Source organism: Ranitomeya variabilis, chromosome 4 (assembly GCF_051348905.1).
Source record: "Ranitomeya variabilis isolate aRanVar5 chromosome 4, aRanVar5.hap1, whole genome shotgun sequence".
In the NCBI taxonomy this organism is placed as follows: domain Eukaryota; kingdom Metazoa; phylum Chordata; class Amphibia; order Anura; family Dendrobatidae; genus Ranitomeya; species Ranitomeya variabilis.
This window is the reverse complement of record NC_135235.1, coordinates 668,115,421-668,259,599: the sequence shown is the minus strand read 5'-3', so window position 1 is coordinate 668,259,599 and position 144,179 is coordinate 668,115,421. Positions and strand designations below refer to the sequence as shown.

The window sequence follows — 144,179 nt, the reverse complement described above, 5'->3', positions numbered from 1 at the left end:
GCCCTTTTATTTTTATTTACTCCACATGGGAAGGTTGAGAGTTCTTGTACATAAACAAAATAATATATCACTATATTGTGCCTTGGTGGTCCCTATATATAATTTATTAGTATTGTGACTATTTGGCCTTCATATGGCTATATATCTTTAGCACTATTTTTGCACTTTACTAATATAGGTGGTTTCCAACATATGAAAAATTATTTTGCACATATTGGATATTTATACTCATGTTAATCTGTTCAGGCATGTGGTTAAAGTTATATAGCAGATGAATTATACAATTGTCATTGCTCTGTACCTGCCTTGTTTTTAATTGAGATTTATCTGGTCTTGTATAGGTGCTATGGTTTTTTTAAATATTTTTCTCAATAAAATATTACATTTTATTCATTCGGTATGCTTTCATTTTCCCCTGGGAATTCATGGGAACTGTGTATTTCTATGTTACATAGTTACATAGTTACATAGTTATTAAGGTTGAAGGAAGACTGTAAGTCCATCTAGTTCAACCCATAGCCTAACCTAACATGCCCTAACATGTTGATCCAGGGGAAGGCAAAAAAAACCCATGTGGCAAAGAGTAACTCCACCATGGGGAAAAAAATTCCTTCCCGACTCCACATACGGCAATCAGACTAGTTCCCTGGATCAACGCCTTATCAAGGAATCTAGTGTATATACCCTGTAACATTATACTTTTCCAGAAAGGTATCCAGTCCCCTCTTAAATTTAATTAATGAATCACTCATTACAACATCATACGGCAGAGAGTTCCATAGTCTCACTGCTCTTACAGTAAAGAATCCGCGTCTGTTATTATGCTTAAACCTTCTTTCCTCCAGACGTAGAGGATGCCCCCTTGTCCCTGTCTCAGGTCTATGATTAAAAAGATCATCAGAAAGGTCTTTGTACTGTCCCCTCATATATTTATACATTAACATAAGATCACCCCTTAGTCTTCGTTTTTCCAAACTAAATAGCCCCAAGTGTAATAACCTATCTTGGTATTGCAGACCCCTCAGTCCTCTAATAACCTTGGTCGCTCTTCTCTGCACCCGCTCCAGTTCAGCTATGTCTTTCTTATACACCGGAGACCAGAACTGTGCACAGTATTCTAAGTGTGGTCGAACTAGTGACTTGTATAGAGGTAAAATTATGTTATGTTTTTTTGAAGCATTAAATTTTGAAAAAGGATATGTGTTATATACTTCTATGGATTAGCAGAGAGACCCCTCTTGAGTAGCTGGTATGAAATGCATGAAGGGACCACTGCATCCACGGCTTTTGTATACACTTAGCGGTGTCCCTGGTCAGATGTGTCTCGACAAGTGCTACAACATGGGGGTGATATCGCTTAATTTGTGAAAATACCTTGATTTTTTTACGGGGAGTCTTAATTCCCCGCACATTCCAAGTCATATACACAATCTCAGATCCCATAGCTACACTTGAGAAAAAGAATATTATACACCATAGCCTGTGTAGAGATCAGGAACACCACGCAGAGCACAGAATTATCAATGGCGACTATTAAACACATCAAAAAGTCAAAACTGGTATAAAAACCCAAATAAAATAAAACTTGAACAGTAGAGGAGTTTAATCCTTCACTCCTACAGTCAATCAGAAAAGGGGATACCCTCACTGGAATCAGCGTTCGGTATTGTTGGTAAACTCAACACCCTGTACGGAGAGCTCCATTTGTATTGCCATTGGATAAAAGAGATTGCTCAGGAGTCCGGCACATTAGACACCTTGTATGTACGTAACCATTCGGTTACCTCCGCCGGATCTGTAAAAAACAGGGAAGAGCCTTCATGGACAACACGGAGCCGAGCCGGGTAGAGCATGGAATAGAGGATGCTTTTATCCCTGAGCCGCTTCTTAACTTCCACAAATCGAACTCGCTGCTTTTGGAGCTCCATAGAGAAATCCGGGAAAATTGATATAGTGGCGTTATTGAATTTAATAGGGCCCTTCTGCCTCGCCAGGCGGAGTATCGCATCTCTGTCCCTGCAGTTGAGAAGACGCGCCAAGAAAGGCCGGGGTGGGGCTCCAGCGGGGAGAGGCCTCGTTGGTACTCTATGGGCCCTCTCCACAGAAAACATTGAGGAGAATCCATCTCCCAGGGAGGTTTTCAGCCAATCTTCTAGAAATTGTTCAGGCTGCTGACCCTCCGTGCGCTCCGGCAAGCCAATTATTCGAATATTATTACGGCGCAGTCTGTTTTCCAAGTCATCTGCCTTTTGTTTCCAGGCGTTCACGGACCCGGTGGCCTTTGATAACTTAGCTTCCATAGGGGTAATGGTGTCCTCTATCTGAGACACTCTTGTTTCAACCTCCGAGATGCGCCCTCTCATAGCCTGCATGTCATGTCGCAAGCGACCAACTTCAGTATGTACGTCCTCTATTTTCTCAGTAAGAGAGGATCTAGTGAGGGAAATGGCCTGCATCAGTTGCTCAGACGCTTGTTTGAGAGTTAGTTCGTCCTGTTCTCCCTCCTCATTACTGTCAGGTGGACAATTTTTGCGTTGGTGCTGCGTGGGATTATTTCTGAGAGTGCGCACATTATCAGGGGTGCTTTCTCTGGAATATTTCTTTAATTTCTCAGCAGCCCCCGCTCCTTTAGAATGTTGCATGGCGCTTAGCAGAAGGACCCCACAGAAGGATCACACATATAGTTATAGCTGATCTATTCTTCAATAGCTGATCTGCCAATATTAAATACTGAGATGACTCCCAGGAAGATCATCGGCTAGGCAAGGGACCTTTCAGATGTTCACAAAAACACAGCAGCACAGGGTTTAATAGGCACAACGTCCCAGAGCAGCCCACAGCCTCCCCAGGCAGCACAGCAGGTAGGGAGGGGTTAATCCCTCCAAAGTTTATGGCACAAACAGGGGCTTGTCAGACAAGGGGGGTGCAGAGCCCAATTTTCCAGGGCACATACCGCACTACCCCTTTATTATTGCTGTGTTGCGCTCTCCTCCCAGATTGTACCGCTGTCTTATCATGGAGCGTCACTCTCCTTGCTGCTGGAGAGCACGCTGCAGTAATGGCCGCCGCCTCCCGGGTGCCGCCCGCCGCTCCGGACCCAGCACCTGTACTTCAGTGTTCCACAGCGCTCCCGTCCCAGCGCAGGTGCCCGCTCTCTCCAAGGGTGATATGTCCGGCTTCAGCAACCGCCGGCGCCGCGTCCCTGTGCAGAGGAACACGCGCCCAAGATGGCCGCCGCAGCCCGGGGATCACACTGCCCGTCCAGGCCACTTCACTTCCCGGTGTCCCTGGGCTCCAAAACCGCTGTTTTCAGGAGTCACCGGTCTCCTGGGATCTTAAGGGCTCCTCTCCAGCCGGTGTAGCCGGTAAAACAGGGGAATTTATGGCAGGATTTGTTCAGGATGACCGGAGCTCTCTAAAGGTGCGTCCTTTCTCCTGGACTACATAGCCACGCCCCGGTATCGTTGCTTTTGCTGTCAAACACAACGATACACGGCGATCGGACGACCAAATAAAGTTCTGAACTTTATTCAGCGACCAGCGACATCACAGCAGGATCCTGATCGCTGCTGCGTGTCAAACTAAACGATATCGCTATCCAGGACGCTGCAACGTCACGGATCGCTAGCGATATCGTTACAAAGTCGTTTCGTGTGAAGGTACCTTAAGTCTGTAGTGGTGACTGTACATTGAGTGTGTTGAGCTTTGTTTGTTGATGTGTGATTATATGCTAATATACTTAATCCCATCACCATTGTTTACCTTTTCTTGATGTTGGACTGAAAGACTCTGGGTGGTTCTAAAGGTACCTTCACACGAAACGACGCTGCAGCGATAGCGACAACGATGCCGATCGCTGCAGCGTCGCTGTTTGATCGCTGGAGAGCTGTCACACAGACCGCTCTCCAGCGACCAACAATGCCGAGGTCCCCGGGTAACCAGGGTAAACATCGGGTTGCTAAGCGCAGGGCCGCGCTTAGTAACCCGATGTTTACCCTGGTTACCAGCGTAAAATGTAAAAAAAACAAACAGTACATACTTACATTCGCGTCCCCCGGCGTCCGCTTCCTGCACTGACTGACTGACTGAGCACCGGCAGTAGCAGGGCACAGCGGTGACGTCACCGCTGTGCTGTGCTTTCACTTTCACTTTGCGGCGCTCAGTCAGTGTGGGAAGCAGACGCCGGGGGACGCGAATGTAAGTATGTACTGTTTGTTTTTTTTACATTTTACACTGGTAACCAGGGTAAACATCAGGTTACTAAGCACGGCCCTGCGCTTAGTAACCCGATGTTTACCCTGGTTACCAGTGTAAAATATCGCTGGTATCGTTGCTTTTGCTGTCAAACACAACGATACACGGCGATCGGACGACCAAATAAAGTTCTGAACTTTATTCAGCGACCAGCGACATCACAGCAGGATCCTGATCGCTGCTGCGTGTCAAACTAAACGATATCGCTAGCCAGGACACTGCAACGTCACGGATCGCTAGCGATATCGTTACAAAGTCGTTTCATGTGAAGGTACCTTTAGGGTAGCTTACATGCCTTGGGTATAAAGAGACTGAAGTAACACAGAGCTAGGAGCCAGACATTCTGCAAACCACCCAACAGACAAGAGAAAGGACTGCAGCCAATTCATCATGGCACCATCATGAGGGACACTGATCTAGAATTCTATAGGATACAACCTAGGAGTTTTCAGCTCTGGTTGGAAGGACACAGATCTGATCCAGTGACCATCTCTGAACCATGGATCTGTTTGGAGAAAGCCAGGGTTGGGACCCGCTGGTCGCCTGGTTCCATGGAGATGGTCAGATAAGCCAGGTGGTGACTCTCGTGTCAACTGGCTTTGGACTTTGTATGGACTCTATGGACAGTTCTTGGTCATCTCTCTATGCTTGTCGTTACCCCTTCTCTGTGCGTTCATCCACAGATGGAGTAGCGACCCTGGGAGCTCTGACATCATGTCATACTGGAAATACGTGGAGAAGCAGGGATCTTTTATATGCGCCCATGTACCCATACAATTCAAGGCATGTTGGGATTGTTCTGTTTGCTATTGTGTGCTGTGGTTCAATAAAGTATTGCCACCCTGTTTTACCTTAACCCTGTGTTGTCTGTGTAGTGTATTGCCCACTGGGAGATAGAGCGGGCGATCAGTGGCATGAGCCGTGGTCCATGCAGTCTTGCTAAAGACAGCTGGGCCAGCGGACGAGAGCACCCACTGACCCCGTTTCTCCGTAACATTGGTGGCAGCAGTGGGATACTACTCAGCCCGGCGGAACCTGGGGAGCTGCAGGGGACTGGTGTTCTCACACACCATCCAGGGCTCCACAACAAGGGAGGTATACAGACAGACCCAGCAGACCATTGATGAGGCATGCACAGCAGGTTTTGGATGCCACTATATCCAACCCCACCAAATCGGCCTTGGGAAGAGGACCAGAGTGGCTATATGACCTGAACAAGAAATGGAAACTACAGGAGATGTTTCAGCTTCAACAGATTGAATAGAATTAAGGCAGGAACTACGGAATGTGGATGAAGCCATGCATGGTCCCAATGGATACCAGTTGTTACTTTTCAATTACGTATGGAGTCTATTTTCATAAGGAGCATATGGAATATGCTCTAAGGAAACTGGATGATCGGAAGCCTATCATGTCTGGTTAATTAAGATGGGGGGGAGGAATGTGAAGAAACCAGATTGTATCTTAATTACCCAGACAGCTACGTTTTTGCAAACCAATAAGAACTGAATTTTCATCTGTATATTGGCTTGTGCATTTAAGTGTTTATGTCTGGTGGTTCAAGAGGACAGACTTGAAGACTGATACCATTTAACATACAGTGTAAGTCTGTAGTGGTGACTGTACATTGAGTGTGTTGAGCTTTGTTTGTTGATGTGTGCTTATATGCTAATATACTTAATCCCATCACCATTGTTTACCTTTTCTTGATGTTGGACTGAAAGACCCTGGGTGGTTCTAAGGCCATGTGCACACGTTCAGGATTTTTAGCGTTTTTTTCGCGTTTTTTCGCTATAAAAACGTGATAAAAACGCGAAAAAAACGCTAACATATGCCTCCTATTATTTACAAGGTATTCCGCATTTTTTGTGCAAATGTTGCGATTTTTTCCGCGAAAAAATCGCATAGCGGAAAAAAAAGCAACATGTTCATTAAAAATGCGGAATTGCAGGGATTCCGCACACCTAGGAGTCCATTGATCTGCTTACTTCCCGCACGGGGCTGTGCACACCATGCGGGAAGTAAGCAGATTATGTGCGGTTGGTACCCAGGGTGGAGGAGAGGAGACTCTCCTCCACGCACTGGGCACCATATACGTGGACAAAAAATAAGAAATAAAATAAAAAATAGTCCTATACTCACCCTCGATGTCCCGCGCAGTGTTCCCGCCTCACCGCTGCACGCTGCCGTTCGGTTCCTGTAGCTGATGTGCGGCGAAGGACCTTGCCGATGACGTCACTGTCCTGTGATTGGTCGTGAGCGGTCATGTGACCGCTCACGTGACCGTGACGTCACGGAAGGCCCTGTGCGCACAGACCAGCTATAGGAAGACGAACGGACGCCGCTGATGAGATGTCTGGGTGAGTATAAGCATTTTTTTATTTTTTTTATTATTTTTAAACATTCTATCTTTTACTATAGATGCTGCATAAGCTGCATCTATAGTAAAAAGTTGGTCACACTTGTCAAACAGTATGTTTGACAAGTGTGACCAACTTGTCAGTCAGTTTTCCAAGCGATGCTACAGATCGCTTGGAAAACTTAGCATTCTGCAAGCTAATTACGCTTGCAGAATGCTAAAAAAACGCGAAAAAAACGGAAAAAAAACGCAAAAAAAAAAATGCGGATTTCTTGCAGAAAATTTCCGGTTTTCTTCAGGAAATTTCTGCAAGAAATCCGCAACGTGTGCACATGGCCTAAGGGTAGCTTACATGCCTTGGGTATAAAGAGACTGAAGTAACACAGAGCTAGGAGCCAGACATTCTGCAAACCACCCAACAGACAAGAGAAAGGACTGCAGCCAATTCATCATGGCACCATCACGAGGGACACTGATCTAGGATTCTATAGGATACAACCTAGGGGTTTTCGGCTCCGTTTGGAAGGACACAGATCTGATCCAGTGACCATCTCTGAACCATGGATCTGTTTGGAGAAAGCCAGGGTTGGGACCCGATGGTCGCCTGGTTCCATGGAGACGGTCAGATAAGCTAGGTGGTGACTCTCGTGTCAACTGGCTTTGGACCTTGTATGGACTCTATGGACAGTTCTTGGTCATCTCCCTATGCTTGTCGTTACCCCTTCTCTGTGCGTTCATCCACAGATGGGGTAGCGACCCTGGGAGCTCTTACATCATGTCATACTGGAAATACGTGGAGACGCAGTGATATTTTATATGCGCCCATGTACCCATACAATTCCAGGCATGTTGGGAATGTTCTGTTTGCTATTGTGTGCTGTGGTTCAATAAAGTATTGCCACCCTGTTTTACCTTAACCCTGTGTTGTCTGTGTAGTGTATTGCTCACTGGGAGATAGAGCGGGCGTTCAGTGGTATGAGCCGTGGTCCATGCAGTCTTGCTAAAGACAGCTGGGCCAGCGGACGAGAGCACCCAGTGACCCCGTTTCTTCGTTACAGCAGCATGGACCGGTTACCGGAGCGGCGCGAGCGGGAAAGGCCTGTTGTCGGTCCGGGGGCCAACGGAGAGTGACTATGTAACTATTTTTTATTTTTTTTATTATTTTTAACATTAGATCGTTTTACTATTCATGCTGCATAGGCAGCATGAATAGTAAAAAGTTGGTCACACAGGGTTAATAGCAGCTTTAACCGAGTGCGTTACACTGCGGTCAACACTGCCATTAACCCTGTGTGAGCGCTGACTGGAGGGGAGTACGGAGTGGGCACTGACTGCAGGGAGGAAGAAGCGGCCATTTTTCCGCCGGACTGTGCCCGTCGCTGATTGGTCGTGGCTGTTTTGCCACGACCAATCAGCGACTTGGATTACATGACAGACAGAGGCTGCGACCAATGAATATCCGTGACAGACAGACAGACAGACAGAAGGACAGAAAGACGGAAGTGACCCTTAGACATATATAGTAGGTGCTTTGCAACTAAAGTATGCATTAGATTCAACACAAAACTCACAAAAATTAGTATCATGTACTTGTGGCCATGTAAGATCTCTCCCAAATTTTACGTCCACACCACTGGGACACTCTAGGAAACTCCCCAATATATATAAAACCAAAGAACGGAGTATATAAATCCCAAAACACATTTTATTAAAAATGTATATAATTTTATTAATTCAATAATATATCTTAAATGAGTTAACGACAATAATATAATACATGTATCACAGGATAAGTGGAGGAGGAAACAAATGATAGTGGCGGAGCAGGCAGGAAACTTATCATATCACAAGGGCCGCCACTATAAGGTCCATATTGTAAGATCCATAATATAATATAAGGACACTTATGGCAGTGACTCAAATCACCTGGCAAAATCAGCTATTAAAGTGCACAAAATGGATTTTCGTACCCGGGACCAAACATGGTTATCCCGGTTACAGGAGGTGTTCAAGGAGGATTCCAATGTTGTTTTAACTTCTGACAGAAGGGACTCTGGGGAGAGGATTGTTAAATTGAAGTCACTTTTGTATAGGAGGACGAAACTGTGGTGGAATAGGGCCTCTTTAGGTCAATATCTGGCCCGCAGCCTCATTCCCAGGGGTTTGCGGGTCCAGATATTCCCTTCATTCACAGTGGACGATGAGGTCTTCAAAGGAAAATGGGAGGATTTGGCCACACAATGTTCCAGGGGATTAATTGAATTATTGATGGGACTGGCTGAGACGAAATTGGGAGAGATTGAAAGGGACATTGATTCCCTTCAGTCTCAAATTAAAGATGACCTAACATCAGAGGCCTTAGAAAAATTGAATGGAGATCTAGATAAGGACTTCTTGAGGTGGGAACAAGAGATTGGTGCAGTTAAAACTAAAAAGTTACAAAGGGATAATTCTGATTACCAAGATAACAAAGTATACCGGTGGAGAAATAATAACAAAAGGGGACGTCCACTACCTCAGTCCCGATCTGGTTCCTTCTCATCTCTAACTTCCATTGATGAATCGAGTGTGGCATCCGATCAATCAAGGAATAAGCAGACAGCCAGAAAGATACAACCTGGCAGAGCCGCAAAGAAAGGAAATGCCAATAAGAAGAAATTTGTATCATCAGTGACATATGATTGTAAAGCTAAATCCTCAGACTTAGGGTACTGTCACACAGTGGCACTTTTGTCGCTACGACGGTACGATACGTGATGTTCCAGCGATATCCATACGATATCGCTGTGTCTGACACGCAGCAGCGATCAGGGACCCTGCTGAGAATCGTACGACGTAGCAGATCGTTTGGAACTTTCTTTCGTCGCTGGATCTCCCGCTGTCATCGTTGGATCGGTGTGTGTGACACCGATCCAACGATGCGTTCGCTTGTAACCAGGGTAAACATCGGGTTACTAAGCGCAGGGCCGCGCTTAGTAACCCGATGTTTACCCTGGTTACCATCGTAAAAGTAAAAAAAAACAAACAGTACATACTCACATTCCGGTGTCCGTCAGGTCCCTTGCAGTCTGCTTACCGCACTGACTGTGACTGCCAGCCGGAAAGTAAGAGCAGAGCACAGCGGTGATGTCACCACTGTGATCTGCTTTCACTTTACGGCGGCACTCAGTCAGAGCGGGAGGCAGACTGCGAAGGACCTGACGGACACCGGAATGTGAGTATGTACTGTTTTTTTTTTTTTTACTTTTACGATGGTAACCAGGGTAAACATCGGGTTACTAAGCGCGGCCCTACGCTTAGTAACCCGATGTTTACCCTGGTTACCTGGGGCCTTCGGCATCGTTGGTCGCTGGAGAGCGGTCAGTGTGACAGCTCTCCAGCGACCACACAACGACTTTCCAACGATCACGGCCAGGTCGTATCGCTGGTCGTGATTGTTGGAAAGTTGCAGAGTGTGACAGTACCCTAAGAGGTAATTAATTTATCGTCTCACCATCTTTCACAAACACAGGTAGAGTTGTTGAAATTAGGTCTGAATTTCGTACCTTGTAATAATTTTGACTTTTTTACAGTCCTAAAAGATACACATCTCTTTTGCCGCAAGTTGATTCTTAAGAAGCTGTATAGTCAAAGGGATTCTAACCAAGATTTATCTGCAGATGTGGAACGTGAAGCTTTAGAAGCGTTGGAGGAGTTATTGAGGGAACAAGAATCTGAATCTCCAGGTAATTTTCCCTCGTCAGTTGTGCCTAGATCTCTATCATTCCCTCCCTTGTCTCTCTGTCTGCAGGTTGAGATCTTTTGTAGACTGGTTACGGAGGATCTCAAGAAAATATCAAAATTTAGATGTAATGACAATCTTACAAGCACACAGAGAAAAGCCCTGAGGGAACTACAGTTATTAGACTCAGTGGTTTTTGAACCAGCAGACAAGGGAGGGAATGTGGTCATCTGGCCAACCGACAAATATGAGAAAGAGGCATTCAGACTACTTAGAAACAAAACCACCTATCGTGCCTTGTCTCATAACCCTTTACAATCTTTCACTAATGAGTTGGAGGTGATTTTGTCTTATGCTGGCGAGTCAGGGATTGTCCCTAAGAAGGTCCTTGATGGTCTTCTTCCCAAATTTCCAAAAATAGCCACCTTCTATTTACTGCCGAAGGTGCACAAAGACGCTGTTAATCCCCCTGGCAGACCAATTGTCTCTGGCATAGGAGGGTTATGCAATAATGTGTGTAAATTTATTGATTATTATCTAAAACCACTTGTGGAAACGCTCCCTGTTATGATCCTTAGTGGTTGAGGATCACAAATTACTCCAGCTAAGTAACAAACATAGGACAAGCTCTAGGGAGGTGGCAAACTGGACTGACCGCAAATCTGAACCTATCCAAACACACTAGAAGTAGCCGGTGAACATGCCTAAAAATCCTAGATGTCTCGAGCCAGCCTGAGGAACTAACTACCCCTAGAGAGAAAGAAAAGACCTCTCTTGCCTCCAGAGAAATAATCCCCAAAGATATAGAAGCCCCCAACAGATAATAACAGTGAGGTAAGAGGAAGGCACATACACAGGGGTGAAAGCAGATTCAGCCAATGAGGCCCACTAATACTAGATAGCAGAAAATAGAAAAGGGAATCTATGCGGTCAGTAAAAAACCCTTACACAATATCCACTCTGAGATTTCAAGAACCCCAACACCAACTAACGGTGTGGGGGGAGAAACTCAGTCCCCTAGAGCAACCAGCAAGCGAGGAAATCACATTTTAGCGAGCTGGACTAAAAACATAATGAACACTGATAATCAAAAAATGATCAAACAAAAACTTAGCTTGTCTTGGAGAGACTGGGAGCAAGGTAGACACAAGGAATCTGAAGAGCACTGAATACATTGATAGCAGGCAAGGAACTGAGTCTCCAGGTGAGCTAAATAGGAAACCAACCAAGGATAACGAACCAGCTGATGCAGCCAACCTGCAGAAAGACAACACTACACAGTACCGCTTGTGACCACTAGAGGGAGCCCAAAAATAGAATTCACAACAGTACCCCCCCCTTGAGGAGGGGTCACCGAACCCTCATCAGGACCCCCAGGGCGATCAGGATAAGCAGCGTGGAAGGCACGAACCAAATCGGCCGCATGAATATCAGAGGCAACAACCCAGGAATTATCCTCCTGACCATAGCCCTTCCACTTAACCAAATACTGAAGCCTCCGTCTAGAGATACGAGAATCCAAAATCTTCTCCACCACGTACTCCAATTCGACCAGCACCGGAGCAGGAGGCTCAACAGAAGGAACCACAGGTACCACATACCTCCGCAACAAAGACCTATGGAACACATTATGAATGGCAAACGATGCTGGGAGATCCAAACGAAAAGACACCGGGTTAAGGATTTCCAAGATCTTATAAGGACCGATGAAGCGAGGCTTAAATTTAGGAGAGGAGACCTTCATAGGAACATACCGAGAAGACAGCCACACCAAATCCCCAACACGAAGTCGGGGACCCACACCGCGGCGGCGGTTGGCAAAGCGCTGAGCCTTCTCCTGTGACAACCTCAAATTGTCCACCACATGGTTCCAAATCTGCTGCAACCTATCCACCACAGAATCCACCCCAGGACAGTCAGAAGGCTCAACCTGACCCGAGGAAAAACGAGGATGGAAACCAGAATTGCAGAAAAAAGGCGAAACCAAAGTAGCAGAACTAGCCCGATTATTAAGGGCAAACTCGGCCAATGGCAAAAAAAGTCACCCAATCATCCTGATCAGCAGAAACAAAACATCTCAAATAAGTTTCAAACGTCTGATTAGTTCGCTCGGTTTGGCCATTAGTCTGAGGATGGAAGGCCGACGAAAAAGACAAATCAATGCCCATCTTAGCACAAAAAGTCCGCCAAAACCTGGACATAAACTGGGATCCTCTATCAGACACAATATTTTCAGGAATGCCGTGCAGGCGAACCACATTCTGAAAAAATAGAGGAACCAAATCGGAGGAAGAAGGCAACTTAGGCAAGGGCACCAAATGGACCATCTTGGAAAAACGATCACACACCACCCAGATGACAGACATTTTCTGAGATACTGGAAGATCCAAAATAAAATCCATGGAAATGTGCGTCCAAGGCCTTTTCGGAACAGGCAAAGGCAAAAGCAAACCGCTGGCACGAGAACAGCAAGGCTTAGCCCGAGCACAAATCCCACAAGACTGCACAAAGGAACGCACATCCCGCGACAAGGAAGGCCACCAGAAGGATCTATCCACCAAATCTCTGGTACCAAAAATCCCAGGATGACCCGCCAACACTGAAGAATGAACCTCGGAAATAACTCTGCTGGTCCATCTATCCGGGACAAACAGTCTCTCTGGTGGACAACGGTCAGGTCTATCCGCCTGAAATTTCTGCAGCACTCGTCGCAAATCTGGGGAAATGGCAGACAAAATAACTCCCTCTCTGAGAATACCAGCCGGCTCAGAAACTCCCGGAGAGTCAGGCACAAAACTCCTAGAAAGTGCATCAGCTTTCACGTTCTTCGAACCAGGCAGGTATGAAACCACGAAGTTGAAACGGGAGAAAAACAACGACCAACGAGCCTGTCTAGGATTCAGGCGCTTGGCAGATTCAAGGTAAATCAGATTTTTGTGATCAGTCAAGACCACCACACGATGTTTAGCTCCTTCGAGCCAATGTCGCCACTCCTCAAATGCCCACTTCATAGCCAACAACTCCCGATTACCAACATCATAATTCCGCTCGGCAGGTGAAAACTTTCTTGAAAAGAAAGCACATGGCTTCATCACAGAGCCATCAGAGCTTCTCTGCGACAAAACAGCCCCTGCTCCAATCTCAGAAGCATCAACCTCGACCTGGAATGGGAGAGAGACATCTGGCTGACATAAGACTATGAATAACAAAATCCTGAATACTTTGCACCCGTGCAGTAAGATGAAGGCACATACACAGGGGTGAAAGCAGATTCAGCCAATGAGGCCCACTAATACTAGATAGCAGAAAATAAAAAAGGGAATCTATGCGGTCAGTAAAAAACCCTTACACAATATCCACTCTGAGATTTCAAGAACCCCCACACCAACTAACGGTGTGGGGGGAGAAACTCAGTCCCCTAGAGCAACCAGCAAGCGAGGAAATCACATTTTAGCGAGCTGGACTAAAAACATAATGAACACTGATAATCAAAAAATGATTAAACAAAAACTTAGCTTGTCTTGGAGAGACTGGGAGCAAGGTAGACACAAGGAATCTGAAGAGCACTGAATACATTAATAGCAGGCAAGGAACTGAGTCTCCAGGTGAGCTAAATAGGAAACCAACCAAGGATAACGAACCAGCTGATGCAGCCAACCTGCAGAAAGACAACACTACACAGTACCATTTGTGACCACTAGAGGGAGCCCAAAAATAGAATTCATAACAGCTCCCCTCCTATGTCAGAGACACTACTGATGTTCTGATGAGGGTCGATGGCCTGTCCCTCGAGGCGGGCATGCTCCTAGTTACCATCGATATAGAGTCACTCTATACTTCAATTCGACATAGTGATGGGTTGAAAGCGGCACGCTTCTTCCTTGAGACAGCCAACTGGGATGGACATTTTTCAGAATTTATTTTAGAACTGTTGGAATTTATTTTGAAACACAATTTTTTAGTTTTTAAGGATACATTTTTTTACAGTTACAAGGGACTGCAATGGGCGCGGCATGTGCCCCGTCTTACGCTAATCTATTTTTGGGGTACTGGGAAAGAACCATCTTCCAGGGTGACGGGGTACATGCCGCGGACCAGTTAGCGGGCTGGTTTCGTTACATCGATGATGTACTTATGATCTGGAATGGTGACAAAGCCTGCCTGACCCAATTCATGCAGGACCTTAACCAAAATTGTTTTAATTTAAAGTTCACATACTGTTGGGACAAAACTCGGATTAATTTTTTGGACATTACTCTTTGTGTTGCCGGGGATGGCTATATTGAGACGGATCTCCATCGAAAGGAGACGGCCGTCAATTCTTTACTCCACGCCTCCTCGGCACACAATTATTCAGTTATTAAGGCCATCCCAGTTGGCCAGTTCTTAAGGAACAGGCGTGTTTGCTCCACGGAGGCCCGCTTTGAGGGACAGTCAGCGGGACTTTCGGACAGGTTTAGGGCCAGGGGGTACAGTCGTCGGTGCATCAAGGCAGGCTACAAACGGGCAAAACAGACCCGAAGACAGGATCTGTTGGTTCCTTCTAGGAGGACCAAGAAACTGAGAGACTCTGAGGTACGGTTTATCTCTACCGCTAATTGCTGATGGGATCGGATCCGTGATATTCTGACAAACATTGGTCGGTCTTATTGACGGATAATGTCTTGGCTAAACACTTGTCTCCAGCCCCGTGTATGGCACAACGCAGGGGAAGAAACCTTAAAGATAGTCTGGTGAAAAGCCATTATGTGGCAAAACAAAATACCTTTCTGGCTAAAATAAATCCCAGGCTTGGTTGCTTCCCCTGTAGGTCATGTGTCGCGTGTCCTAACATCCTTAGATGTGGGACCTTTAAATCATCTGATGGGAGCAGGGAATATACAATTCGTGAATACATTTCATGTAATACTACCTACGTAGTGTATTACGCTACGTGTCCCTGCTCCCTTATTTATATTGGTCTCACGTCTAGGGAACTTAAGGTTAGGACACGCGAACACGTCCGTGATATTCTGGCTGCGAAGGAGACAAAAGATATATCTACATTAAAAACCTTGCCGAGACATTTCCGTATGTATCATGGGTCCGATCCCGTTGGCTTAAAAGTAAGGGGAATTGACAGGATCCACGGGGGTATCAGGGGTGGCAATCTAAAACAACTACTTGCACAAAGCGGATGCAGGTGGATTGTCACCCTTGATACCATGTCCCCTAAAGGACTTAATGAACAATTAAGCTTTGTTCCATTTCTATGACGGGATATATTTCCCGTCATGTGGGACTTTTGTCCTTTTGTTCCACCACTGCTTCGTCCTCTCTTTGAGCACCTTGGTGTTATGTGCTCTTTAAATTGAATATGACGTGATGAATATCGTGACATATCCTCTCCCAGTATGATTCCCTTCTATGTTTTTAATTCTTTATTCTAATCTGTTTGTTCTCTTGCCCTTAGTTATTTTAATTCATGGGACACTATCGCAATGAAATCCGCTATGTTACCTCCCACTGGATCCGTCCGATGCTCCTTGTCGTATATGAACAAAATTGGATCTTCATCTTTTCCTATTTGTCATATTATTTGTATATATGCATTAATATGTGCCTGTATGTGGTTTTGCACAGTATGCACGTGTCTTTTCACCTAGTTTTTGTATGTATTAACTGTGGCTTTTTATGACATATATCTGTGGTTTTCTATATAATGTATTAATGTTTTTTGCTCCTATGAGCTATTATAGTTCAAAGACTCTCACCTTTTATGGTGGGAAAAGCACATACACTAACGCACTTTGTTTGGTGTGCAGCGGAGTTCCGCTGGAATTTAGCACTATTATTGCGTCTCCCATGGTTATCTATGGGAGGGCCTTAGTTTTATCTGTGGTTATTTCCTTTTATATTTAGTAGTAGCCCGTATTATACTGTATGGAGATTTATGTGGCCCCCGGTGTACGAGTATGGGGGTTCCCAACGGTGCACTTATTATAATGCATAGTAGTTTTAGTATTTCCAATGAATATCATGTGATAAATGGTGTTTTTTTGATGATCTACGGCGGGGGTTTTTTTCTATTGATGGAATTAGTTACTTTGAATCTATATCTTTTATGATATCACTCACAAAATGGCGGCCTCCATGGTCGCCGGTGGGAGGGCTTTGGGATGTGCGCGCACGCACCCTCGGTCCTGTGCTCCTGACTTCCTGGGCGGTTATCATTAGACGCTGCACACACATAATATGACGTCACTGAGCGGATCTCCGCCCCATGTGTGTGCAGCTCTGACGACCGCCGGGTATAATGAAGCTGGATCGTGGGGGGGTGTGCGCCGGTGTGCCTGATTATATTTCCGGTATGTGCCCTATTTTAACTGATGAGAGAGTGAGCAGTAAACAAACCCCTTTTGAAGAAGCAGACCGCGAAACGTGCGTCAGGGGGTGGCGTGTGGGGCTAGGAGGGACATCCAGACTAAGATGGGTAAGCCTCTATATATGGCAATATCTGAATAGCTTAGTTACCACTATGGCATTTCATCTGCTGACTTAGTTTGCATTGTTGCACTTTAATAGCTGATTTTGCCAGGTGATTTGAGTCACTGCCATAAGTGTCCTTATATTATATTATGGATCTTACATTATGGACCTTATAGTGGCGGTGCAGCGCCCCAGAGTCCTGGTCGTTGCAGTACTGTGGCTCCGCCACTATGGGGAGCTATGGTGCGTCCGATGGCACTGAAGGAGTTCATCTGATCAGGTATCACAGACACCAATACATTTCACAGCCGGGCCTCCGGGGGGAGCTAAGGGTGCTATTCATTAGGCCACTCCCCACCATAGTGGGTAAACTGGGGGTCAGGCAGGAAGTTAGATCAGAAAGCTGACTGGGTTGGAACCAGGCAACACCTTGTGGCAGAGGGTGTTGTAGGGGAAGATACAGTAGGGTCTCTGTCGGGGGTGGGATCCTGACAGAGGCTTGGCAACGAGAACGAACGTAACGGGACCGTGCCTGCTCCGGGTAGCGGCGGTGCCCAAGAAAGGATTAGAAGAGAGATAGATTGTGCTGAGTGAGAAACGGGATCACGCAAAGGAGAAATACCAGTAGGAGTCGTGCTGTAAGACCGAAGCAACATCCTACTGAGGCGCAATACCGGTGGCCGGAACGCCGAGGGAGTAGAACAACATTCAGCTTCAAGCAATACTCCAAACAGCGGCAGGACAGTCAGTCTCAGGCGGGCTGTCTAACTCAAATCACCTATGAAGTCTTGGGAGGCAATTGTGGGAGAGGGGCGTCTCTAGGGTCCCGGAAGAACTCCAGGCCTACCTGTCAAACGGGTGCTGTTCCTACCCGAACCTCAGGGAGGGACGGAGGATTAGCAGAACATCATCTAGTCGAGTTGTGAGGGAACATCAGAAACAGACACAACAGTTGTGGGGTACTTTCCGTAAGCACAGCAGGGAAGGACTACAACACATAGCGCTAGGGGGAAGGCACAGATTTCCTCCTGTGAAGAGAACTCTGGAAGTGTCATTGGACCGGCCGGACTTGCGCAGCCTGGTGAGCCGTATTCTGGATTGAGGACCCAGAGATCTTCAGTAAAGAGGTAAAGAGACTGCAACCTGGTGTCCTCATTATTTATCGCGACCTGCACCCCACAACTGCACCGTTACAACACCACTTATTGCACCGGACGTCCCCCACTGACAGACAGGGCCACGGACCGGGTCTAGCCACCGTGACAACCCCAGGACTGAGATCCCAGAGGCCCGGCTCCGGGTACCCCTCGGCCCTGCGGCGGTGTGGGGGCGCTCCAAACTGGCGTCACGAACAGGATCTACTTAAGCCTGAAGAATCAGGTCATGTGTGCCTTGGAACTGTGATTTACTGTGCTTGGACTGTACTTTATTGCAAAGACTGTGTGCTGCGCCACTTGCCGCCAAAACCGCCGCCATTGCAGCGCTGAGGAGAGGCGCAGGAGAAGAAGAGGGGCGTGGAGTGGGCGTAGACAAGCTAGAGAGTGCGAAGGGCAATGGCCGCCCAGTCTAAACATTTCCTGGTCCTGAAAACATGTCCGTCAACGGCCGAGGTCTGCCTCCTGATCCTGTTTGGAGGGTGGAGACCATGGAGACGGGGCCGCCCACGAAAGAGACCGCGGGAAGAGGACACCGAAGGAGGAGAAAAGATGGCGACACCGAGAGCACCGCGTGGGACTGCCCCGATCCAGCCTGAGGCTGCACCACCCGACACAGCCCCAGATGCGCCAGCGTTGCGGGAGCTGACCCTTACGGAGCTACCGATGGGCCGATCCCCCTTGCCGCCGTCGGCGGAGTGTGTAGCTGCAGCCGAGGCCCGCCAGCTAGCGCGCCGCGTGGAGGCCGAGGCCCGCGTGCTCGCTCGGCTGGGCCAACCCATGGAGGTCCGTCTAACTCCGGTGTCCCCTGCTCCTTCTGACCCGGCCGCGGCTGAAGGTGCGCTGCAAACACAAGGCCTGAAGATTATGCCAGAGGCCGAGCACCTGCGGCGCTTGATGGCTGCATGGCGGAACCGACCGCAACCGGCGGCCCAGATCGATTTAACCACCGTCGCGGAGGTCCCCTCGTCCCACTGGGGTGTAGTGGTCTCCTTCAACCCCCGATATGGAAGAGGGGTTATCCAGGAGATCAGGGAGCCGCTACAAGTCCACGTGGACCGGAAGGAGGTCGAGCACTGCGGAGGAAGGTTTGCTCGCGACCTGGAGCCCGGTGATGCCGTGACTTAACCCGGTGGAGGAGAGCAACAGGCGAAGCTGGCTGGATGGCACGGGGCGTCCAGCAATGCGTTGCGCTCCAGGCCGCCGCTGAAACAGCTGATGATGAACCCCCTGCCGAAAAGGCCAAAGAACCCGACCCGGCAGAGCAGCAGAGAACCCGGACCCACCATGTGCCGTGGGGGCGAGCAGGATCCTCGGTGAGAAGAGCATCACGGCGGGGGATCTTGTCGTTGCTGGGACCAGAGCCACTTCCTGGTGAGGCAGCGCGGCCCGTTGGCCTGGTGAGGCCCGGAAGGAAACCACCTGCTGCGCCGAATGAGTAAGCATGAATGCTTTAAGAAAGTGTAAATAGTTCTTTTAACTGTTTGTTTACTGTTGCTGCTAAACCCGTTCAGGGTTAATTCCTTATGGATCCCTATTGTTTTTGGTTATTTTCTATTTTTCTACGTTACTTCAAAAACTGTGAAATCATGAACAGTGCATGATACGAACTTTTTGTATATAGTTTGCACCTTATTAAAGGCGCTCCCTACTGGTTTTACTTAAAGAAGGACTCTTTGCGAAGATACCGCACTGGAACCTTTGCTGAGTATGGACTGGTAGCTTGAGAAAATACGCTACCTCACAGAGACTTGGTCCTCTCTTAAAGGGGATGTTCATTTGCCGCATTTCGATAGAAATATTGCTTAAGACAAGTAGCAATAATGTTGATGAGAGAAAAGTGATGATAATGTTGTACGAGAAAGTTATATGTGTTTAATTAGTTAAATGTGAAGAAATACTGATGATGTGCTCTGAGAAGTAAAAAGGTGAAAGGTAGAAGAAGGATGCAGTGGACCCGTAGGGATAGACGTGGAGTCCAGCATGCATGATAGAAAGAAAGATAATGAGAAGGCTTAATGTTCAGAAGAAAATGCTTGATAATGTTGATAGATAGTTAGGATAGAAGGTAAACCCTGAGTCCTCATAGGAGTCATGTAGAGATGGCTCAGTGCTCTTAAACTGAAAGTAATGTTATGTTCTATACTGTGTATAGTAGTTGAAAAGGCAGTAGGCCCTGGCTGAACGGGGCGGTCCTGTAACAGAAAGGAGAGGCAGTAGGTCTGGTGCCGATAGGACAGGCGGTCCTGCAGATTTAAAGAAGGAGAATGAAAAAGTTAAAATACCTTATAATGTGATTATAGGAAGGTCTTTAGTGGACTAAGAGTGTATGTCCTTAAAGGCAAGGTTAAATTATTGTTCAACAATTTTTGCACTTAGTAGAATACCCGGTTGGGTAAGGAAAGTTAATTATAGCATGTTGCTATGATATTTAACCATGTTTTGTAACGTTCAAGTGTCCTCACCTCCCATAAAGGGATGCTTGTTCAAGTATACTTATTGTTATTGCACTCAACCAAACTGTATGTCTTTTTGCTAAACTTGTATTGTTGTTTTCTTCCCAGTCCCGGAGTACTGTGTTTAACCAGGGGGGAGTGCAGCGCCCCAGAGTCCTGGTCGTTGCAGTACTGTGGCTCCGCCACTATGGGGAGCTATGGTGCATCCGATGGCACTGAAGGAGTTCATCTGATCAGGTATCACAGACACCAATACATTTCACAGCCGGGCCTCCGGGGGGAGCTAAGGGTGCTATTCATTAGGCCACTCCCCACCATAGTGGGTAAACTGGGGGTCAGGCAGGAAGTTAGATCAGAAAGCTGACTGGGTTGGAACCAGGCAACACCTTGTGGCAGAGGGTGTTGTAGGGGAAGATACAGTAGGGTCTCTGTCGGGGGTGGGATCCTGACAGAGGCTTGGCAACGAGAACGAACGTAACGGGACCGTGCCTGCTCCGGGTAGCGGCGGTGCCCAAGAAAGGATTAGAAGAGAGATAGATTGTGCTGAGTGAGAAACGGGATCACGCAAAGGAGAAATACCAGTAGGAGTCGTGCTGTAAGACCGAAGCAACATCCTACTGAGGCGCAATACCGGTGGCCGGAACGCCGAGGGAGTAGAACAACATTCAGCTTCAAGCAATACTCCAAACAGCGGCAGGACAGTCAGTCTCAGGCGGGCTGTCTAACTCAAATCACCTATGAAGTCTTGGGAGGCAATTGTGGGAGAGGGGCGTCTCTAGGGTCCCGGAAGAACTCCAGGCCTACCCGTCAAACGGGTGCCGTTCCTACCCGAACCTCAGGGAGGGACGGAGGATTAGCAGAACATCATCTAGTCGAGTTGTGAGGGAACATCAGAAACAGACACAACAGTTGTGGGGTACTTTCCGTAAGCACAGCAGGGAAGGACTACAACACATAGCGCTAGGGGGAAGGCACAGATTTCCTCCTGCGAAGAGAACTCTGGAAGTGTCATTGGACCGGCCGGACTTGCGCAGCCTGGTGAGCCGTATTCTGGATTGAGGACCCAGAGATCTTCAGTAAAGAGGTAAAGAGACTGCAACCTGGTGTCCTCATTATTTATCGCGACCTGCACCCCACAACTGCACCGTTACAACACCACTTATTGCACCGGACGTCCCCCACTGACAGACAGGGCCACGGACCGGGTCTAGCCACCGTGACAACCCCAGGACTGAGATCCCAGAGGCCCGGCTCCGGGTACCCCTCGGCCCTGCGGCGGTGTGGGGGCGCTCCAGCGGCCCTTGTGATGTGATAAGTTCCCTGCCTGCTCCGCCACTATCATTTGTTTCCTCCTCCACTTATCCTGTGATACATGTATTATATTATTGTTGTTAACTCATTTAAGATATATTATTGAATTAATAAAATTATATACATTTTTAATAAAATGTGTTTTGGGATTTATATACTCCGTTCTTTGGTTTTATAAAGTATGCATTAGCAGAAACCATTATAGGGAAATAGAGGCATGCAATATTAAATTACATTAATACCATATATAAAAGTTATTTGCAATGCATTTATCATTCAAGGTCACCTACTGAGCAATACTTACTAAAATGTAAAAGGATAGGTAAAATATTGAGACAAGCAGTATTGAATATTCATGTGGAGAGAAAAAAAAATTGTAAAGATGTAAAGCTGAAGAAATTCAGACAAAGAAGAATTAGTCTGCAATTGTGCGATTCGATGTCCGTACATAGAAAAACCATGACTAGTTCAAAGTTTGGAAGATGCTGAGGGAGTACCTTACTGACTGTACCAACGTCCTCTGGGATTCTTCTGTGCCTTATAATTATTGGGTATCCCAGCTGGACACGTGGCATGAACTGGCTCTATTCCTTGGAGGTCCTTGCCTACCCTGCTGCTAGCGTTTTGTCAGAGCGGGTGTTTAGTGCCGCTGGTGGAATTACAACAGATAAGCGCATCCACCTGTCAACTGACAATGCTGACAGGCTGACTCTTATAAAAATGAACAAGGGCTGGATCAGGCAAGACTTCTGTACACCACCGAATGATAGCAGCGTAATATAAACTTTAATTGGAAGGTCTATTCCCATGCACCTCTTCACACCCACACATGGGTATACGCTTCCTGATTTGGCCTATTTGCTGTTGTCGTCCTCCTCCTTCTCATCATCTACTACCAGTAGACCACCATGGTGACCGTGGTCCATGATGCAACACCCACTTTATTGTTTTTAAGGGTATTTATGATGCCCGTAGACCAAATTTTTTGACAGTATGTTGCTGTATATCCCCCCCAGGGGGAAATGTTTGTCAGCCCATACACTTACTGGATGAGCATTACAAGTATAGGAGACCCACTTCTTTGTAATAGGAAGAGATTTTTAATAGGCCATCCTCAACATCTCTTCATCCATCACCACTAGATCACCAGGGTGACCGTGGTTCGTGATTCAACATCCACGTTATTGTTTGTAAGGGTGTATATGATGACCGTAAACCAAATTTTTTGACAGTCGTCCGCCTGGGCAGTGCGGTACTCAGTATCGGGTCTGGTCGCACTTAAAGGGGATGTAAAGGTGGCTGCGACCCGGTCCGTGGCCCTTGGCGCTCAATTAAAGGGGAAAAAGTCTTTAAAGGGAATTTGGTAATAGAGTCTATTTGTGACGCCACCTGTGGTTCTTGGTCAGAGGGGACAGACGCTGCTTAAAGGGGTCCTTTGGGGTGATGATGTTGCAGCAAGATGGTGACGTTTCCCATAGGTGAAGCGGGATCCCCAGGGCTCCCAATATGTGTTGGCAAGGGTGGTGAATGCCGATAAGAAATGGAAGGACACAGCAGGTTGCAGATTTCACAGCTTTACTTACAGTTCGGGCCCCCAGCTGGGGTGCTGTGTCCTCCAGGTGAGAAGTCCAGAAAACTCTCCGGCAAGTTGGGAACCAGTTCAGACCTCCTTATAAGTATGCCTCTCCTGGCGTCTTTCTGTGCCGGCTATTGCCTCTCCTGCTTCGGCGCTTGCCACCCAGTGTCCCAAGCCAGTGAACACGGGTATTGTCGGGCGACGTACTCTTTGTCCCCTGGACCCTATGTGTTCACCTTTTCGGCAAGTAGGTGCAAATGTCGCTGCTGCACCTGTAATCATAGCAGCCTCCGGATTCTTAGCTGGAGTCTGGAGTGTTCCCACTAATTCAGGGGCCGTATCCCCTACTGCGGCCTGGTTCCTCCATTGTCGCTGGTCAGGCTGGATACGGATCCCACGGGTGGCCACCGCACTTCCCATGTTCCTGGAACCCCTTCTACTGGGAGCTTCTTCTCCTTCCTTTCAATTCTTGCTCTTTCTCTCAGTCTGTCTGGAGCTGCAGACTCCCACGTCTGCTCTGGTACCAACTCCGCCTAAGGCCTCTTTCACACGTCAGTGTCTCCGGTGTTGTGATTTTGCTTTTTGCTCCCTCTAGTGGTCATTAGTGATTTGACTCTGGAGCGTCTGTCTTTTCCTATATCCTCACCTGGGCCGTTAGTTCAGGGGCGTTGCTATATAAGCTCCCTGGACCTTCAGTTCAATGCCTGGCATCGTTGAAATCAGAGCTAATCTGTTGTGCTCTTGTCCTCTGATCCTGGTTCCTGTTTTTCAAGCTAAGTCTGCTTCTTTGCTTTTTGCTTTTGTTTTGTTTGGTATTTTTGCCCAGCTTGTTCCTATCTGTATCCTGACCTTTGCTGGAAGCTCTAGGGGGCTGGTGTTCTCCCCCCGGACCGTTAGACGGTTCGGGGGTTCTTGAATCTCCAGCGTGGATTTTTATAGGGTTTTTGTTGACCAGATAAGTTATCTTGCTATATTCTGCTATTAGTAAGCTGGCCTCTCTTTGCTGAACCTGGTTCATTTCTGTGTTTGTCATTTCCTCTTACCTCACCGTTATTATTTGTGGGGGGCTTGTATCTTGCTTTGGGGTCCCTTTCTCTGGAGGCAAGAGAGGTGTTTGTTTTCTTCTCCTAGGGGTAGTTAGATTCTCCGGCTGGCGCGAGTCATCTAGCGATCACCGTAGGCATGATCCCCGGCTACTTCTAGTGTTGGCGTTAGGAGTAGCTATTTGGTCAACCCAGTTACCACAGCCCTATGAGCTGGATTTTTGTATCTTGCAGACTTACACGTTCCTCTGAGACCCTGTCCACTGGGGTCATAACAGTATGCCAGGCCAGTATTAAATGTTTAATGCATTGCAGAAGTGGGATTATAAGAAAGAAAATTTTGAGGTTTTATCCCCAGGGCTCCCGTGGTGTAGATGGAAGATGGTGAATGGCACAGTAAAGAATGAGGACTGTTTAATCTGTCGATACCTGAACATACCGCTATGCGTTCATATATCAAGGAGTCTCTGGAGAAAGGACACATCCGTCCGTCTTCTTCCCCTCTTGGTGCGGGATTCTTTTTTGTGGCTAAAAAGGACGGATCTTTGAGGCCTTGTATTGACTATCGGCTTTTAAATAAGATCACTGTCAAATTTCAGTATCCTTTGCCGCTGTTGTCTGACTTGTTTGCCTGGATTAAAGGTGCCAAGTGGTTTACCAAGATAGACCTTCGTGGTGCGTACAACCTTGTGCGCATTAAGCAAGGGGATGAATGGAAAACCGCATTCAATACGCCCGAAGGTCATTTTGAGTACTTGGTGATGCCTTTTGGGCTCTCTAATGCATCTTCAGTTTTTCAGTCCTTTATGCATGACATTTTCTGGAACTATCTGGATAAATTTCTGATCGTTTATCTGGATGATATTCTGGTTTTTTCTGATAATTGGGACTCGCATGTGGAGCAGGTCAGGATGGTCTTTAAAATTTTGCGTGAAAATTCTTTGTTTGTCAAGGGCTCAAAGTGTCTTTTTGGTGTACAGAAGGTTCCCTTTTTGGGGTTCATTTTTTCCCCTTCTGCTGTGGAGATGGACCCAGTCAAGGTCCGAGCTATTCTTGATTGGACTCAGCCCTCGTCAGTTAAGAGTCTTCAGAAGTTCTTGGGTTTCGCTAACTTCTACCGTCGTTTTATTGCTAACTTTTCTAGCATTGTGAAACCTTTGACGGATATGACCAAGAAGGGCTCCGATGTGGTTAATTGGGCTCCTGCTGCCGTGGAGGCTTTCCAAGAGTTGAAACGTCGGTTTACTTCGGCGCCTGTTTTGTGCCAGCCTGATGTCTCGCTTCCCTTTCAAGTTGAGGTGGATGCTTCAGAGATTGGAGCAGGGGCCGTTTTGTCGCAGAGAGGCCCTGGTTGCTCTGTTATGAGACCTTGTGCCTTTTTCTCTAGGAAGTTTTCGCCTGCGGAGCGAAATTATGATGTGGGCAATCGGGAGTTGTTGGCCATGAAATGGGCATTTGAGGAGTGGCGTCATTGGCTCGAGGGTGCTAAGCATCGTGTGGTGGTCTTGACTGATCACAAAAATCTTATGTATCTCGAGTCTGCTAAACGCCTGAATCCTAGACAGGCCCGCTGGTCATTGTTTTTCTCCCGTTTTGACTTTGTTGTCTCGTATTTACCAGGTTCAAAGAATGTGAAGGCTGTTGAGTCCTTCTCGTCCCTGGCTTCCTGAATGTAGGTAACCAAGTAAATGACACGCAGCACAGAGTTTGTGTGATCATATACAGAGGTAGCCCAGGAGCACGTCTGTCTCACTGGGCTCTCCCCCTCCTTTATATAGTAAAGAGTTAGACATTTTACAGACATGCGCACAAGCGCTCATATTTCACATTCTTTTACAAAGCAGATCTATACTGTGATAAGTTTCAACCTCTGGTATGTAGGTGAAAGGCTACAATATCAAGAAGGAATGCGTGCGTAATTATTTCCATAAAAGGAAATGTCAACTTTTGCTCAAGTTTCCTGTTGTAAGCCACATTTAACAGGAGAAAGACACGATAGATTCTTTTGGTTCAGTCTGATCTCCACAATTCCCCCCTTTGACATATTCTTTTATTTTTATTACCACAGGGCCAAAGACAAAGCCTTTATTTGGTATTACACATGTACACGCTTGTATTCAATAAGAGAATCAAATCTAGTATTAATTCTTCCGTTTAACTCTCGCAACCTTTTCTTTGTTTTGCAATAAGTACAGATGTTACAAAGAGATAGCAAAATAAGCGCAATAATCAGTATTAGCAAAGGATAACATAATGCTTGTAGAATGCGTTGTGCAGTAGGAGACCATCCTAAGAAAATATCATACCAATGGTGTCCGGTTAACTCCTTGATAGAAGAGGAAAGTGTTAGTAACTTGTCCGCATCTATGTAAGCATTAACGAGAACCTTTTGGAGGGTATGATCGAAGTTATTTATAAACTTCTGGGTTTGTTCTGATTCTTGTATTATTCTCCTTAATTTATCTAATTGCACGCTGGGGGGTATTCCTAGGTCTAACTTTGATATATATATTTTGGTTTCCCTGCTTACATCAACACTTGGTAGAAACAAATAAGTTATACCTTCCCAGCGAATAGAGGTCAGATTATTAATACATCCTGAGAAAGGATTAGAGATATTCAGATACATTGTTACTGACAGATTACCGGTAACTATGCATATATGTTGTGCATCAATTTCCATAAAAGTATTAACAGACTGGACGGGGACTCTAAGAAATGGGCAGATATTTGTGTTGTGTTGTAAAAGACAAGGTTCATACACAGGAGTTCCTGCTCCGCACACATATCCCTTGTTTGTAAGCTCACATAGGGATAAATCATGTGTTTTGTTTGTCTGGTCCAAATATTCACCCTGTATTTTAGGGTACCAGAATTCATTCTTTACTATTAATGGTATTACCGCAATTTTACACATAGTTTGTGTAGAACTCTGTACTACTTTATAATAGTCGAAATTTACCTTGCAAAACTCATCTGTACATACTGCCTTTTTGCCTTGCGTTTCGAACCATATATCTGGTGCTGATAAGTTGAACATTCGCTCCCATACCTTAAAATTCCCTGACATTAGGGAGATCTGTGCTTTATCTTTCTGCCGTAGATAATCCATAATTTCAAACCCGCATCTGGTGAAATTTATCAAACTGCTCAAATTGGTACCTCTATCTATACTGTCCCATAAAGGTTGGTTATACATTTGATTTAGAAACTGTGAAATAGTTAACTGGTGTGAAGCTATCCTATAAGTGGTAGGCAACCATTGAGCAGTGAGTGTTGTGGCTTGTGACATTTTCCTCCCTGCCATACTCCATTTGTTTGCTAAAACCTCCATTTGTACTGAGTTCATGACTCCCATACCAGTACTTGTTACTCCTAGGATAGTATTATACCATTCTCGTTTTTGTCTAACCTTACATTCTGGTAGGGGCGGAAAGGATAATTTGAAATGTACTCTAAATTTCTGCATTTGTACTGAGACATTTGTACAGGTTTTATGTATTGGAACGAGATTATCAGCAGTTACCAGCACTTCGGGAGTGGTATATATTAGGAATGTTACTCCAAAACTATCTCTTCCGTTTATAGGGGTAGCATTCATACACATATAGAGTCCATTATCGGAGAACAGTGTAAAATTAAGAGTTGTACTTAACCTTCCCTTCTCAAAATTTATGGTCTGCTGTCTTAAGTCATCCACCATTTCTTGATTACCTCGATATATTTGTGTAATTGACGGCGTGTTGTTGTATCTTATACATGTATTTGTAGTATTAAGGGAAGTAATATTCACTGTAATACTTCCATTTGTATAGGCTTCTATTATATACAATGTATGATAGTCACTACTTCTAAAGATTCTGCCTGTCCCGCCAATCTGCACATTCATTACTGGGCATCCAGTATTTGCTTGACAAGTAAAATGTCCTTGTGTGCGATTCTGTGTACTATTGGTCCAAGACCATGATGTATTGAACTTATTGTTTTGTAGCTCGGTATTCTGCAACATCTCTTTACCTGGAGTCCAACTGTTACATAATTTGAATGTTAGTGTCCATAAGAAGATTATGGTCGAGACTTCTTGCAATGACTTGCGTGTATCCATGATGCCTTTCCTTCAAGCTTGACTGATGTAGGTGTTGTCAACAGGACTTGGAAGGGTCCGTCAAATCTTGGTTCAAGAGCCTTTCTGGTGTGTCTTTTTACATAGACTTGATCACCTGGTTCCAACTTGTGACTCCCTTCAGTGTTGTCAGGATCTGGAAGGGAAGCAAAAACTTGTGCATGCACCTTAGTTAATTGTTTCTGAAGATTTTGCACATAAGAAGTCAATGACTCAATATTTAATACAAGTTGCTGTGGAAAATAGCATCCTAAATTGGCAATCCTGCCAAACAAAATTTCATATGGAGACAGTTTACTCTTACCCCTTGGGGTATTGCGTATTGAGTAAAGGGCCAGTGGAAGGCATTCTGTCCAAGGCTTTCCTGTTTCAGCCATGGCTTTCTGTATTTTTAATTTTAAAGTTCCATTCATGCGTTCCACCTTTCCAGAACTTTGAGGATGGTACGGAGTGTGTAACTGACTTTCAACACCTAACATTTTCAGTACATTTTGAAATATTTCTCCAGTGAAATGAGTACCCCTATCTGACTCGATCACTTCAGGGAGACCGTAACGGGGTATCAGTTCGGCAACTAGCTTTACAGCAGTGTTTTTAGCTGAAGCCTTCCGAACTGGATAGGCCTCTGGCCACCCCGAGAACATGTCCACACACACCAACACATACTCATACCCATTACTTTTTGGCAGCTGGATAAAGTCTATTTGTAATCGCTGAAACGGGTAGAGAGGTCGGACGTGGTGCTTCATAGGGGTCTTTGTTGTCTGTCCGGGATTATGTGCCAGGCATATAACGCATGCAGCACAATAGTCTCTTGCATAGTTGCCAAAACCTGGAGCCAACCAGACTTGCTTTGCCAGTAGTGTCATTGTATTTGCAGACACATGAGTAGGGTGGTGCAGTCCACCAACTACAATCGGGTACCAGGCTCTAGGTAGACATATTAGTCCATCTTTCTTCCAAATTCCTGCTTGTTCTTCTGCCCCTTCCTTTTTCCACCTGTCCCTCTCCTCTTCTCCTGCATCTTCCTGTGCTTGTCTCAGTCTATCTTCAGTATTTTCTGTGGGGTTTACAGTATGAACCTGTTGTAAGGGTTTGACTGCTGCTGCTTTGGCTGCTTTATCAGCCCTATCATTTCCCCTAGATTCCCTAGTGTCGAGTCTCACATGTGCAGCTACCTTAATTACTGCTACTTCTTTTGTTTCTTGCACAGCCTCTAAGATCTGTTTGATCAGAGAAGCATGTTTTACAGGTTGTCCTGACGCTGTCATGTAACCTCTAGCTCTCCAGATTACTCCAAAATCAAACACAATACCATATGCATACCTAGAATCAGTGTATATATTAGCTGTCTGATTCTCAGCTATTTTTAGCGCTTCAATCAATGCTGTTAGTTCTGCTTCTTGTGCAGACTGTTTCGGTGGAAGTGGTTCTGCTTTGAGAGTTTCAGATTCTGACACAACTGCATACCCTGTATGGAAGTTACCTGTGTCATCTGCAAACCTACTACCATCTATAAACAGCTCTAAATCTGGATTTTGAAGTGGTGTTTCGGATACATTGGGTAAGCCTACCGTTTCTTGTAAAATGAGCTCTGTACAATCATGTGTGTCTGTAGGGAAAAAATTTGCGTGTGGATCAGTGTCCTTATTCCCCCCTTCAGACTCGAGAGGTAGCAGTGTAGCTATATTGAGAGTCTGAAGCCTAGCAAATGTGATAGTAGAGGGGAGCAGCAAAGAACACTGCAGCCGCAAATGTCTGGCCATGGAAATGTGTTTTGGTTGGACCTGGTTTAATATCCCATAAACATCATGTGTAGTTTGAACTGTGAGTGGATACTCTAGGACAATTTCTGATGCTTTGTCCAACAATAGTGAGACAGCAACAACTACACGTACACAGGTTGGCGCTGCTCTAGCTACGGGATCTAACCTTGCTGAAAGATATGCAATTGGTCTTTGTTTCCCTGCATGCTTCTGGGTAAGAACTCCTGTAGTATGGGAATCAACTTCTGCAGCCATAAGCTGAAATGGTTTAGTGTAGTCTGGTAGCCCTAACGCTGGAGCTGAAACAAGGGCATCTTTTAATTGTTGGAACGAAATTTGACCTTCTTTTGTCAACAAATAAGGTTCACTTTTTACACAGTCATACAGTGGTTGCATTAGTTGACTGGCATGTATAATCCATTGTCTACAATGAGACACTATTCCTAAAAATGCTCGTAGCTGTTTATGATTTCTAGGCTCATTCATCTGTCTTATTGCTTCAGTTCTTTGAGGTGTAAGATGCTTTTTACCTTGAGAAATGCAATGACCTAGAAAGACCACTTTGGTCTGACAAGTTTGTAGCTTTTGTCTATTCACTTTACACCCTTCTTTTTCTAGAAAACATAGTAAACTCACAGTGGACCTTTCTGCGGTTTCTAGATCTGGGCAGCAAAGTAGTATGTCATCCACATACTGCAAAATTACTACCTGTGGTTCGGGTTCAAACCTCTGAAGGACTGTTTGTAGGGCATTTGAATAAAGAGTAGGGGAGTGTATCATTCCCTGTGGAAGGCGTGTCCACGCCAACTGTTTGCCCTTAAATGTAAATGCAAACAAATGCCAACTATCTTGGTGTAAAGGAACCGAGAAAAATGCATTTGAAAGATCTATTACAGTAAATACTTGAGAACTGGCTGGTATCTGTGATAGTAACGTATGAGGATTGGGTACAACTGGGGTGATTGGATCTAGAACTTTGTTTATTTCTCTTAGATCATGTACCATACGATATTTGGGCATAGAACTCTTATCAAGAGTTCTCTTTTTGACTGGATACAGAGGAGTGTTAGCAGGTGATTGTATCTCTACCAAAACTCCTTTCTCTCTATATTTCTCTATCTGTTTTGTAATCGCTAGTTCCTGCTGGGCACTCACAGGGTATTGTCTGAGCTGTGGGAGAACAGTTCCTGGTTGCACAGATAGTTTTACAGGAGAGATATGCAATAATCCCACATCAGTATCACCCTGTGCCCACAGTGTTTCTGGGATCATTGAGAGGTCTAGATCTGTGGTGTACTCTTTTTCTTCAGTATAATCCTCAAAAGCCTGAATTCTAACATATTGTTCTAATGTTTCTGCATCATCAGGGATAGTCAGCATAACTGTGCCATCTTCCCTAAAATTGATGTTAGCTTCTAATTTCTTTAGGACATCAGTTCCTAACAAACATGTTGGGGCACCTCTGGCATACAAAAATCTGGATGCAAAACATTTAGGTCCTAATGAGACCTCTAGGGGCACAGTATATGGCAGTGTTCGAATTACCCCATCATAACCCTCAGCAAAAGTTGTTTGTTGTGAAATATCTTCCGGGTTTGGAAGAAAATCTTGATTCAAAATTGAGGAAGTTGCACCTGTATCTATCAAAAATGGAATCTCTCTCCCCCCCACATTCACCTGTATCATAGGTCTTCTAGCTGGTAGGGAAGTTTGTAACACATCGAGTCAATCTGAATCTGGTATGGGACCATCTACGATGGTAGATTTCTGTTGGTTGTCCATTTGGGGAGGGTTATTTCTGGGAACAAATTTGCCTGACTTTATATCTGCCAACTTTTTCCTGCATTCTCTCTGAAAATGTCCTGGCTTCTTGCAGTAATGGCAAGGAAAATTGTGTCTTGCTCTCCCTCCTGTTGTGTTTGCTTGCGCTATTCTGACAGGCTTATGATTTTCTCTTAAATCCAACTCTATCCCTACGGCTTTTTGACTAGCCAAGTGTGGGTCTTCCAAGGTTCTCCAATCAGGAGTTGCGGCCTTAAGTTTCTCCTTCACTTTTGGAGTCAATCCATCTATGAAGGTTTTTGTAATTAACCTCATCATTCCTGGAGTGGTCAGATCTATTCCTTCATCTCTAAAGCTATTTTCTACCCCTAGATAATACTCATCTACTGATTGACCAGGTTTCTGAGCCACCACTCCCGTTGTTCCTCTCTGCCTCTGTTTCTGCCTCATGAAAATTATTAAGTGGTCTACGAACTGATTGCCTGATTCTATCGTTTGTAGGGCACCTTCTCCTGCTTGTCCTACTTGTCCTGCCTGTCCCACTTGTCCTGCCTGTGGCCTATGTCCCTGTAGATATGCCAGTAATTCCTGGAAGAGACCAGGAGTCATTTTCATTCTACATAGTTCCTCTCCATCCGCCCAGACTCCTGCGTGAGTCTGCATAATTTGCTGTATATATTGTGCAAATCTGACTGGAAACTGGGTGGGGTCTGGCGCGTTATGCAAGAGAGACATACCTTCAGCAGGGGACCAAGGGAAATATTGCCGAGTTTGATGATACCTAGTTCCCATTACCCCGTCAGCACCAGGTTCCCTAAAGGGTCTTGGTACTACCCTAACAGGGGCAAGTACAGCGCCATGTCTAGGCGCACCACAGGCTAGGCAATCATTCCTCCAATCTGGATTTTGTTGTCCACAGTGTGAACATTCCCATCCTCCTACCCCACCAAGATTGGGATACAAAGCTGGAAATTGTTTTCCTCCTTCTGCTCCTCCAGATGGTACAAATGATTGGGCTTTTGGATCTAGGTAAGGTGGCGGGATTATGTCACAACATTTTCCCTTCCCCATGATCCATTTGGAAGTGTCTGGATCATACTTCCAATTTTCTTCCTTTGCTGTTTTTGAGACTCTTATCATGCAGTGCACAATATCTTCCCACCCATTATCTTTAACTATTCCTCCTCTTTCTTTATTTACTCTTTCCCATTCTGTACTGAACATAAGTGCTTCTGAAATTCCCAATTTTTCTCTTACCCTCCTAATCTGCCTTCTAACTGTCTTTCCACATCTTTCCTGTATGATATCTGCTGCTTCCACTTGTCCTAAGACGGTTTTTGTCTGTTTATTTCCCATTTTTCTCTTCAATATTAGCTATTTCTACCCCAGGTGACGTTTGGACAATCACTTACTCTATGGTGATGTCTCGTTGCCTTCTCTCCTAGGGAGCTAAAATATTGAAAGGCTTGTCTGCTCCGTTCTTCCTAACGTGCAGAACATACTTAAGTGCTATTATGCACGCAAACAGACCCAGCAACACCATACAGATCACAAAACTTTCTGTCTCAGTTAGCATACTTGTCCCAGGCTCATGAAACCGCGTCCTGGGCTCATTCTATCAAACCTTATCCAGAAATGAAGGAGGTTAAGCACTTAATGAGAGTCAAGCATGGGCGGAGGTCTCCCCGAAAGGACGCAACCACATGACCCAGTTAGGCTGACTTCCGTGTATAAGGCTTATACCCCAACTATTTCGGCTTATTTTTCTACGCACTTTTGCTCTTCTTTCACAACATGCCACAACCTCCACACTGCTCACACACTGCCAGGGACAGGACTCATAAATCTATACAATATGGTAACCCGAGTTTTATAGGTATCTACTCACTACTAGACTAACCCAGCGTGACACGGCTCATAGAGATCTTTCGGATAATACAAGGCAGATAAAAGAGAACTAATAATGTCTCTTACCTGGCCAGGTTTTTTTAGTTCATTTGCCGTCCATTATCCCAGATCTCCGTTGTCCGTATCCGCAGGTGAATCTCGAGCAAATACTCTCGCCTCGGGTCCCTGTTCGGTGCGCCAAAGAAATGTTGAGTCCTTCTCGTCCCTGGCTTCCTGAATGTAGGTAACCAAGTAAATGACACGCAGCACAGAGTTTGTGTGATCATATACAGAGGTAGCCCAGGAGCACGTCTGTCTCACTGGGCTCTCCCCCTCCTTTATATAGTAAAGAGTTAGACATTTTACAGACATGCGCACAAGCGCTCATATTTCACATTCTTTTACAAAGCAGATCTATACTGTGATAAGTTTCAACCTCTGGTATGTAGGTGAAAGGCTACAATATCAAGAAGGAATGCGTGCGTAATTATTTCCATAAAAGGAAATGTCAACTTTTGCTCAAGTTTCCTGTTGTAAGCCAGATTTAACAGGAGAAAGACACGATAGATTCTTTTGGTTCAGTCTGATCTCCACAAGGCCGATGCTCTTTCCAGGAGCTTTGTGCCTGATGCTCCTGGAGTCGCTGAACCTGTTGGTATTCTTAAGGATGGTATTATCTTGTCAGCTATTTCTCCTGATCTGCGACGTGTGTTGCAGAGATTTCAGGCTGATAGGCCTGATTCTTGTCCACCTGACAGACTGTTTGTGCCTGATAAGTGGACCAGCAGAGTCATTTCCGAGGTTCATTCCTCGGTGTTGGCAGGTCACCCAGGAATTTTTGGCACCAGAGATCTGGTGGCCAGATCCTTTTGGTGGCCTTCCTTGTCTAGGGATGTGCGGTCATTTGTACAGTCCTGTGGGACTTGTGCTCGAGCTAAGCCTTGCTGTTCTCGTGCCAGCGGGTTGCTCTTGCCCTTGCCTGTCCCTAAGAGACCTTGGACACATATCTCCATGGATTTCATTTCTGATCTTCCGGTGTCTCAGGGCATGTCTGTTATCTGGGTGATATGTGATCGCTTCTCCAAGATGGTCCATTTGGTTCCTTTGCCTAAACTGCCTTCCTCTTCCGATCTGGTTCCTGTGTTTTTCCAGAACGTGGTTCGTTTGCACGGCATCCCTGAGAATATTGTGTCAGACAGAGGATCCCAGTTCGTTTCCAGATTCTGGCGATCCTTTTGTAGTAGGATGGGCATTGACTTGTCGTTTTCGTCTGCTTTCCATCCTCAGACTAATGGACAGACGGAGCGAACTAATCAGACTTTGGAGGCTTATTTGAGGTGTTTTGTCTCTGCTGATCAGGACGATTGGGTGACCTTCTTGCCGTTAGCTGAGTTTGCCCTTAATAATCGGGCTAGTTCCGCCACCTTGGTTTCGCCGTTTTTCTGCAACTCTGGTTTCCACCCTCGTTTTTCTTCGGGTCATGTGGAACCTTCTGACTGCCCTGGGGTGGATTCTGTGGTGGATAGGTTGCAGCGGATCTGGAATCTTGTGGTGGACAACTTGAAGTTGTCACAGGAGAGGGCTCAGCGCTTTGCCAACCGCCGCCGCGGTGTGGGTCCCCGACTACGTGTTGGGGATTTGGTGTGGCTTTCTTCCCGCTTTGTTCCTATGAAGGTTTCCTCTCCCAAATTTAAACCTCGTTTTATTGGTCCTTACAAGATATTGGAAATTCTTAATCCTGTATCCTTTCGCCTGGATCTACCTGTGTCGTTTGCTATCCACAATGTGTTTCATAGGTCCTTGTTGCGGCGGTACGTTGTGCCTGTAGTTCCTTCTGCTGAGCCTCCTGCTCCGGTGTTGGTTGAGGGCGAGTTGGAGTACGTGGTGGAGAAGATCTTGGATTCTCATCTCTCCAGGCGGAGGCTTCAGTACCTGGTCAAGTGGAAGGGCTATGGTCAGGAAGATAATTCCTGGGTGGTCGCCTCTGATGTTCATGCGGCCGATTTAGTTCGTGCCTTTCATGCCGCTCATCCTGATTGCCCTGGTGGTCGTGGTGAGGGTTCGGTGACCCCTCACTAAGGGGGGGGTACTGTTGTGATTTTGCTTTTTGCTCCCTCTAGTGGTCATTAGTGATTTGACTCTGGAGCGTCTGTCTTTTCCTATATCCTCACCTGGGCCGTTAGTTCAGGGGCGTTGCTATATAAGCTCCCTGGACCTTCAGTTCAATGCCTGGCATCGTTGAAATCAGAGCTAATCTGTTGTGCTCTTGTCCTCTGATCCTGGTTCCTGTTTTTCAAGCTAAGTCTGCTTCTTTGCTTTTTGCTTTTGTTTTGTTTGGTATTTTTGCCCAGCTTGTTCCTATCTGTATCCTGACCTTTGCTGGAAGCTCTAGGGGGCTGGTGTTCTCCCCCCGGACCGTTAGACGGTTCGGGGGTTCTTGAATCTCCAGCGTGGATTTTTATAGGGTTTTTGTTGACCAGATAAGTTATCTTGCTATATTCTGCTATTAGTAAGCTGGCCTCTCTTTGCTGAACCTGGTTCATTTCTGTGTTTGTCATTTCCTCTTACCTCACCGTTATTATTTGTGGGGGGCTTGTATCTTGCTTTGGGGTCCCTTTCTCTGGAGGCAAGAGAGGTCTTTGTTTTCTTCTCCTAGGGGTAGTTAGATTCTCCGGCTGGCGCGAGTCATCTAGCGATCACCGTAGGCATGATCCCCGGCTACTTCTAGTGTTGGCGTTAGGAGTAGCTATTTGGTCAACCCAGTTACCACAGCCCTATGAGCTGGATTTTTGTATCTTGCAGACTTACACGTTCCTCTGAGACCCTGTCCACTGGGGTCATAACACTCCGGTACGTGTAGTGACAGTTTTCTCACGTACCGGAGACACTGACACACGTAGACCCATTTAAATGAATGGGTCTATGCACATGTGCGTGTTTTCACACGGACCGTATGTCCGTGCTGAAAACACGTCGACATGTCCGTTTTCTACCGGCAGCACGGACCACAATACGGTCAGCACACGTGCACACGGAGAACAGTGTGCACTCTCCTCCGTGTGCACGTACCGCCCGCAGGAGAGAGCGCTACACTAAGCGCTGTCCCCCCTGTGTGGTGCTGAAGCCGGCATTCATCTCTTCTCCCCCGCCGGAGAGAAGAGATGAAAGATCAAGTTTTTTTTTTTTTTTATGAACAATAAAGTTTGCATGTGCCCCCGTCCCCCCCCCCCAGTGCGCCGCCTGCCCCCTTGCCGCAGAAATACTCACCTAGCTCCCGCGATGTCTCCTCTGTCCTCTCCGCGCTGGCATCCTCTACTGTGTGAGCGGTCACGTGGGACCGCTCATTACAGTCAGGGAATATTCACTGACTGTAATGAGCGCTCCCACGTGACCGCTCACACAGGAGAAGCTGCCAGCGCGGAGAGGACAGAGGAGACATCGCAGGAGCTGGCCGGGTGAGTATTTCTGCGGCAAGGGGCCAGGCGGCGCACTGGGGGGGGGACACGGATGCACATGCAAACTTTATTGTTCACCCCCCCCCCAAAAAAAAAAAAAAAGATCTTTCATCTCTTCTCTCCAACGAACGCGGGGGGAGAAGAGATGAATTCTGCCTTCAGCACCACATGTGGGGGGGACAGCGCTTAGTGTAGCGCTGTCTCTCCTGCACGGTCCGTGTGGTCCTCAGGCGGCACACGGGCGGCAAACGGATGCCGCACGTATGTGCCATTTGAGCACATGGACATACTGACACGGATATCTCCGGTACCAGTTTTTCCGGTACCGGAAATATCAGGACGTGTGAAAGAGCCCTAAGCTGATGTTTCCTTACAAGCTCCCCTTCTCCCCCCCCCCCCCCCCCCACCTCAGACTTCTTTCACTTTGGTCTCTCGGGACCAACTGCTCTCACACACTCTTCCCTGCCTGATTAGCTCCTCCCCTTTTTCCTACCTTCTCCACTCACTCCCCAACACCCTTTCCTATCTAAACTGATGTCTGTTGGGTGCAAGTGTTAGAGCTCTGTACAAAGTTCCCTTTTTACCAGAGAGTTGGGAAATCACATCTCTGGCTAAATTGAAGTACCTCTGTGGCGTCTGGAGCTGGAGCACAGCAAAAACTAGGTGAATACATACAAAATGTTTGTGAAATGCATTTAAACTGTAGCAGGTTACACCAACTTTTCTTCCCTTTATGGGAGGCTCTCCATCCTTAAACGTTGCTAACCAAAATTTACATAAGTGCACACAGGGGAAAAAGTGCAAACATTTTACAAATCAAGCGTTAACGAGTAATCATAACACTTTCAAGGCAGGCAAATGTCTCTTTACTTATTTTTCCAGGGAAGGTCTTGGTATGCACAGCTTCCTGACTGGGGAAGTTCTTTGGTATATGTCACAACTGGTGACTCTGCTGAAAACAGTCCATAAACAGGGGTTTGTGCAACCTGGTTTTGCACTCCACTCTCACAGGCTACACAGGCATTGGTACATTGTCCTGGGCACCTTTTAAGGTGTAGGGCATAATATCTCCTTTCACCATGGTGTCGAGTAAAAGTTACTTTGCTCCTGGGTACAGGTCGCGGTCAGGGTGTCCCATTAAGGCTGCCGTCACACTAGCAGCATTTGTTCAGTATTTTACATCAGTATTAGTAAGCCAAAACCAGGAGTGGAACAATTAGAGGAAAGTATAATAGAAACATATGCCCCACTTCTGCATTTGTCACCCACTCCTGGTTTTGGCTTACAAATACTGATGTAAAATACTGACCAAATACTGCTAGTGTGATGGCAGCCTAAGAGATGTGACTCAATGTCTCTGCGATTCACAAATAGTTCCTTATGTCCTCCATGTTCTTTTATAAAGCCCCATCCTCTATCCAGATTAAAGGTAACAACAGTTCCTGATCTTATAGGTCCTCTATCCTCTGGGTCACAGTTGCAGGATCTGGCTTTAGCTAGCATATTGCGTTCCTCCATAGCCTCCCATCTAGCTCTGCGCTGTTTCTCTTCCGATGCCAGTTTGGATACTTGTGGTCTACAATATTCCTCTGTTCCTATTATTTTTACGCTATTGGCTGCTGCTTTGGCCTCTATTGGGAATCCCATTAGGTCAGTTTCATGGTGTCTCCAATGCATAGTCTCTTTTGGCCTGCACGCCTTCAGGGATGATGGTTCTGGTACCATTGGGTCAGTTAATGTGTCCCCCAGATCTATCATGCAGTCCCAGGTTACGGTAATGGTTACTAACAGGCCAGGCGTTAAGGTTGGTGAGGGTTCTAGAGGTCCCACCAGGGTTTCCTCAGCTACTGGGGCAGTTTGCGTACCTGTCTCGCTGGTTACATAGTTATTATTAAGGTTGAAGGAAGACTTTAAGTCCATCTAGTTCAACCCATAGCCTAACATGCCCTAACATGTTGATCCAGGGGAAGGCAAAAAAAACCCATGTGGCAAACAGTTAGCTCCACCATGGGGAAAAAAATTCCTTCCCGACCCCACATACGGCAATCAGACTAGTTCCCTGGATCAATGCCTTATCAAGGAATCTAATATATATATAACCTGTAACATTATACTTTTCCAGAAACGTAACCAGTCCCCTCTTAAATTTAAGTAATGAATCACTCATTACAACATCATACGGCAGAGAGTTCCATAGTCTCACTGCTCTTACAGTAAAGAATCTGCATCTATTATTATGCTTAAACCTTCCTTCCTCCAGACGTAGAGGATGCCCCCTGGTCCCTGTCACCGGTCTATGATTAAAAAGATCATCAGAAAGGTCTTTGTACTGTCCCCTCATATATTTATACATTAACATAAGATCACCCCTTAGCCTTCGTTTTTCCAAACTAAATAGCCCCAAGTGTATTAACCTATCTTGGTATTGCAGACCCCCCAGTCCTCTAATAACCTTGGTCGCTCTTCCCTGCACCCGCTCTAGTTCAGCTATGTCTTTCTTATACACCGGAGACCAGAACTGTGCACAGTATTCTAAGTGTGGTCGGACTAGTGACTTGTATAGAGGTAAAATTATATTCTCCTCATGAGCATCTATGCCTCTTTTAATGCATCCCATTATTTTATTTGCCTTAGAAGCAGCTGCCTGACACTGGCCACTGAATATGAGTTTGTCATCCACCCATACACCCAGGTCTTTTTCATTGACGGTTTTGCCCAGAATTTTAGAATTAAGCACATAGTTATACATCATATTACTTCTACCCAAGTGCATGACCTTACATTTATCCCCATTAAAGCTCATTTGCCATTTATCAGCCCAAGCTTCTAGTTTACACAAATCATCCTGTAATATAAAATTGGCCTCCTCTGTATTGATTACCCTGCAGAGTTTAGTGTCATCTGCAAATATTGAAATTCTACTCTGAATGCCCCCTACAAGGTCATTAATAAATATGTTAAAAAGAAGAGGGCCCAATACTGACCCCTGTGGTACCCCACTACTAACCGCGACCCAGTCCGAGTGTACGCCATTAATAACCACCCTTTGTTTCCTATCCCTGAGCCAGCTCTCAACCCACTTGCACATATTTTCCCCTATCCCCATTATTCTCATTTTATGTATCAACCTTTTGTGTGGCACCATATCAAAAGCTTTTGAAAAGTCCATATACACTACATCTACTGGGTTCCCTTGGTCCAGTCCAGAACTTACCTCTTCATAGAAGCTGATCAAATTAGTCTGACATGATCGGTCCCTAGTAAACCCGTGCTGATACTGGGTCATGAGGTTATTCCTCTTCAGATACTCCAGTATAGCATCCCTTAGAATGCCCTCCAGGATTTTACCCACAGTAGAGGTTAAGCTTACTGGCCTATAATTTCCGAGTTCAGTTTTTGTCCCCTTTTTGAATATTGGCACCACATTTGCTATACGCCTGTCCTATGGTACAGACCCTGTTATTATGGACTCTTTAAAGATTAAAAATAATGGTCTATCAATGACTGTACTTAATTCCTGCAGTACTCGGGGGTGTATCCCATCCGGGCCCGGAGATTTGTCAATTTTTGTGATTTTTAGACACCGCCGTACTTCCTGCTGGGTTAAGCAGGTAACATTTAATTGGGAATTTTTATCACTAGTCATATTGGCTGCCATGGGATTTTCTTTTGTAAATACAGATGAAAAAAAGTCATTTAGCATATTGGCTTTTTCCTCATCCTCATCCACCATTTCACCCAGACTATTTTTAAGGGGGCCAACACTATCATTTTTTAGTTTCTTACTATTTATGTAGTTAAAGAATATTTTGGGGTGCCGATGTCCTTCTCCTCCGGGGTCAGGATCGATGGTTGCAAGGCCTGGTGCTGCGGCGTTGTCATCTCCGTTGGCAGTGTCTCACTTTCCGGCTCCACTGAGGTCACAGGTGTCCGTGTTCTCCGTCAGCGTTGCCATCTTTTTCAGCAGTGCCTTACTTTCTGGGGTCAAAGGCGCAGGCTCTGGGTCTCCCGTTGGCACCATCTCCTGCAGCAGCGTCGCTCCTTCCGGCTCCGCTGGGGCTGTGAGCGCTGGTGGTAGGTTCCGGTAGGTTTCAGTCTGCATTATGCGGATGAGGGACTCCTTATAGGCGGCCACGGCTGTCATCTGGGTCCGCAGGAGTTGTCGAGCCAGCTCCTCCATCTCCGCGCCGAGGAACTCCGGATCTAAGGTAACCTTCTGGCCCGGGGTTTTTTGTTGCTGTGGACATCTCCTCTGGTGTCGTCAGGTCCTGGCGTCTCTCCACTGCTGTCCGGCAATGTATTTACCGGGTAGCGTGCAGCGATGCTGCGGCTACGCTTTCCCGTGTCCTGCTCTATCACTCCCTCTTTCCTCTTTTGTGGGCGGTTTCTGCTCCAAATTCCCACCAGCCATCTCCCGGGGCAGATCTGTCCTGGTGATGGACATGTTTTGTTAGCATCAAAGTCACTGTAGGGGGTGGATCCAGCTTTCGCACTGGTTCTTGAACTCCTCCCATGGCAACACATCTACTTCCTCCTTTATCCACCTCGTGGTGCATTAATGGCGGCCACTTACAATTTTACACAGTCCATTACAGTCCATGGCACACAGGACCCATTTCAATGGGTCGGTCCTTCCTGTTCATGACACCAAGTTGAGTCGCCCACCTGGGCAGTACCGGGTCTGGTCGCACTTAAAGGGGATGTCACGGTGGCTGCGTCCCGGTCCGTGGCCCTGGGGACTCAATTAAAGGGGGAAAAGTATTTAAAGGGAGCTTGGTAAAAGAGTCTATTCGTGATGCCACCTGTGTTTCTCGGTCAGAGAGGACCGACATTGCTTAATGGGGTCCTCTGGGGTGATGTTGTTGCAGCAAGATGGTGATGCTTCCCACAGGTGAAGCGGGGTCCCCAGGGCTCCTAATATGTGTTGGCAAGGGTGCTGAATGCCGATAAGAAATGGAAGGACACAGCAGGTGGCAGTTTTCACAGCTTTACTTACAGTTCGGGCCAGGGCTGCCACTAGGAATTTCGGGGCCCCATACTGGCAAAATTTTCGGGGCCCCCTTGAGACTCTGCCCAGGCTCCACCCCAACCCGCCTCCACCCCTTGAACTGTCCACAGTCATAAGATTTTTATAAAAAGAAAAAAAAAAGAAAAAAAAAGAGCATGAACTGCACCTCCAAAAATCATACGTTGATCTAAAGCCGCTAGGCAAAAATTTATATTACTGAACATGAGGTTTTCAGTTTAACATTCTGATCAGACTGTATGAAGCCCACTGCCACTTCACGGCAAACCTCGTAGTGGGTCCTACCGCCCTAACGGAGCCATGCACCAACCACCGCCACAGCGGCAATGCACCAGCAGGGCGGATGGCCTGTTGCCCCACAGCGCCCATGCTGCAAGACTGAGCCCCCATGACTCCAGACCGCGCCGCCCCACCAGCACAAAGCCACAGCAACAATGACCGCCACACAGCACCAGCACCAAAATGAAAGGAGCACTCAAACTCACCTTCCTCCAGCTCTTCAGTGAGAGCCAAAATTGGCTAGACCCCTTACATGATTTTTGGAGGTACGGTTCATGCTCTTTTTTTTTTCTTGTTGTACAAAGCATGTTCTTGTCTCTTTCATGGACCAGCACTCCTCCCATTTGGCACAGGTGATTTTAATTAGCAGGAGACTGCAAAGTAAGGGGTCTCGCCCATTTTGGCTCTCACTGAAGAGCTGGAGGAAGGTGAGTTTAAGTGCTCCTTTCATTTTGGTGCTGGTGCTGTGTGGCGTCCATTGTTGCCGTGGCTTTGTGCTGGTGGGGCGGCGCGGTCTGGAGTCATGGGGGCTCAGTCTTGCAGCATGGGTGCTGTGGGGCAACAGGCCGTCTGCCCTGCTGGTGCATTTCCGCTGTGGCGGTGGTTGGCGCATGGCTCCGCCCCTTTAGGGCGGTAGGACCCACTACGAGGTTTGCCGTGAAGTGGCAGTGGGCTTCATACAGTCTGATCAGAATGTTAAACTGAAAACCTCATGTTCAGTAATATAAATTTTTGCCTAGCGGCTTTAGATCAACGTATGATTTTTGGAGGTGCGGTTCATGCTCTTTTTGTTTTTTCTTGTTGTATAAGATTTTTATAGCCACCACCACGACAAGGTCGGGCCCTACCCTACTCTAACCTATTAAACATTTGTTAAAATATCCAATACAATTTAGGTATATTTTTATTTATTTTTCAATTTTTAAAATGACCACTACCACATACAGGGGACAAATACCACCGCACCATGACCAGACCACATATTACCACCATATGATCACCAATAATAACACATACAGGGGACAAATACCACTGCTCCATGACCAGACCACATATTACCACCACATAGTGACCAAATAATAGCACATATAAGGAACAAATACCGCCACACCATGGCCGGACAACATATTACCGCCACAGTGACTGAATACTACAATTCTGATCAGTAATAAAAAAAAACAACACAATACTAATATCACCATAAGTGCCAGTATTCACAGGAGATCTGTACTTAGTATGCAGTGTCTGTGTACAGGTAATAGGGATCACCGGTGACATTATACACTGGTGCTCTGTATATAGTGTATAATGTAAAGGTAATTTAGTGATCACTGGTGACATTGTACACAGGAGCTCTGTATATAGTATACAGTGTATAGCATCAGTGTACAGGTAACACATTGACTCACCAGTGATGTCTCTAGGTGAAGTCCTTCATCTTTGCTTTTAATCTTCATCCAACACAGACTGCCGTCACTTCATCCAGCCAGGGAAATAACAGTTATCTAGAGCACCGCTTGCAGAGCACATTATTTATTTTTTTCCCAAGTTCTAAACTACAACAGATGAAGAAAAAAAGTGACAGTGTTGGTCTGCACAGTAACATGACCGCCCCCTTTTTAAAACAGTATCCTCAAAAAATAAAATACATTACTGCAGTAATAATATCCCTTAATTAGCCCCTATGGTAATAATATCCCCCATCCTGTCCCCCGTGTGTCTCATTCCTGGCTCCAGCCATATGTTCTCCTATCCTGCCCCATGTGATGTCCCATCCTGCCCCATGATCCTGCCCCATCTGTCCCATGATCCTGCCCCATCTGTCCCATGATTCTCCCCCATATTCCTGCCCGATCTGTCTTCATTCTGCCCCTTGTCTCCATTCTGCCCCTGTCTCCATTCTTGCCCCTTGTCTCCATTCTGCCCCTGTGTCTCCATTCTGCCCCCGTGTCTCCATTCTGCCCCCATGTCTCCATTCTGCCCCGTGTCTGCATTCTTCCCCAGTGTCTCCATTCTGCCCCCTTGTCTCCATTCTGCCCCAGTGTCTGCATTCTGCCCCAGTGTCTGCATTCCGCCCCAGTGTCTGCATTCTGCCCCGGTTCTCCATTCTGCCCCAGTGTCTGCATTCTGCCCCAGTGTCTGCATTCTGCCCCAGTGTCTGCATTCTGCCCCCGTGTCTCAGTTCTGCCGTGTCTCCATTCTGCCCCCTTGTCTCCATTCTGCCCCCTTGTCTCCATTCTTCCCCCGTGTCTCCATTCTTCCCCCGTGTCTCCCATCCTGCCCCCGTGTCTCCATTCTTCCCCCGTGTCTCCCATCCTGCCCCCGTGTCTCCCATTCTGCCCCTGTTTCTCCATTCTGCCCTTGTGTCTCCCATCCTGCCCCGTGTCTCCATTCTGCCCCCGTGTCTCAATTCTGCCCCAGTGTCTGCATTCTGCCCCTCGTGTCTCCATTCTGCCCCCGTGTCTGTATTCTGCCCCCTTGTCTCCAATCCAGCCCCGGGCCATGTGTCTCCATCCTGAAACATTGCGGCTTGCCGGTTTCAATAAAAATAATAAAAAAAAATAAAACCTTTCTTCTTACCTGGCTGCACTCCTGCAGCGAAAATCAGTCTCCTGGCGTTTCAGCATGCAACATCATATGCCGGCGATGCACGCTGACGTCAGCTGCCAGCCTCCGATTGGCTGGCGGCTTTAACTTTTGCATTGCGGGCCTGGACGGGCCCGCAAGGCAATAGAGGACACTGAACCTGCGTCTCAGACACAGGTTCAGTGTGCCATCAGAATCCTGCCGCTGGAGCCAGGGCTCGATGGGCAAATGAGACAGGGCCTGATGTGGGCCCCCTCTGCCCACCGGGCCCCATACGCCTGTCAGGGCAGTAATGCCCTGATGGCGGCCCTGGTTCGGGCCCCCAGCCGGAGTGCTGTGTCCTCCAGGTAAGAAGTCCAGAAAACTCTCCAGCAAGTCGAGCATCTGTCCAGAACTACACTTATATGTATGCCTCTCCTGGCCGTCTTTCTGCGCTGGCTATCACCTCTCCTGCATTGGCGCTTGCCACCCAGTGTCCCAAGCCAGTAAACGCGGGTATTGTCGGGCGACATACTCTTTGTCCCCTGGACCCTATGTGTTCACCTTTTTGGCGAGTAGGTGCAAATGTGGCTGCTGCATCTGCAATCACAGCAGCCTCCGGATTCTTAGCTGGTGCCTGGAGTGTTCCCACTAATTCAGGAGCCAGATCCCCTACTGTGGCCTGGTTCCTACACTGTCGGGAGTTCAGCCTCAACACTGCAATTCTCCACTGCAGTTTCTTCTGCCTCAACACTGCAATTCTCCACTGCTGGTTCTTCATGCTCAACACTTAAATGCTCCACTGCCGGGTGTTCAGCCTCAACACTGCAATTCTCTACTGCTGGTTCTTCATGCTCAACACTTAAATGCTCCACTGCCGGGTGTTCAGCCTCAACACTGCATTTCTCCACTGTTGGTTCTTCAGGCTCAACATTTAAATGCTCAATCGCCAAGTGTTAAGCCTCAACAGTGCAATTCTCCACTGCAGGTTCTTCAGGCTCACCACTGCATTTCACCAATGCAGGTTCTTTAACCTCAACACTGCAATTCTCCACTGCAGTTTCTTCTGACTCAACACTGAAATTCTCCACTGCAGGTTTTCCAGCCTCAACACTGACATTCTCCACTGTCAGGTCTTCATCCTCAAAACTGCAATTCTCCAATGCATGTTCTTCATGCTCAACACTGAAATGCAACACTGCTGGGTGTTCAGCCTCAACACTGCAATGCTCGAATGCCAGTTCTTCATTCTCAACACTGACATTCTCCAATGCAGGTTGTTCTTGTGGCTCAAGAATTCACTGCATATCCAAACAGTATGGGAGTACCAACTTTCTAATAATGGGAACAATGCTTTCAGGTGGCTATCCAGGATGTCTCTTCAAAGATATATTGGGGTTCATCTAAATTTGATGCAAGGCAGGCCTTGCATGCAATACATAAGCAAGCAGTATCGGAGCACCAACTTCCTAATAATGGGAAAATTGCTTTCAGGTGGCCATCCTGTACGGCTCTTCAAAGAGGTATTGAGGTGGCTGTTCTAAGGGGTAATGGGGTGCATCTAAACTTGGGGCAGACCTTGCATTCACTGCATAGGCAAACAGTATGGGAGTATCAACTTCATAATAATGGGAACATTGCTTTCAGGTGGCCGTCCTATAAGTCTCTTCAAAGGGGTATTGGGGTGCGTCCAAATTTTGTGCAGCCCTGCCACTCACTGCATACGCAATAACATGATAGGAGACCCACTATTTAATAATAGGAACAACAAAGCATAGCCAGATGTTGGCTCTCTAAGAATAGTGAGGGCCGACTGCTGGCCCTTTAAGAATAGTAAAGGCTGCCTGATGACCCTATAAAAATAGGCTTTGTGACTTTGAGTCCCTCCTACATAAATGAGACAGGATGTGTCACACACCACATGGCCAGCTAAGGTTGTAAAATGTTAAAATTACATTTCCCAGTGAATGCATTTGTTCTGGTTGAAAGCAATGCTAAAGTAGAAAAAAGTAGAAAAACACATCAAAACGCTACGTGCGAACATAGCCCAAGGTGTGGAGGAGCATTTTTGTTTTTGGTAATTTATTTTGCCTTTTATGCAAGTCATTACCCTGGAAAGGATGTTCCTTAACATATTTCCCAGGGAAACCCCTTTTGCTTTCGTTTTTGAATGTTTTTTGGTGAGTGGCATAAAAGTGGCATAAGACTCTGACAACATTGTTCACAGCAGTGACCTGGCAGAAATGCTTCCAGGGGTCTTCCCCATGATGTTCCCATGTCATTTGAGCAATGTTCCCAACGATTTCCGCTGTTTTTAGACCCTCTAAAGACCTTCGGGGGGGGGGGGGGGGTAATGGCAAAAATGCTCGAGTTTCGAAGACTTAGATTGGGCTCATTGCTAGGGTCGAGCACCCAAGCATTCCAAATTGCTCGACCAGAGCAACGAGCACCTGAGCATTTTTGTGCTCGCTCATCACTACCGCCTACCAGATAGATATGTAGTGTAGTGCAGCGGTGTCCTCACTGTGCAGTGAAGAGGCAGTGACCCAGGAGAGTTCAAAGTAAACACAAATTTAATGTTCAAAACTTGCAAACAAAACAAAAGGTATCCTCCAATTTGCAGCAGGGAAACAAGACAGTCCGTAAATGTGGCCTGTTGCCCAGGGTGAATGCACCACTATATAATGCTGCGGGATGCCAGGAGTTCGCTCTGCTTGGTGCTGTGTTCCCTCACACAGGTTGAGCTTTTGCAGAGCTGTCTGCCCTGCACCTTGGAAGCTCCACACTGACACACCCAACCCTCCGCTGCAGGGGCTTTTACAGAGATCCTGTGGCCGTAGGCCACATGGAAAACCTGGGCCGGGGGAGGAAACAGACCATCCCATTACCTTCCTGTAGTCCAGTTAAAAAATAAAAGCCCATGGCAGGTCTGTAATCTCCTTGGACAAATAGCTTGTCCAAGACTAAAGGTACCTTCACACGAAACGACTTTGTAACGATATCGCTAGCGATCCGTGACGTTGCAGCGTCCTCGCTAGCGATATCGTTTAGTTTGACACGCAGCAGCGATCAGGATCCTGCAGTGATGTCGCTGGTCGCTGAATAAAGTCCAGAACTTTATTTGGTCGTCCGATCGCCGTGTATCGTTGTGTTTGAAAGCAAAAGCAACGATACCAGCGATGTTTTACACTGGTAACCAGGGTAAACATTGGGTTACTAAGCGCAGGGCCGCGCTTAGTAACGCGATGTTTACCCTGGTTACCAGCGTAAAAGTAAAAAAAACAAACAGTACATACTCACATGCGTCCCCCAGCGTCTGCTTCCTGACACTTACAGAGCGCCGGCCCTAAAGTGAAAGTGAAAGCACAGCGGTGACGTCACCGCTGTGCTGTTAGGGCCGGAGCTCAGTCAGTGTCAGGAAGCAGATGCTGGGGGACGCGCAGGTGAGTATGTACTGTTTGGGTTTTTTTACTTTTACGCTGGTAACCAGGGTAAACATCGGGTTACTAAGCGCGGCCCTGCGCTTAGCAACCCGATATTTACCCTGGTTACCCGGGGACCTCGGCATCGTTGGTCGCTGGAGAGCGGTCTGTGTGACAGCTCTCCAGCGATCAAACAGCGACGCTGCAGAGATCGGCATCGTTGTCGCTATCGCTGCAGCGTCGCTTCGTGTGAAGGTACCTTTACACTAACTTTTATTCTGCATTGCAATCACAGCTACGCCTGTGACTGCAATGCACTTCCGGGGCCTCAATATGCTTCTTTGCGCATCCTATGGGGCACATAGCGACACCAGTCACTTCCTCACAATAGATAGATAAATATATAGAGATAAAAAGACAGACAGGGCAATAGAGTAATAAATAAGAATTCTCTGATTTTTTTTTCACTAGCATAAGGAAGCTTAGCCATCCCCCTCTAAGTCATAGAAAGTTGTCCAGAGACGGCCCTAACTTATTAAGACGCATATAGAGGAGTTTATTCCAGTGGCTTTTTATAAATACCGTATAAATCCCACATAGTGCAGAGTGTCTATCATAGATTATGCCACCCCACAACATAATCACAGCAATAGGCCCTACGTGCCATTCACTCGTGTTAGCCCCTTTAATGCATTGCCCACATGTTCTCCAAATAGAGACCAGAGGCTGGAATAGAGCAATGGGGTCTGGAATGGGGTTTAAGTTCTTCAACAGTGAGTCCAGTTTTTATCTTGGACGTTTGCTCTTTCGTCTTGTTTCCCATCAAGCACATCTGGGACATCAATGACAGCAATTGCAAAGGGAGCTGCCAGCAGAGGGTCTTGATGATTTCCTCGAGTGCTGCCTGCTTATGATTGCTCAGCATCATACAGGGATAAGAAGTGCAAGTTATTGATAATATCCAATTGGACTTAACAAAGATTTACTCATTAGGTGACAAATACTTGGATTGCTAATATCTCCACAACGGAAAGGCACATTATAAAATATATACATATTTTATTCCGCTATGCAGCCGCTATTACATTGTGTGTCCAGCCTTAGGTGAAAAATGTTGGTAGAAAGTCTACTTTAAATACAACAATAAAAATATTTGTATTACACTTTTCTCATAATGAGGTCAAAGTGCAGATGATTGTATAAGAGTCAGGAAAAAGCATTAATAATTATATGTATAAAATATGTATAAACTATTATATCCGGATGTTTCAATAACAACTAAATAAATGATCTAAAAAACAATTATTCCGTAGTTTATAATAAATTGCACTTACCAGAAGTGTCTGATGGATTGGGGCGGAGAAGTGTGTGTATATATACAGTATATACAGCAGCAATGCTGGTTATGGGCAGAAGATCCGCTGCACTCACTGACCAAAGAGAAGGGATCCTGGTGGAGAAGAAAGGAAGGTAATGATATTGATCTATCTATCTATCTATCTATCTATCTATCTATCTATCTATCTATCTATCTATCTATTATTTATCTATTATCTATTATCTATCTATCATCTATCTATCTATTATCTGTCTATCATTTATCTATCTATCTATTATCTGTCTATTATCTATCTTTTATTATAATTTTCTTACAGACCAGCAGTTTATTATAGATAAACATAAACCATATAGGGCAACATTAGTATAAAGGTGCCACAGAGACCAATACCCATGTAAATGTCTCAAAGGTGCACCTACGGGACACTCCTAGGCATAATATAAAACATGAGAAAAATGGAGTACAGTCCAAGAGTAATCAAAAAATGTAAATTTATTAAAGTAGTTAACACAACATATAAATAGACTAGGATCAGGTAATCAAAATACAGACAGTTACCGGTATGTCCTGACTACAGATGTTATGATTATTCATGGGTAAAAGGTGCTATGCCATTAAACAAGACACCACACCTTGAGAAAGAGGCGAAACGCACGTCGATGGCAGCGTGGACACGTGTCCTGAGTTAGCGCCATCATGGGTAAGCACGGATTAAAGCGTATAACCCTGTCTTGTTTAATGGCATAGCGCGCAGTTTATTACAGCCATTAGGATACTTGTATCACTACTATATATTTTTTGTTTGGATTTAAGGGTTATTTTTCGCTGCACTTGAGCACCTTTTACCCATGAATAATAATAACATCTGTAGTCAGGACATAACTGTCTGTATTTTGATTACCTGATCCTAGTCTATTTATATGTATTGTTTACTACTTTAATAAATTTACATTCTTTGATTACTCTTGGACTGTACTCCAGCAGTTTATTATAATAGTAATTTGCTCCTTATGGAATTTTATTTTTTATAGGGAATCTGTCAGCACAATTCTCCCAACCCCCAATCTGTGTATATGGTCGTGTTCTGTCTTTTCAGTATGGTCACAGAGGAACACGACCATATAACCGGTTGGGGAGAGGATTGTGCTGACAGATTCCCATGAGGCATCTCCAGAAGATATTGCCCTGGTTTGGGTGTTATGTCTCGTGTGATGAGTGATAATAATAAATCTATAAGACGTCATTCCACAGCAGATAATGGTGTCTTTATCAGCGGTGGGATCCAACTTTTTTAATAACTGGTTCCTATCTAAGCTGTCCCCAGCACCAATATTTTTGGATCCTGGTCCCATGAACTATAACTATACAGCGTGCAGCTCATCTTACTCCAGCCGGCTTTATATAAATCCCCCATAGTGTAAGCTGGAGACCCGTGTGATTACAGGAGCCTCCGATGTGGTTATTGTCCCCCTGTTAGCGATCAGTAATGTGTGTAGAGAGTGTATTCCATTACTTACCAGCCGCCGTCATCTGCCGTTTCCAGCGCTGCTCCAGTCTACTGCGGCTCCACTCCACTTCTCTGTGGCCGGAGGTCACCTTTCAGTATTAATATATGAGACGCAGAACGAGGCAAAGAAAGCTGGAAACGGCAAAAGATGGTGACTGGTCAGTAATGTAATACACTCGCTACACACATTACTGATTACTAACAGGGGACAGTGAGGAAACAATGGCTGGAGAGCTCCTTTACCACAGGAATCCTACTGATACGGTGATTACATGGTCTGTTGTATTATTATCACTGTAGGTGAATCCTCAGAATGGACGATGCTGCTGATGATGAACATTATTATTATTATAATTATGATAATCTGACCACATCTAATACAACTCAGGACTACAACAACCGGTAAGTTTATGTTCCTAATTCTGTATTTCTCATGAGACATCAGTGCAGACTCCATTCTCATCTATATCCGAGCCTCCGCCCCGATTACATCACATATTCATGGGGATAAATCAGCTCTACCTGCAGCGATAATTCCTACCATAATGATGGAAACTCTGGAGAACCCATCAAGCCCCTCTGCCCTCAGTGTCGCCCATCAGGGGTCAGTGCTGTCTGTGGGGCAGAGGATTCGTTTCTGCGCTGTGCCTCCTGTATAATAACAGATGTGACCAGAGCCGGACATAGAGAACCGAACTGCAATCATTTATTAGTGACAGCAATAAACCCCCAAAACCGCAGAGCCGGATGTAAGTGTTGTATATACATGATAGGAGGCTGAGTGCTGTATATACATGAGAGGAGGCTGAGTGCAGTATATACATGATAGGAGGCTGAGTGCTGTATATACATGATAGGAGGCTGAGTGCTGTATATACATGAGAGGAGGCCGAGTGCTGTATATACATGATAGGAGGCTGAGTGCTGTATATACATGATAGGAGGCTGAGTGCTGTATATACATGAGAGGAGGCTGAGTGCAGTATATACATGATAGGAGGCTGAGTGCTGTATAAACATGATAGGAGGCTGAGTGCGGTATAAACATGATAGGAGGCTGAGTGCTGTATAAACATGATAGGAGGCTGAGTCCTGTATATGTGTCGCACGCCTGGGCAGTGGGGTACACGGTATCAGGTCCGGTCGCACTTAAAAGGGATGTCTCGGTTTCTTTGACCCGATCCTTGGCCCTGGGCACTCAATTAAAAGGGAAAAGTCTTAAAAGGGATTTTGAATAAAGTTTATGTCGTGACGCCACCTGTGGTTCTTGGTCAGAAGGGGACCAACGCTGCTTAAAGGGGTTCCTCTGGGGCATGTTGCTGCAGCAGAGATGGTGACGCTTCCCAAAGATGAAGCGGGGTCCACAGGGCTCCCAAGGTGTCTGGCAAAGATGGTGGGTTGCCGGTAAATAACAGAGGACAGAGGGTTGCAGTCTTTACCTGGTTTACTGAAGTGGTAGCAGACCACAGTCGAGGGTACCAGCAACAGGTGTAGATGGAGTCCAGGCAGCCTGAAGACAGGTGGAAACCCCCTTGGCAAGTCAGGTTGGGAGCCTTCCACTTTGCGCTGACTATTAGTCCTTTGCTGTCTGAAGTGTCCTAACAAGGTCCTCATTCTTTCCTGTCCTGGGACAGTACCTGTATGGTAGGCAACTTGAGCCGTTCCTTCTGGTATCTCTGCACGGTGACTCCAGGCTCTAGAATGCTGCTGTACCACAGATATAGTACGGGCAATTTACGCATAGTCATATGCCCTCCGGATCTGTCGTGCGACTTATAGTCTCCCATGGCCTCAGGCTCCCGGTGCCTGGTTTCTGTGCTCTGGCTCTGAGTGTGCCCGGTCGCAGTTCCCCTCTGAGCCCCTTTCTCTTCCACTGTGCTCCTTTCCTGTCTCTGTGCACTCTCAACTAGTCTCACTCTTCCTCCAGACCAGGATGTATGTAGGGAAGCTGCCCTAAAATCAGGTTTTGAGCTCCCCCTCCTGGCCTGGAGTCAGAATGTGTTGAATGCAAGATTACCTGCCATAGGGGATCCCTCCTGCCTCTAGGCATGGCACTACACTCCCTGAGAGGAGGGCAGCATCACTGTGGTACCAGAACTCCTGGGGTGCCACATCCCCCCCCCCGTTAAATCCAGTACTCCCGGACTGCGAAAAGGAAACATAACATTCAGGTTAGGAATGTTCAAAACATTTTGAAATACATTTAAACAGGTACATACATTTTTTTTTGTTCCCGTAAGGGAGGCACTTTTGGCTTAAACGTTGCAAACATATTTTATAAATATAGTACAACTGGTCTTATACCAGGGTGTCCTTGTTCATAAATAACAGTACTGATGCGAGGGACCCATCATAAACCCCTAACGTAGGGATTGGGCGGGCTACAAGGCTTATATTCAGACCCGGTGTTTGGCCCCCCCAGACTGTTTTATCTTCAGGTCTGTGAAGAAACAAGGCCCTACCCACGCCGGCAAAGTGGGTAGAACCAGGGTGCACCTTGGTGGTGCCAACTATGTACAGTGACAGTTTTTGGGCAATTCACTGTCCATTACCCTATTGTCCATTTTAAACCTCAATAAGCATAAGCAAACATTTTTACACAGGTAACACCGATTATTGTCAGTTCACTAGTCTCTGTAACAGGCTGCGATCTGACCTCTGGTGCTATGAGTACACCTACGCAGTTGCCTGGTCTAACATGTCTGCTGCTGCTGTTGTGAACCCACTAGTGTCTGTGCTAATTGTAGGCCTGCATTGTATTGGCACACTAGGCAAACGTCTGCTACTTCTTAGATTCACCATGGGTATGACAGATTCACCGATAGCAGAGGGTGGATTCTCTTGTTCCACTGCTGGTGTGACGTCTGCTGCTTGAGCCCTCTGGTTTAGGATCTCTTCTGCTTCAGGATGGTTCTGAGTCACGTCTTCTAGTGGAAGAGAAGAAAGGAAATTTCCAGCACATTCATCCAGTGTAAGTAAAATATCCAAAATTTATTAGAACATTTTTAAAAAAAGTTTTAAAAGAAGAGAGAGAGAGGCCCTCTCTGCCTGATGCGTTTCTGGTGCACCACGGCGCCCTTAGTCATAGGAGCTCCTATGACTAAGGGCGCCGTGGTGCGCCAGAAACGCGTCAGGCAGAGAGGGCCTCTTTCTCTTCTGTTAAAACTTTTTTTAAAACTGTTCTAATACATTTTGGATATTTTACTTACACTGGATGGATGTGCTGGAAATTCCCTTTCTTCTCTTCCACTTCAGCTGAAATCACCAGCAGGTACAGCACCCACCAGCTACATTTAATTGCAACGGCTCACAGATGTATGTCTCGGCATGTCAAGCTCCAACCTTTCCTTCTCCCCCCTGCTTTCTTCACTTCTTCTAGTATTTCAAACTGGGGAAAAGTCAAGACAGGTATCACTATAGCTTGATGTACTTGAGTACAAGACTGGGGAAAATCTCCAAGAAAGGTATGGATTTTGTTTTCCTCTTCTATCGTGGGTTGAGTAGTACTTGGATCTCTTTCTTTGTCTCTCAGTTTGTCAGGGCATACTTTCAGATGATCCCTTGATACCGCAGTCGACATTTCTCCTCCATCTTTACTTATGAGGCACACTTTAGCGTTGTCAAAGTTGGATGGTAAGATGGTATAAGGGTCTGCTTCCCACTGGTCATCAAGTTTATGCATTCTCCTTTTTCGTTTTAGCACTTGTTCACCTGGTGACAAGGAAATTGCAGGGGCATGATGGTTATAGTTTCTCTCTTGCTTTTGTCTTGCCTGGGACAAGCTTCTTTCCACACACTCTTGTACTTGGCAGTATTTTTGTTGTCGTTCAGTATCCCAATCTGCATCTGGTGAGGTTGTTTCTGGGGTTAGGACTCCCATATCAAGATCAACAGGTAATTTGCTAGATCTTCCTCTCATCAGGTAGGCTGGAATGCAGTTCATGGAATTCACTGGGATGTGATTGTACAGATCTACCAAGTCTGGCAATTTCTCTGGCCACAGGTTTCTTTCCTCCAAACACAAGGTTTTCAGTAAATCGATTACCACCTGATTCATCTTCTCACACATGCCATTTGTTTGTGGGTGGTACAGTGTTGTTCTTATTTTCTTGCAGAACTCTTGGAACACTTCTGCTTTAAAGGCTGGTCCTTGGTCGGTGAGTAACTTCTCAGGGTAACCGTGTGGTCGACAGAAGTGCTGTTGGAAGGCTTTGGCTGCCGTCTTTGCTGTCTGGTCCGTAACAGGCACGACTACCAGGAATCTGGAGTAATGGTTCACAATGGTCAAAGCATAGACATAGCCTGACCGGCTTGGAGTTAGCTTCACGTGGTCTAAGGCCACCAGTTCAAGTGGCTGTTTGGTGACTATGGGCTGTAGGGGAGCCCTCTGACTGTCACGGTCCTTCAGCGCAGGTTGCATGGGCCACACTCTCGGCACCATTTTTTGATGGCTTTTCTCATGCCAATCCAGTAGAACCTTCCGCAAAGTAGGATCTCTAACTTCTTCCATTCTAAGTGTCCTGCTCCATCATGATACACTTCCAAGACCATTGGCACATCTTGTCTCGGGACCACCACCTGCCAGACCAGCTCGTGAGTGTGTGGGTCGATAGTCCTCCTACACAGCTTACTGTCGTAAACAAACAATTTGCCCTTCTCCTTCCACAGCTGTTCAGTCTCTTGTGGAGCATCTGGATCAGGGTGTGAATCAGGTTGCGTCAGCAGCTCTTTTACCAGACAGACTGTGGGGTCACTATCCTGCATCTCTGCCCATCCATGGTGGGGCAATGGGTTCAGCGTGGCTTCTCGCTTGTCAATACACTTGTTCCTCACATAATGGGAGTACTGATTCTCCCTGGGCGATGGAAGGCTGGTAGCTCAATGTAATACTTATAGGGGATAATTCAGGAGACTTTTTGTGTGGAACAAGACAACAGGACACAGTTTTATAAGTGGTAAAGTTTATATTATAACACGGTAATTCAAGCAGGTGCAGAGAGAAACTCAAGTCCACAACACTTGGTGCAAATAATAAAAGCAGCTTAGCAGTCAATAGGAAACTTCAGAGGTAGATGCAAACAAACAGAAAGTCTATGAAGCACAGTTATACTTGAGGAAACTTGACACGAATAGATCCTTGACTTAGTCCAGACACAGATAGATATGCTATTAGGCAGTTCAAATCATATCTTAGCTCAACCAGGGAGGCCTGGTTAATAGTCTCAGGTTTTGCAGAGCAGAAACAGCTTACATGTCCAGCAAATGCAGATGGAAGTAACACGAGCAGCAGATGGAGGATTACTGAACACTGGTGTATGCAGCAGGAACTCAGAGCAGAGTGGCAGGATCTCCAACACAGGTTCACAGGAGCAGGTGCAGGTGCAAGGCCAGGGAGTAATCAGGAGCTGGATGCAAAGCAGAATAATCTAGCACAGACTGAAGGCTGGGGTGGAGTTTTATAGCAGGAAGACAAGTGCACATGAGACCAAAGACGCCATGTTGCAAAAGGGCAGTAATGCACAAAAAGTAAAAAAATGTTCAGAGTCCTGACACTCAACCTCTTCAAGCACTTTCGGAACTTCTCCCACATCTGGTAAATTGGGCATCCTGGACAAAGCATCGGCATTTGCGTTCTTGTGCCCTGCACGGTACTTGATGGTGAATTCATAGTTGGACAACGGGCCATCCACGGCTGCTCCAAGGCACCTTGTTTTGCCATCTCCAGGTGAGTCATCGGGTTGTTGTCCGTGAAAACTGTGAATCTCGCTGAGACCAGGTAGTGCTTGAACCGCTCTGTTACCACCCTGATGTCAGGACTCTGAACATTTTTTATTACCTTTTGTGCATTACTGCCCTTTTCCAAGATGGCGTCTTTGGTCTCATATGCACTGTGTCTTCCTGCTATAAAACTCCACCCCAGCCTTCAGTCTGTGCTAGAGTATTCTGCCTTGCAACCAGCTCCTGACCTCTGGTGACTCTCTGGCTATATACCTGCTCCTGTGAACCTGTGTGGTGATCCTGCTACTCTGCTCTGAGTTCCTGCTGCATACACCAGTTCCAGTAATCCTCCTTCTTCTGCTGCTCATGTTTACTTCCATCTGCATTTGCTGGACATGTAAGCTGTTGCTGCTCTGCAAGAACCTGAGACTATTATCCAGGCCTCCCTGGTTGAGCTAAGATATTATTTGAACTGCCTTATAAGCATATCTATCTGTGTTTTGGTCTAAGCAAGGACTTATTCGTGTCAAGTATCCTCAAGAATAATTGTGCTTCATAGACTTTCTGCGTGATTGCATTTTCCTCTGAAGTTTCTTATAGACTGCTAAGCTGCATTTAATATTTACACCAAGTGTTGTGGACTTGAGTTTCTCTCTGCACCTGTTTGATTCACCGTGAGATAATATAGACTTCACCGCTTATAAAACTGTGTCCTGTAGTAGTCTTGTTCCACGCAAAAAGTCTCCTGAGTTATCCCCTATAATTATTACAGGATACTCTAGCCTAAAAAAAAAAGGAGACTGCTGGAACAATGACTGCAGAAAGCAGACTAGAGCGGGTGTTTTCCATAATTAGATCACTGCAGAAAGATGTGGAAGGTCTGCAAAAGAAGTTTGGAAGCTTTGAACACAATCAACATGTGTTTGGACAGACTTTGCAGGACTTAAGCACCCGCATGGCAGCCCAGGAAAACAAACTTGCTGGCATAGAGTCCCAGTATGGACGGGCTTTTCAGGACATAAGCACGCAAATAGCTGCACAAGCAACTTTTCCCTCTGGGCAACCGCCACCAACTAGCCCACCTAAGTTGCCCCATTCAGATTTAATGGTGATCGCGACAAATTTAGGTGGCTTTGTGAATCAATGTATGCTATATTTTGATGTGCATGCTGACCATTTTCCTAATGATAGATCCAAAGTATTGTGTGTAATAATGCATAATGCTGCTGACTGCACGAGCGCTCGCCTGGGCGAATCCGATGATTGAGTCTCGTGACCCACGGTTAAATAACTTGGATGATTTCTTGGCCGCTATGGCATTAATGTTTGATGATCCTAATCGCCGTGCAACCGCTGAATCTGCTTTATTGTCTTTACGCCAGGCAAAACATTCTGTTATTGAGTATGCTACTGAATTCAGGAGATTAGCAGTAGATACCAATTGGGACAGTTATGCACAATTGCCTATTTTTAAAAGGGGTCTGTCTAGTATTGTAAAAGATGAACTAGCTCGCTCTGAGTCACCACAAGTGCTAGAAACATTTATACAGCATTGTGTGCGCATTGACATTTGCCTTACTGAGCGTAGGCAGAAGTTTGCTGCATATAACCGTATTTCTAACTTTTCCCTTCCTTCCAAAGAGCCTGCAGGTAAAACATCTCGGGAGGTGGAGGAGGTGCCCATGCAAATTGATTCCGTTCAGAGGCGCGAGATCAATGAGCGCCGGTAGCATCGCCTTCTTGAAAGTCTATGTTTCTACTGCGGCCAGTCTGACCACTTCTTGATCAATTGTCCTAAGTGTCCTAGACGGCCTAACAAGGTGCTAGCAGCAGTAGGGGAGTATGACAACTGTGATGATGAATCTGACATCTCTGAATGTAGCCTGCCTTTAAACGCTGTATTCCATTCACTTTCTATGACTTCATCCCCCAAGGAGCTTAAGGAAAAGAACTCTCACTGTTCTCTCCCTATTAAGATCCTGTGTTCAGGACAGTGGATTTCCAGTGCAGCTATGATTGACTCTGGTGCAGGTGGCAATTTCATGGATATCGCATTTGCCAAGGAACATGGTATTGAAATTCAGCAAAGAGCCTCTCCAATTACCATGGAAACAGTGGATGTGTCACTCACCTTTAATCTCTGGGCCTGTGGATCAGGAGACTGTACCCCTTGAAAATTTGTTGGAGCCTAATCATCAGGAGCAACTTTCTTTCTTGCTAATTTCTTCTCCTCATTTTCCTGTGATTTTAGGCATTCCTTGGTTGCGTTCTCAGAACCCAATTATCAACTGGGAGACCAAGGAGATTATCTTTCCAACAAGGAGCAACTCAGTGTTAACAGAAGCTGTCCCTGAGTCCACGGCTACGGAAGCACATGTACAGGTATTTTCTTTACCTCCAGCATATAAAGAGTTCTCTGACATCTGTGACAAGAAGAATGCAGATCAGCTTCCTCCACACAGGCATTATGACTGTCCCATTGAGCTGCTTCCTGGGACAGCTATTCCTTTTGGTAACGTATACCCTTTGGCGGCACCTGAGCTTCAAGCCTTAAAGGAGTATATTGATGAAAATCTGGCCAAAGGCTTCATACGTCCTTCTTCCTCACCAGCAGGGGCACCTATCTTTTTTGTAAAGAAGAAGGATGGGACTCTGAGACCCTGTGTTGACTATCGGGAGCACAATAAGGTAACCGTATGAAACCGTTACCCTTTGCCTCTGATTCCCGAATTACTGGAAAGAGTCCGCCATGCTAAGGTGTTCTCCAAACTGGATCTTCATGGGGCTTATAATTTGGTGCGTATTCATCCAGGGGATGAGTGGAAGACAGCATTCAGATGCCGGTATGGACACTTTGAATCTCTTGTGATGCACTTCGGGCTTTGTAACGCCTCTGCTACGTTTCAGCACCTAGCTAATGACTTTTTCAGAGATTTGTTGGACCAGTTTGTAGTGATCTATTTGGACGATATACTAATCTTTTCTGACTCTCTACAGGAATATGAAGAACATGTCAAAACTGTTTTAAGACGTCTGAAAGAGAACCATCTGTATATTAAGCCGGAGAAATGCGAGTTCCATCGTGCTGAGTGTTATGAGCTGGTGGTTTAGGAGAAACATGGGAAGTGCTCTGGAGGAGGTGGTACCTGTACTGACCGCAGTTCCTGAGCTTATCACAACACTAGAAGTAGCCGTGGGAAGTTCCTGTCACTCCCTAGACACCTCGTCACAGCCTGAGAACTAACTACCCCTAAAGATAGAAACAGGAAAGCTATCTTGCCTCAGAGAAAATCCCCAAAGAATAGGACAGCCCCCCACAAATATTGACTGTGAGTGAAGAGGGAAATGACATACGCAGAATGAAACCAGGATGTAGCAAAGGAGGCCAGTCTAGCTAGATAAAAAGAAAAGGACAGAATACTGTGCGGTCAGTATTAAAAACTAGAAAAATCCACCACAGAGTTTACAAAAATCTCCACACCTGACTAAAAGGTGTGGAGGGTAAATCTGCTTCCCAGATCTTCCAGCTTAACTGAATAAATCCATACTGACAAGCTGGACTAGAAAAAACATAGAAAGTGCAGAAAGATTAAGTCCACAACAAGTGGACTGCAAAAGAACAAAGCAAGGACTTATCTTTGCTGAACTGGTCAGAATATCAGGAAATCCAAGCAGAGATGTGAATCCAACCAGGAACCATTGACAACTGGCACAGGCTGAAGGATGGAACCAGGCTAAATAGCCGAGCCAGAAAGACAATCAGTGGAAGCAGCTGCTGACTACTAAATCCAAGGAGCAGCAGTACCACTTAAAACCACCGGAGGGAGCCCAAGAGCAGAACTCACAAAAGTGCCACTTACAACCACCGGAGGGAGCCCAAGAGCGGAATTCACAACAGCTGAGATACAGTTCTTAGGTTATATCATCTTTCCCCAGGGGCTGAATATGGAATCTGGTAAGATTCAGGCTATCCTTGACTGGCCGGTACCCAAGAACGTTAAGGAGGTCCAACGTTTTATTGGTTTTGCAAATTTCTACAGATGCTTCATTCGAAATTTTTCTGATATTGTCCGTCCCATTACTTCCTTGACAAAGAAGGAAAAGCCCTTTAAGTGGTCATCACAGGCTCAAGAAGCTTTTGATCGGCTTAAGATCTGTTTCACATCAGCACCGCTGTTGATACACCCAGATCCAACATTTTCTTTCATTGTGGAGGTGGACGCTTCTGATAATGCTTTGGGGGCTATTCTCTCCCAAAGAACTGGAGAGAAGGGTCTGCTACATCCTTGTGCTTTCTTTTCTTGTAGACTAACCTCAGCAGAGAAGAATTACGACGTGGGAGACAAGGAATTGCTGGCTATTATTGCGGCTTTCAAAGAATGTAGGCATCATCTGCAAGGAGCTGCACAACAGATCATAGTGCTAGATGTTTTTCTCCTCGTCAGGCTCGTTGGAACTTATTTGTAAATCAATTTAACTTTGTTATCTCATACCGTCCAGGTTCTCGTAATGGGAAGGCTGATGCTTTATCCCGAATCCATGCTGCAGATTCCGTACCTGGAGCCCTGTCCAAGACTATTCTATCTGATGCCAATTTCATCGGAGTTATCCACGATCAGGACTTGTGGAAGGAGTGCAGGAAGGCCTATGACGGTGATGTATTTCTGGCCAACCCACCTGTGGATATTAATCTTGTCTTTAAGGGTGGCATGTGGTTCAGAGATCGACGTATCTACGTCCCTGAGGTCGTCCATCTGCAGATCCTCAAGTTGGTACATGACTCCAAGTTGGCTTGTCACAGGGGGGTACAGAAGACACAAGAGTTCCTGAGCCGATTCTTCTGGTGGCCAACTTGCCTGAAGGATACCAAGGACTATGTTGTCTCTTGCGAGGTATGTGCTCATTACAAGACTCCTCATGTTGCACCTACGGGTCTTCTACAAGCATTACCTGTTCCATCCCGCCCTTGGGGGTCTATATCAATGGACTTTATTGTGGAGCTGCCTACATCGGGGGGCATGAATACAATCATGGTGGTAGTTGATCGCCTGACTAGAGCTGCTCATTTTGTTCCGTGCACCGGCCTCCCCTCAGCTAAAGATACAGTGAACTTGGTTATACAGAATGTCTTTCGGTTGCATGGGGTTCCGGATGAGATCATCTCTGACCGTGGAGTGCAGTTCACTTCAAGATTCTGGAAGTGGTTTTGCTCTGCACTCAATATTAATGTCTGTCTCTCTTCCGCTTACCATCCCCAGACAAATGGTCAGACTGAGCGTACCAACCAGAGGCTGGAACAATATCTAAGATGCTATGTCAGCCATCTCCAGGATGATTGGTTGGAGTTGCTGCCGTTAGCCGAATTTTCATATAACGCTTCTCAGAGCGCCTCCACTAAATTTACACCTTTCTTTGCCAATCTGGGTTATCATCCATGTATCTTACCTAGGTCTCCAATTAATTTTCTGGTTCCGGCAGTGGAGGAAAGGCTGACTGCAATGAGGCAAAATCTGGAGGTTCTGAAGGAATCCCTGACCACAGCTCAAGAACGTTATAAGAGATTGGCTGATAGATTCCATAAACCTGCACCCATGTTCAAGGTAGGAGATTCCGTGTGGTTAGCAACTAAGAATCTGAAGTTAAACGTTCCTTCACAAAAACTTGGACAGAAATTCATTGGCCCTTTCAAGATCAACGGTATTGTGAGCTCTGTGGCCTGCCGGCTGAAGCTGCCTAGGACTATGAAGGTACACCCAGTTTTTCATGTATCTTTACCAAAGCCCGTATCTCCTAATACCTTCCAGGGACATGTTGTGCCACCTCCGCAGCCTGTGGTGATTGATGGGCAAGAACAATTTGTAGTGGAGGAAATTATTGATTCCAGGATTCGCAGGAATCGGCTCCAATATCTGATAAGATGGCAAGGATATCCCCCTGAGGAAGACTCTTGGGAACCTGTGGAAAACATCAATGCCCAACAGAAGATTTCTCGTTTTCATCAGAGATTCCCTGAGAAACCAGGCCCAGGATCATCCTGAGGCCGCTTCTAAGGAGGGAGTAATGTCAGGACTCTGAACATTTTTTATTACCTTTTGTGCATTACTGCCCTTTTCCAAGATGGCTGCTTTGGTCTCATGTGCACTGTGTCTTCCTGCTATAAAACTCCACCCCAGCCTTCAGTCTGTGCTAGAGTATTCTGCCTTGCATCCAGCTCCTGACCTCTGGTGTCTCCCTGGCTACATACCTGCTCCTGTGAACCTGTGTGGTGATCCTGCTACTCTGCTCTGAGTTCCTACTGCATACACCAGATTCCAGTAATCCTCCTTCATCTGCTGCTCGTGTTTACTTCCATCTGCATTTGCTGGACATGTAAGCTGTTGCTGCTCTGCAAGAACCTGAGACTATTACCCAGGCCTCCCTGGTTGAGCTAAGATATTATTTGAACTGCTTTATAAGCATATCTATCTGTGTTTTGGACTAAGCAAAGACTTATTTGTGTCAAGTATCCTCAAGAATAATTGTGCTTCATAGACTTTCTATTTGCATTTTCCTCTGAAGTTTCCTATAGACTGCTAAGCTGCATTTAATATTTACACCAAGTGTTGTGGACTTGAGTTTCTCTCTGCACCTGTTTGATTCACCGTTAGTGTTGAGCGATACCGTCCGATACTTGAAAGTATCGGTATCGGAAAGTATCGGCCGATACCGGCAAAGTATCGGATCCAATCCGATACCGATACCCGATACCAATACAAGTCAATGGGACTCAAGTATCGGACGGTATTCCTGATGGTTCCCAGGGTCTGAAGGAGAGGAAACTCTCCTTCAGGCCCTGGGATCCATATAAATGTGTAAAAGAAAGAATTAAAATAAAAAATATCGCTATACTCACCTCTCCGACGCAGCCTGGACCTCAGCGAGGGAACCGGCAGCGTTGTTTGTTTAAAATTCGCGCTTTTACTTGGTTACGTGAAGTCCCGGCTTGTGATTGGTCAGGGCGGCCATGTTGCCGGGACGCGGACCAATCACAGCAAGCCGTGACGAAATTACGTCACGGCTTGCTGTGATTGGTCCGCGTCCCGGCAACATGGCCGCCATTAACCAATCACAAGCCGGGACGTCACGGGAGGCTGGACACACGCCCATTTTAAAAAGCGCGCGTGTCCAGCCTCCAGTGACGTCCCGGCTTATGATTGGTCACGGCGCCATGTTGCCGGGACGCGGACCAATCACAGCAAGCCGTGACGAAATTACGTCACGGCTTGCTGTGATTGGTCCGCGTCCCGGCAACATGGCCGCCATTAACCAATCACAAGCCGTGACGTCACGGGAGGCTGGACACGCGCGCTTTTTAAAATGGGCGCGTGTCCAGCCTCCCGTGACGTCCCGGCTTGTGATTGGTTGCGCCGCGGTCAACCAATCACAAGCCGGGAGGCTGGACACGCGCGCATTTTAAAATTTTAAAATGGGCGCGTGTCCAGCCTCCCGGCTTGTGATTGGTTGACCGCGGCGCAACCAATCACAAGCCGGGACGTCACGGGAGGCTGGACACGCGCCCATTTTAAAATGCGCGCGTGTCCAGCCTCCCGTGACGTCACGGCTTGTGATTGGTTGCGTCTCCCATGTGACTGCGACGCAACCAATCACAAAGCCGGGACGTAATTTTAAAATCCTTAAGGACCTGAAATTACGTCACGGCTTGCTGTGATTGGTTGCGTCGCCCATGTGACTGCGACGCAACCAATCACAACGCCGGAACGTAATTTTAAAATCCTGAAGGACCTGAAATTACGTCACGGCTTGCTGTGATTGGTTGCGTCCCGGTCACATGGGCGGCACGCAACCAATCACAAGCCGGGACTCACGTAAAGGAAAGAAAAGCGCGAATTTTAAACAAAGAACGCTGCCGCTTCCCTCGGTAAGGTGCAGGCTGCGTCGGAGAGGTGAGTATAGCAATATTTTTTATTTTAATTCTCTCTTTTACACATTTTTACATTAATGTTGTTTCGATACCGATACCCGATATCAAAAAAATATCGGATCTCGGTATCGGAATTCCGATACAGCAAGTATCGGCCGATACCCGATACTTGCAGTATCGGAATGCTCAACACTATTCACCGTGTGATAATATAGACTTTACCGCTTATAAAACTGTGTCCTGTAGTCTTGTTCCACGCAAAAAGTCCCTGAGTTATCCCCTATAATTATTACACCAGACTATGGCAAGGAACTCCAGCTTGAAGGAACTGTAGTTCTCAGTGTTCCTTTCCATGGGACGAAGCTTCCTGCACCCAATCCCACGCTGCTGGCATCTGTATACAGCACAAACGGTTGGTCATATTCGGGGTAGGCCAGTACCTCATTTCCCGTGAGAGCCAACTTCAACCGGGTGAAGGATCCTTCCAGCTCGTCGTTCCACTTAAATGGAGTATTCTTACTCTTGGTCTTCTTGGATTGGCCCACTAACAGGTCTTGCAGTGGTGCGGCTGTTTTAGTGAAGTCTTTAATAAATCTTCGGTAGTAGCCTACGAACCCGAGGAACTGCCGGACTTCGTGGATGTTGCTGGGTTTCGGCCAGTCACTGATCACGGTGACCTTGTCAGGGTCTGGTGCCACTCCTTCAGTGCTTACCACATTGCCCAGGTACTGCACTTTGGGCTTTAACAGGTGACACTTAGGCTGCATTCACATTTGCGTTGCGTTGGGCGCAGCCACGGCGACGCATGCGTCATGCACCCCTATATTTAACATGGGGGCACATGAACATGCGTTGTCTCGCGTTTTGTGACGCATGCGTCATTTTTGGAGCAACTGTCAGGGCGCAGAGAACGCTGCCTGTAGCAATTTTTTTGCGTTAAAAAAATGAACGCATGCATCACAAAACGCTGCGTTATGCATGCGTTATGCATGCGTTGCGCATGCGTTGTGCGTTGCATCGCCGACGCAGCACACAACAACGCAAATGTGAACGTAGCCTTAGATGGCTTTACCTTCAGGCCAAAGTTGGACAGAGCTTCAAACACCTTGGCCAGGTGCTTCATAAGTCTTGGAGAAGATGATGACATCGTCTAGGTACAACAGGACGGTTTCAAAGTTCTTGTGCCAGAGACAGCACTCCATCATCCTCTTGAATGTTCCTGGTGCGTTGCACAGTCCGAATGGCATGTAGTTGAATTTAGAGAGGCCCATCGGTGTCGTAAAGGCAGTCTTTTCTTTATCCGCCTCTGGCACGGGAACCCGCCAGTACGCACTAGTGAGATCCAATGTGGAGAAGTAGTTAGCAGATTTGAAAGCAGCTAATGACTCTTCGATTCTGGGCAACCGGTATGCATCCTTGTGTGTAATGCGGTTTATCTGCCTGTAATCAACACACATTGTACCATCCTTTATCCTGACGATGACTAATGGAGCGGCCCAGGGGCTACAACTATCTCTGATTATCCCAGCCTCCTTCATCTCTCATAACATACTCTTGGCACATTGGTAGTGAGCTGGAGGTACAGGCCGGTACCTCTCTTTAATGGGCAGAAGACCTCCCGTGGGGATATGTTGTTGAACACCTTTTACCTGCCCAAATTCTTATGGGTGTTTGCTGAATACCCGCTCATACTCATGGACCACCCGGTAAGCCCATGTTTTTGGTGTGATGGGGTAGAGTCAGTGCCCATGTGTAATTTCTGACACCAATCCTCCAACTGTTCTGCAGAGCCATTGTCCTCTGCCTGGTCGGATGGGACCAAGGGTTCTGTTGCCTGTATTGCATTATTATTAACAGTAAACAGTTTAGCAAGTGTGGCATATCTGGGTAAGTGGACCTCTTTCTCTCCACAGTTAAGGACAGGTACTGGTACCCTCCCCTTGCGGACATCAACCACCCCTCTGGCTGTCAGGATTGTGGGCCTACTGTCTGAATACACTGGTTCTACCAGGGCCTGGTTTTTTTTACCTCTGAGGCCTATTGCTGCCCGACACCATATTAACATTTCACTCCTTGGGGGTATTGCAATGAGGATCGGATGACTCACTGTGACGCGGCCAACTTCTCTACCAGACAATTCTACCTGCTCTTTCTGCATCAGGGCTCTGATTTCTTTTTGCAGGACACGCTGCCCACTGGAACCAGCCACGTGTTGTAACAAGACAAAAACCTCTGCAAGACAATTTTCTATGACATTAGTGCCTAAGGTCATCATGGGGTTACATTCTCGCCGGTCAGTATCAACAATCACCAGTCCATGGGCCTTCAATTCTATCCGCCCCACCTTAATGGTTACTTCCTTGTACCCCACCTGTCGCAAAGGCTGACCATTACTGGCTACTATTGTTAAATCACTATCTTGGCCACGGGTAATGTCAGAGTCAGCCCTATACCGTTTATAGAGAATGAAAAGCATTGTCGTCACCTGAGAGTTGGTGTCCAGTAAAGCGTTCATCAGGATGCCGTCAATCACAATGTGGAGGACTGGTTGTCCTCCAACGTACTTGGCTCGCCAATTTTGTGGGCCTGGTCATCCTACTCCTGGGGGTTGGCCCTCTGCCCCAGGAGTTGCTCGTTTAAATGACAGTACCTTGCGATGTGTCCTTGTTACAGCGGTGGCAGATGGATCATCTGTTCTGATGATAGCGGTCGTTGTCTCTTCCTCTGCTCGGCGGGATCCTCTTCTGTCATCGCCAGGGGACATCCTCCGGACTGGAAACCAGCTTGATCTTCTCCTTTGAGGGTTCCTGCAGGGACTGCACGATCCTGGCTAGTGCAGCTACGCTTTTAGTCAGTTCCTGGACCTGTGGAAGCATCTTCATCCAGGATCTGTGCGTCAACCTCAACGGGGACCTGAGGATATGATAACACCTCCTAGTGGTACGTGAGGGCTTGACACCTAGGGGGCTCTGTGCGGCCGGGCTGATGTTCATGCAGCACCCGGATGTGTTGTGAACTGTGTTTCTGGGCTCCCTCTGGTGGTCACTAACGGTATTGTGTTAGGTATGTCTTGTTGCAGGCCTGAGCTCCAGATGTGTCGTTAAGCAGCGGGTGTTTCCTATTTGAGTCTCCTCTGGACTCAGTCTCTTGCCTGGCATCGTTGTATCCAGACCTATTTGGTCTCCTCCGGATTCCTTTCAGTCTGCCTCATGCAAGAAAAGCTAAATCTGTTTTGTACAATTTGGATCGTTTGCATTATTCAGTGTTTTAGTCCAGCTTGCTTTACATTTGATTTTTGACTCGCTGGAAGCTCTAGGGGGCTGATATTCTCCCTCCACACCGTCAGTCGGTGTGGGGGTTCTTGAATGTTCAGCGTGGATGTTTTGTAGGGTTTTCTGCTAACCGCATAGTCCACTATTTTCTGCTATCTAGACTATTGGGCCTCACTTTGCTGAATCTAGTTCATCTCTACGTTTGTGTTTTCCTCTTGCCTCACCGTTATTATTTGTTGGGGGCTTTCTATATCTTTGGGGTTCAATTTCTCTGGAGGCAAGCAAGGTCTTATTTTTTCCCTCTAGGGGTAGTCAGTTCTCCGGCTGGCTCTAGAACCAACGTAGGCACGTTCACCGGCTACTTTTAGTTGTTTGTGTCAGGATCAGGTATGCGGTTAGCCCAGTTTCCACCTCCCTAGAGCAGTATTTATATTTTTGCTATCTTGCCGGAATATCAGAGATCCTCTGCCATTGGGATCATAACAGAATGCCAGGCCGAAAGAAAATGTTAAATGCATCGCAGAAGCGGGATTAAAAAGAAGTTCTGAGTTTTTTTTTTTTTTTGCTGCAGTTTGCCTAGCTTCTTCCATCCCCTTTTTCTCTGAGTGGCTGAAACTCTGCTGCAGATATGAATGTCCAAACTTTGACTTCTAGTGTGGATCGGCTTGCTGCTAGGGTGCAAAGCATTCAGGATTTTGTTATCCATAGCCCTATGTCTGAACCAAAAATACCTATTCCTGAGCCGTTTTTTGGAGATAGATCTAAATTCCTGAATTTTAGGAATAATTGTAGATTGTTTCTGTCTCTGAAACCTCGTTCCTCTGGTGATTCCGCTCAGCAAGTTAAGATTGTTATTTCCTTCTTGCGCGGCGACCCTCAGGATTGGGCCTTCTCTCTGGCGCCAGGAGATCCTGCATTGGTGAATGTTGATGCGTTTTTTCTGGCACTTGGTTTGCTTTATGAGGAGCCTAATCTTGAAAATCAGGCTGAAAAAATGTTGCTGGTTATCTCTCAGGGTCAGGACGAAGCTGACGTATATTGCCAAAAATTTCGGAAATGGTCCGTGCTTACTCAATGGAATGAGTGTGCACTGGCCGCAAATTTCAGAAATGGTCTTTCTGAAGCCATTAAAGATGTGATGGTGGGGTTTCCTATCCCTACAGGTCTAAATGATTCAATGGCTCTAGCCATTCAAATTGATCGACGTTTGCGGGAGCGCAAATCTGATAATCCTTTGGCGGTGCTGTCTGAAAGGTCACCTGATTCTATGCAATGTGACAGAATTCTGACCAGAGCCGAGCGACAAAATCATAGACGTCAAAATGGGTTGTGTTTCTACTGTGGTGATTCAACACATGTTATCTCAGCATGCTCTAAACGTTTAAAGAAAAAAGTTAATCCTGTTGCCATTGGTACTTTTCAGCCTAAGTTTATTTTGTCTGTGACTTTAATTTGTTCATTATCTTCTTACTCAGTTATGGCTTTTGTGGATTCTGGTGCTGCTTTAAGTCTGATGGATTTGTCGTTTGCCAAGCGCTGCGGTTTTGTCCTGGAGCCTTTGGAAAATCCTATTCCTCTTAGAGGAATTGATTCTACGCCATTGGCAGAGAATAAACCTCAGTATTGGATGCAGGTGACCATGTGCATGACTCCTGTACATCAGGAGGTGATTCGTTTTTTGGTACTGCATAAAATGCATGATGTTGTCATTTTGGGTCTGCCATGGTTACAGGCCCATAATCCAGTTTTAGATTGGAAAGCTATGACTGTGTCTAGTTGGGGGTGTCAGGGGATTCATGGTGATTCTCCATTGGTGTCTATTGCTTATTCTACTCCTTCTGAGATCCCTGAGTTTTTGTCAGACTTTCAGGATGTATTTAATGAGGCCAGGTCCAGTGCCCTTCCTCCTCATAGGGACTGTGATTGTGCTATAGATTTGATTCCTGGTAGTAAGTTTCCTAAGGGACGACTCTTTAATTTATCTGTGCCAGAGCATGCCGCGATGCGGGGTTATATAAAGGAGTCTTTGGAGAAGGGACATATTCGCCCATCCTCGTCCCCTCTTGGTGCAGGATTCTTTTTTGTGGGCAAGAAAGACGGGTCTCTGAGACCTTGTATTGATTATCGTCTTCTGAATAAGATCACTGTTAAATTTCAGTATCCTTTGCCATTGTTGTCTGATTTGTTTGCTCGGATTAAGGGATCCAGTTGGTTCACCAAGATAGATCTTCGTGGTGCGTATAACCTTGTGCGCATAAAGCAGGGAGATGAATGGAAAACGGCATTTAATACGCCTGAGGGTCATTTTGAGTACCTGGTGATGCCTTTCGGATTATCTAATGCTCCTTTTGTGTTTCAGTCCTTCATGCATTACATCTTCCGGAAATATCAGGATAAATTTATGATTATTTATCTGGATGATATTTTGTTTTTTTCTGATGATTGGGAGTCCCATGTGAACCAGGTCAGGATGGTGTTTCAGGTTTTGCGGGAGAATGCTCTATTTGTGAAGGGCTCAAAATGTATCTTTGGGGTACAGAAGGTTTCTCCTCGGGTCAGGTTGAACCTTCTGACTGTCCTGGGGTTGATTCTGTGGTGGATAGGTTGCAGCGGATTTGGAACCATGTGGTGGACAATTTGAAATTGTCACAAGACAAGGCCCAGCGGTTTGCCAACCGCCGCCGCGGTGTGGGTCCCCGACTTCGTGTTGGGGATTTGGTTTGGTTGTCTTCTCGGCATGTTCCTTTGAAAGTCTCCTCTCCTAAGTTCAAGCCTCGCTTTATCGGTCATTATAAGATTTTGGAAATCCTTAACCCGGTGTCTTTTCGCTTGGACCTTCCAGCGTCTTTTGCTATTCATAATGTGTTCCATAGGTCCTTGTTGCGGCGGTACGTGGTGCCTATGGTTCCTGCTGTTGAGCCTCCTGCCCCGGTTTTTGTTGAGGGCGAGTTGGAGTACGTGGTGGAGAAGATTCTGGATTCTCGTATCTCTAGACGGAAACTCCAGTATTTAGTTAAGTGGAAAGGCTATGGTCAGGAGGATAATTCCTGGATTGTCGCCTCTGATGTTCATGCGGCTGATTTGGTTCATGCCTTTCACGCTGCTCATCCTGATCGCCCTGGGGGTCTTGGTGAAGGTTCGGTGACCCCTCCTCAAGGGGGGGGGTACTGTTGTGAACTGTGTTTCTGGGCTCCCTCTGGTGGTCACTAACGGTATTGTGTTAGGTATGTCTTGTTGCAGGCCTGAGCTCCAGCTGTGTCGTTAAGCAGCGGGTGTTTCCTATTTGAGTCTCCTCTGGACTCAGTCTCTTGCCTGGCATCGTTGTATCCAGACCTATTTGGTCTCCTCCGGATTCCTTTCAGTCTGCCTCATGCAAGAAAAGCTAAATCTGTTTTGTACAATTTGGATCGTTTGCATTATTCAGTGTTTTAGTCCAGCTTGCTTTACATTTGATTTTTGACTCGCTGGAAGCTCTAGGGGGCTGATATTCTCCCTCCACACCGTCAGTCGGTGTGTGGGTTCTTGAATGTTCAGCGTGGATGTTTTGTAGGGTTTTCTGCTAACCACATAGTCCACTATCTATTTTCTGCTATCTAGACTATTGGGCCTCACTTTGCTGAATCTAGTTCATCTCTACGTTTGTGTTTTCCTCTTGCCTCACCGTTATTATTTGTTGGGGGCTTTCTATATCTTTGGGGTTCAATTTATCTGGAGGCAAGCAAGGTCTTATTTTTTCCCTCTAGGGGTAGTCAGTTCTCCAGCTGGCTCGAGACGTCTAGAACCAACGTAGGCACGTTCACCGGCTACTTTTAGTTGTTTGTGTCAGGATCAGGTATGCGGTTAGCCCAGTTTCCATCTCCCTAGAGCAGTATTTATATTTTTGCTATCTTGCCGGAATATCAGAGATCCTCTGCCATTGGGATCATAACACGGATGGCCCTGTCTTTAAATTGTGAAAAGTCCAGGTCAGGGTTTTGCAAGGCAAGGATGCGCAGCTGTGTCCTGTGAGTGCTGGACAGGAGTCCCTCAATGAACTGTTCCTTTAATAGCTTGTCTCCATCTTGCACGCTGTTAGGGTCAACTTGATTGATGTCCCGTAGTGCCTCTTGCAGATTAAGGGCATAGTCCCGTATGCTATCCTGTGCTCGTTGTTTGCACCCGAAAAACTTCACTTTGATTTCTGCAGTGGTGCGGTTGCCAAAAGTGGTTTTAAGTTTGGCAAATATCTGCTGAACAGTTCCTTTCTCCATATCCGGCCAGGATTTTACTTCTCTTAGGGCTGCGCCAATTAGTTGGCCACTTAGAATGCTGACATTTTGATGTTCTGTCAGGGGATAGACTTCAAATAGGCTGCAGATCCTTTCCTTAAAGTCACTTAGCATGTGGGACTCCCCAGAATATTGTGGAAGCCAGGCCTCTCCTGGTATATATTGCATGGATAGCGGCGTTATAGGAGCCGTTATTGTGGCGGGGTCCAGCCAGCTTGCAGGAGCTGCAGGCACCACGGGGCCTGGTGGCATTATTGGACCGGTGGCTGCATCCACCGCGGGGTCTGGGGGCATCACAAGGCCTGCGGTTGCGACTGCCGCCAATTCTCCCAGGTCAGATATGTCCCCTTGCTAACCTTGTAGAGGCCCGGCATCTTTCCAGAGCGCGGTCTGCAGTGGTTCCTCCTCTGCGCGGTCTGGCGCTTCTCACGGTCCTCCGTCCAGGGCTTTGCGGCGTCCTCACTTGCGGTGTTGCTGCACGGCGTCTTCACTTCCTGCTCTCCTTGCATCACGGTACCCTCTTCCTCTTTGTGCTCTTTTGGATTGCTCTGCCCATGATGGTACGCCCCTTCTTCCCCTCGCGCTCCATGCGGTGCGGCAATGGCGGCTTACAGGCCGATTGTCACAGTCTTTGGCACACAGTACCCGCCCGCCAGGGCAGTAGAGTACTCGGTACCAGGTCTGGTCGAAGTTAAAGGGGATGTCATGGTGGATGCGAACCGTTCCTTGCCCTGGGCACTCAAGTTAAGGGGAAAGTCTTAAAAGGGATTTTGAATAAAGTTTATATCGTGGCGCCACCTGTGGTTCTCGGTCAGAAGGGGACCAACGCTGCTTAAAGGGGTCCTCTGGAGGATGTTGTTGCAGCAGAGGTGGTGACGCTTCCCACAGGTGAACTGGAGTCCCCAGGGCTCCCAAGGTGTCTGGCAAAGATGGTGGGTTGCGGGTAAATAACAGAGGACACAGGGTTGCAGTCTTTATCTGGTTTACTGAAGTGGTAGCAGGCCACAGTCGAGGGTACCGGCAACAGGTGTAGATGGAGTCCAGGCAGCCTGAAGACAGGTGGAAACCCCCTTGGCAAGTCAGGTTGGGAGCCTTCCACTTTGCGCTATTAGTCCCTTGCTGTCTGAAGTGTCCTAACAAGGTCCTCATTCTTTCCTGTCCTGGGACAGTACCTATATGGTAGGCAACTTCAGCCGTTCCTTCTGGGGTCTCTGCACGGTGACTCCAGGCTCTAGAATGCTGCTGTACCACAGGTGTAATATGGGCAATTTATGTATAGTCCTATGCCCTCCGGTTCTGTCATGCGACTTATAGTCTCCCACGACCTCAGGCTCCCGGTGCCCAGTTTCTGCTGCGCTCTGGCTTAGGCTACTTTCACATCAGCTTTTTGCCTTCAGGCATAATCCGGCGAATTTGTAAAAAAATGGTTCCAGTGCAAATTGTGAAAAACTGATGCGCCTGATCTCTTTTTTTGCTGGATCTGTTTTTGTTTACCGGGCATAGAGTTTGGACTTCCAGTTCCGGGGGAAAGAGAGAGAGAGATCAGTCGCTGGGCGCTTTTTCGCCGGATGGAAAAAAAGTTCCTACGAACGTTTTCTCCGGCCGCCGGATAACACAATTTTAGACGGATCTGGCAAAAAAAACAGATGAAATGTATGGTCATCAGGCGCAATCTGGCGCTAATACAACTCTATGAGAAAAAAAACGGATTCGGCGGAAAAAAAACGGATTCTTTTTTTAAGATTTGCCGGATTGTTCCTGATGGCAAAAACCTGATGTGTGAAAGTAGCCTTAGAGGGACCCACTCACAGCCTCCTCTAGCTCCTAAACACTCCTCTGCTCCTTCACTGTCTCTGTTCACTCTCAACTGATCTGACGCCTCCTCCAGACCAGTATGGATATAGGGAAGCTGCCGTAAAACCGGGTTTTTTAGCTCCCCCTTCCAGCCTGGAGTCAGAAGGTGTTGAATGCAAGATTACCTGCCAAAGGGATCCCCCCTGTCTCCAGGCATGGCACTACCCTCCCCGAGAGGAGGGCAGCATCACTGTGGTACCTGAACTCCTGGGGTGCCACACACACACTGCTCCCATACATTCACATACTGTACCCACACTGCTCCCATACAATCACATACTGTACACATTGCACCCATGCAATCACATACTGTACACACACTTCTCCCATACAATCACATACTGTACACACACTGCTCCCATACATTCACATACTGTACACACTGCTCCCATACATTTGCATACTGTACACACACTGCTCCCTTACAATCACATACTGTATACACACTGCTCCCATACAATCACATACTGTACACACACTTCACCCATACAATCACATACTGAACGCACACTGCACCCATACAATCATATACTGTACACACACTGCTCCCATACATTCGCATACTGTACACACACTGCTCCCATACAATCACATATTGTATACACACTGCTCCCATACAATCACATACTGTACACACTGCACCCATACAATCACATACTGTATACACACTGCTCCCATACAATCACATACTGTATACACACTGCTCCCATACAATCACATACTGTACACACACTGCTCCCATACAATCACATACTGTACACACACTTCACCCATACAATCAGATACTGTACACACACTGCTCCATACAATCACATACTGTACATACACTGCACCCATACAATCATGTACTGTACACACACTTCACCCATACAATCACATACTGTACACACACTGCACCCATACAATCACATACTGTACACACACTGCTCCCATACAATCACATACTGTACACACACTTCACCCATACAATCACATACTGAACGCACACTGCACCCATACAATCACATACTGTACACACACTGCACCCATACAATCACATACTATACATACACTGCTTTATACAATCACATACTGTACACACACTGCTCCATACAATCACATACTGTACACACACTTCACTCATACAATCACATATGGAATGCACAATGCACCCATACAATCACATACTGTACACACACTGCTCCCATACAATCACATACTGTACACACACTGCTCCCATACAATCACATACTGTACACACACTGCTCCCATACAGTCCAGTCATATACTGTACACACTGCTCCCATACAATCACATATTGTACACACTGCTCCATACAATCACATACTGTACACACACTTCACTCATACAATCACATATGGAATGCACAATACACCTATACAATCACATACTGTATACACACTGCACCCATACAATCACGTACTGTATACACACTGCACCCATACAATCACATACTGTACACACACTGCACCCATACAGTCACATACAGTACACACTCTGCACCCATACAATCTCCGCGATGTATATCCCTCTGCCACTGCTGGGAGAGAGGTCACCCGAGATCATTCTCTCGCCAGCAATGATGTGTGAGAAAATTCCCACGCAGCATTGCCATAAAGTGAGAGAATGAACTCAGGTAACCTCTTCAGTGATGCACTGCAGGAGCCATTATCTCCTGTCAGTGCATCGTGGGAGGCCTATAGAGCAGTGACATTACCCGATGTCACTGTTCTATAGGGGAGATCATCGTGGGACACTCGTTATTAATTGGACTGTGTCAGACAGGGAGTATACTGTTGGTTTATTATTTTTAATTTTTTGCAGGTGATAGATGGCTTTGGGAAATTAGGCGTGGTTGTAAGTATGTGGAATTTCTGGGGCAGCAGGGAGCTGGTATTTGTAGCCTGGGGGGGCAATATCAATGGCCCCTCTCTAGGCTATGAATATCAGCCCACAGCTGTCTGCACAGCCTTTCTGGCTTAAAATTATAGGGGGACCCCACGTCATTTTTTTGGGGGGTCCCCCATTTTAATAGCCAGTAAAGGCTGAATATACAGCTGCGGACTGATATTCATAGCCTGGGAAGCTCCATGGGTATTAACCCCTTCGCAGGCTATAAACATCGGTCCCCAGTCGCTGGTTTTCCCACTCTGGACTTGAAAATTTTGCAGGAGCCCACACCATTTTTTTTCCATTTTTTAAAAATTAAACAGATATCGCATTTAAGGCTGGGGTCACACTTGCGAGAAACTCCCACGAGTCTCGCACCTCAATACCCGACACTGTCGCCTGCACTCGGGACCGATGTGTGCGGCTGCATGTATTTCTATGCAGCTGAACATTCCGATCCCAGTGCCAGCAGCAGTGCCGGGTATTGAGGAGAGAAAGAGAGAGAGAGAGAGAGATGTCTCCAGAATTGAAAACGAAGGTTCTCGGCATGCTCAATATGAAAAAAATGGATTCGGTAGCCGGATCCAGTCACTTCACCACCCGTTCCTTCCGTTCGTCGCTGGAACCATCGTTGTGTGTTTTTCCGCTGCTCCTGTTTTTGATGCTACAGAAGGACCATGCCTTGCACACAGAGGATTAGTGAGACCCCTAGTGCTCATGAATTTGCAGCCAGTTCTTGGGTGGATGCAAACCAAAAAATTCTATAAAGTAATTTGATCATTAGACCATTTCCTATGATATTAAGTCACTTTCTTCTTTCTTAAGTGACTTTCTTAACTCACCAAAGTGAAACATCTCTTTGATGAGTGCAGAAAGTCACATATCATGCTTTACATTAAAAAAAAAAATTACTTTCACGGGGGACAGAACTCAAGTTGTCTATATCAGAAAACAGGAGCTTAACCACTCAGCCATCAGCTCAACTGGCAGTGATAGGATCCCTTTTCTTCCCTTATGAGGTAAACCATTCATGTACTGCAGTGAGGGTATCTGAAAAACATTTTGATTTTGATGTTTGAAAGTAGTCAGGTATCAGACTCATTTATTGAAATCACAGAGCAAGGAGTTTCTGCCACACGTTTACATTGACAGTCACATAAGCAAATAGAAGGCTATTATCCTCCAACTGAGGCAGGCTTACGAACAGTTCAAATCCCAGCAATGAAAGTTAAGTTTTTTTTATTATTTTTCTTATTATTTTAAACCAAAACTACGTGTGATGCAGATGCTTCACCCTTAGGCTATAGATTATTAGAAGTCAGGAGGATAATAAGAATGTCAGATATTAAAAGTGGAGCATGATTGAAGTTTGTGTGGTAACCTGCATAACTTAAAAAATAATAATAATAATAATAATAATAATAATAATAATTAAACATGGGGGATTTGAACCCAGAAAAAGCTCAAGTCTAGAGACCACAGCCAGCAGCCTTACCATTGCATCACAAGCTCAAGTGATACCAGGGACTCATTTTATGAGATGAACCATTCAAGTACTGTATTGAGGGAATCTGAATAACCTTCTGATTCTGATGTTTGAATGTTTCATGTATCAGACTCAGGTATCAGATTCTGGTATCAGACTCAGGTATCAGAGTCAGGTATCAGAGTCAGGTATCAAAGTCAGGTATCAGAGTCAGGTATCAAAGTCGGGTATCAAAGTCAGGTATCAGATTCAAGTATCAGAGTCAGGTATCAGAGTCAGGTATCAGAGTCAGGCAGGTATCAAAGTCAAGTATTATAGTCAGGTATCAGACTCAAGTATCAGAGACAGGTATCAGTCAGGCAGGTATCAAAGTCAAGTATCAGAATCAGGTATCAGACTCAAGTATCAGAGTCAGGTATCAGAGTCAGGTATCAGAGTCAGGCATCAGACAGAGTATTTCTGATGTTTGATATGTGACCATGTCCTAAAATGAACACTGGACTGGTGAAATATTCTATTACATCTATATTGTAGAATCTTTAAAGTTTATGGAAAGTTAAGCATGGAGACATCTGTAGATAATCTCATGGATGTACAGTTCCCAGCCATCCTGGTGTGAGGAGATGGACATATTGCACTGCGTATCCTTGAAGACATCACCGCTGTAAATAATGTGATGTGTAATCTGAGTAATGTCCTGTGTCTTGTGTACATCTTATGTCATGTGAAGTGTAAGATATTTGCCTATGTAATGTGCTAATGTAAGGAATTATAATGAATAGTGATGTGATGCATGAAAGACATAGGTTAGGACTTAGGACATAAGGTAGTGTTTGCAGAATATAGGGGAAGGGGTTTTCCCAGCAACAGACCCAGGTGGGGGGCTTAGTGCTAGGACATGGGACCAGCTTCCTGAAGTTAGTCAGAGCAGAGTAAGGGTACCGTCTCACAGTGGCACTTTGGTCGCTACGACGGCACGATCCGTGACGCTCCAGCGTCGCTCCATTATCGCTCCAGCGTCGTAGACTGCGGTCACACTTTGCAATGCACGGCGCTGGAGCGATAATTTCATGACGTATTTGCAATGTAGAAGACGTACGGGACAGTACGATATACAATATATACAGTATACAATATCGTGCACACCTTTGTTACACGATGCGATCATGCCGCCACAGCGGGACACTTGACGACGAAAGAAAGTTTCAAACGATCTGCTACGACGTACGATTCTCAGCGGGGTCCCTGATCGCAGTAGCGTGTCAGACACAGCGAGATCGTATGGATATCGCTGGAACGTCACGGATCGTGCCGTCGTAGTGACCAAAGTGCCACTGTGAGACGGTACCCTTAGAGTCTGAAGTGACAAGTGTGCAGAGCTGCCGTGTGCGTGAACTACAGCAAAGGAAATGACGGGACGATGAGGTAGCATGACTACAAACTGACAGAAGAGGCAGAAGGGCCTTCTATGTTAAAGGGGTCCTTGAATAGAGCGACGTGTCATGAAAAACCCTGAGCTTGCGAAATGCTGAAGAACATAAGGACCTAAAGAGGACTGAGACTGTGGGACTAGTGAGGGTCCCAAGCGGTAGATCCAGGGTGTCCATACCATAGGATGCAGAGCCACAGAGCGGGTATAGAGGAACTCGCTGAACTGTACTGTGGACACAAGCTAGGCTGTGATGAAGTAGGGCAAAGCAGTGTGCTATACCGGCCCTGGAGCAGACTACAATAGAAGGATGATGTCAGTGAGAAGGCTTCTTGAATGAAAAGTGCTTAAGGCTGTGTACTTGTATATAACCCTCATCATGTTCAGTAAAGGTCCCATGTTTGATCAAAAGTCTCCTTTGCTAATTATTATTATTATAACTATTATTTATTTATATAGCACCATTGATTCCATGGTGCTGTACATGAGAAGAGGTTGCATACAAATTACAGATATCACTTACAGTAAGCAAACTATCAATGACCGACTGATACAGAGGGGAGAGGACCCTGCCCTTGTGGGCTTACATTCTACAGGGTGGTGGGGAAGGAGACAATAGGTTGAGGGTTGCAGGAGCTCCGGGGTTGGTGAGGAGGGAGCGGGGTCAGTGCATGCTGCAAGATTTCCTGAAGAGATGGGTTTTCAGGTTACGTCTGAAGGATTCGAAAGTGGTTAATAGTCAGACATGTTGGGGCAAAGAATTCCAGAGGATGGGGGATATTCCGGAGAAGTCTTGGAGGCGGTTGAGTGAGGAGCGAATAAGTGTGGAGGAGAGAAGGAGGTCTTGAAAGGACCGGAGATATGCTAATATGTGGAACTTGTGGTCCTGGCCAACCAATACCATCAGCTACTGGCAACCTGCATGGGCACAAGACCCTCACAACAATAACACCCAGCCAGGACCCACAATTATCTGTAGGATGTCAAAGCAAGTGGGAGCAGAAGCTCACCCACGACTACCTCCCTTGGACATCTTACACTGGATTTGGCAGGCAGTCCCACATCCCATCACATTACAGCTTTTCTCAAAGCTTCTATAGTCACCTCTCCAATGGCTTCATTGTTCCCTCCCAGTGGCTCCTCCTCGGGGGCAGGGCTGCTCTCTGCATAAATTGCAGGAGACCAATCACAGTGTTTTCTGAAATTGGGTGAACATTTGAGATCACACAGTGTGATCTAGTCTCCCCAGTACACAAACTCCCATCTCTGTTCCCAGTATGTTGCTTTATCACTGAGCTACAGCCCACTATGATGTAGTTAGGAGAATTTGGTTGTAGTGACCTGTATAGCAGGCAATGAATCCTGAAGCAGCTTATACAAGTTCATAGAGATCCATTGTGTATACCAATGTATATTTATGGTCCCTGTATCCTGAGGTGTATACTGAGGTGAGGAACAAGATTTTTTGGTTGTATAAAAGTAGTAAAAATTATAAGCAATTACAAAAAATGAACTTTTGTTTTCACTGAGCATTCCTGGTCTTAAACCCACAGGCTTAAAACACGAGTTTTAAGCTGCTGAGCCACAAGCTCTGATGGTTGTCACAGGGAGAATTCTGTGTACTTGCCATTATGATTCTCCAGGTCATGACAAGTTCATAGACACCAACCATGTGTCCGTGTGCAAAACACGTAGACATGTCCGTTTTTTTGTCAACTGCACGGATCACACGGAACCATACAAGTCAATGGGTGCGTGTAAACACGTACCGCACATGGATTCCGTCCGTGTGCGGTCCGTGTGCAATTTTAAACTTATAGGGTTAACATTCAAAACAATTGTATCAATAATGGACAGGTGTCTAGACATTACTTCTTTGGCCAAACTTTTGAAAAGTCTAGACAGCAGTCTTGGCTGTGAAGTGAAGTTGAAGAGTTATCACAGTGGTGAGACACAGAAAGACTCGTGGAGCAACATCCCGCACTTTGGGACACACGATCCGAGGGATACCATGACAGGCTGGCGATCGAACGTGCTTGGTTTGCTATTGCTGAACAGCTCTACCCAAGACCTGGTTGGGCCACATATTCACCAGCAAAGCAGGCAAAGTTTGGTAAGTTACCCCATTGATGTTCCTTATTAAAAAGAATGTTTAAAGATTTTTAAACATATGCAAATAATTTACATTGTGCTTTATATCTTTCATGTTGCGTGACCAACAAACACACACGTTTAGATTTATGTTTTTCAACTTTGCATGTACAAGGCCAATATCATATAGAATTGAGCTTATGACTAATATATTCGAGTATGATCCCTCTCTTAAATATCAAAAATAGGCATGAACCGTGCTTGTTCAAACGTTCAAAACCATGCAGTATGCCTTTGTGACATAATGTGATTGCTGTTCTGTAGCTTTATGTATTTACAACTTTTTTACCATTTTTAAAAACTTAAAATATAAAAACCTAAGTAAAGGGATTCTTTTCAGCCATGTGGACAAAATAAATATTTGTTCAAAGATTTCATGGCGTAACAAAAGTGGTATATACTATTTTAAAGTCTGTACTGTATTCAAGCATAGCTATACAGATGTCTCACATTTGTTCGGCTTAAGCCTAACTATGCTTTTAGCTTTTTGAAAATTGTAAATCACTGATGTAATATGTTAAATAAGTGTGTCTGACATTGGTATATTTAAACATTTTAAATGTAGAAATTTTGAACAAGTAAGGATCATCATGTGCTGCCTGATGTGATAAATCCGCCATACACAAATTATTCAAACATAGTAGTCCGTATGAATGTATGTTTTTCAAATTTTGGGCTGGACACAACACTGTTGGCTGTCTGACTGTGCTTAATCCAATGTTTTGACTTCATTAATAACACCACACAAGATTTTTCACACCACACAAAGCAAGGCCTTACATATGGCTGCTGGGTATTGTTAATTGTGGAAATATTTTTGTTTTATACAGCCAAAGTCATGAAGGCTATGTTATTAGAATGTGATTTGCAAACTTGCCATGGTGTCAAGATTATGAAATTGCTGTCTCACAACATGGCCTAAAGTGGCCGCACACTTCTTAGTCGTAATGGCAGTCACAAAAAAGGTTGCTTCTTGCATTTGTTGTGACCAGACATCATGATCCTTACAAAATAATTTTTAAAATTTAACATATCTTAAGCAATTGTGTTGTTGTTTAACTAAGCTTATACATTTTTGCTTTATGTGACCTTTTTTTGTTTTCTCACTTTCTCTACAGTGGATTTGGTTAAAGTTCGATGGCGCTCAGAGAGGGACCAGTATCGGCGGGAATTTAATCCCCTCCACGTCAGGAGCTTCCAAAAAGCGTCCATATGTCTACAACCGCAACTTAGCCTTTCTACGCCCAATCATGGAGCTCGATCCGTAAGTGACTAATTATGTTTTGCCTAACATAATAACATTACAATACTGTATTTTTATTAAAGAAAATTTAGATAATAATAAAGAAAAGGACATACATTCGCTGAACAAAACTTATGCTATCTAAATATTCAAATTTAGTTTAAGGCATACACATACTGTATGTATATGTAAATGTAGAAAAAAGAACCATGGTCTTTACATAACTTCATATGTTGGCACAAATGCAAATTGCACTATTTTGGTGGTCTAAGGTTTTCAGAAAAAGCAAAAATCATTGTACAATCTGTTTTCTCCTAGGACAGATGACAACCTGGGGGACTCTGATGATTCGCCAACACCAGCCAGATCAGCGGCATGTACCTCTGCATCGGAGACTGGACCCCCAGCGGATCTGACTCCACCAACACAGGCGTCACAGGTGTCTGATGCTGATGAACCCTCCACTGATGCTGGTTAGGGAAGCACTGAAATATCGGGACCAACAACATCTCAAGCAGCAGTCCCAGCACCACAGGCATCAGCAACATCAAATCTACCTCGCTATCTTGCACACAATGTCTGAGAAAGACAAACCAGGCGACATGATGACCCACATATGTTGCCTGAGCTAATTGATAAGCGAGTTTTAGCCATCATGAATTCTCTGACACCTGAAAATTCTGTTGAAAGGTTTTGTCGGTCCCTCTCTCCCTGCCTAGCAAAAGTTCCAGAAGACCGGCAGGAACGGGCTGCAATATTGACCCTCCTTGATGCAAGCCAGGGAGAGCAGGAACCAAGCCAGGTTCTAGTCCCAATTGAACAATGGCGATCAGGCCAACATCAAATACGGTTGCCATCAGATCAGAACATCACACATGGTCAAAATGTTGATACACTATCTTCAGGGTCCAAACATGTACCACCAACACAACATCAGCACATGCCTGCACCCTCTGCTGTGCCTCCACCTCCTACCTCCACATATCCGTAAATAAATGGCGAGTTCTACTGCCTCAACACATCCTCATGACCAAATGTCTAGTCCTTTTTGGGTTCCTCCTGCCCCTGGCTCCAGCCATCATTATCTGCAAAGGTCTGCACCTTCGTGTGTTCCTCCAGCCAAGCCTACAGCCATCATTATGGGCAAATATCTGCTCCTAACAGCACCTACAACCAACAATATGGAAACATCTCTTCCATCATGTCTGTGGGGGATAGTAGTGGTGGTCCTTTCCGTCATCCACAGCCCTACACTCTGCCTTCGAGGCAGCAGCCACCTGTGGTTAGCCACTTTGGTCTGAACACCCATCTGCAAAGAGGTGATAATATTACACAATCATATCTCAGCCAGCTAAGTGACTCAGAAACTAAGGGTAGGTGCACACGTTCAGGATTTTTTGCGTTTTTTTCGCTATAAAAACGCGATAAAAACGTGAAAAAATCGCTTACATATGCCTCCCATTATTTTTAGTGTATTCCTTATATCTTGTGCAAATGTTGCATTTTTTTCCGCGAAAAAATCGCATCGCAGAAAAAAAAGCAACATGTTCATTAATTTGCGGAATCGCGGGGATTCCGCACACATAGGAATGCATTGATCTGCTTATTTCCCGCATGGCGCTATGCCCACCATACGGGAAGTAAGCAGATCATGTGCGGTTGGTACCCAGGGTGGAGGAGAAGAGACTTTCCTCCACGGACTGGGCACCATATAATTGGTAAAAAAAAAAGAATTAAAATAAAAAATAGTGATATACTCACATTCTGATGGCCCCGGAGTCTTCCCGCCTCTCATCGGTGCATGCTCTCTCTTCCGTTCCTATAGATGCTCTGTGTGAAGGACCTGCGATGACGTCGCGGTCATGTGACCGTGACATCATCGCAGGTCCTACACACAAAGCAACAGCTGAGAAGATCGGGGGCCATCAGAGGGTGAGTATAGCCTTTTTTTAATTTTTTTATTATTTTTAACATTATATCTTTTTACTATTGATGCTGCATAGGCTGCATCTATAGTAAAAAGTTGGTCACACTTGTCACGCACTATGTTTGACAAGTGTGACCAACCTGTCAATCAGTTTTCCAAGCGATGCTACAGATTGCTTGGAAAACTTTAGCATTCTGCAAGCTAATTACGCTTGCAAAATGCTAAAAAAAAGTGGAAAAAACGGGAAAAAAACGCGCAAAGAAGCATGCGGATTTCTTGCAGAAAATTTCCGGTTTTCTTCAGGAAATTTCTGCAAGAAATCCTGACGTGTGCACATACCCTAATTCACAACATCACCAAACTGTGCCCCAACCCTTTTGGGTGAGTCTTTTCAAAACCAAACTTATCAACCATCTCCATCTGTTACAACATCAATGTTGACCTCTTCAAACAGCCACACTCCATCCCCCAATGCATACAGGGCAAATGGCCACAGACTCATCCAGCACAGAACTTGGAAGTGGTGAAAATACAACCGAGGAATCTTTCTCTATAAATGTTGATTTGGCAGCCTTGTAAGGAACCAAGCAATATATTATGGGTTTTTTTGTGTGTTTTTGATGCACAATATGCAGAATACATGTTTTGTATGTTAAAAAAGAACCTGTGTTAATTTGTCATTTTGGTTTTTTATTGAAAAATAAGAATTTCTTTCACAAAATATATTGGATATATGTCCTCAATTAGATACTGTAATAAAAATTCAAATATATACCATACCTGTCAGCTGTTATCTTTCTTGCAGGAATCCATATCTGGGGCATGAACAGTTTACAACCTGGACGGTGCAAAGATGTAAGGGTATGTGCACACGTCCGGATTTCTTGCAGAAATTTCCTGAAGAAAACCGGAAATTTTCTGCAAGAAATCCCCTTTTTTTTTTTTGCGGTTTTTTTCCGTTTTTTTCGCGTTTTTTTTAGCATTCTGCAAGCGTAATTAGCTTGCAGAATGCTAAAGTTTTCCAAGCGATCTGTCGCATCGCTTGGAAAACTGACTGACAGGTTGGTCACACTTGTCAAACATAGTGTTTGACAAGTGTGACCAACTTTTTACTATAGATGCTGCTTATGCAGCATCTATAGTAAAAGATAGAATATTTAAAAATAATAAAAAAAATAAAAAAATGGTTATACTCACCCTCTGCAGACAGCCGATATCCTCAGCGGCGTCCGTTCCTATAGATGGTGTGTGCAGGACCTTCGATGACGTCGCGGTCACATGAGCGGTCACATGACCGGTCTCACGACCAATCACAAGACAGTGACGTCATCGCAGGTCCTGAACCACACCATCTATAGGAACCAAAGCGGCAGCATGCAGCGGTGAGAGGCGGGAACACTCCTGGGGCCATCGAAGGTGAGTATATGACAATTTTTTATTTTAATTCTTTTTTTTTGACCAATTATATGGTGCCCAGTCTGTGGAGGAGAGTCTCCTCTCCTCCACCCTGGGTACCAACCGCACATAATCTGCTTACTTCCCGCATGGTGTGCACAGCCCCGTGCAGGAAGTAAGCAGATCAATGCATTCCTAGGTGTGCGGAATCCCCGCAATTCCGCATTTTTAATGAACATGTTGCTTTTTTTTCCGCGATGCGATTTTTTCGCGGAAAAAAATGCAGCTTGTGCATAAAATATGCGGAATACACTGAAAATAATGGGAGGCATATGTAAGCGTTTTTTTCGTGTTTTTATAGCGAAAAAACGCGAAAAAAACGCAAAAAATACTGAACGTGTGCACATGGCCTCACTGTCCCAGCTGGTAAATACTGGAAATGAGGAGATGCTAGTGGCGCCTGCACATTCAGTTACTAGTGTTGACGTCATTGAAGCTGCGGCCCCTCACAGCCTCAACTGCGTTGAAATATGGACTGTGGGAAAATGAAAAAAATTTGATGCTTCGAGGTCAGTATGTGTGACCAAAATGATCCAGAGGTGTCACACTCTCCTTCAAAAACACAATGATTAATGGTCTTAGTTATTTTATGATAGCCAAACATTGACGTAACAAATACATACTTGAACACATGTAATATTTGGCATTCACAAAATAAACACATTTTAATGAGGTATGTTATTTGCTATGGGGAAAAATTAGCCTTTGATAAGGGTATGTATCAGTTACCCACATCAAATGTAAGCTCACAACCCACATCAAGGGTCCTCATTGTCTTGCGAGTCCCTAACCAAATTAGACAAAAAATGAAAAAAAACATAAATTAAAATATACCATAACCTTGGTTAATGAATACATATGTCATGGTAACATTAGTTGGCCACATCCATTTGCCATGGCACACTACCCTCTGGTGTCAAAAAATAATCAGCAAAAATATTCCTGACTACAAGGCCAGACTGAGCAACACGGGGAGCATCCTGTGGGTCCTCTGGTAAATACCCTCACATCCTCAAAGCATGCTTCTTGTTTTTTGCAAAAATTATGCAAAATTACGGCAGCCTTTAGGACTGCTTGGACATTGTTTGGATGCATCTGAATTTGTGTCTCAAAGATACGCCATTTAGAAGTCAAGATATCAAAAGCACACTCAACCAATCTATGGGCTTTCATCATATGAAGATTAAAAACGCGCCTATAGGTGTCCAAACCTCGACGTGGAAATGATTGCAGAACATGCCTTGATACCGCAAAACCCTCATCAGCAACCATCATACATGGTGCAGGTGGGCCCGAGGCTCCTGCAAGCACACATGGATGGGAATATGTAAATTTGACTCAGCAAGTCGCCTAGACAATCTTGAAGATCTAAAGATGCGAGCATCAGAGGCACTCCCATATGCCCCAGTGTAAACAATTACAAAACAGTAGTTGCTGACAGCTACAGCCAGCAGCACTACCGAAAAATATTTCTTGTAATTAAAGTACCGCGAGCCAGAGTTTGGCAGCTTCTTTACACGAATGTGTTTACCATCCAGGGCACCAATGCAATTTGGGAATTCTGTGGATTCCATGAAACCCTGGACAATCCTCAGCCAGTCTTGTGTGTTTGGCTAAGGCATGAAGCGTCTCTTCAGCTTGTCCCAAATAAGGCTAGGTTCACATTGCGTTAGGGCAATCCGTTTAGCGCATAGCGCTAGCGGGTTGCGCTAACGCAATGCTTCCCTAGGGTCCGCGTTCGGTGTCCCCGCTAGCGCAGATCCCCGATCTGCACTAGCGAGGAACGGACCTCGGGCGCGCCGCGGACGCTGCAAGCAGCGTCCGAGGTCCGTCACTCAAATGACGCGACATCGCTAGCGCCCGCCCAATGTGGGCGGGCGCTAGTGACGCGCTCACCATTACAGGCTATGGCGGCGTTAACGGACTACGTTAACACCGCGTTATGCCGCGGTGTAACGTAGTCCGTTAAACGCGGTCACATAACGCAATGTGACCCTAGCCTAAGATCACAGGTTGAGTGTACAATCCCGGATATAGTTGATGTTCCAATGAGGAACTCAAAATGGAGTGAAGAATATGAATTGCCAGTAGCCAGGAATCTGTTAACCAAACCATAGTTTAGGTGTAAAATCATAAACACAAAGCACATAATATGCTGGCAAATGAACAAATACAGCACCTAGGAAACTAATATATGTTCCCGAAAAGAGCAACCACACCCATGAAGGAAGCACACAGGTGTAAGTTATAATCTACATCTCCAAAATTGTGCAGGCTAGGAGTTTGTGTGAGGTGCCTACTATTTTTGGGTATGCATTAGAACACATTAAGTTTATGTAGGCCATTGGTTAAAAGAATATGGTAAACAGAGACATGTATGGCATAAAAAATAATGTTTTCAGCTTAGCATAGTGAAATCAAACCTTACACTCTAAAAATTCTTATTACACAATTTTATTTTTTTTTTTAAATTTACCTCAAGGATACTAGCAAACGCTCCTCAGAAGAAATGTTTAGTCGCATACAGGTGTCTTCTCTGAGAAGATAAGGACGCAAATACTCCAGTATGTTGTCAAATCCGCTAATGGAGAGATGCCAAAAAGCTAAAAACTTCAACGGGTATTTGCGAAGTTCATGATACAATTTTGTCAAAATGGCCATAACTCCCACGTAGCAAAAGTATAGGGTGAACCCATAGCCTTTTTTTTCCGCCGTTGCTCCTCAACAAGCATATGTTTTCAAACCCCAAAGCGACGTGGCACAAGCCATGCCATCCACAACAACGTCTCATTTGATATAGACATATTTGTGAGGGCAAAGGAGTCAGAACACACAACCCTAAGATTATATGACTTTCGACTACCCTTTATTGGTCCGCCTGTAATCCCTAATCATTAATGACTCACACATTTTAAATTTCTAACCCTTTAATTAACTCATTAACCCTTCTCTAGGACATAGAATCCTTTGATTGTGCTACGTTTACACACGGACATCACACGGACAGCACACGGACGCTAAACACAGACACGCGGACATCACACGGATGTACCACGTGAGCACATGGACACGGATAACTCCGGTACAGTGTTCTCTGGTACAGGAATTATCTGGACTTGTGAAACCGCTCTAAGCGCGAGTTAAATGCCGCTGTCAGAGATTGACAGCGGCATTTAATAGGTTAAAAGCTGCAGGTGGATCACAATTCCACCCGCGGCTGTTAGAGGCACATGTCAGCTGTTCAAAGCAGCTGACGTGCTCGGAAAGATGTGGGCTCAGCGCCGAAGCCCACATTAAAGGGAGGGATTCCGACGTGGGCGTACTATTATGCCCAACGTTGGAAAGGGGTTAAAAATGCAACAGTGTTTTCTTTTTTTCAGAAGAAGCCTATAGAGACACAATGCACCAAAACCGCAGAGTTCAGCAGCGTCCTCAGACCACAGAGAGCGGAGATTTCATGGAATCACGTCCACGTTGCTTGGAGCTTTACACCGTGTTCACATGTAGCGTAAATGCTGCGTATTTTCTGCTGCTGTTTTTGCACAAAAATTCTGCTGTTTAACTGTCCAAGAAAAGTGGATGTGATTCCATGAGAACTGCTATTAGACTCCAGCAGACAGTATCTCACATTATGTAACAGTCAGTATTTCTCTAGATTCTCGTCTCTCCACCTGGTTACAGGGATTCTTCCTTTCCCTTTTCTTTCCTTGCCTTTCCCATTCCTTCTCTTCCCTCCTACCTCTTATATGTTATATATAAGGTATCTTATCTGTGCCCCGTCACCCCTTTCCCTGCCTGTCCTGTACAGACCAATCTTTTTCATTTTCCTTCTATCCCTTTAATTTTTTCTTTTTCCCTATTTTCCTTAATAAACTGTATTTTTCCTTCCTGCACCTCATGCTTAACCCTTTCCACCCTTTATTTTGCCTGTATGTTTCATCCCTTTATATTTTGCTTTTTTGCTTTTATTTTGTTCTTGTTCGCTTCTATATTAGTCCATGTTCACATGTTGCGTTTTTTATGCATTTTTTCCACAGGCAAAACCTGCTCTCTTGGCAGTAAGAAACTTGCTTCAAATAATCAGTTTTGCTTATTTTTTTTTGTTTTTTTTAGGAGACATGTTTCGTTTTTGTTGTGTTTTTTGCGTTTTTGTCAGGGAACATTTGTCTCTTGTGCGTGATGATAAAGTTAATATGATTCTAATCAGGGCCGGACTGGGACTAAAATTCAGCCCTGGCATTTGAAGTTACACAGGCCCACTTGTCACATGGTGACTGTATAATATCTTTGTACACTTGTAGGCAGGGCCGGGTTTAGGCAAAGTGGGGCCCTAGGCAAAGTTTAAAATGGGGCCCCAAATGCTAACATATTGCACATCACACAAAAGCATTTCGGTTGTATTTACAAGCACTGATCTCAGGCCGCTAAACAAGTGTGATGGACAATACTGAAGCTGTTCAACGCTTGTTTCCCGGCCTCTTTCCACCAGCTGAGGAATAATGATGGGACAGAACGATCACTAATAGATCACTAACAGATCACCATACAGTATCATGTTATCAGCAGCACATCTACAGTTTACACCGGCGATGTGTTGCTGAGAACAATGATTTTTGTTTCAGCAAAAACAATCTGAATATGCAGCATTTTACTCGTTTAGTAAAATACACCCCATAGTCCTCCATATATTATAATGTGCACCACAGTCCTCCATATAGTATAATACACTCCCTAAAGTCCTCCATATATTAAAATACACTGCTCAGTCCTCCATATAGCATAATACACTCCTCATAGTGCTCCGTATAGTATAATGCACCGCCATAGTCATCCATGTAGTACAATTCACTTCCCATAGTATAATGCACCCCATAGTTCTTCATATAGTATAACTTATTCCCCATAATCCTCGATACAGTATAATGCAGCCCACATATACTGTAGTATAATGCAGCCACCACCCTACAGAATATAATGCAGCCACCCCAGAGTATAATGCAGCCACCCCAGAGAATATAATGCAGCCCCCCTCATAGTTTAATGCAGCCCCCTAGAGCATAGAGTATGATGCAATCACCCCTCAAAGAATATAAATATCATACAGCCCCCCATAGAATATAATGTAGCCCTGAATAAAATATAATACAGCCCACCTCCCCACAGAATATAATGTAGCCCCATAAAAGAGTATGATACAATTATCCCTCATAAAATCTAATACAACCCCCCATAGACTATAATACAGCCCACCTCCCCATAATATATAATGTAGCCCCCATAGAATATAATGCAGCCCCCCATAGTATATAACACAGCCTCCCCCATAAAATATAATATACCCACCATAGTATATAACACAGCCTCCCCATAGAATATAATATACCCCCACAATAGTATATAACACAGCCACATAGTATATAACACGGCCTCCCCCATAGAATATAATATACCCCCCATAGTATATAGCAAAGCCCGCATAGTATATAGCACAACCCGCATAGTATATAGCACAACCCGCATAGCAGATAACACAGCCCACGTAGTAGTATACAGCACAGCCCACACAGTAGTATACAGCACAGCCCACACAGTAGTATACAGCACAGCTGTATTGGCTATGGACTAAGAACACTGAGAGTATTCGAAACGTGTTCAGCTACTTCATGGATGTCCCTCTGTAAATATGTTTTTCGCTGATTTTGACATGCAGTGTTTCCATTTTTTATCATTTTTGGAATAAAGATTTTTTTTATCTTTAAATACTTACTGAGCTGGATCTTCTCTTCAATTATATTACTTCAAGAGTGCTGGGGCAGCAGCTCTTTCCATGCTCAGATCACACTAGGACTATGAGGAAATGTTTCCTGAAGGGTGAGCTGAAATATTTTTCTGTTGTTGTTTGGTATACAGCACAGCCCACACAGTAGTATACAGCACAGCCCACACAGTAGTATACAGCACAGCCCATGTAGCAGTATACAGCACAGCCCATGTAGCAGTATACAGCACAGCCCACATAACAGTATACAGCACAGCCCACGTAGCAGTATACAGCACAGCCCGCGTAGTAGTATACAGCACAGCCCGCATCTCTCCTCCCCCCCCCGAGAATGGCCCCACAGTCCAGTAAAAAAAAAAAACCACACTCCTCACCTCTCCTCGTGCCTGCGTTGCTCCCTGCTCCTGTCTCGGTGGCTGCCACTGCACTGCCTTGCACACAGTGAGTGCACGCACACCCGCAGTGTCAGAGGCAGAGCGGGGAATGGTGGGAGAGGGGGCGTCAGCAGATGCTCTCTCCTCCATTATTGCATTCAACGGTATAGTTGAATGCGGCGGCAGTGGCGCTGGTGGGGGGGTGAGTCGGCGTGCAGCGGCTCACTACTGACATCGGCCCTTCTGGTATTTGCCAGAAGTGCCCGATGGCCAGTCCGGCCCTGATTCTAATTCATCCAGTTTTAGCACCAGGTTTTGTGTTGCTAGGGGCCCCTGTATGCTGCCTGGAACCCCTGTGTGCTGCCTGTGGTCCTGTGTGCTACCTGAGGCCCCTGTATGCTGCCTGGGGACCTGTGTGCTGCCTGAGGCCCCGTGTGCTGCGTGGGGCCCTGTGCACTGCCTGGGGCCCCATGTGCTGCCTGGGACCCGGTTCGCTGTCTGTGCTCCGTGTGCTGCCTGAAGCCCTGTGTGCTGCCTGGGGCCCCTATGTGCTGCCTGGGGACTGTGCGCTGTCTGGGGCCCTGTGCACTGCCTGGGGTCCTGTGCACTGCCTGGGGCCCCCATGTGCTGTCTGGGACCCTGTGCACTATCTGGGGCCCCGTTTATGCTGCCTGGGTCTCCTGTGTGCTGCCTGGGGCCCCTGTGTGCTGCCTTGGTGCCCCGCATGCTGCCTGGGCCCCTGTGTGCTGCCTGGGCCCTGTGCACTGTCTGGTGCCCTGTCTGCTGTCTGCGACCCTGTGCACTATCTGGGGCCCTGTGTATGCTGGCTGGGTCTCCTGTGTGCTGCCTGGGGCCCCTGTGTGCTGCCTTGGTGCCCTGTGCGCTGCCTGGGGCTCCTGTGTGCTGCCTGGGGCCCTGTGTGCTGCCTGGGGCCCCTGTGTGCTGCCTGGGTGCCCTGTGCACTGCCTGGGGCTCCTGTGTGCTACCTGGGGTCCTTTGCACTGCCTGGGGCCCCGTGTGCTGCTTGGGACCCCAATCACAGTCTCTGCCCCTGTGTGCTTCCTGGAGGCCCTGTTTACTTCCTGGGGCCCTATGTGCTGCCTGGGGCCCTTGTGTGCTGCCTGGGGCCCTGTGTGCTTTCTGTCCCCCCTGTGTGCTACCTGGGATCCTGTGTGCTGCCTGGGGCTCCGGTGTGCTGCATGAGGCCCTGTGTACTGTCTGGGGCCCCTGTGTGCTGCCTGAGGCCCCATGTGCTGCCATGGGCCTCTGTAAGTTGCCTGGGGCCCCTGTGCACTGCCAGGGGCCTCTGTATGCTGCCTGGGGCCTCTGTGTGCTGCCTTTGTCCCCTGTATGCTACCTGGGGCCCTGTGCTCTGCCTGGGGTACCTATGTGCTGCCTGGGACCCTGTGCGCTGTCTGGGGTTCCGTATGCTGTCTCTGCCTTCCTGTGTGCTGCCTGGGGCCCCTGTGTGCTGCCTGGGGTCCTGTGTGCTGCCTGGGGCCCTGTGCGCTGCCATAGGCCCCCGTGTGCTGCCTGGGGCACCATGTGCTGCCTGGGGCCCCGTGTGCTGCTTGGGACCCCGTTTGCTGTCTCTGCCCCCAGTGTGCTGCCTGGGGCCCCGTTCACTGTCTCTGCCCCCGTGTGCTGTCTGGGGCCCCTGTGTGCTGCCTGGGGCCCTGTGCGCTGTCTATGCCCCCTTGAGAGCTGCCTGGGGCCCCTGTGTGCTGCCTGGAGCCCTGTGCACTGCTTGGGGCCCCCATGTGCTGTCTGGGATACCGTTCGCTGTCTCTGCCCCCTTGTGCTTCCGGCGTCCCCTGTGTACTGTCTGGGGCCCTGTGCACTGCCTGGGACCCACGTGTGCTGCCTGGGGCCCTGTGTGCTTCCTGGGGCCCCTGTGTGCTGCCTTGGGCCAGGTGTGTTGCCTGGAGCCCCGTTATTGAGTATATCACTCAATGGTTGTCAAAAGCCTGAAAAATCTGATCTACAGCAGCGGGGGTATATTCTGGGCCAGAGGAGTATGATCTGGCCTAGGCCACTGTAACCCCAGGTATATTCTGGCCCGGAGGGGTATAATCTGGCCTAGGCCACTGTTACCCCGGGCATATTCTGGGTGGTGGGGTATAATCTGGCCTAGGCCACTGTAACCCCGAGTATATTCTGACCCGGAGGGGTATAATCTGGCCCAGGACACTGTAGCCCTGGGTATATTCTGGGTGGAGGGGTATAATCTGGCCTAGGCCACTGGAACCCCGGGTATATTTTAACCCAGAGGGGTATAACACTAGAAGTCCCAGAAATTTCGAGCTCCCCCCTGAAGTTCTGAAAGAGGGTCAAATGACCCTTAGGGTATGTTCACACGTTGCAGAATTGCCGCGGAAATTTCCGCTGCAATTCTGAGCCTCCTGCCGCAGGTACAGTGGGGCAAAAAAGTATTTAGTCAGTCAGCAATAGTGCAAGTTCCACCACTTAAAAAGATTAGAGGCGTCTGTAATTTACATCATAGTTAGACCTCAACTATGGGAGACAAACTGAGAAATAAAAATCCAGAAAATCACATTGTCTGTTTATTTATCATTTTATTTGCATATTATGGTGGAAAATAAGTATTTGGTCAGAAACAAACAATCAAGATTTCTGGCTCTCACAGACCTGTAACTTCTTCTTTAAGAGTCTCCTCTTTCCTCCACTCATTACCTGTAGTAATGGCACCTGTTTAAACTTGTTATCAGTATAAAAAGACACCTGTGCACACCCTCAAACAGTCTGACTTCAAACTCCACTATGGTGAAGACCAAAGAGCTGTCAAAGGACACCAGAAACAAAATTGTAGCCCTGCACCAGGCTGGGAAGACTGAATCTGCAATAGCCAACCAGCTTGGAGTGAAGAAATCAACAGTGGGAGCAATAATTAGAAAATGGAAGACATTCAAGACCACTGATAATCTCCCTCGATCTGGGGCTCCACGCAAAATCCCACCCCGTGGGGTCAGAATGAGCACAAGAACGGTGAGCAAAAATCCCAGAACCACGCGGGGGGACCTAGTGAATGAACTGCAGAGAGCTGGGACCAATGTAATAAGGCCTACCATAAGTAACACACTACGCCACCATGGACTCAGATCCTGCAGTGCCAGACGTGTCCCACTGCTTAAGCCAGTACATGTCCGGGCCCGTCTGAAGTTTACTAGAGAGCATTTGGATGATCCAGAGGAGTTTTGGGAGAATGTCCTATGGTCTGATGAAACCAAACTGGAACTGTTTGGTAGAAACACAACTTGTTGTGTTTGGAGGAAAAAGAATACTGAGTTGCATCCATCAAACACCATACCTACTGTAAAGCATGGTGGTGGAAACATCATGCTTTGGGGCTGTTTCTCTGCAAAGGGGCCAGGACGACTGATCCGGGTACATGAAAGAATGAATGGGGCCATGTATCGTGAGATTTTGAGTGCAAACCTCCTTCCATCAGCAAGGGCATTGAAGATGAAACGTGGCTGGGTCTTTCAACATGACAATAATCCAAAGCACACCGCCAGGGCAACGAAGGAGTGGCTTCGTAAGAAGCATTTCAAGGTCCTGGAGTGGCCTAGCCAGTCTCCAGATCTCAACCCTATAGAAAACCTTTGGAGGGAGTTGAAAGTCCGTGTTGCCAAGCGAAAAGCCAAAAACATCACTGCTCTAGAGGAGATCTGCATGGAGGAATGGGCCAACATACCAACAACAGTGTGTGGCAACCTTGTGAAGACTTACAGAAAACGTTTGACCTCTGTCATTGCCAACAAAGGATATATTACAAAGTATTGAGATGAAATTTTGTTTCTGACCAAATACTTATTTTCCACCATAATATGCAAATAAAATGATAAAAAAACAGACAATGTGATTTTCTGGATTTTTTTTTCTCAGCTTGTCTCCCACAGTTGAGGTCTACCTATGATGTAAATTACAGACGCTTCTCATCTTTTTAAGTGGTGGAACTTGCACTATTGCTGAATGACTAAATACTTTTTTGCCCCACTGTATATCGTATGCAGAATTAGGCATGCATATACCCGCAGAAAACTAGCGTTTTGCAAGCATAATTAGCTTGCAGAATGCTAGAGTTATCCAAGCGATCTGTAGCATCGCTTGGAAAACTGATTGACAGGTTGGTCACACTTGTCAAACATAGTGTTTGACAAGTGTGACCAACTTTTTACTATAGATGCTACCTATGCTGCATCTATAGTAAAAGATAGAATGTTTAAAAATAATAAAAAAAATAAAAAAAATGGTTATACTCACCTGCAGACCTCAGCGGCGTCCGTTCCTATAGCTGTTGTGCGGTGAAGGGCCTGTGATGACGTCACGGTTTGTTATTGGTCGCGTGAAAGGTCACATGCGGTCTAGCGACCAATCACAAGACCGTGACGTCATCGAAGGTCCTTCACCGCCCAGCAGCTATAGGAACCGAAGCGGCAGCGTGCAGCGGAGAGGCCGGAAGACTGCGGGGGACATCGAAGGTGAGTATATCGCTATTTTTTATTTTAATTCTTTTATTTTTTACCAATTATATGGTGCCCAGTCCGCGGAGGAGAGTCTCCTCTCCTCCACCCTGGGTACCAACCGCACATGATCTGCTTACTTCCCGCATGGTGTGCACAGCCCCGTGCGGGAAGTAAGCAGATCAATGCACTCTTATGGGTGCAGAATCGCCGCGATTCCGCAATTTTAATGAACATGCTGCGTTTTTTTCTGGAATGCGATTCCGCTCAGGAAAAAAATGCAGTATGTGCACAAAAAATGCGAAATGCATTCTATTACATAGGATGCTTAATGGTAGCGTTTTTTCGCGGTTTTATAGCATTTTTATAGCGAAAAACCGCGAAAAAAACGTGAAAAATATGCTACGTGTGCACACAGCCTTAGTCCAACTGACAACTCTGATGGCTCCAATTAGCATCCTTTCATTTGTAAATGTGGCCATTGCCTGAGGAATCTGCAGGGGGCAATTGTGTTGATCCACCTCAACAAAGGTCTTGTAAGAGAGTGTAAACAAAAGAATGTAAGCTGCTCCTGAGTGTGTCTACCCACCCCCCAGTTGCATTGTTGTGCAGGGGATATGCATAAGGTTGCTAACACCTTAGCAAATTTGCTTGCAGCCTTTTGTGCTATGGGGGATAAATAGGTGACTGCTTCACCTATTTTGTTCACAAGAAACAAAATGCAGAGAAGGCACTCCATTCAACAGGCATTGGAACTGATCCCGAGCAACACCAACCCTTCTGACTCAGATGGAGAAGACATAGTCCTTCAACTGGATTCAGACTCTGAGCTGTCTTCAGGTTAGATTTTTCAAACTACCTGTTTTTATTTCCTGACTATCTTTTTTAGGCTAGGTTCACATTTGAGAGAATTTCAGTTCCCTGCGAATCCAGCAGGGACCTTAGAAATTTTCTCAGCCTCCGCATGTTCCCCGCATGTGGGAGAGCGGGGAATGCGGTCCCTAGCAACCCGCTGTGTTTACTGGTTACCAGCTACACAGAGGGCTGCGGGGAGTGCAATTCGCACCCCCGCATCCCCCCTCCCCAGGGAAGGCATCTTGAGGAGTTCTCTTTGTGGGGGTGCGAATCGCACTCCCCGCAGCCCGCTGTGTAGCTGATATCCAGTAAACACAGCGGTTTGCTAGGGACCACGTTCCCCGCTCTCCCGCATGCGGGGAACATGGGGAGGCTGAGAAAGTTTCTAAGTTCCCTGCTGGATTCGCAGGTAACTGAAATTCTCTCAAATGTGAACCTAGCCTTTAGAATCAAAACAAAATGTTAATTTGAAATTATTTATGTTGCAGATGAGGAGACTCCTCCTCTACCAAAAAAGAGAGCTCGGTTGGCGAGTGAGCTGACAGAGACTGCAAAAGATGGCACAGTGTGGCGTGAAGTACAAGTGGGGAAACGTCTCCCCTTCACCCCAATAGATCCTACCCTACAGATGGAGAGCCAAGTGCTAAGGCCAGACGAAGTGTCCGGAGTCACCTTTAGAGCTTCCACTGTTTTATCACTCTTGACATGCTTCGTAGCATTCAAGAATGGACTACTCAACATGCACGTCACACGGAGCAGGTGGATTGGTTCATGGGTCTCCCGGAACTAATGGCATTTATTTCAGTCATTATCTTGCGGGGGGTGACCAAGTTTCCATCACTACGTGACAGCTGGTCAGCAAACCTGATAAACCCAAGGATCATTGCAACTATGACCCGAAACCGCTTCCAAGACATCATGCAACACCTACGCTTTGATGACATGTTCACACGCAGTGAGCGAGTGGAGACCGATAAGTTTGCTGCAATCTCCGATGTGTGGAGATCGTTTGTCACCAACTGCATCGCCTCCTACAACCCTGGTCAACACATCACTATTGATGAACAGATTTTCCCATCAAAGACTCACTGCTGTTTTCTGCAATACATTGCAACAAAACCAGACAAGTTTGGCATCAAGTTTTGGGTGGCTTGCGACTTGAAATCAAAGTACATCTGTAATGTCCTCCCATATCTTGGCAAGGAACCCAATAGTCCCAGCGGGGAGAGACTGTCCGAAACTGTAGTGATTAGGCTGATGGAACCATTCATGGACAAGGGCAGAACTGTAACCACAGACAATTTCTTTACATCATTGTCACTTGCACAACGACTGCTTAGCCGGAAAACCACTATCCTCTGCACAGTCAACAACAGTCGCCAGGAAATTCCTCAATCCGCTAGACAGATGGCCCGCACTGAATTCATCGCTCAGGTGTTTTCAACCACTGGTGCCACACTGACAGTGTATGCACCCAAACGAAAGAAGGCCGTCTACATTCTCAGCAGCATGCACAGCATGGTTGAGACTGAGGATACCAACAAAAAGGAAGCCAAACAAGGTCACACAATACAACCACACAAAGTGCGGTGTGGATGTAATGGACCAAATGGTGCGGGAGTACAGCGTGCATGCAGGAACACGGAGATGGACAGTCGCCGTGTTCTACAACATGAGGCCGGTGTCACACTAGCGAGTTTTACGGATGTATGAGAGGTGCAGAAAATATGGATTGCATACGGTACAATGATTCTCTATGGCCCAGCTTCTATCTGCCGTATTTTACTGATCCGTATTATACGGTCTTGTACGGCCGTAGAAAATCGCAGCATGCTGCGTTTGTCACCGTATAGCGCAAAAAAATTGCCAATGAAAGTCTATGGGGGCGAGAAAATTACGGATTACACACGGACCATGAGTGGGACTTGCCAGTTATACGCAGCGGTGTTATAGAGAAAAGCCGGCAATTCAGTGCGGTGTACAGTAAAATCACACTGACAGAATAGAATAGGTAGAATAAATGTGTACACATAGAATAGGTATATATATATATATATATATATATATATATATATATATATATATATATGTGTGTGTCAGTGACACACATATATATATATACATTTATATTTACTTCAGCGCGATATAGCATAAAAGCCGGTAATTCAATTGCCGGCTTTTCATTTCTCCTTCCCAAACCCGACATGATATGAGACATGGTTTACATACAGTAAACCATCTCATATCCCCTTTTTTTTTTTGCATATTCCACACTACTAATGTTAGTAGTGTGTATGTGCAAAATTTGGGCGCTGGAAGATGCGCCTATTCTGGCACTTGGCCACTCTCTTCCCACTCCTGTGTAGCGGTGGGATATGGGGTAATGAAGGGTTAATGTCACCTTGCTATTGTAAGGCGACATTAAGCCAGATTAATAATGGAGAGGCGTCAATTATGACACCTATCCATTATTAATCAAATAGTATGAAATGGTTAATAAAACACACACACATTATTAAAAAGTATTTTAATGAAATAAAGACACATGTAGTTGTAATATTTTATTAGACTCTTAATCCACCTGAATACCCTTGTCACCTGAAACAAAGTTAAAAAAAACAAACAACAATATTCCATACCTTCCGTTGTTATGTCCCACGTTGTAAATCCATCTGAAAGGGTTAACTAATTTTACAAGCAGAAGCCTATTAATGCAGCCGCCCCTGCCTGTAAAAACCAGGGGAATGAATGGATTGCAGGGGAATGACCTGTATTTACCTTGAGTTGCGGTGATGCGCCCTCTGCTGGATGTCCTCATATGAACTCGAGCGTGGGAACTTTTCACACTGAAATTTCAGTCCTCTTGTGCGATTTTCGCGCAATTTTTTTTCGCTAGTGTGCTTGAGGCCTTAGACACAAATGCTTCTGGTCATTACTCACAGCTGTACCTTGCTCTAAAATTTCTAATTCTCTATTTAAAATATATAAAAAAGGATTCATTGTTTCAGTGCTTTTTTGCTCAAATAAAACTAAACTAAATACAATATGTATAGTCTTTATATTATCAAATACAATAAACTGAACAGAACTAACTAGAAACTAAATGGCTAAACTCAATGGAAAACAACAACCTCCTGTGGTGCGACAGTAATGGCCTTAATTACAGAACAAAATAAGGTGATTAGAGGATGTTAGCTAAAATCCTTCAGGTCATTCCACCCTTCTCTGGGTGCCAAAGGTAGAAATGTTAAATGACCCCTCTGTGGGACTTCTAGTGATAATATGGCCCAGGACACTGTAAAGCCCCCGTCTCACTAAGCGAGATCGCTAGCGAGATCGCTGCTGAGTCACAAGTTTTGTGACGCAACAGCGACCTCAGTAGCACTCTCGCTATGTGTGACACGTAGCAGCGACCAGGCCCCTGCTGTGAGATCGCTGGTCATGTCGGAATGGCCTGGACCTTTTTTTGATCGTTGAGGTCCCGCTGGGTAGCACACATCGCTGTGTTTGACACCTTACCAACGACCTCGTTGACGACTCAGACACTGAATCGTCATAACAGCTCCCATGTGACATCATTGTACAGGTCGCTACAGGTCGCTGGTGAGATGTCAAACAGTGAGATCGCAGCAGCGATCGTTGGGAAGATCTCACTGTTTGACATCTCACCAGCGACCCCATAGCGACGCAGCAACGATCCCTGACAGGTCGTATCGTTGTCAGGATCGCTTTAGCGTCGCTAAGTGAGACGGGGCCTTAACCCTGGGTATATTCTGGGTGGAGGGGTATAATCTTGCCTAGGCCACTGGAACCCCAGGTATATTCTGACCCGGAGGAGTATAATCTGGCCTAGGACACTGTAAACCCGGGTATATTCTAGGCGGGGGGGGGGGTATAATCTGGCCTAGTCCACTGTAACACCGGGTATATTCTGAGCGACGGGGTATAATCAGACCTAGGACACTGTAACCCCGGCTATATTGTGGCCCAGAGGGATATAATCTGGCCGAGGCCACTGTAACCCCGGGTATATTCTGGGCAGGGGGTATAACCTGGCTTAGGCCACTGTAACCTCTGGTATATTCTGGGCGGGGGGTATATTCTGGTTTATGCCACTGTAACCCTGGGTATATTCTGGCATGAAGGGGTATAATCTAGCCTAGGCCAATTAACCCCATGTATATTCTGGGCAGGCGGGTATAATCTGGCCTAGGCCACTGTAACCCCGGGTATATTCTGGGCGGGGGGGGGGGTATAATCTGGCCTAGGCCACTGTAACTCCGGGTATATTTTGGCCCGGAGGGGTATAATCTGGCCTAGGCCACTGTAAGCCAGGGTATATTGTGGCCCGGAGGGGTGGAATCTGGCCTAGGCCACTGTAACCCCATGTATACTCTGGGCGGGGGTATAATTTGGCCTAGGCCACTGTAACCCAGGGTATGTTCTGGGTGGGGAGTAATCTTGCCTAGGCCACTGTAACCCTGGGTATATTCTGGGCGAGGTGGTATAATCTTGCCTAGGACACTGTAACCCCATGTATATTCTGGACGGGGGGGTATATTCTGGCCTAGGCCACTGTAACCCCGGGTATATTCTGGGTGGGGGGTATAATCTGGCCTAGGACAATGTAACCCTGGGTATATTCTGGGCGGAGGGGTATAATCTGGCCTAGGCCACTGTAACCCCGGGTATATTGTGGCCCAGAGGGGTATAATCTGGCCTAGGCCACTGTAACCCCGGGTATATTCTGGGTGGGGGGGTATAATCTGGCCTAGGCCACTGTAACTCTGGGTATATTGTGGCCCGGAGGGGTATAATCTGGCCTAGGCCACTGTAACCCAGGGTATATTGTGGCCCGGAGGGGTGTAATCTGGCCTAGGCCACTGTAACCCCATGTATATTCTGGGCGGGGGTATAATCTGGCCTAGGCCACTGTAACTCAGGGTATATTTTGGACGGGGAGTAATCTTGCCTAGGCCACTGTAACCCATGTATATTCTGGGCGGGGAGGTATAATTTTGCCTAGGACACTGTAACCCTGCATATATTCTGGGCGGGAAGGGGGGGTATAATCTGGCATAGGACACTGTAACCCTGGGTATATTCTGGGCGGAGGGGTATAATCTGGCCTAGGCCACTGTAACACTGGGTATATTCAGGGCAGGGAGGTAATCTGGCCCAGGACTCTGTAACCCAGGGTATATTCTGGCCCAGAGGGGTATAATCTGGCCTAGGCCATTGTAACCCTGGGTATACTCTAGGTGGAGGGGTATAATCTGGCCTAGGCCACTGTAACCCCGAGTATATTCTGACCCGGAGGGGTATAATCTGGCCTAGGACACTGTAAACCCAAGTATATTGTGGGCGGGGGGTATAATCTGGCCTAGGCCACTGTAACTCCGGGTATATTGTGGCCCGGAGGGGTATAATCTGGCCTAGGCCACTGTAAGCCCGGGTATATTGTGGCCGGAGAGGTGTAATCTGGCCTAGGCCACTGTAACCCCATGTATATTCTGGGCGGGGAGGGGGGTATAATTTGGCCTAGGCCACTGTAACCCAGGGTATATTCTGGGCGGGGAGTAATCTTGCCTAGGCCACTGTAACCCTGGGTATATTCTGGGCGAGGTGGTATAATCTTGCCTAGGACACTGTAACCCAATGTATATTCTGGACGGGGGGGTATAATCTGGCCTAGGCCACTGTAACCCTGGGTATATTCTGGGTGGGGGGTATAATCTGGCCTAGGATAATGTAACCCTGGGTATATTCTGGGCGGAGGGGTATAATCTGGCTTAGGCCACTGTTACCCCGGGTATATTCTGGGTGGGGGGGGGTATAATCTGGTCTAGGCCACTGTAACACTGGGTACTTTCAGGGCAGGGAGGTAATCTGGCCCAGGACACTGGAACCCCAGGTATTTTCTGGCCCGGAGGGGTATAATCTGGCCTAGGCCACTGTAACCCAGGGTATATTCTGGGTGGAGGGGTATAATCTGGCCTAGGCCACTGTAACCCCGGTTATATTCTGACCCGAAGGGGTATAATCTGGCCTAGGACACTGTAAACCCAAGTATATTGTGGGCGGGGGGTATAATCTGGCCTAGTCCACTGTAACCCCCGGGTATATTCTGGGCGAGGGGGTATAATCTGGCCTAGGCCACTGTAACCCCGGGTATATTCTGGGAAGAGGGGTATAATCTGGCCTAGGCCATTTAACCCGGGTATATTCTCGGTGAGGGGTATAATCTGGTTTAGGCCACTGTAACCCCGGGTACATTCTGGCCCGGAGGGGTATAATCTGGCCTAGGCCACTGTAACTCCAGGAATATTCTGACCTGAAGTGGTATTATCTGGTCAAGGCCACTGTAACCCTGGGTATATTCTGGGCGGAGGGGTATAATATGGCCAAGGCCACTATAACCTCGGGTATATTCTAGGCGGGGGGGTATAATCTGGCCTAGGCCACTGTAACCCTTGGTATATTCCGGGGCGGGGGGTATAATATGGCCTAGGCCACTGTAACCCTGGGTATATTCTGGCCCAAAGGGGTATAATCTAGCCTATGCCACTTAACTCCGTGTATATTCTGGGCGGGATTAATCTGGCCTAGGCCACTGTAACCCCGGGTATATTCTGGCCCGGAGGGGGTATAATCTAGCCTAGGCCTCTGTAACCTCAGGTATATTCTGGGTGGTGGGCTATAATCTGGCCTAGGCTACTGTAACCCCGGGTATATTCTGGGCAGGGGGGTATAATCTGGCCTAGGCCACTGTGACCCCTGATATATTCTAGCCAGGAGGAGTATAATCTGGCCTAGGCCACTGTAACCCAGGGTATATTCTGGCCCGGAGGAGTATAATCTGGCCTAGGCCACTGTAACCTCAGGTATATTCTGGCCCGGAGGGGCACAATCTGGCCTAAGCCACTTTATCCCAGGGTATATTCTGGGCGGGGGGGTATAATCTGGCCTAGGCCACTTTAATCCCAGGTATATTCTGGGTGGGCGTGTATAATTTGGCCTAAGCCACTGTAACCCCAGCTATATTCTAGGTGGGGAGGTATAGTCTGGCCTAGGCCACTTTAATCACGGGTATATTCTGGGCGGGGGTATAATCTGGCCTAGACCACTGGAACCCTATGTATATTCTGGGCAGGGGTATAATCTGCCTAGGTCACTGTAACCCCGGGTATATTCTGGAGGGGTATAATCTGGCCTAGGCCACTTTAACCCCGAGAATATTCTGGGAGGGGGGTATAATCTGGCCTAGGCCACTGTAACCCCGGGTATATTCTGACCCGGAGGGGTATAATGTGGCCACGGACACTGTAACCCCGGGTATATTCTGGGCAGTGGGGTATAATCTGGCCTAGGCCACTTTAACCCTGGGTATATTCTGGGTGGGGGGTATAATCTGGCCTAGACCACTGTAATCCTCGTTATATTCTGGGCGGGGGTGTATTATCTGGCCTAGGCCACTGTAAGCCCGGGTATATTGTGGCCGGAGAGGTGTAATCTGGCCTAGGCCACTGTAACCCCATGTATATTCTGGGCGGGGAGGGGGGTATAATTTGGCCTAGGCCACTGTAACCCAGGGTATATTCTGGGCGGGGAGTAATCTTGCCTAGGCCACTGTAACCCTGGGTATATTCTGGGCGAGGTGGTATAATCTTGCCTAGGACACTGTAACCCAATGTATATTCTGGACGGGGGGGTATAATCTGGCCTAGGCCACTGTAACCCTGGGTATATTCTGGGTGGGGGGTATAATCTGGCCTAGGATAATGTAACCCTGGGTATATTCTGGGCGGAGGGGTATAATCTGGCTTAGGCCACTGTTACCCCGGGTATATTCTGGGTGGGGGGGGGTATAATCTGGTCTAGGCCACTGTAACACTGGGTACTTTCAGGGCAGGGAGGTAATCTGGCCCAGGACACTGGAACCCCAGGTATTTTCTGGCCCGGAGGGGTATAATCTGGCCTAGGCCACTGTAACCCAGGGTATATTCTGGGTGGAGGGGTATAATCTGGCCTAGGCCACTGTAACCCCGGTTATATTCTGACCCGAAGGGGTATAATCTGGCCTAGGACACTGTAAACCCAAGTATATTGTGGGCGGGGGGTATAATCTGGCCTAGTCCACTGTAACCCCCGGGTATATTCTGGGCGAGGGGGTATAATCTGGCCTAGGCCACTGTAACCCCGGGTATATTCTGGGAAGAGGGGTATAATCTGGCCTAGGCCATTTAACCCGGGTATATTCTCGGTGAGGGGTATAATCTGGTTTAGGCCACTGTAACCCCGGGTACATTCTGGCCCGGAGGGGTATAATCTGGCCTAGGCCACTGTAACTCCAGGAATATTCTGACCTGAAGTGGTATTATCTGGTCAAGGCCACTGTAACCCTGGGTATATTCTGGGCGGAGGGGTATAATATGGCCAAGGCCACTATAACCTCGGGTATATTCTAGGCGGGGGGGTATAATCTGGCCTAGGCCACTGTAACCCTTGGTATATTCCGGGGCGGGGGGTATAATATGGCCTAGGCCACTGTAACCCTGGGTATATTCTGGCCCAAAGGGGTATAATCTAGCCTATGCCACTTAACTCCGTGTATATTCTGGGCGGGATTAATCTGGCCTAGGCCACTGTAACCCCGGGTATATTCTGGCCCGGAGGGGGTATAATCTAGCCTAGGCCTCTGTAACCTCAGGTATATTCTGGGTGGTGGGCTATAATCTGGCCTAGGCTACTGTAACCCCGGGTATATTCTGGGCAGGGGGGTATAATCTGGCCTAGGCCACTGTGACCCCTGATATATTCTAGCCAGGAGGAGTATAATCTGGCCTAGGCCACTGTAACCCAGGGTATATTCTGGCCCGGAGGAGTATAATCTGGCCTAGGCCACTGTAACCTCAGGTATATTCTGGCCCGGAGGGGCACAATCTGGCCTAAGCCACTTTATCCCAGGGTATATTCTGGGCGGGGGGGTATAATCTGGCCTAGGCCACTTTAATCCCAGGTATATTCTGGGTGGGCGTGTATAATTTGGCCTAAGCCACTGTAACCCCAGCTATATTCTAGGTGGGGAGGTATAGTCTGGCCTAGGCCACTTTAATCACGGGTATATTCTGGGCGGGGGTATAATCTGGCCTAGACCACTGGAACCCTATGTATATTCTGGGCAGGGGTATAATCTGCCTAGGTCACTGTAACCCCGGGTATATTCTGGAGGGGTATAATCTGGCCTAGGCCACTTTAACCCCGAGAATATTCTGGGAGGGGGGTATAATCTGGCCTAGGCCACTGTAACCCCGGGTATATTCTGACCCGGAGGGGTATAATGTGGCCACGGACACTGTAACCCCGGGTATATTCTGGGCAGTGGGGTATAATCTGGCCTAGGCCACTTTAACCCTGGGTATATTCTGGGTGGGGGGTATAATCTGGCCTAGACCACTGTAATCCTCGTTATATTCTGGGCGGGGGTGTATTATCTGGCCTAGACCACTGTAACCCTGGGTATATTCTGGGCGGAGAGGTATAATATGGCCAAGGCCACTATAACCTCGGGTATATTCTGGGCAGTGGGGTATAATCTGGCCTAGGCCACTTTAACCCTGGGTATATTCTGGGTGGGGGGTATAATCTGGCCTAGACCACTGTAATCCTCGTTATATTCTGGGCGGGGGTGTATTATCTGGCCTAGACCACTGTAACCCTGGGTATATTCTGGGCGGAGGGGTATAATATGGCCAAGGCCACTATAACCTTGGGTATATTCTAGGCGGGGGGGGTATAATCTGGCCTAGGCCACTGTAACCCTGGGTATATTCCGGGGCGGGGGGTATAATATGGCCTATGCCACTGTAACCCTGGGTATACTCTGGCCCAAAGGGGTATAATCTAGCCTATGCCACTTAACTCCGTGTATATTCTGGGCGGGATTAATATGGCCTAGGCCACTGTAACCCCGGGTATATTCTGGCCCGGAGGGGGTATAATCTAGCCTAGGCCTCTGTAACCTCAGGTATATTCTGGGTGGTGGGCTATAATCTGGCCTAGGCTACTGTAACCCCGGGTATATTCTGGGCAGGGGGGTATAATCTGGCCTAGGCCACTGTGACCCCTGATATATTCTAGCCAGGAGGAGTATAATCTGGCCTAGGCCACTGTAACCCAGGGTATATTCTGGCCCGGAGGAGTATAATCTGGCCTAGGCCACTGTAACCTCAGGTATATTCTGGCCCGGAGGGGCACAATCTGGCCTAAGCCACTTTATCCCAGGGTATATTCTGGGCGGGGGGGTATAATCTGGCCTAGGCCACTTTAATCCCAGGAATATTCTGGGTGGGGGTGTATAATTTGGCCTAAGCCACTGTAACCCCAGCTATATTCTAGGTGGGGAGGTGTAGTCTGGCCTAGGCCACTTTAATCACGGGTATATTCTGGGCGGGGGTATAATCTGGCCTAGACCACTGGAACCCTATGTATATTCTGGGCAGGGGTATAATCTGCCTAGGTCACTGTAACCCCGGGTATATTCTGGAGGGGTATAATCTGGCCTAGGCCACTTTAACCCCGAGAATATTCTGGGAGGGGGGTATAATCTGGCCTAGGCCACTGTAACCCCGGGTATATTCTGACCCGGAGGGGTATAATGTGGCCACGGACACTGTAACCCCGGGTATATTCTGGGCAGTGGGGTATAATCTGGCCTAGGCCACTTTAACCCTGGGTATATTCTGGGTGGGGGGTATAATCTGGCCTAGACCACTGTAATCCTCGTTATATTCTGGGCGGGGGTGTATTATCTGGCCTAGACCACTGTAACTCCGGGTATATTCTGGCCCAGAGGAGTGTAATCTGGCCTAAGCCACTGTAACCCCGGGTATATTCTTGGCGAGGGGTATAATCTGGTATAAGCCACTGGAGCCCTGGGTATATTCTGTCCCGGAGGGGTATAATCTAGGCGAGGCAACTTAACCCCATGTATATTCTGGGCGGGCAGGTACAATCTGGCCTAGACAACTGTAACTCCGGGTATATTCTGGGCGGGGGTATAATCTGGCCAAGGCCACTGTAAACTTGGATATATTCTGGCCCAGAGGAGTATAATCTGGCCTAATCCACTGTAACCCTGGGTATATTCTGGGCGGGGGGGTATAACTTGGCCTAGGCCACTGTAACCCCATGTATATTCTGGGCAGGGGTATAATCTGCCTAGGTCACTGTAGTCCCGGGTATATTCTGGAAGGGTATAATCTGGCCTAGGCCACTTTAACTCCGGGAATATTCTGGGAGGGGCGTATAATCTGGCCTAGGCCACTGTAACGCCGAGTATATTCTGACCCAGAGGGGTATAATCTGGCCTCGGACACTGTATATTCTGGGTAGTGGGGTATAATCTCGCCTAGGCCACTTTAACCCCGGGTATATTCTAGGTGGGGGGTATAATCTGGCCTAGGCCACTGTAACCCTGGGTATATTCTGGGCGGGGGTGTATATTCTGGCCTAGACCACTGTAACTCCGGGTATATTCTGGCCCGGAGGAGTATAATCTGGCCTAGGCCACTGTAACCCTGGGTATATTCTGGGCGAGGGGTATAATCTGGTCTAGGCCACTGGAGCCCTAGGTATATTCTGTCCCGGAGGGGTATAATCTAGCCGAGGCAACTTAACCCAATGTATATTCTGGGCGGGCAGGTACAATCTGGCCTAGACCACTGTAACCCCGAGTATACTCTGGGCGGGGGGGTATGATCTGGCCTAGGCCACTTTAACCCAGGGTATATTCTGGGCAGAGGGAGTACAATCTAGCCTACGCCACTGAAAACTTGGATATATTTTGGCCCAGAGGGGTATAACCTGGCCTAGGCCACTGTAACCCAGAGTATATTTTGGGCGGGGGGGGTATAATCTGGCCTAGGCTTCTGTCATCTTGGATATATTCTGGCCCAGAAGTATAATCTGGCCTAGTCCACTGTAACCCTGGGTATATTCTGGGCAGGGGGGTATAGTCTGGCCTAGTCCACTGTAACCCCATGTATATTCTGGGCAGAGGTATAATCTGCCTAGGTCACTGTAACCCCGGGTATATTCTGGAAGGGTATAATCTGGCCTAGGCCACTTTAACCCTGGGTATATTCTGGGTGGGGGGTATTATCTGGCCTAGGCCACTGTAACCCTGGGTATATTCTGGGCGGGGGTGTATATTCTGGCCTAGACCACTGTAACTCCGGGTATATTCTGGCCCGGAGGGGTATAATCTGGCCTAGGCCACTGTAACCCTAGGTATATTCTGGGCGAGGGGTATAATCTGGTCTAGGCCACTGGAGCCCTGGGTATATTCTGTCCCGGAGGAGTATAATCTAGCCTAGGCAACTTAACCCCATGTATATTCTGGGCGGGCAGGTACAATCTGGCCTAGACCACTGTAACCCTGGGTATATTTTGGGTGGGGGGTATAATCTGGCCTAGACCACTTTAACCCCGGGTATATTCTGGGCAGGGGGAGTACAATCTGGCCTACGCCACTGTAAACTTGGATATATTTTGGCCCAGAGGGGTATAACCTGGCCTAGGCTACTGTAACCCCGAGTATATTTTGGGCGGGGGAAGGGGGGGTATAATCTGGCCTAGGCCACTGTAAACTTGGATATATTCTGGCCCAGAGGAGTATAATCTGGCCTAGCCCACTGTAACCCTGGGTATGTTCTGGGCGGGGGGTATAATCTGGCCTAGGACACTGTAACTCCGGGTATATTCTGGGCAGGGGGTATAATCTGGCCTAGGCCACTGTAACCCAGGGTATATTCTGGGAGGGGGGGGTAATTCTGGCCTAGGCCACTGTAACCCAGGGTATATTCTGGAAGGGGGGTATAATCTGGCCTAGGCGACTGTAAACTTGGATATATTCTGGCCCAGAGGAGTATAATCTGGCCTAGGCCAATGTAACCCTGTGTATATTCTGGGTGGGGGGGTATAATCTGGCCTTGGACACTGTAACACTGGGTATATTCTGGGCAGGGGGTAATCTGGCTTAGGCCACTGTAACCCCGGGTATATTCTGGGCAGGGGGATATAATCTGGCCTACGCCACTGTAACCCTGGGTATATTCTTGGAGGGGGGGTTTAATCTGGCCTAGGCCACTGTAACCCCGGGTATTTTCTGGGCGGGGGGTATAATCTGGCGTGGGCCACTCTAACCCCGGGTATATTCTGGGTGGGAGGGTATAATCTGGCCTAGGACACTGTAATCCTGGGTATATTCTGGGCAGGGGGTATAATCTGGCCTAGGCCACTGTAACCACGGGAATATTCTGGGCAGGGGGTATAATCTTGCCTAGGCCACTGTCACCCCAGGTATATTCTGGGTAGGGGGGTATAATTTACCTAGGCCACTGTAACCCTGGGTATATTCTGTACCGAAGGGGTATAATCTAGCCTAGGCCACTTAACACCGCGTATATTCTGGGTGGGCGGGTATAATCTGGCCTAGGCCACTGTAACCCCGGGTATATTGTGGCCCGGAGGGGTATAATCTGGCCTAGGCCACTGTAACCCTGGATATATTCTGGGCGGGAGGGTATAATCTGGCCTAGGCCACTGTAACCCCGGGTATATTGTGGCCCGGAGAGGAATAATATGGCCTAGGCAACTGTAACCCCGGGTATATTCTGGGCAGGGGGGTATAATTTACCTAGGCCACTGTAACCCTGGGTATATTCTGTACCGAAGGGGTATAATCTAGCCTAGGCAACTTAACACCGCGTATATTCTGGGTGGGCGGGTATAATCTGGCCTAGGCCACTGTAACCCTGGGTATATTGTGGCACGGATGGGAATAATATGGCCTAGGCCACTGTAACCCCGGGTATATTCTGGGCAGGGGGTATAATCTGGCCTAGGCCACTGTAACCCCGGGTATATTGTGGCCCGGAGGGGTATAATCTGGCCTAGGCCACTGTAACCCCAGGTATGTTGTGGCCCGGAGGGGTATATTCTGGCCTAGGCCACTGTAACCCGGGTATATTCTGGGCGGGGGGGGGGGGGGGTTATAATCATGCCTAGGCCACTGTACCCCTGGGTATATTCTAGGCCAGATTATACTCCTCCTGGCCCGAATATACCCGGGGTCACAGTGGCCTAGGCCAGATTATACCCCCCTACCCAGAATATACCCGGGGTTAGAGTAGACTAGGCCAGATTATAGCCCACCACCCGGAATATACCAGGGGTTACAGAGGCCTAGGCCAGATTATACCCCTCCGGGCAAGAATATAACCGGGGTTACAGTGACCAAGGCCAGATAAATCCCGCCCAGAATATACACGGAGTTAAGTGGCATAGGCTAGATTATACCCCTTTGGGCCAGAATATACCCAGGATTACAATGGCCTAGGCCTTATTATACCCCCCGCCCAGAATATACCCAGGGTTACAGTGGCCTAGGCCAGATTATACCCCTCCAGGCCACAATATACCCGGGGTTACAGTGGCCTAGGCCAGATTATACCCCCGCCCAGAATATACACAGGGTTACAGTGGTCTAGGCCAGATTATACCCCCCGCCCAGAATATACCCAGGGTTACAGTGGCCTAGACCAGATTATACCTCTCCCGGCCAGAAAATACACGGGGTTACAGTGGCCTAGGCCAGATTATACCCCCCTCCCAGAATATACCCTGGGTTACAGTGGACTAGGCCAGAATATATCCAAGTTTACAGTGGCCTAGGCCAGATTATACCCCTCCCGCCCAAAATATACTTGGGGTTACAGTGGCCTAGTCCAGGTTATACCCCTCTGGGCCAAAATATATCCAAGTTTACAGTGGCGTAGGCTAGATTGTACTCCCCCTGCCCTGAATATACCCGGGGATAAAGTGGCCTAGGCCAGATTATACCCCCCCCCGCCCAGAATATACAAGGGGTTAAGTTGCCTAGGCTAGATTATACCCCTCCGGGACAGAATGTACCAAGGGCTCCAGTGGCCTAGGCCAGATTATACTCCTCCGGGCCAGAATATACCCGGAGTTACAGTGGTCTAGGCCAGATTATACACCCCCGCCTGGAATATACCCAGGGTTACAGTGGCCTTGGAAAGATTATACCCCCCACCCAGAATATACCCAGGGTTAAAGTGGCCTAGGCCAGATTATACCCCATTGCCCAGAATATACCCGGGGTTACAGTGTCCTTGGCCAGATTATACCCCTCCGGGTCAGAACATACCCGGGGTTACAGTGGCCTAGGCCAGATTATACCCCCTTCCCAGAATATTCTCGGGGTTAAAGTGGCCTAGGCCAGATTATACCCCTCCAGAATATACCCGGGGTTACAGTGACCTAGGCAGATTATACCCCTGCCCCGAATATACATGGGGTTCCAGTGGTCTAGGCCAGATTATACCCCCGCCCAGAATATACCTGGGGTTACAGTGGCCTAGGCCAGACAATACCTCCCCACTCAGAATATACCTGGGGTTAAAGTGGCTTAGGCCAGATTATACACCCCCACCCAGAATATACCAGAGAAAATCAAGTGGCTTAGGCCAGATTATACCCCTCCGGGCCAGAATATACCTAAGATTACAGTGGCCTAGGCCAGATTATAGCCCACCGGCCAGAATATACACAGGGTTACAATGGCCTGGGCCAGATTATACTCCTCTGGGCCAAAATATACCCTAGGTTACAGTGGCCTAGGCCAGATTATACTCCTCCTGGCCCGAATATACCCTGGGTCACAGTGGCCTAGGCCAGATTATACCCCCCTACCCAGAATATACCCTGCGTTACAGTAGCCTAGGCCAGATTATAGCCCACCACCCAGAATATAACCAGGGGTTACAGTGGCCTAGGCCAGATTATACCCCCCCCACCCAGAATATACCCAGGGTTAAAGTGGCCTAGGCCAGATTATACCCTCACTGCCCAGAATATACCCGGGGTTACAGTGTCCGTGGCCAGATTATACCCCTCCGGGTTAGAATATACCCGGGGTTACAGTGGCCTAGGCCAGATTATACCCCCTCCCAGAATATTCCCGGTGTTAAAGTGGCCTAGGCCAGATTATACCCCTCCAGAATAAACCCGGGGTTACAGTGACCTAGCCAGATTATACCCCTGCCCCGAATATACATGGGGTTCCAGTGGCCTAGGCCAGTTTATACCCCCACCCAGAATATACCCAGGATTAAAGTGGCCTAGGCCAGATTATGGCCTAGGCCATATTATACCCCCCCCCCCCCCGCCCAGAATATTTGCCACTAGGCACTTGAGGGCACGTGCCTAGGGCGAGAACAAGGGGGGCGGCACCTGAGCAAGGTTTTTTTTTTAATACGAGTCCTGTATTAAACACGTGGTGCTGGTGCCGATTCTCCCTACTCCCCCTGCTGAGACACAGTGATGCCCCTGCTCACAGCCTCACTGGTGCTCGGTCGGAATGTGACTGTGACTGACTGCTGAGGTGGAGCTGCGGCGCCCTGTGTCCCGACCCTGGGTCGTATCCTAGACTCACATTGCTGGCCTGGAGGACTCGCAGACAGTAGAGCAGTACATACACAGTAAGTAATGTACACTGTCTCTGTCTGTAATGATCTCCCTCCTTGCTCTTGCCCGTGTGCTGCCTGCTGCACGGCTCTGTCTGTGACTCACCTCACGGTCCTCACCCCTTCCCTTCCCTCACATTCCTCAGCCTCATTTCTGCCTGTAGTGCCTGAGGCTGGAGGAACCATGAAAACACAGTCAGCAGCCCTTAATGTTTTATGTTGGATCTTTCCTCCCGGCAGACGGACCCAGAGAGTGAGTGGTGGGGGTGGGGTATAATACAAACACCCCCACTCACTCTATCTGGGTCCTGGGAGCAAACATTGCCAGTGCTGGTGTGTGTGTGTGGCTGTATCGTATCTGTGTCTGTGTGCACGCGTGAGCTGAGCTGTATGTATATGTGTCTGTGCGGTGCTGTGGGTGTGTGTGCGGAGCTGTATGTGTGTGGGGCTGTATGTATGTGTGTGTGCGTGCGCGCAGAGCTGTGTGTGTGTGTGTGCGGGCAGTGGAGCTGTATGTGTGTGTGTGTGTGTGCAGAGCTGTGTGTGTGCGCAGAGCTGTGTGTGTGTGGAGCTGTATGTGTGTGTGGGGCTGTATGTGTGTGTGTGGAGCTGTAGGTGTGGCGGCGCTGTATGTGTGTGTGTATGTGCAGAGCTGTATGTGTGTGAGCGGAGCTGTATGTGTGTGTGCATGGAGCTGTATGTATGTGTGTGTCTGTGGGGTGCTGTGTGTGTGGGGCTGTATGTGTGTGTGTGCATGCGCGCAGAGCTGTATGTGTGTGGGGCTGTATGTGTGTGCGGAGCTGTGTGTGTGCAGAGCTGTGTGTGTGTGCGGGCAGCGGAGCTCTATGTGTGTGTGTGCGCAGAGCTGTGTGTGTGGGGCTGTGTGTGTGTGCGGAGCTGTGTGTGTTAGTGTGCAGAGCTGTGTGTGTGCGGCACTGTATGTGTGTGTGTATGTGCGGTGCTGTATGTGTGTGCAGAGCTGTGTGTGCGGCGCTGTATGTGTGTGTGTATGTGTGGAGCTGTATGTGTGTGTGCGGAGCGGAGCTGTGTGTGTGCGTGGAGCTGTATGTGTGTGTCTGTGGGGTGCTGTGTGTGTGTGTGTTCGGAGCGGTATGTGTGTGGGGCTGTATGTGTATGTGTGTGTGCGGGCAGCAGAGCTGTATGTGTGCGTGCGCACAGAGCTGTGTGTGTGTGTGCAGAGCTGTATGTGTGTGTGGGGCTGTATGTGTGTGCGGAGCTGTGTGTGCAAAAAACTGCCGGATCTGCCACGAATGGTAAAAATCGCTGATGTGAAAGTAGCCTAAGTCACAGCCGACAGTGTCTGCATTAGTCATACTCACCAATGGGGGAGGCAGCATGAAAAGTGCCGAGGGCAGCATAAACTCTAAATACGGCCCTGCCCCAGGTATATTCTGGGCAGGGGGTATAATCTGGCCTAGGCCACTGTATCCCCGGGTATACTCTGGGCAGGGGGTATAATTTAGCCTAGGCCACTGTAACCCTGAGTATATTCTGGGCGGGGAGTATAATCTGGCCTAGGCCACTGTAATCCCGGGTACATTCTGGGCGCGGGGGTATAATCTGGCTGGTTACACCAGGATCCATCTCTAGTCCCAACTGTGCCAGGTACAGCGGACAGTCCTGGATTTGGGTCTACGCCGGGCAGTCTCAGGCGTCTGCTGAATGTCCCTCACTGCCAGCGCCGCTCTGACAACTCTTCCTCCTGCAGGGGAGAAAGAAATGGGAAATGGGCATAAATTGGGGTGTGGTCAGGGGCGTTGCCAGAATGTTCATGGTCCATCCCTCTACCTGGGAGGTATCTGGATGTACCGCCATATCTATCTATATAATAGTCTAAGGGGTACTTCAGTCTGTTTGTCTGTCTTTCTGTCTGTCTGTAACGGAAATCTCGCATCACTGATTGGTCACGGCCAGCAGGCCGTGACCAATCAGCGACAGGCTTAGTCCTGCCGCGAATTGGCACCTCCCTACTCTCCTCAAGTCAGTGCCCCCTCCCTACTCCCCTCCAGTCAGTGCCAGTGTGTTGCCCCATCCCGGACCAACTTTTTACTATTGACGCTGTCTATGCAGCATCAATAGTAAAAAGATATAATGTTAAAAATAATTAAAAAATAAAAAATTGTGCTATTCTCACCTTCCGACGTCCACCGATGCGCATGATGCGGCCGCCAGCTTCTGTTCCCAGAGATGCATTGCGAAATTACCCAGATGACTTAGCGGTCTCGCGAGACCGCTAAGTCATCTGGGTAATTTCGCAATGCATCTCTGGGAACAGAAGCTGGTGGCCTCATAGCGCGCATCGGGACAGCTTTGTTGGACTCCAGAGGGTGAGTATATAACTATTTTTTATTTTAATTATTTTTTTTTAACAGGGATATGGTGCCCACATTGCTATATACTACGTGGGCTGTGCTATATACTGTGTGGGATGTGTTATATACTGCGTGGCCTGTGTTATATACTACTTGACTATGCTATATACTTCGTGGCTGTGCTATATACTACGTGGCTGTGCTATATACTACGTGGGCTGTGCAATATACGTTCGCTGTGCTATATACTACGTGGCTGTTATATACTACGTGGCTGTGCTACATACTACATGGGCTGTGCTATATACTGCGTGGGCTGTGCTATATACTACGTGGCTGTGTTATATACTACGTGGCTGTGTTATATACTACATGGCTGTGCTATAAACTACAAGGCTGTGCTATATACTACATGGCTGTGCTAAGGACGACGTACGTACATACATTCATATTCTCGAATACCCAATGAGTTAGAATCGGGCCACCATCCAGTGTATTACAGATTAGTCTTATTACCTTCCTACAGTGTGACCCCACTGTGATGTCAGCCCCATCCTCCAGGTACAAGGGAGAAACTGATGAAACTATAAACTCTTCATTTCCCTAATGTCTGCCCTGTTCTGTCTCCTCAGGTCACCTGACAAATACGACAAGAGAGAATATTATTATTATAATGAGATTCTACAGAAGACGTCCATTCCATTATACAGCATTGTTTTTGCTCTCGGGATTATTGGAAATGGATTAGTCATCTGGATTTCCGGATTCAGGATGAAGAACACAATCAGTGCCGTGTGGTTCCTCCACCTCGCCATCGCGGACTTCCTGTGCTGCTCATCTCTCCCCCTGAGAATTGCTGACTGGGCTGAATATTTCTCATACGGCACAAATTCTTCACATTGTATAGTCAACTTTGTTCTGTTTAATGTGAACATGAGCGCCAGTGTTCTCCTCCTGACGGCCATGAGTATTGACCGCTGGGTGTCCGTCATGTGGCCATTCTGGGCCAAAGTCCATAGATCTCGTAACCTGGTGAGAATCAGTGCAGCAATCATCTGGGGGCTGAGCGTCACTGTGGCAGGTGCACTGTATTACGTGTATACAATCCATGTAGGTTCTCTAAGTGAATGGTGTATACATTATTATTCCAGATATCCTTATAACCCAGAGTTACGTCGGACCATTCACCTGATCAGATTGGTTATAATGTGTGTGATCCCGTTTCTTGTCATCGTCACCTCTTATGTCACCATTTTTTACAAACTTAGAAAAAGTAAGAGATCCCAGAGATCTCAGAGATCCTCCAGGATCATCACCGCTGTTATATCGTGTTTCTTCATCTGCTGGTTTCCGTATTACATCTGCCCACTAATATACTGGCATTATACAGATTACAGAGCATCCGATTATACAGATTACATGACATTCTATTATTGGCATCGCATGACATTCCATATAGTACCCACTATCGTTACCAGCCTGGCTTGTCTGAACAGCTGCCTGAATCCGATCATTTATGTGTTCCTGACAGCGGATTTCCAACACGGTTTCCTCAGCTCCATCCCCTCCAGGCTGGAAAGAGCCTTCGGTGACCATCCTAATGACCTGAGCAGAGAGCGAGGAGACACAGGAGACACTCGCCCTGCTGCTGTGTAATGGATATTCCTGGGATCTCCTCTATGTCACACCTCTTAACCCCTTGGAGACTGGGACATTTTTCCAGTTTTCTTCCTTTTTCCTTTCCAAAAATCATAAAACATTATTTTCCCATGAAGGACTGATTGTTGCAGGCTGAAAAGTAATAATGAAAGTCTCCCTTCATGTTACCACATAATGTGCAGAAAAATGGGAGAGAAATAATCCCAAGTGAAGTGAAGTGGAAATTGTAATTCCACCATAAAAATAAAGTGACCCAGTGGAACAAATCAATTAACCCCTTCACCACCTTGGGTGTTTCTGTTTTTTGCGCCCATAACTTTGTTATTTTTCCATTGAGTATGGCCGTGTGAGGGCTGTTTTTTTGCGGGACGAGTTGCACTTTTGATTGACGCCATTGGTTTTGCCATATAATGTACTGAAAAAATGGGAAAAAAATCAAACTGCAGCGAAATTGCAAAAAAAGGGATAATTCCACAATTGTTTTTTTTTTTACGATGTTCACCAAATGCTAACACTGACTTGCCATGATGATTCTCCAGGTCAGTATGAGAATGCAGATACCAAACATGTACACAAGGTCGGACTGGCCCACCGGAACATTCTCCAGTGGGCCCAGGCACTGACATCTGCTGGCATACAGGGCCGGCAGCTGCTGAGGGCCCCCGCTGCCTCAGTGGCCACAGCCAGTGGTGTGTCACTAATAACGGCACACCACACAGCTGCTATGGGCCTGTCAGGGGGTCTGCCCAGCACCAGCAGTGGGGGAGCAGCGGGTGACAGGAGTCAGGAGCCGGCTGCTGGCTAAAGCTTGTGCCCGCTGCTAAAGAGAAATGAGCTCATGGGCGTGGAGAGCAGTGAATATTCATTTCACTTTAATAGCCGGCAATGTCGGGTTAGAATGTGAGAGTGAGGGGGAGGGGCCATCTCCCAGCACAGTTTAGATGGTGCGGGGGTCAGGAAGATGTCTGCAGCCCTCTCTGTGTCCCCTCCTACTCATCATGGCTGCTCCTAAACCACTGCCCTGGGATCTACACAAGTGAATCAGCAGGACCTGCTAAGTATACATATATATGTGTATCTGTGTGTACATGTGCAGTATACAGTGTGTGTATGTGTGTATATAGTATGTGTGTACCTATATACAGTATATAGCATGATTGGGTATATCTGCGGTGTGTAAATATATATATACAGTTCTGCTCAAAAGTTTACATACCCTGGCAGAATTTCTGCTTTCTTGGCCTTTTTTTCAGAGAATATGAATGATAACACCAAAACTTTACCTCCACTCATGGTTAGTGGTTGGGTGAAGCCATTTATTGTCAAACTACTGTGTTTTCTCTTTATAAATCATAATGACAACCCAAAACATCCAAATGACCCTGATCAAAAGTTCACATACCCCATTTGTTATTACCGTGTATTCCCCCTCTAACATCATTGACAGCTTGAAGTTCTGTATATGCATGTACATACAGTATACAGTGTGTGTATTTATTATATATGTATACTGCATGTGCGCAGTATATTGTGTAAATATATATGTATAAACCATATATGTATGTGAGCATACTGTATATAAACTGAATGTTTCTGTGTGTATATACTTTATATATGTGTCTGTATACGGTATATACAGTATACAGTGTATGTTTCTATATGTATAAAGTATGTATTATGTGTACATGTACAGTGTATATCTGTGTATATGTGCTGCATATATAGTTCTGTAATTGTAGAGTCGCCATAATAGGGATCAGCAGTAAATGTCTAATGCCTGTGCTTTACATTAGGGCCTGTTTACACTGTCTTTACTGCGCCCGGTGGGTTCTGCCTAAATCCTGTATAGAGCCATAGATTGCAATGACAGGAATGGAGTTCACATGAATTCCACAAGATTTTTTTTTTTTTTCTGAACGTGTCCGTCTGTCCCAACAGCTACAGAAAAGTGGACACTAGAAGAAAAACACAAACTGAGACTCTAAGAAAATACATCAGACGGTCAATTTCAGAAAAAAAGAAACAAATGGAATTAATTTATGTGAATCCTATTTTAGGGGGATTCAGGCAGAGCCCCCGGATACACTGAAGAAGCTCAGTGTGAACAGGGCCTGATATACTATTGTGTGGAATAGTGCAGTCTACACTATACCACGCTGTCCCAGTGCAGCAGCCAGACACGGACACAGGCCAGACACAGACACCGGCCAGACACGTACACCGACCAGACACGGACGCCAGCCAGACACGTACACCGACCAGACATGGACGCCGGCCAGACATGGACACCGACCTGACACGGACACCGACCAGACACAGACACCGGCCAGACACAGACACCAGCCAGATACGGACAGCGGCCAGACACGGACACCAGCCAGACATGGACAGAGGCCAGATACGGACAGCGGCCAGACACGGACACCGGCCAGACACGGACACCTTCCAGACACGGGCACCGGCCAGATACGGACAGCTGCCAGACACGGACACTGGCCAGACACGGACACCGGCCAGACACAGACACTGGCCAGACACGGACAGCGGCCAGATATGGACAGCAGCCAGACACGGACACCGGCCAGATACGGACACCGGCCAGATACGGACACCGACCAGACACGGACACCGGCCAGATATGGACAGTGGCCAGACACGGACACCGACCAGACATGGACACCGGCCAGACACGGACACCGGCCAGACACGGACACCGGCCAGACACAGACACGGCCAGACACAGACACGGACAGACACCGGCCAGACACGGACAGGGGCCAGACACAGACAGGGATGCAGGCCAGAAACAGACACCGGCCAGACATGGACAGGGGCCTGACACAGACACCGGCCAGACACGGACACCGGCCAGACACGGACAGGGGCCAGACACGGACACGGACGCGGCCAGACACGGACACAGGCCAGACACGGACAGGGGCCAGAAACAGATACTGGTCAGACATGGAAAGGGGCCAGACACAGATACCTGCCAGACACTGACAGGGGCCAGACACAGACAGGGGCCAGACACGGACACCGACCAGACACGGACGCCGGCCAGACACGGACGCCGGCCAGACACGGGTAGCGGCCAGACACGGACAGGGGCCAGACACAGACACTGGCCAGACATGGACAGGGGCCAGACACAGACACCGGCCAGAAACGGACACCGGCCAGAAGACACTTTTTTATAAATCTGTTGCTGTGGTCTTTCAGCGTTTGTTTCCCTAGTCAAATGAATGGGAAACAAAACTACAAGTGAAAAGGCTGCAGAAAAAGCAGAATATTTCCTGCCAACACTGTAGATTGATCCGCAGCAAAAATGGTGCATGTGAACAGTGTCTACAGAGGTTTTCTGAGAATGTAAAAATAATTAGCATGAAATGATAAATCCCCCGTGGCTCCAGCACTGATGCTCTGGGGGGTCTCTGCCAGTCTTAGCACTGGGCTGCAGGGGTCTTGTGGCTCTGGGGGTCTCTGCCAGTCTCAGCACTGGGCTGCAGGGGTCTTGTGGCTTCGGGGTCTCTGCCAGTCTTAGCACGGGCTGCAGTGGTCTTGTGGCTCCGGGGGTCTCTGCCAGTCTCAGCACTGGGCCGCAGTGGTCTTGTGGCTTCGGGGGTCTCTGTCAGTCTTAGCACTGGGCTGCAGTGGTCTTGTGGCTCCAGGGGTCTACGCCAGTCTTAGCACTGGGCTACAATCATCTTTTGGCTGTGCAGCGCCCCAGAGTCCTGGTCGTTGCAGTACTGTGGCTCCGCCACTATGGGGAGCCATGGTGCGTCCGATGGCACTGAAGGAGTTCATCTGATCAGGTATCACAGACACCAATACATTTCACAGCTGGGCCTCCGGGGGGAGCTAAGGGTTCTATTCATTAGGCCACTCCCCACCATAGTGGGTAAACTGGGGGTCAGGCAGGAAGTTAGATCAGAAAGCTGACTGGGTTGGAACCAGGCAACACCTTGTGGCAGAGGGTGTTGTGGGGGAAGATACAGTAGGGTCTCTGTCAGGGGTGGGATCCTGACAGAGGCTTGGCAACTTGAACGAACGTAACGGGACCGCGCCTGCTCCGGGTAGCGGCGGTACCCAAGGAAGGACTAGAAGCGAGATAGATTGTGCTGAGTGAGAAACGAGATCAAGCAAAAGGAGAAATACCAGTAGGGGTCGTGCTGTAAGACCGGAGCAACACCCTACTGAGGCGCAATACCGGTGGCCGGAACGCCGAGGGAGTATCATAACATTCAGCTTCAAGCAATACTCTAAACAGCGGCAGGACAGTCAGTCTAAGGCGGGCTGTCTAACTCAAATCACCTATGCAGTCTTGGGGGGCAACTTGTGGAGAGGGGCGACTCTAGGGTCCCGGAAGAGCTCCGAGCCTACCCGTCAAACGGGTGCCGTCCCAACCAGAACATCAGGGAGGGACGGAGGATTAGAAGAACATCATTTAATCGAGTTGTGAGGGAACTTAAGAAACAGACACAACAGTTGTGGGGGACTTTCCGTAAGCACAGCAGGGAAGGACCACAACACATAGCGCTAGAAGGAAGGCACCGATTTCCACCTGTGAGGAGAACTCTGGAGGTGCCATTGGACCGGCCGGACTTGCGCAGCCTGGTGAACCGTATTCCGGACTGAGGACCCAGAGATCATCAGTAAAGAGGTAAAGAGACTGCAACCTGGTGTCCTCGTTATTTACTGCACCGCACCACTACAGCCTCACCCCCATCTACATCATCCACACCTATTATTCCCTGTGCGCCCCACGGCAGGGTCACGGACCGGGGCCTAGCCGCCGTGACAACCCCAGAGCAGAGACTTCAGAGGCCCGGTACCGGGTACCCCTCGGCCCTGCGGCGGTGGGGGCGCTACAAACTTGGCGTCACGAACAGGATCTACTTAAGCCTGAAGAATCAGGTCATGTGTGCCTTGGAACTGTGATTTACTGTACTTGGACTGTACTTTATTGCAAAGACTGTGGATTGTCACTTGCCGCCAAAAGTTCGCGCCAAAACCGCCGCCATTACAGCGCTAAGGAGAGCGCAGGAGAAGAAGAAGGGCGTGGAAGTGGGCGTGAACAAGCTGAAGAGCGCGAAAGACAATGGCCGCCCAGTCTAAGTATCTCGGCCCCTTGAGGACGTGTCCGTCAGCAGCCGAGATCCGCCTCCTGATCCTCAATGGTGGGCAGAGACAGAGAAAACGAAACCGCCCACGAAGGAGAGAGCGGGAAAAGGACCAGGAAGAAGAACTCAGTGACATGGAGAACGCCATGGCCAGCCGCCCGGAGCCGGAGCGTGGGGTCGGAGCCGAGGACTCCCCCAGCTACCCGGAGAGGCACCACAGCCAGACCTCCACAGTTGACGCTGACCTACTGCAGACCGGAGCGGACGAACTGATCCACCAACTCCTGCGGACACAGCTGAGCACTGAAGCCGGGTGGAAGAAGACCATCATCGGGAGCCTCGCCAGACGTCTGTCGGCAGCCTCGTCTGGTCCGGAGCAAGAAGGAAGTTACAGCGCTCCAAAGCCAAAAAGCAAGGCTCTGCCGGAAAGTGAGATGCTGCAAACGGAGATGACAACGCCGCAGCGCCAGGCCCTGCAACCAGCGTTCCAGATCCCAGCGGAGGCAGAGCAGACCGGCACCGGAGGGACCGCATCTGAAGCAGGTATGAAGGACGACCCTGCCCTGACGACCGATACCACTCCAGTGACTGCTAGTGCCAAAGCTGCTGACCCCGTTCCAGTGACTGATCTTGCAGCAGCCGCTACCTCTGCTGCAGCAGATGCCCATACTCAAGCTGCGCAGACCTCCATCGCTGCGCATGATTTAACCGTACATGAAAGACGGATTAACGGCGTTTGTCCAGCACTGGGTGTAACCCTGGACCTCACTTTTCCCAGGCCAAGAGGGGTTAAGTGCCAGGTGCAGCCCTGGAAGCCGTCCAACTAAACCTCGGAAACCTGAAACTGTACATAGTTAACTGTTTGTTTCCCTGCTTTTTGCTACTTTAAACCCGACCTGGGTTATTCTTAAAGGGATCCCTTTGTTTACCCGGGATCCCTTCTTCTGCTTTTTGTTTTGTTTCCTGTTTATTCATCACTGAAAGAACTGCTGGATCATGAACAATGCATGATACAAACTCTTTGTAAATAGTTGCACCTTCTTAAAGGTGCTCCTTAATGGTTTTACTTAAAGAAGGACTCTTTGTGAAGATACCACACTGGAACCTTTGTTGAGTACGGACTGGTAGCCTGAGAAGGCGTGCTACCTCATAGAGACTTAGTCCCCTCTTAAAGGGGATGTTCATTTGTCGCACTTAAACGATGATGTTGCTTTAAGATAGGTAGCAATAATGTTTGACGAAAGAAAATGATGATAATGTTTACATGAGTAAGTTATATGTGTTCAACTAGTTAATTGTGAAGAAATGCTGATGATGTTCTCTGAGAAGAAAAAGGTGAAAGATAGAAGAAGGATGCAGTGGGCCCGTAGGGATAGATGCGGTGTCCAGCATGCATGATAGAGAGAAAGATAATGAGAAGGCTTAATGTTCGATAGAAAATGTTTTAATAATGCTGATAGATAGTTAGGATAGAAGGTAAACCCTGAGTCCTTATAGGAGTCATGTAGAAATGGCTCAGTGCTCTTAACCCGAAAATAATGTTATGTTCTATACTGTGTATAGTAGTTGAAAAGGCAGTAGGCCCTGGCTGAACGGGGCGGTCCTGTAACTGAAAGGAGAGGCAGTAGGTCTGGTGCCGATAGGACAGGCGGTCCTGCAGATTTAAAGAAGGAGAATGAGAAAGTTAAATTACCTTATAATTAGTGTTGAGCATTCCGATACCGCAAGTATCGGGTATCGGCCGATACTTGCGGTATCGGAATTCCGATACCGGATTCCGATACTTGCCGCGTATCGGATACCGGAATCGGAAGTTCCCAGATTCAAAATGCACAAATTCAGCCAATGAGAATGATTCCAAGTGTGGGCACATCCTGTTTAGCATGGAGGGCATGAAACTACTGGCAAGGCTGTGATTGGCTGCTGAAATGATGTCATGATGCAGTTTAAAAGTCGCTGGCGCCATTTTGCGATCACTCTGCTGTGAATTCAGTTAGTGACAGGACGCTGTTTGCTGACTGAGGGCCAGTTTAGAGATAGCGATTTGCTTCTTTGTGCTTTCCAAAGGCTAATTTAGCAACCGCTGTGTTCACCTACTATTCACCTTGCTTTTGCCTTGTAGCGCTGTTTTCACAGCGATCTGCAAGGTCTGTGTGTGTGTGTGTGTGAGTGCAGCCCACTCTCTAGTCTGAGTGCAGCCACATAGGCCATCCATAGTTGGTTGTATTCAGTTCAGGGAGGGTGGTTCATTGCCTCATACTGTTCTTTTTTTTTTTTTTTTTTCCAAGTAGTGTAGTCTGCTGCTAATTTATTCAAAAAAATCCTATTAGTGTCTTTCCACCCGTCTCCAGCTAATTTGTGGAAAAACACTACATAGGATAAAGTAGAGGAGGGTTTTTGGGCCTTGCAGCGCCGTTTACGGCTGTCTGCACGGTCTCCGTGTGACTGCAGCTCGCCCTGTAGTCTGTGAGCAGCCATAGCCTGGTTGTCTCCAGCTCAGGGTTCTTCACTGCGTCATACCGCCAAATCAATTTTCATTTTGTTTTAAGTAGTGCAGGCTGCTGCACATTTTTTCAAAAAATTCCTATTAGTGTCTTTCCACCCGTCTCCAGCTAACTTGTGGAAAAACACTACATAGGATAACGTAGAGGAGGGTTTTTGGGCCTTGCAGCGCCGTTTACGGCTGTCTGCACGGTCTCCGTGTGACTGCAGCTCTATCTGTTGTCAGTTCAGCCCCAAAAAAATAAATAAATAATAAAGTTCACCAAACACACCAGTTACACCACTTTACATTTGTGTAGGCCACATTAGCTCATATTAAAGTCTAGTCCACACTTTAGAAAATTAGTGTTTCTTATACCTGTTAGGAGGAGTTGTTCAGGAATAAGCACACAAAGCCGTTAGTACTTTTCTGCTTATCTTTATCAGTCAACCAAGATGAAGAAGGCAGTGAGTAAGGCACGTGGGCGTGGGCGCGGAGCAGGGAGGGGACGTGGGGATTCTGTGCCTGCTGCGGGCACCGGTGACTCATCAGCACCCACTTTCACCAGGCAACAGTCATTCATGCGCAGCTTTGTGTCAGAGCGCCGTACACCGCTGCTGCGTGAAGAACAAATTGAAGCCGTTGTCGGATGGATGGCAGCTAATGCATCAACTTCAATTAGTGCCACATCCTCTCAGACACAGAGCACTGGAGAGCAGCCATCTGTCTCTTCACCACCTGCCAAATTGCCCAGGCAGACAGAGAGCCCAGGACAGGAGCCGTCTCTACTTCTGTTCTCTGAATCTCTTGGCTTGGAAACAGGGGGCCAGCCAAGCAGCATTGGAGAAATGGAAGAAGAGGCAGGGTGCAGTGATGCCCAACAGCTTTTTCTGTCTTCCTCTGAAGAGGCGGGTGGGCCAGTGGCTCCGGTCACCACATCGCAGGCCGCATCAGCTGATGATGACACTCAGGTGCCACTTACTGGTGCGTGCTCTGCTGCTGAGACTACCCAGGAGGAGCAGTTGGGGGCAGAGGGTAGTGTAGATGATGAGGTCCTTGACCCATCTTGGCGTGAGGGACAGGAAGGTGGTGGGAGCAGCTCTGAGGAAGAGATTCCCCGTACGGCCCAAAGAGGGAGAGGGAGGGGGAAGACTGCGGATCCTGCAGCCTCCGCTTTGGCACCCGTTAGGAGCATGTCTCTTCCAAAAGCCAAAAAGGGCGCTCCCAAGACTTGCAGTGCCTGGTCCTTTTTTGACACAGTTGCAGATGACATTTGCTATGTCAGATGCAAGGTGTGTCATCAAAAAGTCAAAAGAGGGAAAAATGTCAGCAACCTCAATACCTCCAACATGTGGAAACATGTGCGCACCAGGCACCCGGCGGAGTTAGAAAAACACACTGAAGAGCTAGGCCAACCAACAGCGGCAGCTACCACCTCTTCAGCTCGTGTTGCCTCTTCCTCCAGCTCACACGCAGCTGGTTCGGCTTCCTCCCAGGATCGCCGTGGAAGAACCTCTGGCACTGTTGTCCAGAGACCCACTGTAATTCCACCCGCAGCACCACTTTCCCAGTCATCCACACACTCCCAGCCCAGTCTACAGCCATCGGTAGTACAGGCATGGGAGAAAAGGCGGCCTTTCTCGTCAAACCACCCACGAGCACAGGCTCTGACTGCAGGCATTGCCAAACTTCTGTCACTGGAAATGCTGTCATTCAGGCTGGTGGAGACTGACAGCTTCCGTGACTTGATGTCATTGGCAGTCCCACAGTACAATGTGCCCAGCCGCTTTTACTTCAGCAGGCAAGCCGTCCCTGCCCTGCACAAGCATGTGGAGGGACACATAAAACACGCGCTACTGAATGCCGTCAGTAGCAAGGTCTACCTCACCACCGATGCGTGGACCAGTCAACATGGACAGGGGCGATACCTTTCCCTCACTGCCCATTGGGTTAATGTCGTTGAGCCGGGTACAGACCGTGCGAGTGGCGCAGGACGTGTCCTGCCCACTCCAAGGATTGCAGGAATCCATTCTGTACGCATTGACTCCTCCTCTTACACCAGTTCCTGAGAATCATCGCTGCAGGAGCCGTCACAGTCCACCTCCACATGGACCCGTGATGAACGTGTACCTGTTACGACCGACATGAGCACAGCTGTGGCCAAACGTCAACAGGCCGTCTTGAAATTAATTTTTTTGGGGAATCGTAGCCACACAGCGCAGGAGCTCTGGAATGCCATCAAGCAGGAGAGCGATGTGTGGTTTGTGCCAGCGAATCTCCAGCCAGGCATGGTAGTGTGTGATAATGGCCGAAATCTGGTGGCAGCTCTGGGCCTCGGCAACCTCACTCACATCCCATGTCTGGCACATGTGCTCAATTTGGTCGTGCAGAGCTTTTTGAGGGACTATCCGGATCTTGATGCACTGCTGCACAAGGTCCGCCTAGAGTGTGCTCACTTGCGGCGTTCCAGCACGGCAAAAGCGCGCATTGCGGCTCTGCAGCGCCGACACCGCCTGCCGGAACATCGCATCATATGTGACCTACCTACCAGGTTGAATTCCACGTTACATATGTTGGAGCGGTTGTGTGAGCAGCAGCAAGCTGTAATGGAGTACCAGCTGCTTCAGAAGAAGTCGCAGTCAGCGCCGTACAGACTTCACAACCACAGAGTGGGCCACTATGAATGACGTCTGCCAGGTTTTGCGTCCCTTTGATTATTCCACGCGGATGGCGAGTGCAGATGATGCACTAGTCAGCATGACTGTCCCCCTTATCTGCCTGCTTGAAAAATCACTGCAAGCGCTAAGGGATGATGTTGTGGAAGAGGTGGAGGATGAGGATTCACCATTTCCATCATCTTGTGGACAGTCAGCGCCACGTGGTTCCTCACAAACGCGTAGGCAGGGGACAGTTTGTGAGGAGGATGAGGAGTGTTGTGAATTTACCTTTTGGCTCCCTCTAGTGGCTACTAGTGATTTGACTCTGGGTATGTCATTCATCCCTTGTATGCTCACCTGGGTCGTTAGGTCAGGGGTGTTGCTATATAAGCTCCCTGGACCTTCAGTTCAATGCCTGGCAACGTTGATATCAGAGCTAATCTGTAGTGCTCTTGTCTACTGATCCTGGTTCCTGCTTGATTAAGCTAAGTCTGCTTTCTTGCTTTTTGCTATTTGTTTTTGTTTGCATTTTTGTCCAGCTTGTATATAATCTGTTTCCTGACCTTGCTGGAAGCTCTAGGGTGGCTGGTGTTCTCCCCCCGGGCCGTTAGACGGTTCGGGGGTTCTTGAATCTCCAGCGTGGATTTTGATAGGGTTTTTGTTGACCATATAAGTTATCTTACTACATTCTGCTATTAGTAAAGTGGGCCTCTCTTTGCTAAAGTCTAGTTCATCTCTGTGTTTGTCATTTCCTCTTACCTCACCGTTATTATTTGTGGGGGGCTACTATCCTACTTTTGGGGTCTATTCTCTGGAGGCAAGAGAGGTCTTTGTTTTCCTCTTCTAGGGGTAGTTAGTCCTCCGGCTGGCGCGAGACATCTAGCGACCAACGTAGGCATGTTCCCCGGCTACTGCTAGTGTTGGCGTTAGGAGTAGATATATGGTCAACCCAGTTACCACTGCCCTATGAGCTGGATTTTTGTACGTCGCAGACTTACTTGTTTCTCTGAGACCCTCGCCATTGGGGTCATAACAGTTTGCCAGGCCAGTATTAAATGTTAAATGCATTGCAGAAGCGGGATTATAAGAAAGAAAGTTCTGAGTTTTTTTTTTTCTCTCTCTCATTTTTTTTTCTTTTCCCCTTTACCTCTGAGTGGCTTGTGTTTGCTGCAGACATGAATGTCCAGACCTTGATTACAAGTGTGGACCAGCTTGCTGCTCGTGTGCAGGGCATACAAGATTATGTTATCAGAAGTCCTATGTCAGAACCTAAGATACCGATTCCTGAACCGTTTTCCGGAGACCGATTTAAATTTAGAAATTTCAGGAATAATTGTAAATTGTTTTTGTCCCTGAAACCCTGTTCATCTGGAGACTCCGCTCAGCAAGTAAAAATTGTTATTTCTTTTTTACGGGGCGACCCTCAGGATTGGGCCTTCTCGCTGGCGCCAGGAGATCCGGCATTGGCTGACATTGATGCGTTTTTTCTGGCGCTCGGTTTGCTTTATGAGGAACCCAATCTTGAGATTCAGGCAGAAAAGGCCTTGCTGGCTATGTCTCAGGGCCAGGACGAGGCTGAAGTGTATTGCCAAAAATTTCGGAAATGGTCCGTGCTGACCCAGTGGAACGAGTGTGCATTGGCTGCTAATTTTAGAAATGGCCTTTCTGAAGCCATTAAGAATGTGATGGTGGGTTTTCCCATTCCCACAGGTCTGAATGATTCTATGGCCCTGGCTATTCAAATCGACCGGCGGTTGCGGGAGCGCAAAACCGCTAATTCCCTCATGGTGTTGTCTGAACAGACACCTGATTTAATGCAATGTGATAGAATCCTGACTAGAAATGAGCGGAAAGTTCATAGACGCCAGAATGGCTTGTGTTACTACTGTGGTGATTCTACACATGTTATCTCAGCATGCTCTAAACGTCTTACTAAGGTTGTTAGTCCGGTCGTCATTGGTAATTTGCAACCTAAATTTATTCTATCTGTAACTTTGATTTGCTCACTGTCATCGTATCCTGTCATGGCGTTTGTGGACTCGGGTGCTGCTCTGAGCCTTATGGATCTGTCATTTGCCAAGCGCTGCGGATTTGTTCTTGAGCCATTGGAAAATCCTATCCCTCTTAGGGGTATTGATTCTACACCATTGGCAAAAAATAAACCGCAGTTTTGGACACAGGTTACCATGTGCATGACTCCCGAACATCGGGAGGTAATACGTTTTCTTGTTCTGCATAAAATGCATGATTTGGTTGTTTTGGGTTTGCCATGGTTACAGACCCATAATCCAGTCTTGGACTGGAAGGCTATGTCAGTGTCAAGTTGGGGCTGCCATGGAATTCATGGAGATTCCCTGCCCTTGTCTATTGCTTCTTCTACGCCTTCGGAAGTTCCGGCGTATTTGTCTGATTATCAGGATGTCTTCAGCGAGTCTAAGTCCAGTGCACTGCCTCCTCATAGGGAATGTGACTGTGCAATAGATTTGATTCCTGGCAGTAAGTTTCCTAAGGGGAGACTGTTTAATCTGTCGGTACCTGAACATACCGCGATGCGTTCATATATCAAGGAGTCTCTTGAGAAGGGGCATATCCGTCCTTCTTCTTCCCCTCTTGGTGCGGGATTCTTTTTTGTGGCCAAAAAGGACGGATCTTTGAGGCCTTGTATTGACTATCGGCTTTTAAATAAGATCACTGTCAAATTTCAGTATCCTTTGCCGCTGTTGTCAGATTTGTTTGCCCGGATTAAAGGTGCCAAGTGGTTCACCAAGATAGACCTTCGTGGTGCGTACAACCTTGTGCGCATTAGGCAGGGCGATGAATGGAAAACCGCATTCAATACGCCCGAAGGTCATTTTGAGTACTTGGTGATGCCATTCGGTCTCTCTAATGCACCTTCAGTTTTTCAGTCCTTCATGCATGACATTTTCCGGAAGTATCTGGATAAATTTTTGATTGTTTATCTGGATGATATTCTGTTTTTTTCTGATGATTGGGACTCGCATGTGGAGCAGGTCAGGATGGTTTTTGAGATTCTGCGTGAAAATTCTTTGTTTGTAAAAGGCTCAAAGTGTCTCTTTGGTGTACAGAAGGTTCCCTTTTTGGGGTTCATTTTTTCCCCTTCTGCTGTGGAGATGGATCCAGTCAAGGTCCGAGCTATTCATGATTGGACTCAACCCTCGTCAGTTAAGAGTCTTCAGAAGTTCTTGGGTTTTGCTAACTTCTACCGTCGTTTTATCACAAATTTCTCTAGCGTTGTTAAACCGCTGACGGATATGACCAAGAAAGGCTCTGATGTAGCTAACTGGGCTCCTGCTGCCGTGGAGGCTTTCCAGGAGTTAAAACGCCGGTTTACTTCGGCGCCTGTTTTGTGCCAGCCTGACATCTCACTTCCTTTTCAGGTTGAGGTGGATGCTTCGGAGATTGGGGCAGGGGCCGTTTTGTCACAGAGAGGCCCTGGTTGCTCTACTATGAGACCTTGTGCCTTTTTCTCTAGGAAGTTTTCGCCGGCAGAGCGAAATTATGATGTGGGCAATCGGGAGTTGTTGGCCATGAAGTGGGCATTTGAGGAGTGGCGTCATTGGCTCGAGGGTGCTAAGCATCGTGTGGTGGTCTTGACTGATCACAAAAATCTGATGTATCTCGAGTCTGCTAAACGCCTGAATCCTAGACAGGCCCGCTGGTCATTGTTTTTCTCCCGTTTTGACTTTGTGGTCTCGTATTTACCAGGGTCTGTGAATGTGAAGGCCGATGCTCTGTCTAGGAGCTTTGTGCCTGATGCTCCTGGAGTCGCTGAACCTGTGGGTATTCTTAAGGAAGGAGTTATCGTGTCTGCTATTTCTCCAGATCTGCGACGTGTGTTGCAGAGATTTCAGGCTGGTAGGCCTGACTCTTGTCCACCTGACAGATTGTTTGTGCCTGCTAGATGGACCAGCAGAGTCATTTCCGAGGTTCATTCCTCGGTGTTGGCAGGGCACCCGGGAATTTTTGGCACCAGAGATCTGGTGGCCAGGTCCTTTTGGTGGCCTTCCTTGTCAAGGGATGTGCGGTCATTTGTACAGTCCTGTGGTACTTGTGCTCGAGCTAAGCCTTGCTGCTCTCGTGCCAGCGGGTTGCTCTTGCCCTTGCCTGTCCCGAAGAGACCTTGGACACACATCTCTATGGATTTCATTTCTGATCTTCCGGTGTCTCAGGGCATGTCTGTCATCTGGGTGATATGTGATCGTTTCTCCAAGATGGTCCATTTGGTTCCTTTGCCTAAGCTGCCCTCTTCTTCTGATCTGGTTCCTGTGTTCTTCCAGAACGTGGTTCGTTTGCACGGCATTCCTGAGAATATTGTGTCGGACAGAGGATCCCAGTTTGTTTCCAGGTTCTGGCGATCCTTTTGTGGTAGGATGGGCATTGAGTTGTCGTTTTCATCCGCTTTCCATCCCCAGACTAACGGACAAACGGAGCGAACTAATCAGACTCTGGAGGCTTATTTGAGGTGTTTTGTCTCTTCTGATCAGGATGATTGGGTGACCTTCTTGCCGTTGGCTGAATTTGCCCTTAATAATCGGGCTAGTTCCGCCACCTTGGTTTCGCCATTTTTCTGCAACTCTGGTTTCCACCCTCGTTTTTCCTCGGGACATGTGGAGCCTTCTGACTGTCCTGGGGTGGATTCCGTGGTGGATAGGTTGCAGCGGATCTGGGGGCATGTGGTGGACAACTTGAAGTTGTCACAGGAGAAGGCTCAGCGTTTTGCCAACCGCCGCCGCGGTGTGGGTCCCCGACTTCGCGTTGGGGATTTGGTATGGCTGTCTTCTCGATTTGTTCCTATGAAGGTCTCCTCTCCCAAATTTAAGCCTCGCTTCATTGGTCCTTACAAGATATTGGAAATCATTAATCCTGTATCCTTTCGCCTGGATCTTCCGGTGTCGTTTGCCATCCACAACGTATTTCATAGGTCCTTGTTGCGGCGGTACGTTGTGCCTGTGGTTCCTTCTGCTGAGCCTCCTGCTCCGGTGTTGGTTGAGGGCGAGTTGGAGTACGTGGTGGAGAAGATCTTAGATTCTCGTCTCTCCAGGCGGAGGCTTCAGTACCTGGTCAAGTGGAAGGGCTATGGTCAGGAGGATAATTCCTGGGTGGTCGCCTCTGATGTGCATGCGGCCGATTTAGTTCGTGCCTTTCACGCCGCTCATCCTGATCGCCCTGGTGGTCTTGGTGAGGGTTCGGTGACCCCTCACTAAGGGGGGGTACTGTTGTGAATTTACCTTTTGGCTCCCTCTAGTGGCTACTAGTGATTTGACTCTGGGTATGTCATTCATCCCTTGTATGCTCACCTGGGTCGTTAGGTCAGGGGTGTTGCTATATAAGCTCCCTGGACCTTCAGTTCAATGCCTGGCAACGTTGATATCAGAGCTAATCTGTAGTGCTCTTGTCTACTGATCCTGGTTCCTGCTTAATTAAGCTAAGTCTGCTTTCTTGCTTTTTGCTATTTGTTTTTGTTTGCATTTTTGTCCAGCTTGTATATAATCTGTTTCCTGACCTTGCTGGAAGCTCTAGGGTGGCTGGTGTTCTCCCCCCGGGCCGTTAGACGGTTCGGGGGTTCTTGAATCTCCAGCGTGGATTTTGATAGGGTTTTTGTTGACCATATAAGTTATCTTACTACATTCTGCTATTAGTAAAGTGGGCCTCTCTTTGCTAAAATCTAGTTCATCTCTGTGTTTGTCATTTCCTCTTACCTCACCGTTATTATTTGTGGGGGGCTACTATCCTACTTTTGGGGTCTATTCTCTGGAGGCAAGAGAGGTCTTTGTTTTCCTCTTCTAGGGGTAGTTAGTCCTCCGGCTGGTGCGAGACATCTAGCGACCAACGTAGGCATGTTCCCCGGCTACTGCTAGTGTTGGCGTTAGGAGTAGATATATGGTCAACCAAGTTACCACTGCCCTATGAGCTGGATTTTTGTACGTCGCAGACTTACTTGTTTCTCTGAGACCCTCGCCATTGGGGTCATAACAGAGGAGGAGTCAATGGAGGAGGAAGACATCCGTCCAGAGGAGGGAGTTACACAATTGTCCAGTACTCAGTGTGTACAGCGAGGGTGGGGTGATGACGAGTGGGCAGAGATCACGCCTCCAGCAGGGAACAGCGTTTCTTGGGCAGTTGGCAGTCTGCAGCACATGGTGGATTACATGCTGCAGTGCCTGAGAAATGACCGCCGCATCGCCCACATTCTCAACATGTCTGATTATTGGGTGTTCACCCTCCTCGATCCTCGCTACCGGGACAACGTAGAAAGCCTCATCACACCGTTGAACCGGGAGCGAAAAATGCGGGAGTACCAAGACACACTGGTGAATTCCATCATCTTCTCCATTCCAACTGAGAGAAGTGCTGCTAGTGCATTATAAAGCAGCTCAGTGTGTCCAGGCAGTGGAGGAGGCTCTGCACAAAGAGGGAGCAGAAGCAGTGCCTCTGCCCAAGGCAAGACCAGTATGGCCCAACTGTGGCACAGTTTTCTGTGCCCCCCACAAAAGTCTACACCATCACAGACGGCTCCAGTCAGCAGGAGGCAACGGTTCCGTCAGATGGTGACAGACTACATGTCTTGCCCTCTTGCTGTACTCCCAGACGGCTCTTCCCCTTTCAAGTTTTGGGTCTCAAAGCTGGATACATGGCCAGAGCTAAGCCAGTATGCATTGGAGGTGCTGTCTTGCCCTGCGGCCAGTGTATTATCGGAACGTGTCTTTAGTGCTGCAGGTGGTGTACTAACTGACCGTCGCATGCGACTATCCTCCGATAACGTTGACCGGCTTACTTTCCTGAAAATGAACAAGGCCTGGATCTCGCAGGAATTTGCCACTCCTCTTCCTGATTAAATAATTAGGTCACTGTATACGTTATCCAGGTCTCCTGTTGTGTTCATTTTTCTACCACCTGAACTTAAATTCCTGGGCTCCAACACCGCCAGTTGAGGCTCAGAAGTGCCGTCTGCACAGTCAAAACATACGACCCAGTGTTACTGGGTTTCAGTAACGTCAGCTGATCCCCAGCTGTGTAGCCGGCAATGTGTCCTGCGACCGCCACGCTGACACAACAACTGAAATGTAAGGGAATCTGTCCCCCCCCCCCCCAAGGCGTTTGTTACTGAAAGAGCCACCTTGTGCAGCAGTAATGCTGCACAAGGAAAAGGTAGCTATTTTTGTTTAGCTCCGTGCACACGCAGAACTTAACACTTATAAAGTGTGTCCACTGATACCGTAAAACCGTCCCGGAGGTGGGACTTTCCTTCGTAATATGACGCAGCACAGCCGTCATTCCTACCCCCCCGGTGCCGTGCCCCGGCTCCTCAGCGTTGTTTGATTCCGTCCCGGAGCCTGCGCTGTTATGTTATCCTGTGGCCAGGCACACTTAGCGCTGCCCGTCTTCTGGCATCATTTGGTGTCAGGATGGCTGCGCCTGTGCGGCCGCGCTGGCCGAGAGCCCGCCTCGCAGTGTCTTCTGATTTAATCCCACTGGGGGCCTGGGATCCATGGACATGCGCAGTGCATATCTGAACCTCCACCTCTCACTCATCTCCCTATGGCTTCTTCAGACTGTTCGGTGTCAGCTGGTCCCTAATAGCATGCCACGGCCGTGACACCGCACAGTCTTAAGAAGCCGTAGGGAGGGGAGTGAGAGGCGAGGATATGCACTGCGCATGGCCATGGACCCCAGTCCCCCAGTGGGATTAAATCAGAAGACACTGCGAGGCGGGCTCTCGGCCAGCGCGGCCGCACAGGCGCAGCCAGCCTGACACCAAATGATGTCAGAAGATGGGCAGCGCTAAGTGTGCCTGGCCATGGGATAACTTAACAGCGCAGGCTCTGGGACGGAATCAAACAACGCTGAGGAGCCGGGGCACGGCGCCGGGGGGTAGGAATGACGGCTGTGCTGCGTCATATTACGAAGGAAAGTCCCACCTCCGGGACGGTTTCACGGTTTCAGGGGACACATTTTATAAGTGTTTAGTTCTGTGTTTGCAAGGAGCATGATGAAAAGAGCCACCTTTTCCTTTTGCATCTTTTGTGCTGCACAAGCTGGCTTTTTCAGCTACAAACGCCTTGGGGGGGGTTAAAGGTTCCCTTTCGACTTTCTCAGGCTTCGGCCTACATTGTGTTCCTCTGCTTTTCCACCTGTCCCTGGGCTCCAACACCGCTAGTTGCCGTCCAGAAGTGCTGTCCGCACAGTCCCAACAGTCGCTCCTCTGTTATTGGGGTTCAGTAACGTCAGCTGTTCCCCAGCTGTGTGTGTGGCAATCCCTCCTACCTCCTCCACCTCCTCCTCCACCTGTCCCTGGGCTCCAACACCGCTAGTTGCCGTCCAGTAGTGCTGTACGCACAGTCAACAGTCCCTCCTCTGTTATTGGGGTTCAGTAACGTCAGCTGTTCCCCTGCTGTGTGTGAGGCAATCCCTCCTATCTCCTCCACCTCCACCTCCCCCTCCTTTCCCTGGGCTCCAACACCGCTAGTTGCTGCCTGGTAGTGCTGTACGCACAGTCCCAACAGTCCCTCCTCTGTTATTGGGGTTCAGTAACGTCAGCTGTTCCCCAGCTGTCATGATTCTCAATGGCGAGAGAACATAGCCCAGCATATATAAGAACTAGCTCTTGGAAGATGGAATCTAAACTGACCATGAACTAAACCTGCCGCACAATTAACAGTGGCCGGGTAGCGTGCCTACGTTTTATCCCTAGACGCCCAGCGCCAGCCGGAGGACTAACTAATCCTAGCAGAGGAAAATACAGTCCTGGCTCACCTCTAGAGAAATTTCCCCAAAAGGCAGACAGAGGCCCCCACATATATTGGCGGTGATTTTAGATGAAATGACAAACGTAGTATGAAAATAGGTTTAGCAAAATCGAGGTCCGCTTACTAGATAGCAGGAAGACAGAAAGGGCACTTTCATGGTCAGCTGAAAACCCTATCAAAACACCATCCAGAAATTACTTTAAGACTCTAGTATTAACTCATAACACCAGAGTGGCAATTTCAGATCACAAGAGCTTTCCAGACACAGTAACGAAACAGCAGCTGTGAACTGGAACAAAATGCAAAAACAAACAAGGACGAAAGTCCAACTTAGCTGGGAGTTGTCTAGTAGCAGGAACATGCAAAGAAAGGCTTCTGATTACATTGTTGACCGGCATGAAACTGACAGAGGAGCAAGGTTATATAGAGACTCCCACATCCTGATGGGAACAGGTGAACAGAGAGGATGATGCACACAAGTTCAATTCCACCAGTGGCCACCGGGGGAGCCCAGAATCCAATTTCACAACAGTACCCCCCCCTCAAGGAGGGGGCACCGAACCCTCACCAGAACCACCAGGGCGATCAGGATGAGCCCTATGAAAGGCACGGACAAGATCGGAGGCATGAACATCAGAGGCAGTCACCCAAGAATTATCCTCCTGACCGTATCCCTTCCATTTGACCAGATACTGGAGTTTCCGTCTGGAAACACGGGAGTCTAAGATCTTTTCCACAACGTACTCCAACTCACCCTCAACCAACACCGGAGCAGGAGGCTCAACGGAAGGCACAACCGGTACCTCATACCTGCGCAATAATGACCGATGAAAAACATTATGAATAGAAAAAGATGCAGGGAGGTCCAAACGGAAGGACACAGGGTTAAGAATCTCCAATATCTTGTACGTGCCGATGAACCGAGGCTTAAACTTAGGAGAAGAAACCCTCATAGGGACAAAACGAGAAGACAACCACACCAAGTCCCCAACACAAAGCCGAGGACCAACACGACGACGGCGGTTGGCAAAAAGCTGAGTCTTCTCCTGGGACAACTTCAAATTGTCCACTACCTGCCCCCAAATCTGATGCAACCTCTCCACCACAGCATCCACTCCAGGACAATCCGAAGATTCCACCTGACCGGAGGAAAATCGAGGATGAAACCCCGAATTACAGAAAAACGGGGACACCAAGGTGGCAGAGCTGGCCCGATTATTGAGGGCGAACTCCGCCAATGGCAAAAAAGCAACCCAATCATCCTGATCCGCAGACACAAAACACCTCAAATATGTCTCCAAGGTCTGATTAGTCCGCTCGGTCTGGCCATTAGTCTGAGGATGGAAAGCAGACGAAAAAGACAAATCTATGCCCATCCTAGCACAGAATGCCCGCCAAAATCTAGACATGAATTGGGTCCCTCTGTCAGAAACGATATTCTCCGGAATACCATGCAAACGAACAACATTTTGAAAAAACAGAGGAACCAACTCGGAAGAAGAAGGCAACTTAGGCAAGGGAACCAAATGGACCATCTTAGAGAAACGGTCACACACCACCCAGATGACAGACATCTTCTGAGAAACAGGCAGATCCGAAATAAAATCCATCGAGATGTGCGTCCAAGGCCTCTTCGGAATAGGCAAGGGCAACAACAATCCACTAGCCCGAGAACAACAAGGCTTGGCCCGAGCACAAACGTCACAAGACTGCACAAAGCCTCGCACATCTCGTGACAGGGAAGGCCACCAGAAGGACCTTGCCACCAAATCCCTGGTACCAAAGATTCCAGGATGACCTGCCAACGCAGAAGAATGAACCTCAGAGATGACTCTACTGGTCCAATCATCAGGAACAAACAGTCTACCAGGTGGGCAACGATCCGGTCTATCCGCCTGAAACTCCTGCAAGGCCCGCCGCAGGTCTGGAGAAACGGCAGACAATATCACTCCATCCTTAAGGATACCTGTGGGCTCAGAATTACCAGGGGAGTCAGGCTCAAAACTCCTAGAAAGGGCATCCGCCTTAACATTCTTAGAACCCGGTAGGTATGACACCACAAAATTAAACCGAGAGAAAAACAACGACCAGCGCGCCTGTCTAGGATTCAGGCGCCTGGCAGACTCAAGGTAAATTAAATTTTTGTGGTCAGTCAATACCACCACCTGATGTCTGGCCCCCTCAAGCCAGTGACGCCACTCCTCAAAAGCCCACTTCATGGCCAAAAGCTCCCGATTCCCAATATCATAATTCCGCTCGGCGGGCGAAAATTTACGGGAAAAAAAAGCACAAGGTCTCATCACGGGGCAGTCGGAACTTCTCTGCGACAACACCGCCCCAGCTCCGATTTCAGAAGCGTCGACCTCAACCTGAAAAGGAAGAGCAACATCAGGCTGACGCAACACAGGGGCGGAAGAAAAGCGGCGCTTAAGCTCCCGAAAGGCCTCCACAGCATCAGGGGACCAATCAGCAACATCAGCACCCTTCTTAGTCAAATCACTCAATGGTTTAACAACATCAGAAAAACCAGCAATAAATCGACGATAAAAGTTAGCAAAGCCCAAAAATTTCTGAAGACTCTTAAGAGAAGAGGGTTGCGTCCAATCACAAATAGCCTGAACCTTGACAGGATCCATCTCGATGGAAGAGGGGGAAAAAATGTATCCCAAGAAGGAAATCTTTTGAACCCCAAAAACGCACTTAGAACCCTTCACACACAAGGAATTAGACCGCAAAACCTGAAAAACCCTCCTGACCTGCTGGACATGAGAGTCCCAGTCATCCGAAAAAATCAGAATATCATCCAGATACACAATCATAAATTTATCCAAATAATCGCGGAAAATGTCATGCATAAAGGACTGGAAGACTGAAGGGGCATTTGAAAGACCAAAAGGCATCACCAAATACTCAAAGTGGCCCTCGGGCGTATTAAATGCGGTTTTCCACTCATCCCCCTGCTTGATTCGCACCAAATTATACGCCCCACGGAGATCAATCTTAGAGAACCACTTGGCCCCCTTTATACGAGCAAACAAATCAGTCAGCAGTGGTAACGGATATTGATATTTAACCGTGATTTTATTCAAAAGCCGATAATCAATACACGGCCTCAAAGAGCCATCTTTCTTAGACACAAAGAAAAAAACGGCTCCTAAGGGAGATGACGAAGGACGAATATGTCCCTTTTCCAAGGACTCCTTTATATATTCTCGCATAGCAGCGTGTTCAGGCACAGACAGATTAAATAAACGACCCTTAGGGTATTTACTACCCGGGATCAAATCTATGGCACAATCGCACTCCCGGTGCGGAGGTAGTGAACCAAGCTTGGGTTCTTCAAAAACGTCACGATAGTCAGACAAGAATTCAGGAATCTCAGAGGGAATAGATGATGAAATGGAAACCAAAGGTACGTCCCCATGAGTCCCTTTACATCCCCAGCTTAACACAGACATAGCTTTCCAGTCGAGGACTGGGTTATGAGATTGCAGCCATGGCAATCCTAGCACCAAAACATCATGTAGATTATACAGCACCAGAAAGCGAATAATCTCCTGGTGATCCGGATTAATACGCATAGTTACTTGTGTCCAGTATTGTGGTTTATTACTAGCCAATGGGGTGGAGTCAATCCCCTTCAGAGGTATAGGAGCTTCCAAAGGCTCCAAATCATACCCACAGCGTTTGGCAAAGGACCAATCCATAAGACTCAAAGCGGCGCCAGAGTCGACATAGGCGTCCGCGGTAATAGATGATAAAGAACAAATCAGGGTCACAGATAGAATAAACTTAGACTGTAAAGTGCTAATTGAAACAGACTTGTCAAGCTTCTTAGTACGCTTAGAGCATGCTGATATAACATGAGTTGAATCACCACAATAGAAGCACAACCCATTTTTTCGTCTAAAATTCTGCCGCTCGCTTCTGGACAGAATTCTATCACATTGCATATTTTCTGGCGTCTTCTCAGTAGACACCGCCAAATGGTGCACAGGTTTGCGCTCCCGCAGACGCCTATCGATCTGAATAGCCATTGTCATGGACTCATTCAGACCCGCAGGCACAGGGAACCCCACCATAACATCCTTAATGGCATCAGAGAGACCTTCTCTGAAAATCGCCGCCAGGGCGCACTCATTCCACTGAGTAAGCACAGACCATTTACGGAATTTTTGGCAGTATATTTCAGCTTCATCTTGCCCCTGAGATAGGGACATCAAAGCTTTTTCCGCCTGAAGCTCTAAATGAGGTTCCTCATAAAGCAACCCCAAGGCCAGAAAAAACGCATCCACATTGAGCAACGCAGGATCCCCTGGTGTCAATGCAAAAGCCCAATCTTGAGGGTCGCCCCGGAGCAAGGAAATTACAATCCTGACCTGCTGTGCAGGATCTCCGGCAGAGCGAGACTTCAGGGACAAAAACAATTTGCAATTATTTTTAAAATTTTGAAAGCAAGATCTATTCCCTGAAAAAAATTCAGGCAAAGGAATTCTAGGTTCAGACATAGGTGCATGAACAACAAAATCTTGCAAATTTTGTACCTTCGTGGCGAGATTATTCAAACCTGTAGCTACACTCTGAAGATCCATTTCAAACAGGTGAACACAGAGCCATTCAAGGATTAGAAGGAGAGAAAGAGAGGAAGGCTGCAGTATAGGCAGACTAGCAAGTGATTCAATTATGAGCACACTCAGAACTAGAGAAAAAAAAAAAAAAAAATTTTCAGCAGACTTCTTTTTTCTCTCCTTTCTCAGCCAATAATTTAACCCATTTTGGCCGGTCAAACTGTCATGATTCTCAATGGCGAGAGAACATAGCCCAGCATATATAAGAACTAGCTCTTGGAAGATGGAATCTAAACTGACCATGAACTAAACCTGCCGCACAATTAACAGTGGCCGGGTAGCGTGCCTACGTTTTATCCCTAGACGCCCAGCGCCAGCCGGAGGACTAACTAATCCTAGCAGAGGAAAATACAGTCCTGGCTCACCTCTAGAGAAATTTCCCCAAAAGGCAGACAGAGGCCCCCACATATATTGGCGGTGATTTTAGATGAAATGACAAACGTAGTATGAAAATAGGTTTAGCAAAATCGAGGTCCGCTTACTAGATAGCAGGAAGACAGAAAGGGCACTTTCATGGTCAGCTGAAAACCCTATCAAAACACCATCCAGAAATTACTTTAAGACTCTAGTATTAACTCATAACACCAGAGTGGCAATTTCAGATCACAAGAGCTTTCCAGACACAGTAACGAAACAGCAGCTGTGAACTGGAACAAAATGCAAAAACAAACAAGGACGAAAGTCCAACTTAGCTGGGAGTTGTCTAGTAGCAGGAACATGCAAAGAAAGGCTTCTGATTACATTGTTGACCGGCATGAAACTGACAGAGGAGCAAGGTTATATAGAGACTCCCACATCCTGATGGGAACAGGTGAACAGAGAGGATGATGCACACAAGTTCAATTCCACCAGTGGCCACCGGGGGAGCCCAGAATCCAATTTCACAACACCCAGCTGTGTGTGTGGCAATCCCTCCTATCTCCTCCACCTCCACCTCCCCCTCCTTTCCCTGGGCTCCAACATTGCTAGTTGCTGCCTGGTAGTGCTGTACGCACAGTCCCAACAGTCCCTCCTCTGTTATTGGGGTTCAGTAACGTCAGCTGTTCCCCAGCTGTGTGTGTGGCAATCCCTCCTATCTCCTCCACCTCCACCTCCCCCTCCTTTCCCTGGGCTCCAACACCGCTAGTTGCTGCCTGGTAGTGCTGTACGCACAGTCCCAACAGTCCCTCCTCTGTTATTGGGGTTCAGTAACGTCAGCTGTTCCCCAGCTGTGTGTGTGGCAATCCCTCCTATCTCCTCCACCTCCACCTCCCCCTCCTTTCCCTGGGCTCCAACACCGCTAGTTGCTGCCTGGTAGTGCTGTACGCACAGTCCCAACAGTCCCTCCTCTGTTATTGGGGTTCAGTAACGTCAGCTGTTCCCCAGCTGTGTGTGTGGCAATCCCTCCTATCTCCTCCACCTCCACCTCCCCCTCCTTTCCCTGGGCTCCAACACCGCTAGTTGCTGCCTGGTAGTGCTGTACGCACAGTCCCAACAGTCCCGCCTCTGTTATTGGGGTTCAGTAACGTCAGCTGTTCCCCAGCTGTGTGTGTGGCAATCCCTCCTATCTCCTCCACCTCCTCCTCCTCCACCTGTCCCTGGGCTCCAACACCGCTAGTTGCCGTCCAGTAGTGCTGTACGCACAGTCATCAGTCCCTCCTCTGTTATTGGGGTTCAGTAACGTCAGCTGTTCCCCTGCTGTGTGTGTGGCAATCCCTCCTACCTCCTCCTACCTCCTCCACCTCCTCCTCCTCCACCTGTCCCTGGGCTACAACACCGCTAGTTGCCGTCCAGAAGTGCTGTACGCACAGAGCCAAACACCTCGCCAATGTGTTAGTGGGGTTCAGCACCGCCAGCTGTTCCCCTGCTGTGTATACGGCAACGTGTACTGCGACCGCCACGCAGGCACAACAAGTTAAATTTAAGGGAACCTGTCCCCCCCCCCCCCCAGGCGTTTGTTACTGAAGGAGCCACCTTGTGCAGCAGTAATGATGCAAAGGGAAAAAGTGCCTCTTTTCGTGGTGCTCCTTGCACATGCTGAACCTAACACTTATGAAATGTGTCCCCACACACCGTTAAACCGTCCGGTAGGTGGAACTTTCCTTTGTCGTGTGACGCAGCACAGCCATCATTTTTACCCCCTTGGCGCCGTGCGCCGCCTCCTCAGCGTTGTTTGAATCTGTCCCGGAGCCTGCGCTGTTAGGTTAGCCCTTGGCCATGCACACATGTTGCGCTGCCCGTCTTCTGACATCATTTGGTGTCAGGCTGGCTGCGCCTGTGCGGGTGCGCTGGCCGAGATCCCGCCTCGCAGTGTCGTCTAATGTAATCCCACCGCGGGCCTGGGATCCGTGGCCATGCGCAGTGCATATCCTCGCCTCTCACTCCCCTCCCTACGGCTTCT

General features: G+C 47.4%; 1 protein-coding gene across 1 annotated transcript; it reads left to right on the top strand.

Annotated features, from left to right (window-relative positions):
* Positions 1-51,806: 51,806 nt before the first annotated feature.
* On the top strand, positions 51,807-118,356 carry LOC143768195 (C3a anaphylatoxin chemotactic receptor-like). Its single transcript, XM_077256886.1, has 2 exons — positions 51,807-51,895; positions 117,115-118,356. The coding sequence occupies exons 1-2, from the start codon at positions 51,807-51,809 to the stop codon at positions 118,136-118,138; spliced, it is 1,113 nt and encodes a 370-aa protein (XP_077113001.1). The 3' UTR covers positions 118,139-118,356.
* The last annotated feature ends 25,823 nt before the right edge of the window (positions 118,357-144,179 follow it).

Coding starts and splice junctions, on each gene's coding strand:
- LOC143768195 (XM_077256886.1), top strand. CDS start 51,807: ATGGACGATGCTGCTGATGATGAACATTATTATTATTATAATTATGAT. Junction 51,896..117,114: donor ACTCAGGACTACAACAACCG/GTAAGTTTATGT, acceptor CTGTCTCCTCAG/GTCACCTGACAAATACGACA.